Raw genomic sequence first — 135,262 nt, forward strand, 5'->3', positions numbered from 1 at the left:
CACCCTTATTCACAAGTGCCACATCATCAACTTATCCACCTTGCCACGTCAACAGCCCCGTGAGGCTATCACATCACCAGTGCCAGCTCAGTAGGACACGTCATCACCGACACTGACACGTCAGCAGTCCACGTCATTAGCTACCACATCAGCATATCCACGTCATCAGCTACCACGTCAGCATATCCATGTCATTGTTGCCACGTTATCTGCCACATCACCATTGACACATCATCAGCCATGTCATAAGTGACATGTCATCCAAGCCACGTCATCAGTGCCACCTCAGCCAGTGCCACCTCAGCTGTCCAATCAGCACTGACCCCTGCAGGCACAGTCCCTTGTCAAGCACACTGTGCACACACTACATGTGCACACTCCTGCCACCTCAGCACAGAGCTTCACTGGCACACCTCTTGCTAAGCACAGTGCCACATCATCACTGCATGTGACTCACAGTGACACATCATCATTGAGCACATTTGCACTCCTTTTGCCCCTCCACCTAGATCAAGTCATATCTCTTGATCTAGGAAGAATTTGAGGGTGCTCCAAAAAGAAAAGTCGCTCGTTTTTTCGTGCTCTACGCGCTCGTCACATCACACGCACATTTTGGCGCAAGTTACACTCACATTTGAGCCTCGCCGACAAAACCACTTCCTTCATGCACATTTGCCTCTACATCGACGCATCTGACCCAGCACTTAAAAAGAATAAAAGAAAAGGAATTATTTCATCGATCGACGGTTGGTCAGCAGATAGCACTTGATTTCACACACACATGCCACCATTGTAAAGCCTATTCGGCTATCTCACGGCATCGTGCACATCATTTCAGCCTTGTAAAGCCTCTTGGCTATTCACGGCATCATTGCCACAAGCCTTGTAATACATATCATATTTTATATACTGCAGTTCTATCTTCACCGATGGTTCAGAGATTTCACTTGGCATCTTCAGTGTATTTGCAGTTGATTCATACAGAGATCTTCACGACACTTGAGTACATTTCTTGCACCATGTCGACTAGCAACCTCAATCTGGAGGCATCTGCTAAGTTAGACAACTCCAATTACGATACATGGAAATACCGAATGGAGACCATTCTTGTGCTTCAGGACAAATGGGAGTATGTCAATGGGTCTACACCTAGACCATTGGCCGATCCAGCTACCAGTAGCTCTACTCCATCTGTTGTCACAGCACCAGCAACAGAATCTACATCGGGATCTACATCTACACAAACAGTTTTCGCACCAGTAACAGATCCTGCCATTGCCCGAGCTCAAGCAGAATGGGATAAGAAAGACAAGTATGCCTATCACCTGATCAAGCAGAATGTACAAGATGTCATGCTAGGACAACTCAACACAGTCAAGACATCAAAAGAAGCATGGAATATGTTCGCAGCTCTCTACGAGTCTAAGAACACATCCAGGATTCTCACCCTGAGAAACCAGATCAATCAGAGTTTCCGCAACAGTAGTGAAACCGGTCATGCTTATGTACTCCGCATTAAAGACTACAACAATCAACTTGCAGTAGTAGGAGAGACTATGCACCCTGCAGAAATGGTTCAAGTCATTCTGAATGGACTAGGAGAGGGATACGAGAATCTAGTCCAAAGTATTGCCATCCAACGGCAAATTCCGACACTGGAAAAACTTCAGTCAGTCCTACTTCGTGAAGAACTCGGGACTCAAGCCATTCAAGCACATAAAGGTCATTCTAATGATTAGGCATTCAAAGCTTCAGACAGAAGCAAAGGCAAAGGAAGAAACAGAGGTAGATCATATCAGAAAAGTGGTCATCATTAACAAAATCAAAGTCAGAATCAGCATCAGCATCAGCAACATCCTCAGCAACATCAGAATCAGCAAAGAGGAAATCATTCCAACCGAGGAAGATTCCAAGGACGAGGGAATGCATCCACCAATGTGTCAAACATTCAGTGCAACTACTGTCACAAGTTTGGACACTATGAAAGAGATTGCCGCAAGAAGCAGTATGACCAAGGCGGTCAATCCAGCAGTAAGGAAGAGGAAATCATCGTGGTGGACATTCTAGTCACAGTCATTTTGCAAATGAACATGGAAACATGTTTCTTGCAAGCGAGGAATTGCATCAGACTGATACAATGCACCTAGACACTGATTTCAATCCCAAAGAGGATTTCAGCTATCAAGTCGACCAAGTGGAACAGGATCCTTGGTACATCGACAGCGGTGCATCATCTCATATGACAAATCATCAAGAATGGTTCACAGAGATGAAACCATTAGAAGGACAGAAAAATGCCATCTACACAACAGACAATACACCAAATCCAATCCAAGGGACAGGTGTTATCCCTATGAACAATTTCACTGGTACAAAAGGATTAGTCAAAGATGTGCTCTATGTTCCGAAGCTCAGCAAGAACCTTTTGTCAGTAGGTCAAATGATGGAACACAATTACAAAGTCATCTTCGACGGTGATGAATGCACTATCAGAGACAAATCAAAAAGATGTCAGCTAGTAGCAAAAGGTGTCAAGGAAGGACGCTTATATAGAATGCTAGCTACAGTACCAGATAAGCATGCCATGTCAGCTCAAATGCAATAGATGCCACTATTTGCAAAATGGCACAAGAGATATGGTCATGTCAACTTCAAGTACTTGTTAGATCTCAGGAATCAGAATATGGCAATTGGGATTCCGAAGCTACAGTTTCTTGGAAAAGTTTATGAAGCATGCTGCTTCGGCAAACAAAAGCGAACCAACTTTGTCAGAAGTACCTCTCGTGCACGAGGTATTCTTGATTTGATACATACAGATGTATGGGGTTATGCCCAGACCCGCAGCATCAATGGTTCACTTTATTACTTGACCTTCATCGACGACTACAGCAGATATTGTTGGGTCTACTTTTTGAAAGAGAAATCTGAAGTGTTTTCCAGATTTCAAGAGTTTAAAGCCATGGTAGAAAACCAGACAGGAAGAAAGATCAAGGTCATGAGATCAGACAGAGGAGGTGAATACATGTCTTCAGCATTCATAAACTTTTGCAAAAATCACGGCATACGAAGACAATTCACATACGCAGATACTCCTCAGCAGAATGCAATAGCTAAAAGGAAGAATGGGACTTTAGCAGACAGTGCTAGAGCAATGCTTAGTGAAAAGCATCTTCCGAATCAGTATTGGGCAGAAGCAATAGCTACAGCTAACTGCTTGCTTAATCGGCTTCCTACTGAACCGATACAAGGTATGACTCCTTATGAAGTTGGACACAAGCCACGCATTGGGCATCTCTGCATATTTGGTTGCATAGCATATGCCCACATACATGATGATCATCGCAGGAAATTGGATGCGAAGTCACGCAAATGCATCATGGTTGGCTACAGTGAAGAAAGCAAAGCATACAAATTGTATGATCCCATCAACCGCAAAGTCATTATCTCCAGAGATGTAATCTTTGATGAGGAATCAGAATGGAAAACATCACCTACACAGGAGATAGAAGCATCGGCTTCACAGCAATCTATAGAACAGGTTGATGAAGAAGAGCAAGAATTGCCAGCAACACCCCAAGCAGAGCCACAACAGCTCAGATGGTCTACTAGGGAAAGTAGACCACCAGCCAGATTGACATATGCTCAGAAAGGCAAAGCAATTCAGGTGGAAACCACCAACTATGCTCTTATGACTACCATCATGGCTACAGAAGAGCCAGTGTACTTCGAAGATGCAGTAGACAATCCAGAATGGCAAACTGCTATGAATGAAGAAATGGATGCTTTGTATAAAAATAACACTTGGGAATTATGCGACCTTCCACCAGGAAAGAAGGCCATAGCAAACAAATGGGTATACAAAGTGAAGTACAATCCAGATGGCAGTATTCAGAGATACAAAGCCAGATTAGTTGCAAAAGGATTTGCACAACAATATGGTCAAGACTATGATGAGACTTATGCTCCAGTAGCAAAGATGGATTCCATACGGTTCTTGATATCACTAGCAACACTCAGCAAATGGAATGTGTATCAGCTCGATGTCAAGAATGCATTTCTCAATGGTTATCTAGACGAGGAAGTCTACATGCAACAACCAGCAGGTTATGTTGAATCAGGAAAGGAGAATAAGGTTTGCCATCTCAAGAAAAGTCTCTACGACTTAAAGCAAGCACCCAGAAGTTGGTACAGTAGAATTGACAAGTATTTTGCTGATATGGAATACATGAAATCCAATGCAGATCATACTCTCTACTACAAAGTTCAAGGGGAAGATATTACTATTGCACTTTTGTACGTAGATGATCTGATTGTGATAGGAAGCAAGGATAGCTTCATCAGAAAGCTAAAACAAGACTTATCTGCAGAGTTCGACATGAAAGATCTTGCACTTATGCGCTATTGTCTTGGAATTGAGTTCTAGAGAGATTCAGATAGCACATTCATGAGTCAGCTCAAGTATGTTGACAATCTCCTGAAGAAGTTTTATATGGCAGATTGCAAGATTGCAGCCACTCCCATGGAACAGAGTTTGAAACTTACTAAAGATTCAGAAAAGCCTACAGTCAATGACAGATACTACAGGCAACTCATTGGATCTCTTATATATCTGACAATCACACGGCCAGATATTTGTTATGCAGTAAGCTCACTAGCACAGTTTATGGCAAATCCAAAACAGTCTCACTGGAATGCAGCCAAAAGAGTCTTGAGATACATCAGAGGTACAAGACAGTTTGGGATAGAATACAAAGGAAGTCATCCACGGTTGCATGGATACTGTGACAGTGACTATGCCGGAGATCATGAGACCAGGAGATCGACACAGGGATATGCATTTTTCCTTGGTCAAGGTACTATATCATGGTTATCAAACAAACAGCCAACTGTTTCTTTGTCTTCGACTGAAGCAGAATATAGAGCACTCACTACAGGTGCATGTGAGGCTATATGGCTCAGAAGACTATTGTCAGAAATAGTTTACTTTGATGAGTCAAAGCCAACAACAATATACTGTGATAATCAATCAGCTCAAGCATTGGCCAAAAATCCAGTATATTACTCCAGGACAAAGCACATTGATGTCAGAGAGCACTTCATCAGAGAAAGAGTGTTACTTGGTGACATCACATTGCAGCATTGTGATAGCAAAGAAAATGTTGCAGACATCTTTACCAAACCACTCGGTAAAGAGCTATTCGAGAAACACTGACTAGCTCTTGGTTTGACGCAGAGGAAGGACATTCCCATTAAATGGTGTGATGGAATGTAATGCTCGGTCCTTCTTCGATTCCCCAGAATCATCATCTTGAGGGAAGGCCTACTTCATGATGTTGATCTTGAGGGAAGGTGTTGAGAGTTCATGCTCAACATCATGTGATCATGTGTGCATAGCACCATCGCGTGATCATATGTGCATAGCACTAACCTTATAGAGTGCTATAAAGGAAAGGGTTAGATCCCCTAACCCTAACCCTAAAAGGGTTTGTATATATTCTATTTTTTCAACTAAATCTAGTGTACAGTTAGTCATTTGTGGTGTGCTCTCTAGCTGTGCCCTCTCTCCTCATCTCCACTCTTCTCCTCTTCCCTCTTCATATTTTGTCATGTCTTCCCCTTGAACTTTGTAGTAGAGAGTATGATATGCATTGGATTTCACGTATCCCAAATTAGCAAAATACTTATCAATTCTGTTGTACCAACTTCTGGGTGCCTGCTTTAAGCCGTAGAGACTTTTCTTGAGCTGGCAAACCTTATTCTCCTTTCCTGGTTCGACATAACCTGCTATTTGTTGCATGTAGACTTCCTGGTCTAGATAACCATTGAGAAATGCATTCTTGACAAGTTGGCCTTTGTTTATGGACAAATCCATAAACAGGAAATCACACACACACACACACACACACACACGCACACACACACACACTTGCAAAGAATACACATGAATTACTACCATAATCATATTCATTTTATTGCCATAGACATTGCACAATACAAGTACAAGAGGGTGTCAAGAGACACAACCCTCACACACACGCACACCCTTTGATAGCTTACTATGTGAATATGACCTAAAATACTAAGGGTGAGTTACGAGTTCCTATGGTTAACACTTGGCACACCCGGTGGGAGTCAATCTGAAACTGAGAGTCAAATCCACACAAGGCTACCATTTATTCCCTAGTTCCTAAAGTTAAAATTTCTAATAGTGCAAATAGACTCTCAAACTTAGTTCCCACACCAAGTGGAGACTATGCTGAAGAATAGAAAGAAGAGCTTGGTGTAGTACTAAGGTTCAGTCCACCTCAAAATATAGTTTGTCTACAAGAACTATCAAAAAGACTTATTACATTGCATAAAGGAAATGTAGGTTCTCATATGAAAATTACATCAATTTATTTTTGTCCATACGTTAGGATAGAGAACCCATCCAATAAAGAATGAACCATACATGGTCATACAAAATAATAAGATAAAACCATGTATCAAGGAGAATGTTGTCACTCCATTGACACGGAGTGACCTCACCACGAACTCCTGCATCTGCTACATGCACATGTACCATTAGTATGCTCAATTATACCATTGGTACATCATCTCCAAAGAAAGCTACCAAGAAACACACAAGTGAGTGCTTCAAGACAAAGTACAGCACTACATCTCCATCCTATATGGGCTCAATGAGAGCCTCCTTTTGTGTGCAGTGGTTTACATCATCCAGGGATGCGTTAATTTTACGAGCAAAAACCTATGAGCAGGTTTATCCGAGCGTGTTTTCAAGGGATTTAAAAATTTGTATTTCTTTAGGAAACATGGTTTTTACGCTTTTATTTCACTAAAAACTAGATCCCTTTTTCATAAAAATATATAGACTAGTTACTCATTCATTTTTACATAGCATAAATTTTCTTATTCATAGACATCCTTTTATACCCCTATTATTACCTTAAAAAAGTGTTGAAAAATATTCCTTTAAGAAACATCCCTCATAATCACTCTCAATGTAATAATATTATACATATATAATTATTTTTTAAACATATTTATATCATATGGCAATATCTTTCTAGTGTTTTTATAGCATAAATAACAAGATATTTATCGACATGTTTCTAAAGAAGTTTAAATTACTATAAATAAGTATTAACTTGGGCTTATATATCACTCTCATAAAATACATGTAATATTTGATACTATATATGCAAGATTTTCCAAAATCTAACCCCATAGATGTGCTCAAATAGGGTTTACCGATCAATTTGATTGGTTGAATGACTATATTTGGACATCGGATGTGAAAGTTATGTCACTTTTAAAAAGTGTTGTCCATTGTAGTTTCGCCAGCGAAACTACCTTGGAAGACATACTTCAAAGGGGTTTCGCTGGCGAAACTACCTTGATGGTTTGCTTCAATGAGTTTTCTTTGGAGAAACCCTTTCATGAAGATAGGTTGAGAGAGGTTTTTCAATGTCACCTCCTATTAAGTAAAAGTTGTAAGAAGGATCATAAGGGAATTTTCATAGAGAAGTCTACTCTAGATGTGGGTTTCTCCAAAAGCCATCCCATTATGTTCTCACCATTCCCACAGATTCACGTAAATATTTGCGTATAAAATAGGCATTGCTATAATACTTTGCATATTTCTAAGTGAAACTATGCTTTCTTTCGATCCATTTTTGCCATATTTTTGCATAGTTGGAAGATTTTTTTTTTCCTTCGCTCGGATGCTCGGAAGATTTTGCTCGGAAAATGCTCGTCCCCAACAAATCATTATGGCATTTTCTGCCAAATTAGCATAATATCAGTCACCATCAGTTTGTTGAAAACTAAGTAATTTGTTTTCTCTGCATATAGCCATAAATATTATCTTAAACTGTATCTTCTGATCAATATACTCATTTTAGCACAATTCACAATCATCTTAGAATGTCTAGTTCCGTTTGTACAATTTTTGTTTTGTTCTTGACTGCTGAATTGACTGCTACATAGACCATAATAAAATTGATTAAGCTCATCATTGTATTTTCCAATTTGTGCACTTTCCATTTTCATGATAGGATCATGGATGGTTCCCTTTTCACAAACAAATAGGTTCAATGGCCATATCCTCAAATGACCAGTTGTTGATGATAGGTAGATAGTGGCCAGCTTCAAGAAGAAGAAGAAAAGGCGCAACAAACTAGGGTGTCTTCAACGGCCTCACATTGCTTCTAGCCTCAAATGACCAATGATAGCGAGTAAATAATGACCAGTTTCAAGAAGAAGAAGAAGAAGAAGAAAAGACGCAACTCAAACAAAATATTTATTTGCGACTTCAAACTGCCAATTGATAGTAGGTAGATAGTGGCCAATTTCAAGAAGAAGAGGAAAAGACACCTTTTAAGAATATTTATTTGCCACTAAAACAAAATGGGAAGACCAGGAATCAAAGCCATATGAACAAAGAATTAAATAAATGAATGAATTCTCAATCCTGTGGAGGACTATATCGCTTTTCCATGGTCTCCCTAGTTTTCTTGGAGCTGACAACCATGCATAGCATGAGTTCAAGCCCTACTAATGAAAAAATTTGGCAAAGATCCAAGGTTGAGGCTAAAAGTGCTACCTCAAACCTATACTAGTGAACTTCACAAAGAAAGGACAGCCTCTTCACTCCCTAAGGACAATAGCCCATTGGTAGAGGCATCCCTAGAAGAACCCTTCATACTCTACCAAATGACCAAATTGTGTATAGTCTCTGTCCAAATACTGGCCAAAGCATGAGAGGGTGGACTTGGAAACCATAACTGTGCATCTAGATCTCCTTATATGCCAAACTGAAATGATCACTATGATTGTGTCCACTGAGGCATGTGAAGGTTTGTAGGGAGAGAGGGAAACAATATTCAAAGAGTATGGCTTAGCTCAACCAAGTAACGTCAAATCAAGAAACCCCTAGAGGAGCCATACATCTCACAAACACATAAGGCCCTGACAAAGATAACCAGGCCAATGAGCCCCAAGTGACGGAGAAAAGGGTGGGAGTAAATCTAGTCAAAGGTCTCACAATCCCTTTCCAAACAACATTGGAAATTCCCATAAACAATACTAGATGGACTCCTCAATAAAGAGGCAATGCAACCAAGTAGAGGGTGTTCCAAACTTGGACCTTTTGATTTACGACAATGCCTCCATGAATAGAAAGCCAAAAGAGAGCTTCCAGAGCCTTCTCCAAAACAATTTTCACAAATCTGAAAAAATATTAAACTCCTCCTAGTGAGAGGCTATGGTGTGCTTCATCTCCTAACACTAAACTAAACCCTCTTGGCATTGCTAATACTGTAGTGAAAAAAAGGACAATCTTATCATGGTTTCCTACATCAATCCACTCTACTGCTTAGGATCCCACTGCAAGTATTTTATGGGGACACCCCCTAAGCCAAATCCTTTAGGAGCCTAGAGAAATTTCTCCAGACCGGGGTCTAAATACCAGATAGAAGCCAAAAAACACTGCTCCACATGCCCCGTGATGAGGATATCATCATCCATCATGGATTTCGATAACCTATCCCAAAGTGCACATCAAAGGCTAAGGCATCCCTATCTCTATCTTGTTGGAGACCTATGGACTCGATTAGAATACCCATCCTTAAGAAAGTCCCCATCCATCTGACATGATACCCATCCTTAAGAAAGTCCCCATCCATCTTACACGATGATTCGACCTATTCGGATGCATGAATTTGCTCAATTCTCCTTCTACTTCCTTTGAGGTGGTACCAGAGGACCGTCAGTGAATTTTATGATAGGCCTCTAACACACTAGAAATGGGCTGGCAACTCATATATTTCATATACACACCTTACAATGATCATGACTTCTACAACCCACACTGCTTCTACAAACAAGAACAACAATCAAGAGAGGCTCTCATATACAAGGAAGACTCTGGTATGGTGCAAAGTAGGAGCACCACCCTTCTCCCATACCCAATACACTCACAAAGTTCCTCTGTTCTTAAAAAACAACTGCTTTCTGACGCCTTTCACAACAAAAACCAGTCGCATGTCGTGTTCTAAGTTTTTGACCCTCTCCTCCCGATTTTGGCCCCGACTTCTTCTAAAAAGTTGTAGAGCACGATTTCAGCTTCCCAACAATAACAAAAACTCCCAAATCCAAGCTCCATATCAAAAGTTATAGAAAAACAGTGACTGTTGCTTCTTTTGGGGGAGGTGCGTCTGCATTTTTTAGCTGCATTCCACTGGCCTATCTACCACTAGTTCCACAACCAAAAATCACTTCCTATCATCATGCAAATGAGTATCTAGTACTAGCATGCAAAAATTACCTAAGATGTATAGTAGTATCAGTTCCTACCACCAGCAGTTCAAAATCGGGGTCCTCAAAATCTGCCTATTATTTTTGCCCATCCCTTAGCTGCGGACATTCATGTCCAGCAGTCTCCTTTTGCTTTTCCTTATTATCCTTCTGGATCAAATGGAAACAAGCCAATACATCTCCTCCATTGCTCACCACATTACTCAAACCACTTCTTATCCTCTACAAAGCACAATTGTACTCGTCTCTTTTCCCTCTATCATACAACGGCCCCTACACACCAAATTGTCATCACCAGATAAAGCATCCAAAGGCAAGCTATCATGCCATGCATCTTCTAAGGTGTCCCAATCCATCAATTGTCAAAGTCCTGTATGACATAGGGATCCATCCACACATAGAAATTCGAGTGCATCACAGTACCAACTCATTGTGCAACACCCAGAACCTCTCCTTCCACAATTGATCCATCCACAATTCTATTTCATAGATGTAGAAACTAGACATCATCGTCAAAGACTCCATCACATAACCCTGCAACGCTACTTCCCTCTCCATGGTAAGTGCATCAAGAAACTCTTCTACATGTACCTATGTAATCACCTCCTCGTGCAAAGACCCCTTCAAAAGATCCTGAGCTACAACTTCAGAAGACAAGACAGTTCTGCATCTCCTCCTCTATTTCATGAGAAAGCAAACTTTTGTCCATAAGATCTTCATCCCAAATGCCCATTTATCCATGAAATAATCTGTATCTGATGCAGGAAACGACAATTCCTCTAAAACATTCTCACATATATAATATATCATTCTTGCATCACAAACATAGGCTCTTCAAAGTCCACAACAGCATGGCAAACACTCAACAACATCTCCCAAGTACTCAAGCTACAAGGCAAATCATCATCGGAACAAGCATGTCCAGTAGTTCCCTCACTAAACCCAATCCCAACAAATCTCTCCACTTTAAACACTGTTATTATCATTATCAAAGCATAAATTTGAATCCATGCAGGCGTTGCATCCTATCTCAACTGATTATTGATCATTGCATCGTCAAGCATATTAAGATCTTCCACATCTTTTGTAACTGCATCATCATGAATCGTCAGGCATAGGCTCTTCCACATCCTGTGTATCACTGCACGTATTTGCATCATCATGAATGGGATCCAACAACAAAGCATCATCAAAGGTCAAATGCACAACAGCTTCCATGCTCACTGGTGGATTCTTAGGTGAGAGAAAGATGATATTGGAAGCAAGTGCCCGAGGGCTAGATTGAAGCACTATAGCTGCAACTCCCGGAGAATCAAGATCACGTGATATCCGCAACAAATGAACATCTGAGGTGTGCTGAGAGAGTTTGGAAGGAAGCACAGTAAACATCCAGTCCATAGCCTTAGTTCTAGAAAAGTGGGACACATGGATCCATGCAAAGATGGTATTGGATCTCTCAAACTCCTCACCCTTTTGAATCTGCTATAACTTGTCTTTACAGAAAATGCATGTTCTCACGCGGCTGGTGGAATGGGATGAGGATTGGCTGAATGGGTGGCAATTTGCCAATCAGAATATGTAAGGACGACTTGAAACCGTTTGAAGGTTCGTCCAACCACCACTTTCAAGGTTCACCAAAGAAGAAGGGAATAAAAAGCACAGTAGGAAGAGAAGGAATAGAGAGAGAGAGAGAGAGAGAGAGAGAGAGAGAGAGAGAGAGAGAGAGAGAGAGAGAATATGAGTACGAAATTTGAACGTGACGGTGAATCTACGTGTATGTATCAATGTAGTGCATGTGGTGCGGAATTAAGTGAGGGTGTGTGAGTATGTGCTTGTGAGTGTGAGCTTGAGGGTGTGTATGGTTACAAGAAAGGAAACAGAAAGGTAGAAATGTAAGGGCAGAGAACAGAAATGGAAAGAGCAGAGGAAGAAGCAGGCAGGGTAGAAACGAAAGGGCGCCAAACAGCAGTAGAAGGAGAGCAGAGGCAGGGCAGAGAAGGAGCAGAAAGAAAGTCGAAAAGCAGCAGGAAGAAGCGGAAAGAGAAGCAGTGGGAGGCACAGAAGAAGCAAACAGAAGGTGAACAGAATTCCTGCTCAGGGAAGGAGACGGCAGATGTGAATGAGTAGGGGGAAAAGGCGTATGGAAAGATGATGGGGAGCTGCATGCTCATCATATGGAAGAAGTTCTTGGGTCCTTAAGTCCCTTGCCGCAGCAAGGGCTCATCAATATCTGGATCCAATTATAATTTGATTGATTTCATGAAGATCAAATTCCATTTGGCTCTCCACAAAATTGATGTAGTTTGGATTTGAATGATATAGACTATATCAGATCGACAAATATGTTTAAATGTGCATCTGAATGATGTTGAAATGAGAACTTTATGATCTATGATCATAATCAGTTATGAAAACTTTATCTCTACAGAATTTTCTACAAACAAATACTAGAGCAGGTTATGATGTCATAATCACTCATGAGCAACTTTATGATGGTTATGATCCCACAGTCACTTCTGAAAACTTTATTTCTACAGAATTTTCTACGAAGAAATACTAGAGCAGATTATGATGTCATAATCACTTATGAGCAACTTTATGATGGTTATGATCTCACAATCACTTATGAAAACTTTATTTATACAGAATTTTCTACAAAGAAATACTAGAGCAGGTTATGATGTCATAATCACTTACGAGCAACTTTATGATAATTATAATTGCATAATCATTTATGAAAACTTTATTTCTAGTGAATTTTCTACAAAGAAATACTAGAGCAGGTTATGATGTCATAATCATTTATGAACAACTTTGTTTGTATAGAATTTTCGCCATATAATTGATATTTTAGATTCTTTTGATCCAAGTAACTGCTAATCCAGCGCAGACTTAGAGTGGCCCCAAAAAGTCTCCATGAAGGAGATCTCCGTCACTTATTGATTCTAACACTTTTATCTCAAAATAAGGGAGTTGAAATTAATGACAGACATATTTCTGGGGCTCCCTACTTTAATTGAGTAGGTGGCCAGTCCATGATGCATTTATGACATGGCCAAATTACATTTGATCATCCCAATTGGGCCTTTCTTCCATTGCCAGTAGCCATTCATGATGAACAAGCAATAATCTGAGAAGGGTAGGACACAAATACAATTGATAAAGGTGCGACAGATGTGGGCACTGAGTTATCAACATTATTTGGGATCAATTCAGGTATACCACCTGTAATAGTCGCTGTCAAAGGTTTTCCATTAAGATTCACAGTCTGGCTATGTATATTACCATTTTGTGCTGACAAGTGGTATTCATGCCTAGTGCCTTGTGTATTTTTCGTTTTGAAAACCAAACTCAATGCTCTCACAGCTGACAGATTCCATAATCTGGACTTCAAACTTATTGAACTGGAAGAGATAGGCGGTGGATCTAGGAATACTGTAATGTGATATTCTGTGGTGTTACTTAAATTAAGAATCACAAAAGTCATTCCTTCCTGCAAAAATTCAAATCGTGATGAGGCTGAAAATTTCAACCCATTTCCCATTATTTAAGAGTTGTTGAAAAGCGTGAAATTTTTAAATTGAAAACGTGAATATTATAAAGTGACACAAGTGCACATACCTCATTTTTGGAGCAATGCGCATAAGCCCGCAGATCACGCACACCAATAACTTCAGTAGATAGAACTTTTCCACCCATAAGACGGTGCCAAAGAAGTGCACTGACACAGAGGGAGTAAAATCAAACTCCCAGAAATATTTCTGTAGAAAGAAGGCCCTTAAAAACAGTCACCAACCTATAATAATCTGGATTAGGTTGAAAGGTTGTAGTGTTGAGGAGACCATAGTTGCCTCCAATTAATGATTGTCTGCAGTGACATTTTGTACCAAACCTTGCTGCCATCCCTAGCTGATCTAAATACCTGACAACACAAGGCACAAGAAGACATTAATTTCTAATAGATATCTTGATTTATGGACTTCATGTTGAAATTTCTTCCAAACATAAAGTCATTCTCATTCTGGCAACCACCTCTCTGTGTGTGTGTGTGTACGTGTGTGTGTGTGTGTGTGTGTGTGTGTGTGTGTGTGTGTGTGTGATTCTCTAGAGACCTTTTGGCTCAGTTAGAAGTCTTTTACTACTGCTTTTAGTTCTAAGCAGTAGCTGTCTCGTTCTAATGAATATTGCTTCTTACCCAAAAAAATGTGCGTGTACGTGTGTGTGTGTGTGTGTGTGTGTGTGTGTAGTTTTGTAGAGGCGGAGTTTGGTGAGCGTGGAGCGTGAGCGGAGAATAGATCGCCACAGCCCTCGTGTGTGTGCCTACCCCGTCTGACCGTACACCTGTACGGCAGCCGTACAGGTGCCGTACGTCAGTACGGTACTTCCCCGAGTTTCTGCTTACGCATCCTGCGTGATTTCGCTCCAGTCCTCGTGTGTGTGCGTCGATATCTGCATCTCTAGGCTTCGTTTCGTTTCAGTTCGTTTCAGTTCCATCTTCCATCAGCATCTCGTCTCTCACCCGTAACCAGGCACCAACCCTCTTCCGTACGTCTGTACGGTCACCGTACGGTGTCCGTACATTCTGTACCTTTCCGTACAATTTCAGCTTTTGTATACTTTTGCGGCTTTCAACCGGAGTCTTCCCTACCTGGTTTTTCAGCCAACTCCTACCTATCCTTTTGCTCTTTCCTTACCAGTTCTACACTTCCTCTTCTCTCTTGCGGGCTTCCTCTGATCTTTCTTTGGGACTGGTTTTTTTGGCTTTTGCCACCCTTATACAGGTACTTCATCCTCGAGCTCCTTTTCCTACCGAGTCATGGCAGAGTATTCATATGAAAAAACATTTCAAAAGGAGCGTTCGGCTCCCTGCAAGAAACAAAAGCAGGTTGAGGGTCAGTATGACCCGACCCATGACACGATTGAGGCTCAACTAGTATATGATGTAATGCACGAAGGATTTGCAGATACGAGAAAAGAGTGGAAAGACTCGGTTCCTTCAGTTGGCCTCATGGTTGAGGTCGATGAAATTGTGGATCCAGTCAGAGAGTATGCCAAGAATGCAGTCATTTTATTTTTTCCAGGCCGGATGCCACCTGCTGCAGAAATAGGCAACTGGCTGACACGCACATTGGCTGGCTCTTTTGTTCGTAAAGTACATTATGCAGCCAGGGGCTTTTTCGAGGTTATCATGGTGGACGAGATCCACAGACAAATGCTTTTGGAACATTCACCTCTCTTTTTTGGGCAGCAAATGGTGCATGTCTTGCCGTGGTCTCCCACAAGGGACTTTCAGGCTTTAATCCGACACAGATGCCCAGTCTGGGTTGAAGTTGTTGATTTTCCCCAATGCATGGCCTCACTTTTGCCTAAAATTGCAGCCTCTTTAGGTAAAGTGGTTTGCCCACCACGGCCAAATGGTAATTCAAACAGATTTTGCATTCTCTGGGATACTGATAATCCCACACCGGACTCTTACTCAGTCACGGTGAATAATGTGAACATGGGGAGTGCATTTTATAAACTCAAATGGGGTTTATTTGCAGGGGCCTGTTTTGAATGCAAAAAGTTTGGACACATGGCTTCACAGTGTCCACTGAACCAACATAAAATGCATCCTGTCACATTGCCAGTCCACATGCCCATTAAAGATGCTCCTACTCCAGTTGCCAACAAAAATAAAAGCAGTAAACAGCATTCTGGGAGTCAGGATAAAGGCAAAGATTCAGTAGCTACCAATGCGAATTTTACTTCACACTCATCTCCTGCTACTCAATCCTTGCCCAAAGGAAAGCAACCTTCAACTGATGGCTGGCAGAGCCCAAGAAAGGTTATTTCTGCTCGAAGAATTCCACCCCCCCGCACTTGGAATGGTGCCTCTTCTAGCGGAAACACCCCAGAGATCAACACAGGAATTGGAATTACATGGGCTGCAGTAACAGCCAGCAGAACACTCTTCCCTGAAGAAGAGGTTGCTGCTTTGCTGTCCACTTCTGAGGCGACTACTTCTCAGGGGCGAGGCCTCGACCCTGAGATAGAAATGCAAGGCTGACCTCATACATTTTGCTGCTGTACATAGTTGTTACATTACTATAAATATCTGTATATATGACTGCTCACATCACCTCTTTTACACTTAATGTCCAGGGCATATGTGACAGTAGGAAATGGAAATCTGTGTGGCTGTACATCAACAGATTTCAGCCTGACATAGTGGCATTACAAGAGCACAACCAGCATATTTATGCAGGCAAGACAGGACACTACTGTGGGTATGACATTTTCTATGCTGGGGAGCACTCTTTCTCAGGGGTTGTCCTTCTGATCAAACATGAGCTTCAACCAGTCATTGCATTAAATGACAACAAAGGCAGATGGCTTGTTCTCCAATGCATTATAAGAGGAGAGGTGTTTGAATTTGCTTCAGTTTATGCACCTCAGTCATCTCGAGACAGAACTGTAATTTGGGATGCTATGCAACAATACCCGTGGAGATCTCATGCCTACATATGTGGGGATTTCAATAATGCTCCACAACAGGGAGACAACACTTCCAGCCACGATCATATGTTATCTCCTGAAAGGCATGCCTGGTCTCAACTACTTTTGCATTTGGATCTAGTTGACCTCTCGAAGGAATTGCAGCCTCTGTCACCGGGCTACACTTTTCAACATAATGCTCTTTCCGCTTATAAGGCACGACTGGATCGTTGGTATAGTGTTGCTCCACAACAAAATGGGGATTTCGCATGCAAAATGTGGATTGACTATGCCTTTGTGCATTCAGACCATGCACCACTATGGCTGCGGTTATCTTTTCATAAGATGCCAGATGATAGATTGCCACAAAGGCGACATCTAATCATCAACAACAGTTATTTGCAACATGCTGAATTCAAGGCAATGGTTACTGAAGCAGCTCATTGTCTTTCATCTAACAACCATCTTCATGTTGATGATGCCTGGGCTTCTTTTATTTCTAAAATGCAAATGGTGATTAGAGCTTATGGCAAGTCTTACATGAAGACTCTGAGGGAAACCATTGCTCAGGCCAAGTCTACTTGTCAAGACCTCACTGAACTCAGTCATCATCGTTCGTTGTCCATGCATGAGCAAACCACATTATGTCAGGCCAGACATTGTCTTAAACTAAATGATCACAGGAAACTGGCAAAATGGGAGACTAGAGCAAGACAAAGAGCCTTCACAGATAAAGGTTGCTCTTCCAAAGATTTTTTCAAGAGTTTGCATCAGAGGAGAATCCAAACAGAAATTTGCAGAGTGCTAATGCCTGATGGATCATGGACTACTTCACGGTCACAGCTTGCCTCTGTTTGTGTGCATCACTTCTCTCAGCAATTTGGCTCTGTAGCTCCTCCCTCGCAACAGGTTTTGCTTGCACGAAATTTACTGTTGCAAAATGTTTCTCCAATCATTTCCCCTACTCAAGCTTTGGAATTGGAGGAACCTTTTACTGAGAGGGAACTGTCAGATGCCATCAAATCATGCGGCAGATGGAAATCCCCTGGATGGGATGGCTTGACAGTCGAGTTTTTTCTAGCTAACTGGCCTATTTTGAAGCATCCATTACTATCTATGGTGAATGCTGCATGGCAACATCAGAAAATGCCAGACACATGGAAGAGAGGTCTTGTTAAACTCCTTCCTAAAAAACAAATTTGTGAGTCTTTGGCAGACTGGAGACCTATCACTCTTATGCCCGTAATTTACAAAGTCACTACCAAAATGATTGTTGCTCGGCTAAAGGGCTTTTTACATGATGGGTTGCATCCTGCGCAATATGGCTTTGTCCCGCGTAGGCATATCACCGATAACATTGCTAATGCCTACATTGGAATTGAATATGCCAAATACACACAGCAGGATGTTTTGTTATTGCAAGTTGATATTGCCAAAGCTTTTGATACAGTTCAGTGGGATTTTATTTCATCGACTATGCAGGCTTTGGGTTTTGGCACAAAAATGCAGCAACTCATTATTTGGCTATATCAAGATAGTGAAGCTGCCTGCATACTTTCAGGCGATATTTCTCCATCATGGACTCTTGCTTGCTCTGTCAGACAAGGATGTCCATTGAGTGCTTTACTTTTTGCCATAGCCACTCATCCACTGCTTCAATATCTGGATCACCTCTTGGACACTGACCAGCTGCACGGTTTGGAGATCCTTGGCAGTCGCAGCATGATTGCTCAAGCATATGCTGATGATTCATTCTTTACTCCAAAAAATAATCGGGCTGATCTGTCCATGATCATGCATGCTCTTTCTACATATGGTTTGGCTGCTGGCCTTTGGGTAAATTTTCAAAAATCAAAATTGTTGCCTTTACATGCACAGGACTGGCACAACCTTTTGTGGCCTGGGGAAATTGTCCCTGCTTCTCAATTCATTCGACATCTTGGTTATCCTTTAGGCTGGGGACTCACCCGTTCACAACAAACTGATTGGGTGCTAGTAAAGTTGAGGGCAAAACTTGAATATTGGAAGCTTGCAACTTGGCCATTACATGTTCGTCTGCGAATTACACAATCCATTTTGATAGCATACATACAATTTTATCTACCTCTTACTATGTTCACTAAGGCAGATTTGGTTTCATTTATGTCAGCTATCATGGAAATTTTCTGGCGTTCAAAACATGGCAAGAAAAGTCTCAGATTACTCTCCATGCATCGTCTCTGTTCTCCAAAGATGCACGGGGGTCTGAACATTCTAAATATTCAAATGCATTTACTTGCTCATAGGGGGAAAATCATGATGCAGTTTCTACAAGGAGATCAGCCTTGGGCTTTTATGATTCGCTCTCTCTTATTACATCTTCATACATCTGCTTTTGGGAATTGGCAGCCTACTCAGTGGGAATTTTTATTTGGCTCTATCCAAGGCAAGATCAGAGGATGCCCTTTTGTCTCTTCTCTGCTTCTTCATTGGAAACACATTCTTTCCCACTTGGAATGGAAAGGCAGGGACTCTCTCTCGGGCAACTCTTTGAGGGAAGAGAATCTCTTTTGGTCTAAGGTATTCCATCCACCTTTGGCCATCCAAGAACCCCGACGTTCATATTTTCTCTCCTTCAAAGGCATTTCATCTGTGGCAGATGTACTTCAAGATGATGGCACAATTCTATCCTTTTCTTTGGCTGCTCGCAAATATGGCTTGGGAGCTCATTATCGTCCTTTATGGCATAAAATTTCAGCAATGCTCCAACCGTACTTGCCGGTACCTCATTTAGAAATTCAGCATCGGCTTGAGGATTGGATTTTACGCTCTCCTTCCTCATATGTCCGTCCTTTGAAGCTTTCACATATCACAGTGTCATCATTGTATAGAGTGTTATTACCTCCACCTTGGATTTCCAACAGAGCAAATACTGTTTGGCATATGGATCGTCCAATGAAGTGGTGGAGAAAAAGGCTGCGTCTCCTTTGGCATTACAAAGTCCCTCTTCGACAACAGCTTTTCCTATGGCGAGTTCTCCTTGGCATTTTTCCATCTGGACAGTTACTCGCACACAGACATATTGCTTCAGCAGTTTGTCACAGATGCTCGCACTCTACTGAATCAGTCATCCACATCTTTTGGTCCTGTCCAAATACTTCTGATCTCATTGCTCTCATCAGACAGAGGCTTCGACAGCGATTTCCTACTGTTACTTTTGGCAGATTTTTCTGGTTGTTTGGATTTCATCCCCAGAGACAGGGTTTTGATTTATTTTTCGTATGGGTGCGATATTGGACCCTATGGACTTTATGGATGGATAGAAATCATAGAGTCTTTGGTGATCCACTCTTTTCATCCTTCCTTTTTTTCAAACGATCTCTGCAACAATCATTCTACGATTGTTTTCAGACTCGTTTGATTGATCAGGATGTGTATACAGCCTATACTGAGATCTTTTCTTGAGCAGTAGCTACTTCGCTTTTGAAGCAGCTATGAATGTAATTATTCTATAGAAATAAAGATTTCTTCTCACAAAAAAAGTGTGTGTGTGTGTACGTTCTGGGTGTGTGTGTGTGTGGTCGACGCGAGAGAGAGAGACGAGCCTCGCCTGCATCCCGTACAGACTCCCCGTCTGTCCGTACATATGTACGGTAGCCGTACGTTCACCGTACGGCCGTACGGTCTGACCCGCCTCTTCCCTGCGTAGCCTTGAGTAACTCCGCCTCTGTTTTCATCGCCTTGCCGTACCTTTTCTGAAACCCCCTCCAGACGTCCGTACATTTTCGCCCTTTTTCGTATAGCCTGGTTTCCCCGTGCCCCGTTAACATCCCCGCTCAATTTTTTTTCTCCGTACAGCTTCTGCGCGCCCTATCAGCAACCCCTACCGCTCAGCTTCTTCCGTACATCCGTATATCCCGTACAGTCCCGTACAGTCCGTACAAACTGTACTAATTGCCCCGTACTATTTCCGTACTTTTTGCCTGTACAAACCCTGCTGCAGTTCTGGTTTTTCCTGCAACCTCATCAATCTTGCCCTGTTTACCTCCATGGAAGACCAGCTCAAAAGTTACTCCCGGAAGGACTTGACCCGGGACTCCAAAAGATAGCAAGTTGATTTCTCTACCGCAGCCTCTGTAGATGCTCACTATGTTTTTGACATGCTCAAAGATGAATTTCACCACAGCCGGAAGGAGTGGGCCAAACCTCCCCCGGCCCTAAAGTATAAGCTGAAGCTGCCCTCATTGGTCGCTCCTCTCCGAAAGTTCTCTCAGCAAGCAGTTATCATTTTCTTCCCAGGGAAGTTACCTTCAGCAAATGACGTGGCTCAGTGGGTTCAGGCTTTATTGGGAGGTTGCTTTGTTGAAGGAGTATACTTTGCTTCTCGAGGTTTTTATGAAGTGCACTTTTTGGATGCCTCATATCGTCAGCAAATATTGGAGATGTCACCTCTATTCTATGGCAGACAAATGGTGCATGTCATGCCATGGTCGCCAAATAAGGATTATCATGGTCTCATTCGACATCACTGCCCTGTATGGGTTGAGGTCGTGGATTTTCCCGATTATATGAGGGCTGAGTTACCAAGTCTAGCAGCTACTTTGGGGCAAGTTGTATGCCCACCCCGTCCTTCGGGTAATCGAAATCGATTTTGTGTTCTTTGGGATACAGATCACCCAACCCCTCCTTCCATTGCGGTAGAGGTGGAGGATGTTCCCTTGGGCGAAAAATATTTTGACTTGAAATGGGGAGTATTTGCAGGTGCATGCTTCACATGTCATAAGTTTGGCCACCTAGCCTCACAGTGTCCTGCAGTCCTGCATCAACTCCCACCTACAGCCATTGCTCCAGAAAATACTTCCCCTCCAACTTATGGTCCGGGGCCTAAGGCTATGCCTAGCAAATTGGGTGATGTGGCATCTAAATCTGTCCCTCCCAAAGAAAATGTGGTTCAGATTTCAACCAAGCAAAAGGATAAAGGAAAGGGCAAAATTTCAGAATCTCATGCCTCTCCCCAGGGTGCCTGGCAGCAACCCAAAAAGGTATTTGCGCTCAAGCCACGACCGTTACAATCTCGCCATTGGGATGCCTCTACTTCCACCCCTGGTCAGGCCTCTACCCCTGCTGATAGCCTCACTTCTCAATTGTGGGTTGATGTACTAAAGAGGGGCATCCCTGTATGTGACAATGATGAGGATTATAGAGCTAATGATCCAGGAGGCCAGGTGGATGTTGATGTCATGGCTGAGGCCTGACAGCTTATACCTTTACTATGCTTTTTGGTTCGGCTGTACATACCTTCTATGTCTACTTCAATTACTTGCATTACATACAATGTTCAAGGTCTTTGCAATGTCAATAAGTGGAGACTTTTTTGGCACTATGTACATAGAATGCACCCCGATGTAATTTCTTTACAGGAACACAACCAACACTTCTTGGCTGGCCAGCAAGGCCACTTTGCTGGGTATGCTATCTTTTATGCTGGTACAATGCATTTTTCGGGGGTCTGCATGCTGGTGAAACATGATATGCAGCCCACGGTTACTTACAATGACCCCCAGGGTCGATGGATGGTGATCAGATGCACCTGTAATGCTGATCTTTATGAAATAGCATCTGTTTATGCCTCTCAAACTTTTGTGACAAGAGCTCGAATGTGGGCCTCCCTCAAACAATATCCATGGCTGTCCAATGCCTTTTTGTGTGGAGACTTTAATAACTCGCCTGCCATCCAAGATAACACCACTCATCGTTCTCACATGATCCCCACTGAGCTTCGACATTGGGAGGATATGCTTTCTTTCTTGCATGCAGAAGATTTATGGCTTTCAACAATGGATAGAGATATGGGTTCTACATACCGTCACAATGCCTTTACTCATTATTGGGCTCGACTTGACAGATGGTATTTGTTGAATGCTCAGCAGTATGCTAGTTTTACATGTACACTACGGGTTGATCATTCCCTCTTGCTATCTGATCACTTTCCAGTATGTTTGACATTATCTATAGCACGTTTGACAGATGATATGCCTTTCTTTGGTCGTCGCCTACTCCATGTTAATGCTTATTTGCTTCATCAACAATTTCAGAACATGGTGAGAGTGGTTGTCCGCCCCCTCCTCTTACATGCTCAGGAGGACATGGATTTTGCTTGGATCAGTCTTGCTCATCGCTTGCAGGCTGTTATTCAAGATTATGGATGGAGTTACATGGGAAACCTCAGGCTTAAGCTGAAATGGGCTCAATCTCACAAGTAATAAATGGATGTAATCAGCTCTTATAGGCAGCTCACCTTCTCTGAGCAGGATTCTTGTGCCTATGCGGTTCATGTCATCCATCAAAATGATCTTCGCAAATTAAAAAAGTGGCAAATCCGAGCTCGCATGAAACCCCTTTTGGATAAAGGCTGCTCCTCCAAAGCTTTCTTTAAAAGCCTGCATGCGGATAGGCGAAAGGAGGATATTTGCAGGATCAGGCAAGATGATGGCACCTGGACCACCTCCAAATCAGAATTGGAATCACAATGCTCTAGTCATTTCCAGCATCTCTTTTCACCTCAGCCTGATCATTCAATGCAAGTGAATGCAGCTAGGTCTCAATTTCTTATGCATGTTCAGCCTATATTGTCTTGGGAACAGGCTCATCCATTGGAGCAGCCCTTTATACTTAATGAACTGGATGATGCTTTGAGTCATTTACGTAAAGGCAGCTCTCCTGGTTGGGATGGATTGACTGTTGAATTTTTCCGTGCATTTTGGGGTGATCTCAAAAACACTCTTCTTCTTATGATCAATCATGCTTGGGCAGAACAATCTCTTCCTACTTCTTGGAAACATGGCCTTGTCAAATTGATCCCCAAAAAAAGGTTGTGTGAGACAATGGCTGAGTGGCGGCCCATAACTCTTATGCTAGTCATTTACAAACTCATTGCCAAAATGATTGTCCTCAGGGTTCGATTTATCTTGCAAGCAGGACTTCATCCCAGGCAGTATGGGTTTGTTCCCAGAAGGCAGATTACTGACAATATTTCCAATGCTTTGCTTGCAATTGAGTATGCCAAATATTCCAAACAAGATGTTCTCATTCTGCAAGTGGACATTGCGAAAGCATTTGATACTGTCCATTGGGATTTTATTTCTCAGACTATGCATAAATTGGGATTTGGCCCTCGGCTGGTCCATATTATTAACTGGTTCTATTCTCATGCCACTGCGCAGTGTTTGCTTGGTGGTGGGTTGTCAAGAACCTGGACTATGACCCGCTCAGTGAGACAAGGTTGCCCTCTTAGTTCGCTACTGTATGCCATTGCTACTCATCCGTTATTGTTGCATATGGATCATCTTGCAGATACAGGGCAGCCTCATGGCTTGCAAATTCCAGGAGCACAGCCATTTCTTGCACAGGCATATGCTGATGATTCATATTTCATGCCCAGGAATTCTCAAAGTGACCTCTCTCATTTGATGCAGACTCTGAATGACTTTGGCATAGCTGCCGGACTGCATATTAACTTTCAGAAGTCGAATCTTCTAGCACTGAAAGAAGCTGATTGGCATGCACTTCTCTGGCCAGGCCACATTATTTCTTCCCATACTATTGTGAGGCATTTAGGGTATCCCATTGGCTGGAATATTACCCCTCAGCAACAGCTTAAATGGGTGCTTCAAAAGATTAACAAGAAGCTGGAATACTGGCATTTGTCCACTTGGCCTCTACATGTTCGACTTCGGATAGTGCAGTCCATCATTATGGCATATGTGCAATTTTATTTGCCTCTTCTTCCCTGGTCTTTTAAGCACTTGGCTTCCTATATGTCCCAGGCTATGGAGATATTTTGGAAAAGCAAATCTCACAAAAAGGCTTTGCGATTACTTCCCATGCAGTCTGTTTGTTCTCCTAAGACTCATGGGGGACTGAATATTCTCAATCTTCAGTTTCATATGTTAGCAAGAAAGAGCACTATGATTGCTGATTTTTTTCAGCAAAAACAGCCATGGGCTATTATGCTAGCAGCTATGTGTGGAAACATGACGTCACATACATATGGGCATTGGATTACAGATCACTGGGAAGCAGTCATGACCACATTTCAGGGGAAAATTCCTGGTTGTCCTGTTTCTACTGCTTTTATTCATGATTGGAAGAGAATTCTCTCTTATGTTAAATGGTCAGGTGCTTCTTCCCATCATGGTAATTCTCTTCGCTTGGAAAGTATCCATTGGAGCAAGGTGTTTGAATCGCCTCTTGCTTTACAGGCACCTATTAAAGCATATAATCTTATGAAATTCGGCATAAGAATTGTCGGAGATGTTGTGGACCAACAAGGTTATGTGCTTTCATTTCCACAAGCTTGCAGGACATTCCCCTTGGGTCTGCATCACAGACCCATTTGGAGAACACTTACAATTATGTTGCAGCCATTTGTTCCTGTTCCCCCACTCTTTGTATAGGACAGATTACTGGACTGGAATCTGACTTCCTCATCTCCCGCTACCAGTTCACTTTCAATGCATAATCTGGCTTCCTCGATGGTCTACCGATTTCTTCTTCCACCGCCATGGATTGATAAGCATGCCAACACTCTTTGGAATTTGGATAGGCCTTTATCTTGGTGGCAATCACAACTCAAGAAAATTTGGAAAGCCGAATTGCCATTGAAACAGAGGCTTTTCCTTTGAAGATGTATAGTGGGAGCTTTTTCCGTTGGGGTGAAATTGGCAGCACGTCGTATTGCTTCCTCTTCCTGCCCCCGTTGCTCTCATCCCCGCGAGACAGTTCCCCACTTGTTATGGTCTTGCCCGCACTCTCGGATATTGATCACTCATGTCTCTCATTTGCTGCGGCTTCGGTTTCCCTCTATCAGATTTGGGAAACTCTTCTGGATGTTTGGATGCTTCTCATCTCAGATGTCTCCTTTCCTCCTTTTCTTTCACTGGGCTCGTTTTTGGCTACTATGGACTATTTGGACAGGACTATTTGGACACAGAGATTGCATTCTAGGATGGGACAACAGTTTCCTCAGGCATATGCTTTCTTCAGAATGTCCCTCAAGCAATCTTTATATGATAGCCATGCTGCGAGGGACTTGGATGATACTAGTCTTGAAGTGTTTTCTGACTGTTTTTGAGTTTTTCCATTAGGCTCCTTTTTGGAGTCTAATGCCATGTACATTGATTTCATGTTAGTAATATAGTCACTCGTTTCACACAAAAAAAAGTGTGTGTGTACGTTCTGGAGCGATGGAGCCCTCCTCCCCTACCTTACCTGCTTCGTCTCCCTCCCCGCTCCTGTCCGTGCAGCCTGTTTTGTCATCCATTCTGCCTTCCGTACAGCTGCCGTCAGCTGTACGCAATTCCGTACCGGTCGTGTGCAGCTCGCTGCCCCTCGTCCAGACGCCTGTACAGTCTTTCGCCCAACCTCCGTACCCTCTGTAGCATCCCGTACAGACTTCCGTACCTGCTGTACGGTCATCCGTGCAGGATGTACGGTTCACCGTACAGTCCACCGACACTTTTCATGTGCAGCCTCTCTACCCCTTGCAGTCCCCCATATGGCCTTCCGTACCCCCTGTACGGCCATCCGTACAGACTATACGGCCGACCATACAGCCTGTACGGCCAATTGTACAGCATCCTTCTTTCTCTTTTCGCTTCTCTGCCTCTGCGCCTCCTTCTGCCTCTGCCTCTCCTACTCGTGTCTTTCTTCGGCGGAAGCATGGTGGTTTGTCTGCCTCGCCTTTGATCAAATCGGCAAAGCTGGATATTTCTGATGGCCCTTCTTCCTCCCTCCAGCTGGATCTTCTTCGCCAATTGTGCTCTACCTCCGTCGCAGAAGTTCCTTCATCGACTTCTCCACTTGTTTGTTCTTTGGATTCTGCTCTTTTGATCTCTGGTCTTCGACAGGCTCAGCAACTTGGCGTCTGCCTCTACTTCATGGGCAGGGTTTTATCTTCGGTTCAGCTTCGTCATTGGGCTGATGTTGCAGTGGGTCCGGATTCTATTTCTTCCTTTGTCTTTCTGGGAAAAGGATTTTATTATGCCCACTGCTCATCGACTGAGGTGGTAGAGCGCCTTGTCAGTCATGCTGGTGTTCCCAGGGCTGGTTTTTTCGCCTATGTTATGCCTTGGGATCCACTTTTCGATCCTTTTGCAACCCTTCTGACTCATTGTCCAGTTTGGATTACTCTCAAAGCGCTGCATGTGCATCTCTTTCAGCATCTTCCAACTCTTGCAGCTTTTTTGGGAAGACCTCTTCATGTTCCGAGACAGGAGTTCTTGCAAGCCTCCCGTGACGTTCGTCTTTGCATTTTGTGGGACATGACGCAGCCTGTACCATCTACTTTGGATCTTGATTTGGGATTTGCCCATCCGCTGCGCATTAGACTACACTTTGCATCTTTTCCCACTGCATGTTATCGGTGCCGACAGGTTGGCCATTTTGCACGTGCTTGCCCTTCTACATCCAGGCCCAGTCCTCCTGCTCCTTCTTCAGCTGGCAAGGTTACTCTCCCTTCTCCTCCGGTTTCTACTAAGGCTTCTTTGGTAAAGCCCTTTACTGCACTGAAGCACTACTGGAGGAAGGTTGATAAATCACAGGCAAATCCTCCTCCTGCTGAAGAACCTCAGAATTGCACCCTTGTTGAGCACCATCAGTTTCTTTCCACTCAGGATATGGAGGTACCCCTTGCAAAGGGCATTTTACAGGATGATTTACAGGCTCTCTCTCAGGATGCTGCTTCTGCTCTTATTCAGATTGATCCTCCAAATGAAGATCAAATGTTGATCCCTATTTTATCAGCAGCAGCCTCTTCATCGGAAGACACGGATGTTGATTTAGCTTCTCAGCCTGTGCAAGAGTCCTCTTCTGTCAGGGATGCAGAAGTACCTTTTTTACTGGAATCCTTTCATCCCATGTTACAACTGGTTTTTGACCCTTTGATTCAAAAGTTTCGCATACCAGCCTACATCAAGAAGAATCACAAGGGCAAAAAACAGCTTGCTTTTATTGATGGTGTGGTTTCATCACTACATCAGTTTTTATAGAACAACAACTTGAAGTTGGAGGATGCTGTGTTTGATCCTCCTCCAGCTTAATATGTCACTTTTACTTGGCTGTCTCATGACTTTTGCTCTGAGGTTTTACTTGTAAAAATTTTTCTTGTACTTATTGGTGGGTTTTTACCTCTTTTGAGGTTTCCCACACAGAAATATAAAGATTTCACTTTAAAAAAAAAGTGTGTGTGTGTCACCCTTCTGTTTGAAAACGGGCCGACCCATCATTTCTTTAGTAGGCATCTGAGAAGGAATATTTTCCAAAGGCCTTTTGTGCATAACAAGAGGGCACTGAGAAGCCATGTGGCCAAACTTCTTACATTCAAAACATGCACCTGCAATCAGGCCCCACTTGAACTTGTAAAAAGCACTGCCCATATCCACCTGCTTCATCGTAACAGAAAAGAGTGGGATGATCAGTATCCCACAAAATGCAAAATCGGTTGGAGTTCCCATTTGGCTGCGGAGGCCACACCACCTTAACCCAACGATGCTGCAATTTTGGGTAAGAGAGAAGCCAAGCATTGAGGGAAGTCAACCACTTCCACCCATACTGGATAGCGATGGCGAATTGAAGCTTGATAATCGTTGGTGGGCGACCAAGGCAAAACATGCACCATCTGCTGCCCATAAAACAAAGGGGAGTGTTCAAGGAGCATCTGTTTGTGCAGTTCATCTGTCATAATAACCTAAAAAAACCCCCAAGCAGCATAATGCACTTTCCGAACAAAACAACCACCCAAAGTCCTGGTGAGCCAATTTTCCACATTTGCTGCAACAGGCATGCGTCCTGGGAAAATAATAATAATAGCATGCTTGGCGTATTCATGCACGGGATCAACGATGTCATCCACCTCCACCATGAGCCCAACAGTGGGAGCAGAGTCCTTCCAATCCCGGTGCGTGTCTTTAAAGCCCTCGTGCATAACATCAAAAACCAGTTAAGCCTCAAGAGAAGCATGCATCGAGTCATCCTGACCCGAATCCTGTTTCTGCTTTCTGTGCATGTAGGTCTTGACAGTTTCCATGGGAAAAAGAAAGGAGTAACAAGGAGAAGCTGAAAGGGAAAGACAGAAGGAAAACGGAGAGAGAGGTGGAGAACTCTTTCTACAGATAGCACGGACTGACAAGAATTGACTGTACGAACGCAACTGTACGGAAAGTACGGATTTCTGTACGGAAAAATCTAATAGTATGGATTTTTTTTTTGTAGTACGGAATTCCGTACAAATGTACGGACGGCTGACAAATCCCCCCCCCCCCCCCGACAGTACAGATGGATGTACGGATGTACGGATCTTGAGGTTGATATGCAGGCTTGATTTCAGTTATCTCTCTGCTGTACATAATCTATAAATATGCTGTCGAAACTTATATGTTTGACACTTAATGTACAGGGTTTGTGTGATGCTTCTGAATGGAAGACAGTCTGGGGGTATCTCAATCACTTACAGCCAGATGTGGTAGCTTTGCAGGAACATAATCAGCATGTGTATGCTGGACAGCATGGTCATTTTCACGGTTATGAGATTTTCTATGTTGGACAGCATTCCTTTTCGGGAGTGGTCTTTCTGATTAGGCACGATCTTCATCCCTCTGTGGCCTTCAATGATTCACAAGGCAGATGGTAGATGGTTATGCAATGCATTGTACAGGGTGATATCTTTGAATTTGCATCTATCTATGCTCCTCAATCCTCCCGTCATCGAGGACAAATTTGGGAAGATATGCAGAGGTATCCATGGAGGCAGTATGCTTTTCTTTGTGGTGACTTCAACAATGCTCTCCTCAGTCAGGGGATAATACATCTGGCCATACACATATGTTGACCTTTGAGAGATAGAGCTGGTCTAAATTGTTGCTTGATTTCAATTTTGCCGATCTTTGGACAGCATCTTATCCATCGCTGCCTGGGTTTACTTTCCAGCACAATGCTCAATCTACATACAAAGCTAGACTGGACAGGTGGTACAGAGTTGATCCTCAGCACTCTGATACTTTTACTACTACCTTGTCAGTTGATTACGCATTTGTGCATTCTAATCATGCACCTCTATGTATGAGGATTTTCTGCATGACATGCCGTATGATAGGCTTCCACACAGAAGGCTCCTCATGGTTAACAATAGCTATTTGGATCATGATCATTTTAAGGCCATGGTGTATGATGCGTGTCAACCTCTTTCACTTCAGAGTTTTATTGATACTGATTATGCGTCGGATGCATTTGTTGCTCGTATGCAATAAGTTATTTGCGATTATGGCCAAAATTATCTCGAAACATTGAGGGATATGGTTGCTCGGGCAAAATCTACTTGTCAGTCTTTGACTGAACTCAGTCATTTTCGGTCTTTGTCTCTTGAAGAAAGTACATCTTTATGTCAAGCTAGATATTGTTTACAAAGTAATGATCATAGAAAAATTGCCAAATGGGAGACGAGCTTGTCAGCAAGCTTTCTTGGATAAAGATTGCTTGTCGAAGGGTTTTTTTAAGAGCTTACATCATAACCGACAAGCTACCATTATTTGTCGTACTCTGCTTTCTGATGGACATTGGACTACTTCCTCTCGAGCTCAACTTGCTGCAGCTTGTGTTCATCATTTTTCCAGGCAGTTTGGACAGGCTGATCCTCTTTCTCCGGCAGTATTGGCAGCTTGGACTTAATTACTGCAGCATGTTTTCCCTATTGTTTCACTTGCACAAGCTCTTGAGCTTGAATGCCCTTTCACTAAAATAGAATTGACCACTGCTGTCCGATCATGTGGTAAATGGAAATCTCCGGGATAGGATGGCCTTACAATGGAATTTTTTCTTGAATACTGGGATCTTCTCAAGCCCATTTTGCTGCGTATGATCAACCATGCTTGCGAACAACAACATATGCCAGTTTCTTGGAAAAAAGGGCTAATAAAGCTTCTTTCCAAAAAGCAGATTTGTGAATCATTGGCTGATTGGAGACCCATTACTCTTATGCCTGCCATTTATAAAATCATCACCAAAATGGTGGTTGATCGTATTAAAGTATACTTGCATGATGGTTTACATCCTGCACAATATGGTATTGTTCCTCGCAAGCATATCACTCATAATATCACAAATGCTTATGTTGGAATTGAGTATGCCAAATACACAGAGCACGATGTTCTTTTACTGCAGGTTGATATTGCCAAGGCTTTTGATACTGTTCAATGGGACTTCATCTCTCAGACAATGCATGCTTTGGGATTTGGGCAGAAATTGCAGCATATCATATATTGGCTTTATAGTGACAGTCAAGCTGCTTGCATTCTTTCTGTGGATATCTCTAAAGCATGGACTCTTCGTTGTTCGGTGCATCAAGGCTGTCCACTTAGTGCGCTCCTGTATGCTATAGCCACGCACCCCATGCTTTAGTATATGGATCATCTCGTAGCTCCTACGAATAAGCTACATGGTTTGGAAATTCATGACAGTAAACCATTGCTTGCTCAAGCTTATGCAGATGATTCTTTTTTCACTCCCCGCAATACAGAGCAGGATCTTTCTGAGCTTATGCAAGCTCTTTCTTTACATGGTTTAGCTGCTGGGCTTTATGTAAATTTTCAGAAATCAAAATTTTTGCCTTTGCATTCCAAGGAATAGCACTTTCTTTTATGGCCTGGAGAAATCATCCCACCAACTCAATTGGTTCGCCATCTTGGCTATCCTTTGAGTTGGACACTTTCTCCTCGTCAACAATCTGATTGGATTCTCGCAGCTCTCAAGAAAAAGCTGGAGTACTGAAAATTGGCAACTTGGCCTCTGCATGTTCGTCTTCGAATTGTGCAATCTATATTTATGGCGTATATTCAATTCTACTTGCCTCTTATTATGTTCAGCAAGGATGATCTTGCCTCTTTTATGTTTGAGGTTCTGGAAATCTTCTGGTGTTCTCACCATGGCAAAAAAAGCTTGCGTTTGCTTCAGGTACAGCATCTTTATTCTCCAAAGATGCATGGAGGTCTTAATATTCTCAATATCCATCTGCACATTCTTGCCCATAAGGGGAAACTCATGCTGCAGTTTTTGCAAGATTCTCAACCATGGGCTGCCATGATTCGTCATTTACTCTTGCATGTTAAATCTCTAGCTTTTGGTCATTGGCAACTTTCCCAGTGGGAGTGTCTTTTTGGTTCTATGATAGGCAAAATCCATGGCTGTCCTTTGGTTTCCCATTTGTTAATGGATTGGAAACATATCATTTCCCACTTGGAATGGCATGGCAGTGATTCCTTGTAGGGAAACTCTTTCAGAGCTGAAAGTATACATTGGTCTAGAGTGTTCGCCCTTCCTTTGGCTTTGCTGAGTCTCAAGGGGATTCGTTTGGTTCAGGATGTTGTTGATGATGTTGGCTTTCCCCTTACTTCTCCTTTGGCCGCTGCCAAATTTGGCCTTGGAATGCATTATCGTCCACTTTGGCATAAGATTACTTTGATGCTCCAACCTTTTCAGCCGCTTCCTCCATTGCATCTACAGATCGTCTTCAAGACTAGACACTTTCTTTTGTGGGCTTGTCATGCCGTCCTCTGCAGTTTGCACATATTACTGTCTCTTCTCTTTATAAAGTTCTACTTCCTCCACCATTTATCTCGCAAAAGGCAAATCAGCTTTGACATCTTAATCGTCCTATGAAATGGTGGCAGAAACGTTTGAGACAATTTGGCATTCTAAGATTCCTCTCCGTCAACAGGTTTTCTTGTGGAGAGTTTTGTTGGGTATTCTTCCTCATGGACAGCTCTTGGCATGATGACATATTGCTTCCTCTATTTGTCGCAGATGTCTGGCTCTGAGAGAGACTGTGCCTCATCTCTTTTGGCATTGTCCTTCCTCTTGTGCTTTCTTGGACTTCCTTGGGCAGATTTTGAGAGCTCGGTTTCCTCAAATTGCTTTTGGCAAGTTCTTCTGGCTTTTTGGTGTACATACACCTAGACAGGAGTTTGATTTCTTTTTTGTTTGGGTTCGGTAATGGGCACTTTGGACTCTCTGGAAGGATCGCAATCATAGGGTCTTTGGTGATCCTATTTTTTCCAATTTCTCTTTCTTCAGACACCCTTTGCAACAATCGCTTTTTGATTGCTTGCAATCTCGTGTCTTTGATCATGATGTATATTTGTCCTACAGTGAGATTTTCTCTTGATGTATTATAGCTCTCCCTTTCTGGGATAGCTTTTTTTGTAATATAATGACTCAAAGATTCCACCCCAAAAAAAAAAGTGTGTGTGTGTGTGTGTGGATTTCACAAATAGTGTGTGTGTGTGTTTCGATTATGCAGATTGATGTTTTTTGATTATGTGCATGTGTTTTTCGATTAGGCAGATTGATATTGAAAAAGCCTTTGAAATGGTCTGATGGGATTTTATTGCAAATGTTATGCAGCAGTTGGGCTTTGGTACTAGGATGCAAAACGTGGTTTATTGGCCTTATGAGGATGCCACGACTTCTTACCTTTTATCTAATGCCCTTTCTTCTTCATGGTCTTTGGGCCGATCTTTTCGATAGGTTTGTCCTCCTATTTGCGATTGATTTACATCTCCTATTGATGCACATGGATGCCTTAGTTTCATAGCAGCACTTGCATGGTATTGAGTTTACTAGAGGCACTCCTTTTGTCATCCAAGCTTATGCTGACGACAACACCTTTCTGCGGAACTCAGAGCATGATTTTAGGCATCTCATGGTAGCCTTGGATTTGTTTGGCCTGGCAGCTGGGCTGAAAGTGAATGTCAGCAAATCAAAACCTTTGCCTTTGCGTGAATGTGATTGGCATTGCTTGTTGTGTCCTGGTCTCTTGCTTCCTCTTGATCAAAAGGAGCGCCATTTGGGTTATCCTACTGATTGGCATATTTCTTTGCCACAAGAGAGACTTTAGGTGTTACAAAAGCTTTTCATAAGCTGGATTATTGGAAAATATCAACTTGGCCACCACTGCATGTACGTCTTCAGATTGTGCAGTCTTCGGATTGTGCGTGCATGTCTTTGGATTGTGCAGTCTGTGACTCTATTCTCATGGCTTATGTCTAGTTCTATTTGCCACTCATTCCTTGGTATCCTTTGTATATTCAGAAATTTATCACTAAAGTTACAGAATGCCTTTTGGCACACCATACATGATCGCAAGGCGCTTCGTCTCCTTAAATTCAATTATGTGTGTTTGCCTAGGATGTATGGGGGCCTGAACATTCTCAATATTCACATTCACATGTTGGCTTGCAAAGCTACACTCTTGACTCTTTTTTGGAACAGCATCAGCCCTGGGCTATTATGCTTTCCTATATGGCTACCTCTATCCGCACATATGCATTCGGCCACTGGATTCTGGCTATTGCAGATGGTATTTTGGCCATTTACAGGGTCAGATTCCTAGCTGTCCTTTCTCTACTTGCCTCATACATAATTGGCAGCAACTTATGCCTCATTTGCATTGGTCAGGTTGACCTCTTGGTAATACCCTGCGTTTGCAGAATATACACTGGAGCCAGGTGCTTGATTCTCCTTTAGCACATATTCAACCTCAAAAGGTATATTTTTTGCACCGCCTGGGGATTCTATGGTGGATGATGTAGTGGATGGTCAGGGCTGCGTCCTTTGCTTTCCACAAGCCAGGAGACAATTTTGCTTGAGTATATATCACAGGCCTGTTTGGCATACGCTTTCTGATATGTCGCAACCTTTTCTACCGGTCCCTCGTTTGTTTACTTCTCTTCCAATTTTGGATTGGAAGTTTGATAGAGCACTGCCATGCTGTTCTTCATTTTCATTTGCTGGTCTTTCTACTAAGAAAGCTTAAGAGCATGCGAATAATTTATGGCCTCTCAATAAGCCCCTTGCTTGATGGAAGGGTTGTCTTCGACAAATGTGGGGCAATAAGCTTCCTCTATTTGGAAGAAACTTCATGTTAAGCTAGACGATCTTGGAGGAGCTCCGCTTGCTGCTGCCCCCCGCCTCGTCCGTCGCCATCAGCCACCCCTGGCAGTGCCCTGCCCCTTGGCCGCGACCTATTTCCTTGGCAGCACCCTGCTGCCTAGGCCGCGCAGGTTTCCCTTGGCAGAGCTCCCTGCTCAGGTCACCTCCCTTGCCTGCTCGCACCCCGTGCCTCCCTTCAGCCCGTTTGGCTGCTGCAGGTGCGCCTGGTGGTCGAGCCCCCCCTCCTAGCCTTTTCGCGTTTTGCGCCCCCCCTTCAGCCCGACTGGCTGTTGCAGGTCACGACCTGCTCGTCGAGCTCCCCTTGCCCCTGCAGGTCGCCCCTTCAGGCTGCCTTCTAGGCCGCCAGTAGCTGCCGTCTGCCCCCTCCCTTGCGCTTCAGGTTGGGCTTCAGGGCCCTCTTCCAGGACTGTTCTGCGTGTGTTCCGGGGAGCTGTGTTCCTGGGCTACTTCTAGGCAATTGCGGAGCTTTCTGCTTCTGTTTTGAGCGGTCTACTATCATTCCACGCAGGCTGAAGTTGGGAGCATTCTCTAACCAGGGGGGTTTTTGGGGTTTCTAGTGGTTGGATGCGAGTTCTTGGTGGTTTTTTCAGCAGAGGCAGCTCCTCCCCTCAGGACAGCGCAAGCTGAGACAATGGAGGACAATAATGCCACTCCCGTCGCCGAACCTGAGGAGATCGAAGTCACAGTTTCCTTTCCTCCTGACATTGTGCAGATGATTGAGGTAGTAGAGGAGGGTTTTCGTTTGACGCACATAATTGGCTTTCTCCCTGGTAGAGGCCAACAGTTACGTGACTGGGTGTACACCAGCATGGCCTCATTGGGTGTCTCAGTTACAGTTTTTCGATTGCTTGGCAAAGGATACTTTTCTTTTGGCCTTCAATCTGCAGAGCAGGCTCAAAAGAGTACTTATGAGCTCTCTGATTCAGTTTCAGAGCAGAGTCATCCATTTGTGGCCTTGGCGGAAGCACTTCAGTACTACGTCCCCGGGACCGCGTCAGGTCTCTTTTTGGATGCTTTTCCCTGGACTTCCTGATGAGGTCAGCTCTTGTCGCAGAGCTGTGGAGCATATGGCTAGCGTGGCAGGTACAGTCATCCCATCAGGTGCTAGACTTTCCTATGCTCAGTCACTTACTGGTACAGGTGTTACGAGGGTCAGACTCACTTCAGAGTTCCCCCCTCCTCGACCTTTGCCTACTTTGATTTCGTACTCCACGGGAGATGGGGTCCAGATGCAGCGTCCAGATGCAGCAGAGGGTTTTGTACGAGGGGCTTCCTGATCAATGTCTTTTCTGTCGGAAGAGAGGTCACTTTATTAGAGATTGCCCCAGTCGTCGGCCAAGATCAGAGACTCCGGATCCTTCTCATCCTACGAGAGACCCAGAGCCTTCAGTTCAGCCTCCAGGGGTCTCTGAGCCTGCTTCGACTCATTCGGCAGAACGAGAGGAGCCTCCTCTGGGGGAGCCTCCAGTGGAATCAGAGGACCCGGAGGTGCCTCCAGTGGAACAGCTTTCACGGAGAGCTCGGAGGAGACGGAGACAGAGGGAGAGCCAGCAGTACAAGCAGCCCCAGATACGAGCTCACAGATGGCAGAGAGTTGAGACTTATGTGCAGGAGACCCTGGAAAGGGGAGATGTAGAGGATCATCCGCAGGCAAGTCTTGACACGGTGCAGGAGACGGTCACTCAGGGAGTCGAGTCACATGTGCAGGAGACCCCGGAAAGGGGAGTTGTAGAGGACCATCCGCAAGCAGGTCTTGACACTGTGCAGGAGACGGTAGTTCAGGGAGTCGAGATGCATGTGCAGGAGACCCCGGAATGGGGTGACGCGGAGGACCATCCACAGGAAGGTCTTCTCACTGAGCAAGAGACAGTAGCTCAGGATTTGATGACTTTAGACACCACTACCCCAGAGGTTCAGATATTGGTTACGGAGACAGTTTTTCAGCAGGAGACTGCTCAGGCTGCAGTTACGGTGATGGATGCCTCTCCCCAGCAGTCCGTTGAGAGAGTGGTATTTTATGACACAAGTCAGAGTCAGAGCCCGTCCCAGGATCTCATGCGCCTGTACGAGGTTCCCTCGAGACCCCTTTCACAGCCCCGTCGCACAGTACCTTCCTTTGTTGCTATGCGGAGCGTCCTTTTGGACAACCCCCCCAGCACAGCCTCGTCCTCGCAGCTTTTCACTCCTGGTTTATCCAGATCTTTTGCAAGTGCGGTCACAGATTTTGCTCAGTACCCAGACAGGCGTGAGGATTGGGAGATCCTAGCAGATGAGATCGAGCGAGAGTTTCAGTCACCCATGCGGACAGGCTCCTCGTCGCAGACTCTTCCTCTCCCTCTCACCTATTCTAGGAGCAGAGTCAGGACGGCTCAGCCCTTTTCAGCTCTTCTGACTCCTAGACCCGATCCCAGGATGGTTGACAGAGATCTGCCCGTTGAGTTTTGGCCCTTTTTGGCTCGAGGGGTTATCACAGACTCCCTCACTCGCTTGGAACTTCTACCGGTGTTTTGCCAACGGTCAGAGGAGGTAGAGGAGTACTTGGGATCAGCTACTCTCTCCAGAGAGGGGCATGTTCTTCGTTTCTCCGCAGGTAGCTTTCGATCTCGGGGGAGCGAAAGCTGGTCAGCTGAGTTACGTGACAGTGAGATTGTTAGACAGCTTATGAGCATGACTCAGTTTTCATCGGTTCACCGTTTTGTCGGCTCGCAGATTCATTCTTGTCCTAGGACTCTTCGACCTGGCTTCGGTGGCAGGGCCTTTCTGTTTCTGTTCTTTGAGATTCAGGGAGACTTTGATTTGCCCAGGAGTTCTGGTTGGTTTGACTTTCAGCTCCTTGGTTCGCGCCAGAGTACTATTCCCTTGGATGGAGCTATTTTACATGAGTTGGGGCAGATTTGGAGTTGGATCAGAGACCGACTTTGGATTGCGACGTCAGAGAGAGAGTTTTGTGCCGTTGCCACTGGCACACCCTCACTTCCATCCGATGTCTAGGTTGTCCATCATTTCTTGGAATGTGAGAGGACTGAACGGCCGCAGATTTACCTCAGATGCAGATGGTCGTAGATTGGGAGTTCCTAGATTGCAGTTGCTTAGGGACTCCCTTCGGTTTATTTCCTTAGGTTCCCCTCTAGACATCGTGCTTATCCAGGAGCATAAGCTCTCCCAGGACAGGATTGACAGATGCAGATCCTTACTCAGAGGACAGAGCCGAACTTATTGGAGCTCAGCGGATGGCACAAGGGGAGGAGTTTGCATTTCAGTTTCAGCTAGGTGGGCCTCAGAGATCACCCAAGAGGGTACACTAGTGGAGAGCAGAGCATGCTATGTTATTCTTCATATTGAGAACACAGCAGTTGGTGTTCTCAATGTGTATGCTCCCACAGATCCAGCTCACAGACGTGCTTTTTGGAGACAGCTTAGAGAGTCCCTTCCTCAAGCAGACACCTGGATTGTTGGAGGTGGCTCTGTCAGAGTTCCAGACTTTGTTTTTCAGGATACAGAGTTCGTGGAACGGTTGAGAGAGACTTGGTTGTCAGTGGACACTCCTTTGGATCAGGGCTGGTTGTTGTGGGTAGAGGGGGCTTTGGCTAGAGTCAGCAGGGCCTGCCAGTTGAGGGCAAAAGAGGAGAAGGAAAAGCTCAGAATCAAAGATCGGAATGCAAGAGCGGAGGTATCCAGACTTCAGAGATTGATTCAGAGTTTTCCTCATTCTCTTTTCATGAGAGGGCAGCTTTCGGAGGCTCAGGAGAGACTAGAGGAGATTCAGGGCAAGAGGGCCCAGTTCAGGTTTTACTCTCAGCAGGCTTTTTGGATTCAGAAAGGGGATAGATGTTCTAGAGAGTTCTTCAGGGCAGTGGGTCAGAGATACTCTTCGGACAGTCTTCGTAGACTTGTGGATGAGGCCGGGTCTCTTCAGACGGACCCTCATCGTCTTGTTGAGATCACTTCTGATTTCTATTCCACTCTTTACACTGCTGATCCAGTCACCGAGGAGATGATCAGAGCCAGAGAGGAGATTTGGAGCCATGTCCCCCTGATGGTCTCAAACAGGATGAGTCATGTTTTGGATAGCCCACTATCACTCCTAGAGATCACGGATGCGTTACATGAGCTGCCCAGAGACAGATGCCCTGGGGAGGACGGTTTGTCGCCACTTCTTTTTAGAGCTCTTTGGGATACGATTGGGCCTCATCTACTCTCTGCCTTTTCAGAGGCTCTTGATACATGATCTTTGGGCGAGACATTATGCACAGGTATGATTTGTCTCATCCCGAAAGGGGGAGACAAGACAGTCCTACGTAATTGGAGACCCATTACACTTCTAGGGACAGCCTACAAGATCCTAGCGAAGACCTTGGCTCTTCGCCTAAAGCCTATGCTGCCAGATGTCATCAGAGCTACTCAAACAGGATTTGTCCAGGAGTATCTTGGATAACATCTTCACTTTTTGGGAGGCCACTCACTGGGCGAAGGAGAGTCAGCAAGAGATTGCAGTTCTTCTCCTCGATTTTGAGAAGGCTTATGATAGGGTGGATTGGGGTTTCTTGGAGGGCACTATGAGAAGGCTAGGCTTCAGAGATAGATGGATTTCTTGGGTCTCCTCACTTTACTCCCGCTCTTCTAGCAGGATGGTGGTCTGTGGAGGCAGAGGACCGGCTTTTCAGCTATCCAAATCGGTACGACAAGGATGCTCGCTTGCACCTTACCTTTTTCTTTTCGTAGCGGAGGCTATGGGATACTTTATGCAAGCTACCAGTCATGGCACTTTGGGCCTCCATCTTTCTATCCGGCAGGAGCAGGAGCTTCTAGACACTGAGTTTGCTGACGACACGGCACTGATAGTCAGAGGAGATGCTTATAGTCTCGCTACTGCTGCGGATTCAATTGACAAGTTCTGCCTCGCCTCAGGAGGACTTGTCAATTGGAACAAATCAAAAGGCATCTGGACAGGAGCTCAGCAGGATACCCCGGCTTGGGGAGGAGATAGAGGCTTTGTATGGATTCCCAGAGGCACCTCCACGAGATATTTAGGTTTTTAGGTTGGCATTGAGGTGTCCCCGACGCAACAGTTTGCCCCAGTGCTTGAGAGCATCCGGAGAAAGCTAGCCTACTGGAGCACGGCTAGACTTTCTTTGGCCGAAAGAGCGCTGGTACTCAACCAGGTTCTACTAGCGACTATGTGGTACGTTGCGTCATGTTGGTGCTTTCATGCTGACTTGATCCGTCAGGTGAGGAGATTGCTCCGGAACTTCCTGTGGAGTGGTGGTGATGGTTCTGAGGACACTAGGGCCAGGGTTTCATGGGATACTATCACTTTACCTGCCTCGCAGGGAGGACTTGGAGTTCTTGATCCTGAGATGCAGAGCAGAGCCCTTTTAGTCAAACTTCTTGTTAGAGGTTTGACTCTAGGAGATCAGCCGTGGAAGCAGTTCCTACTGCATGGGATTCACCACCCCCAGAGCAGCAGGCCAGTGGGCAGGAAGAGTCAGTTGGATCTTCTTGATGGACCAGCATTCTCAGCCTTCCTCACCACTTGTGAAAAGGCTTATTCAGATATGGGATCATTTTCGTCAACACCTCATCAGAGCAGTTCCCTCCTCTAGAGAGGAAATTGCCCGACAGCCACTTTATCATAACCCCCTGGTTCGGTATCAGGGATCTTCCCCTGGTATAGAACTTAGGACTCCCTTGGCCAGATGGCATGCTCAGGGGGTTGTGACAGTTGGAGATTGGTTTAGGGGAGGTGTGGAGATGTCAGAGGAGGAGATCAGAGATAGACACGGGCCACTTGGACAGATTGCTGCTACCAAATTACTGATCATGAGAGCTATTCCTCAGGGGTGGAGGGACATGCTTACAGATCCAGCCTATGTTCATCCCATCTTTACTTGGTCAGGTTGTTTTAGTGAGGCTGGGTTATGCATTGGAGTTCGTTTAGGACCGGCACCGTTTACTTATTTTGAGACGGACTCCTCTCATAGATTGTATCCCACTCAGCCCCTGGATCGACAGGAGCTCCTTTGGCAAAGAGTCAGGGTCATTGGTTGCCTGGGTAAGGAATGGGCCGTCCAGGTTGACCATTGCAGAGGATCCTAGATGGAGACTTTGGATCTTTCAGGGTCGACCTCTTGCGGAGCTCGACTGGGACCCAGGTGAGTGGGCGTGGCCTGCTCCGGTGGCAGGCGCTCGTCCTCTTTCTTTTTTCCAGTACTCTACGAGGGCAGGTTACAGGCTTCAGCAGAGAGACTCTCGTCACCTACCATCTGCCTCACAGCATTGGCACGCACAGGGACTTACTGCAGAGCTCTTGCTGAGCTACTGGACTCACTTTTGGGGCATCAGTAGAGCCAGGAAAGTCTCCTACTTTCTTTGGCTCACTATTCATAGGGGTATACCTGTGGGTACTTGGCTTCAGCAGATGGGTAGACCCTCCTTGTGTATGCGTTGTCAGCTTGCAGAGGAATCTAGTAAGCATTGTTTATGGAGCTGCCCCAGCTCTAGAGTGGTTTGGACAGGTATCTTCAGGTTGTTCTCATATGTTACATCTGAGTCCTTTCTGATGACATGGGGCGCTGCCCTTTGGGGGAGAGGCTCTGGAGCCTTTGCCCTCTATGAGTCAGAGCCAGGAGACCACGGTTTCTTCATGCAGTGCCGCCAGAGACGGGGTCCCATAGATGTTAGCATCATGGAGCCACAGGACTTACTTTTGGTACCAGTACCATCTCAGGATTCCAGGCCTACTTCACCTGCAGGGTCAGCCTGGGAGGTGATTTCTAGCATTACCCTATGGCGGATATGGTGTTCGAGATGTTCTTTTGTCCTTGGGGGCCATTTATGCACGGAGGCTGACACTCTTGCTTCCATTTGGGCGGAGATTATCTTCACTCTCAGGAGTCAGTGGGAGCGGTGTACAGGCACCTCTTTGGCAGCTCGTGGGAGACTTTTATCCTTCATGAGGACATGGGACTGCTCATTATTTTTTCATTTGACCCCTTTTGGGATGTCGTGGCATTTTAGACCACCACCATGGCTTTTTTGCCACATTGTTGAGGCTAGGGATAGAGTAGTTTCTCTCCCACCTGTTGTATGATTCGTTTTGAATGGAATATATCACTTTCTCTTGAAATTTAATAAGCTTCCTCTCAAGCAGTGTGTTTTCTTATGGCGATCTTTGGTGGGGGCCTTACCGCTTGTATCTTTATTGGCTGCCAGACGTATAGCCTCCCCAGCATGCCCTGTATCTTCACATCCTAGGGAGTCTATGTAGCATCTTTTCTGGACTTTGTCCTGCCGCTCGTGATTTTCTTCCAACGCTGAGAGCTGGTCTTCGTGCTCGTTTTCTAAGGATGTCTTTTGGCAGGCAGTTTTGGTTATTTGGTTGATATGCCTCTAGGCCAGACTATGATCAATTCTTTTGTTGGTGCCGTTACTGGGCTTTGCAGTTGTTATATCATGCTCGTAACATTTGATTGTACGAGCACTCTCGGTTGGATATTTGTCATTTCTTAAGTTCCTCCTTGTGAAACTTGGCATTCTTGTCGGGATGAGTGGAGGTTAACAATTGAACCACCCGGTTCTTTCTTCTGTAACATTTCAAGAGTACAACTGTAGCTACTGCTGCAGATTGGAGGTAAAGGGGGCTTGGGGGTCCAATGAATCAGGTGTAGATGCCTTCTTCGGAGACGAAGGAGATCATCATACTCTCTCTCTCGCAGCCCCCCTCTCCCCCCCCTCGCAGCTCCTCGCAGCTCACCCCTCCCCCTCGCAGCCCCTCGCAGCTCCTCTCCCCCCCTCGCAGCTCCCCTCTCCCCCTCGCAGCCCCTCGCAGCTCACCCCTCCCCCCCCGCAGCCCCCCTAGCAGCTCACCCCTCCCCCCCTCGCAGCCCCTCACCCCCCCCTCGCAGCTCACCCCTCCCCCCTCGCACCCTCGCAGGGCCCCCCTCGTAGCCCCTCCCCCCCCTCGCAGCTCCCCCCCCTCGCAGCTCCTCGGCCCCCCCCTCACAGCTCCTCCCCCCCCCCCCTCGCAGCTCCCACCTCTCCCCTCGCAGCCCCTCGCACCATCGCAGCCCCCCCCCCCCCCCCCCTCGCAGCCCCTCCCCCCCCCCCTCGCAGCTCCCCCCCCCCCCCCTTCCCCCCCCGCAGCTCCCCCCTACCCCCCTCCCAGCCCCTCGCCCCTCGCAGCTCCTCCCCCTCGCAGCGGCTCACCCCGCTCAGACCCTCCCCCTCGCAGCTCAACCGCTCAGGCCCCCCACCCCGCTCACCCGCTCATCGCGCATTGGCAGCGCTCGCCATCTCCCGCTCTTCAATGCCGCCGGTTTCCCGTTTCCCGTAATTAAACATGGCCGACATCGTCGAGCATGTTACAGAAGGAGCAACAGCAGCAACATCAATGGCCTCCACGACCGACATGCTGCACTATAGTAGAAGAGGACTTGCATCCTCTTCAAAGGACAGAGCAGTACCCGCACTTGCCGCACTCCCAGTCGCAGGTACACCGGTTTCAGCTCCACTATCTCATCTTCCGCCCATCGCAGTGCCCGCACTTGCCGCACTCCCAGTCACAGGTACACCGGTTTCAGCCCCATTATCTCATCTTCCACCCATAGCCACCTTGTACCCGCAGTTTTTTTCACCCCTCCCCTCTCAGGTCCCTTCTTCTCCTACCCCTTCTCCAACTTTAGCCTTCCCCTCCTCTCCATCCTCGGTACCCGCTTTCTCTCCCCCTCTCCAGCCTTCTCCCTCATCCCCGCTACCCACCTTACCGGTTTCCCCCCTTTCTCCCTCTCTTTCTCCTTCCATGCCTTGCACTGTTTGTCCTTGCCAGCACATCCTACCAGAGCTTCAGCACTTTCAGACCCACCTCCGAGATGCCCTTCAGATGCTTCACAGGAAGGACGAGACCATTGCTCTACTTACAGCTCAGGTTGCATCTCTTACTGATCGAGTGACACAGCAGGACCGGGAGATCTTGTCTATTAGAACAGATCTTCAGGTCTTACAGGCGACTCATAGGACTCTTGCTGGAGAGATTCATGGACACACAGAGCGAGTGCAACAGATCGAGACTCGCGTTCAGCACATAGACACATCTCCCACTACAGCAGTAGCAGCGGTTGAGGAGCGCTTGACCTCCCTTCAGACAGAGGTCCAGAGAGCCACAGAGTGGGTGGATGTCGTCCGCCGTCAGCCATCACAGCCTCAGAGATCGACTGTATCAGCTACATTGGCCGAGTCACAGCAGAGGGCCACAAAGGCCCTCAACATTCGCATTCGTGGTATCTTGCCCTCGGAGACAGAGTCCACGATGACACAGGCTGTGACCTTTGTCTCTCAGACATTGGGAGTACAGGATCATGGCATAGTAGGAGCATATAGAGTCGGGAGAGATCGTACTAGAGAGCAGCCCCTCATTATCAGATTCAGAGATGCCCAGGCACGTCTAGCTGCCCTCAGGAGGAGAGGGACACTCAGAGACCACCCACAGATTTCCATGGACGAGGATCTGACTCAGATACAGGTTGAGGAGCGCAAGGCGCTCATGCCTCAGAGAGACGCAGCCCGAGCTCAGGGCAAGTAGGCAGTGATCAGGGATGGCAGACTCATCACAGGCACCTTGAGGCGTGCTCCCACAGTGCCTAGGGATGACAGACCAGCAGATATGGCCCCACCTCCACCTCCTGCTCCGACCGCCTGACGGGACAGGGCTCATGGGACACACCACCTGTCAGATAGTCTACGCATCGCTGTATGGAACTGCAATGGTTCTTTTACAGCACAGCCAGGCAATCTACGGGGGGCTTTCTTTGGGAGAGATATCATCTTTTTCACAGAGACACACGAGAGTCCAGAGAGACCTTTGCCACGAGTGACAGGATATACATGGAGATCTGCCTTCAGACAGCACACTCGAACATTTGGAGTGAGAGGATCTGGAGGAGTGGCCATTTTGTACAGAGAGCATCTCGATCGGATCATCACAGTGGAGAGAGCGGATTCACATGCCCGATTCTTGTGGGTACGCATCCACCGCAGAGCCCCTCAGCGAGATCTCTTTATTGCAGTTTGCTACTTCCCCCCGGCGCAGTCGTTTTATTCTTCCACTAGACCAGGCCAGTCCATATTTGAGGATCTCTCAGCGGACATTGCAGATTTTTCACATCGCGGAGAAGTCATCCTCTTAGGAGACTTCAACGCGAGGACCTCAAACAGACAGGCCCTCACTTATGACTTCATGGAGGATCCGGTCATACTTCCGGCATCTCACAATGATAGCCTCTGTCGGACTTCATCAGACTGCACAGTACAGCCCACAGATCAGGGACGTCAGTTACTGGAGCTCCTCACCTCGCACAGTATGGTCATTTATAACGGCTTGTCCAGGTGGCCACAGTCTTCCATGCCTACATTCTCTTCTGCTTCTGGGCGTGGCACTAGCGTGATCGACTACATCATAGGTCCCCCGACTCTAGTCCCTTCCATCCATAGCCTTACTGTTAGCCCCTTCATGCCCTCTGCCGACCATGCACTCATCCACTTTACTTTGACTCATGTCTCCCATGACCCACCCCCCCCTCGTCATCACGACCGCCAATCCTATTATGAGGTTCATTTCGACCACCAGTTCGATGATGTATATAGCCAGAACCTCAGCCGCCTACTCCGTCCTCATCTATTAGATGCTCTACCATCCACGCAGGACCGGTGGGAACTTGTACATTCTTCACTCGTTTCTGCCGCCCACATGTCCTTCCCTGCCACGTGTCATTCGTCTAGTCCCCCACCGGTTGGTCTTGTTCCTTGCAACGGTTGGTATGACGAGGAGTGTAAGGAACTCCGCAGGAAACTTCACCTTGAGACCAAGGAGAAGTCTCCCCTCCTTACCGAAACCAAGAGAGACTACAAGTGGTTGGTTAGGCGCAAGAAACGCCAATTTCTAGCCCAGAATGAGGAGGAGCTGAGAAGCTTGCTTTTCAGCTGTGACTCCAAGGAATTCTGGAGAAAATTCCTCCGCTCGAAGTCTCAGAGCCCCCTTACAGATCCACGTGTCTGGTCTGCATATACTTCAGCTCTATACGATGTTCCAGATCAGCCAGCCATCGATTTATCCCATTCCCCTAGGCCAGCTTCATCTATTCTTTTCACACCAGAGAGTGTCCGTGCAGCAGTCCACCGATTGAAGAACGGGAGAGCTAAGGATCATGATGGATTGCAAGCGGAGTATGTAATCCATGGGATTGATGCCTTAGATTTTGTTCTTTCCCGTCTCTTCAATGAGTCTGTTTGTACAGGCCTACCACAGTCCTGGTTAGGCAATACCATAGTACCTATCCACAAGTCGGGGGACCCTATGGAGCCGTCGAATTACAGGACCATCATGATCGGCCACGTTATGGCCAAGATCTTTGCATCAGTTTTGGAAAGCCGTATAAATGACCATGCCGAGACGACAGGACTCAGAGCCAGAGGGCAGGCTGGATTTCGTAGGGATCATTCGACACTTGACCACATCCTCACACTTAGGGCACTGGTGGAGGAGGCGAAGTCACGAAGGCAACGGCTTTATTGTTGCTTCGTGGACTTCAGGAAGGCATTTGACACAGTTCCGCGATTCAGATTGTTTCAGAGGATTCGCCAGATGGGCTTTAGTGGAGAGATACAGTGGGCTATCATGGCTTTGTATGAGAGGGTCACTGGTCGGGCTCAGACACGTGAGGGGCTCTCAGAGGAGGTATGCAGCACGATTGGGGTGAAGCAGGGCTGCCCGCTCTCTCCTACTCTCTTTGGATTATATATTGATGAGCTAGAGATGTTTGTACAGATGACAGGCGGGATCCTCCATTCCTATCCTCCTGTATGCGGACGATGTGGTTCTCATTTCCTCTACTGCTCAGGGCCTCCAGGCACATATTGAGGCACTCCACAGGTTTTGCCAGGACAGGGGGTTGACCGTAAACCTTGGCAAGACCAAGGTTATGGTTTTCAACACCTCTGATCGTATTTACAGCACGGATGAGTTTTGCTTCACTTATGACGGACAGCCCATTGAGCTTGTTAGAGAGTACACTTATTTGGGGGCAGTTTTCAGGGGACCGGTCTTCACCATGACATATGCAGCACGAGATAGGATTAGTAAAGGGTATGCTTCGTTGGCTCATCTTGAGCGTCAGTGTTTTCAGTCCCACTTTCAGCATCCCGATACGAAATCCTTGCTTTTTGATACAGTGGTGAGACCAGCTGCGATGTATGCAGCTCCTTTCTGGGCAGGAGACCTCGGCGCTGCAGATTGGAGACGAGTAGAGAGGTTACAGATCATCATGTTCTCTCGGCTCATTAGGGCCAAGGCTACAGTTCCGCACGAGATCATGCTAGCAGAGTTTGGAGCTACTCCCCTTGCATTGGATGCAGCGTTTCAGTCGGTCATGTATCTGCACAGGGTCAGGGAGTTTGGAGACTCAGCAGCAGGCAGAGCTCGGTTGCCATGGTTAGCACTTGCATCTTCTATGGAGTTGGCACGATCAGGGACCCGATACTGCTGGTACTTCAGACTCACTAGGTGGCTCACATCCCTTGGACTAGACATGGATAGACTGCCTCCGTTCCGATACAGCATAGATGCCCCTCATCTCGAGTTGACTCGCCACGAGCTTAGCCAGGTCACGAGAGTAGACTTGCTGCAGCTTCATACGTATCGCACTTGGATTTATCCCACGCAGCTTCCGGTGAAGATGGCCACATATCGTGACCACTTCCTTCGGATCTCAGAGGATGGATTTGTCATCCCACCAGGCTATACAGGTACCCACATGTCCCACTCACTGAGGATTGCCCTCGGCCAGCTTAGAGTCTCTTCGCATCAGCTCGAGATAGAGGCTGGTAGGATGCGACGCATGGAGGATGGACGGCGACCAGGCCGAGAGACCAGGATCTGCCCCTGTTGCACCATGGGAGAGGTGGAGTCAGAGGAGCACTTCATTTGCAGATGCCCGCTATATTATGAGATCAGAGGTAGATTCCACTGTCTCTTCATGGATGGCTTTGGACCTCTCTCACGAGTGATGGACTACGAGGATCAGCATTGCCTAGCCCTTTATGTCAGGGAGGCCACTATGCTTCGGCGAGACTACCTCAGAGAGCACAGACCGGAGCGTGATAGAGCCCAGCCTCATAGAGCTCAGGCACACGCCATACCAGAGGACAGAGACCAGGAGGAGCACGAGGACGGCAGAGCCCACACAGGAGACACATGCCTCCACCATGTGGATGTACATATGAGATGGTTTGTAGACGCCGCAGGATCTTGTTACATAGGGGACGTACTCGCCGCTTCATCTCCACACGATCCAGGATGATGGCAGCATTTCGGAGGAGACTTACTCATGGAGATCTCGCCCCACCAGCCGCTCACCTCACCTTTGCCCAGATTTGTACTCTCATAGCAGGAGGCAGAGTCGATGGACAGGATTTCCAGTATTATTTTGGTTCTCAGACTCCGTGACACCTGGACTTGTATCTTTGCATTGGCATATTGTGCTCATCCCCCCCATTTTGCACCCGGGGGCGGTTTCCTTGCATCTAGTTTACTCTGTATTTAGGCTCAGATTTGACATTATGTACTTTCACTTGCATTATATTGCGTAGCACTTAGATGATATTCAACGATGCCTCTTCTTTGGGGCACGTTGATTTTGTGCTATCTTGTATGCAGAGTTCTTGATGTCCCATGGGCCCATTTTGGCCTCTAGTGGACAATAATACACTTTCTTTCTTTCTTTCTCTCTCTCTCTCTCTCTCTCTCTCTCTCTCTCTCTCTTGAAAAGAACGATTTCATTATTGTAAAAGTAATGTACAGTCATAGCTGCCCCCCAAGGGAGGAACTACTACTGAAGAAGCAGAAATAGTGATAAAACACTTTCAGCTGGGCCAGAGGAAGATCTCCAAGAAACTCGGCATCTTGGAGAGACTAATGTAAAGAAGAACAAAGAAAGCATAAACATCCACCAAGGAGGCCCATAAAACCGAATGCTATGCACATGATATAGTGATGATAGAGTCCAGTAACCACACACACACACACACTCATATTTTTTTGTAAGAAGAAGTATTCATTAGAAAAAATATACATTCGTTGCTGTCTCAAAACGAGACAGCTACTACTCAAGCAATGACCAGCATCTGAGGCATTAAGTGCCAATCTGTGCTCCAAAGGATCTCAAATTGTTCTTTTGCCTCCATATTCATGGCCCATGTCCACCAAGGCAGCTTATAAAATGCATGCAATCACATGGCTCACAACTAGAATGCACTCTTTGTAATGGTATCATCCAGATCATGTTTTTTTTTTTGCAAAAAAGAGACTTCTATTAAGTATTAAGGAAAACCATTAGATCAAGCTCCATACAGGAATACGGGATACACCATGCAATGCATGAAAAGCTCAAGAGCCAAAAAGAAAGGATTGGGGCTGATAGTGCCATCTCAATCCGGTAGCAACCTCTGAGAAAAAGGGAGAACCGCTCCAAACTCGAAGAAATACAGTCCTCCTAGAAGAGGCTGCCCGTGAAGGGCCCTGCATGCTAGCCCATATGGCTATCAAAGTGTGAACCGTGTCACTCCAAATACCCGTGAACATCTGTGATGGGTGTATCTGGGTGTCATCCAAGGCCTCTGTGCATCTGGCTCTCCAAATGTGCCAAGAGGAAATGCTAGCCAAAATCTCCCAAGAGGTGTCCACTGAAACATGTGAAGCTTTGAAAGGGATATGTGGTACATCCTGAAGAGAGCAGGGCTCTATCACCTATCGGTGGATCGAGAGTGCCCAAGAAGAAGGCTCACCCTCATAAAACACCTAGGGCCCAGTAAGGGATAACCATGCGACTGAGCCCCAAGTCATGAAGAAAGGGAAAGTATGAAAAATGCTGAGTATTCGAGCAACTCCTTTCCAAACAGTCCTCGCTTGATTGCAGTCCCAAAGATAATGTCACACTGACTCTGCAGAATGACAACGAGGGCATGGGATCAGCCCCAAATCGTGATCTCCACAGGTTCACTGCAATCCCTCCATGAATAGAAAGCCAAAAGAAAAGAGTGATCTTTCTATTTCTGAGGGATTTCCAGAGCCTCCTCCAGAAATTCCTACACAAATCTGCGGTGATGAAGAAGCTATCCCAATGGGGGGCTCTGGAGGGAATCCAACCTCTACTGCTCAGCTGAAATCTCCTGGCATTACCAACCGTGAAACGAAAGAAGGGAATCCCCCTCTCTCGGTGCCCATGATCTCCACTCCCACTGCAAGCACCTGATAGGTGCACCTCCATATAACCACAACCTCCAGGATCCCAGGGCCAAGAGCAGAGGGTCGGGGTCTAAGTACCACTGCATGCTCCATGGTCCACAAAACCAGCAATCCTGACAGGCTGAAAGGCAACCTCTAGAAGAATATCATCCGTGGATCTAGAGAGTATACCTCCATCCCCAACATCAAAGACCAGAGCATCTTCCCCGAGACCTCGAAGCGCGATCACCTGTAGAGGAACTGCTGTCCTCGAAAAAGCTCCCATCCAAGTGGTGGAAGTAATAGGCATCTCAACTCTCCATTCCACTGGGATGGCTGCATCTATCTGCTGAATCCTGCGTGCTACCCCTCTGAGGTGACTCACAGACTGTAGCCTCTGATCCTTAGGTAGCCTGATAAAAGCCTTCCAAGTGCCTACTGTGTAGGCGGGGCCTCTCTCCCATCTAGACCACTGCATGTAATGGGAAGTGCCCAGTGGTTTGCCATGCTGATCAAGTATACTATCATTCCAAATGATCGATCAATCTCTTCAAGGGTAGAGGGCGGAACCCTTCGAAGAGTGTTCCTGAAGCTCCCCCAAGCTTTGAGGATGGAAGTCATGAGAGGAGAGGCAGGAGACCTGAGAGAGGCGGAAGTAAAAATCCAGCGAGGGCTGTCTACCCAATCATCTCCCAAGGTAGGTGTGCAAGCCTGAATGCGTCCAAAAAAGAAATTCTTCCAAGGTTCCTTGCCCAAGCATGAGTCCCCTCACCACCACCTTACAAAGCAATGCCCTGCACTGCAAGTCCGGGTCAATGATATTAAGGCCCCCTTCCCATGTAGGGAGAATAATGGTCTCCAAGGCCACCCTCGCTGCAACATTTACCATGCGATCAAGTCCACTCCATAAAAAATTTATGACTGGTCTAATGAGCTGAGTGATGCAATCCCTAGACCGGCACCAGCAAGAACACACAAACCAGGTGGTGGCCAAGAGAACCTGGTTCACTACCACAACTCTAGAGGCAAGGTCGAGTTTGGTTGAGCTCCAAAAAAGGAGCTTTTTCCTTATACTTTCTAGTACTGGGGAAAATTGCTGTGCTGGAGAGATACCACCTACCTAGCATCCCAAATATCTGACAAGAACACCCCTCTGAATCCAGGAAAAGCCAATGTCAACTCCCCAGCCTGGAGTGTCCTCATCACTGATCCAAAAGCCAAAGGATTTATGCCAGTTAATGTGTGCCCCTACAGCTGAGCAAAAAATATCCAAGGCTGTCCGGAAAGAATCAAGTGACTGCGAAGAGGCCTCAATAAAAATAGCAGTGTCATCAGCCAACTCACAGTCAAGAAGCTCTTGCTCCTGTCTCAAGGGCAATCTCAACCCATAAAGCTCAGCCTGAGATCTAAGGAAGATACTCATAGCTTCTACCACAAAAAGAAAGAGGAAGGGGGCTAAAGGGCATCCCTGACGAACTGATCCGGAAATCTGAAACCTGTCACCCCTTACCCCTCCAATCAAAACCTAGCTGTGGGCTGATCTGTAAAGGGCAACCACCCCTCTAATCCATGCATCTGAAAATCCAAATCGTAGAAGAGTGCCCTCAAGAAAACCCCAATTTACTCTGTCATAGGCTTTCTCAAAGTCCAGGAGTAGAACTGCCAGCCTCTGCCCGCTCTGCATAGCCCACTCTGTGGCTTCCCAAAAGGAAAAGATATTATCAAATATGCTCCTGCCATGCACAAAGCCTGTCTGAGTATCATGGATGAGGTCTGGAAGAAGGGGCTGCAATCGGATGCTGATCGCCTTGGCAAGGATTTTGTATAGAGTGCCCAAAAGAGTGATGGGTCTCCAATGGGATACAAAATTCCTGTTGCCACCTTTCGGGATAAGGTGTCTGAGTCCCTCGGTCAGTGAGTCAGGCATCTCACCGGAGTCCCAAATGCCCTGTAGGGCTGAAGTAATATGATCACCTATCATAACCCAAAAGGCTGTAAAAAAAGAAGTAAGACCATCGGAACTAGGGCACTTGCCCTTATGAAGGACGGAGAGAGCAGTCTTGAACTCTGTGTTGGTAAAGCATGCATCAAGTGAGCATATCATCTCTGGTGTGACCAACATAGGTAAACTCTGCCAAATTTCATCTCTAGCCACATCTTTGGCCTGTGTGTCAGGATTTGCAGAAAGAAGGGAGGCATAGAAAGCTGTCGCTAAGTGCATGACGGTATCCGGATGAGACTGCAAAACGCCATCAGAGTCAATAAGCTGTCTGACACTCTCTCTACTATGTCTGGGACCAAGTGTAGAGAAAAAGTGTTTGTTGACTCTCCCTCCCATCTGTATCCAAAAGGACTCCCGTGCATGGAAGGCATACTCTGCTCTCTGATCAAGCAATGTCTGCAAGTGAGCCCTTGCCGCAGTAAGGCGCTCCTGTATCCAAGCATCTGATGGTCGTCTCTGCTCCTCCCTCTGCAAGGCTGCCAACTGCCGGCGGATACCAATCTCCCGCCTGAGTACCTCACCTCGCTGAGCACTAGCAATGGAGTGATAAAAGTCGCTGATACTGGCAAGTGCTGTGGCCACATGTGAAGGACCGGCCACCCCCCCTTGCATGTGAGAAACCCAGATCTCCAAGACTGCCTCTGTGAGAGTCTCATTCGTGTATAAGGCATCAGGGATCCTGATACTGTGAGACTGTCCTCTCAGATGGGGCTCTGAGATGGACAAAACTACCGGAAAATGGTTGGAAGTGGAAACACCAAGTGCAATGCAAACTGTCCCCCCTCTATCAAGAGCTCAATCATCCACATAGAATCTGTCAATTCGAGCATGGATAGGCATCTGCACCCTATGGTTCGACCATGAAAACAAAAGTGACTGAGACTGAATATGAAATGCATCATCTGACCAAACATCTCTGCCACTGAACCTGAACAAGAAGGCATCCCAAGCTGCTCTCTCGAGGGAATGAATACCACCTTCTCTGCCCCCTTGCTTATCAGAAGGTGCCTCAACCATGTTGAAGTCACCTCCAATAATCCACGAATCTGCAATGTCAGCCCACGAGAGTAACTCTTTCCAAAACAGAACACGGTCCCCTCTGTTGTTCGGAGCATAGAGGTTGAGGAAACCAACCTTACGTCCGTCAATCAGAAGTAAAACCCACTGGGCCCTTGGAGGGGGTTATGGTACCGTGTCCAATGATCGGAGGGAGAATAGAATCTGAAACTGATATGCATGTACCTCCTCTGGTTCCCAAGGTAGGAAGCCAAAAAGTCCGGCCTGAAAGCAGCTTACCTGACTTGGAGCAATCTCTAACATCCAGTTTGTGTTCCTAAAGAAAAAGAATGTCTAGGAACCACCTGAAACACCTGGATGGAGCTGATTCATGATCAGCTGTTTGCGACGGCGATGAGGGATGCTGCCCAATCCCTGTATATTCCAACTAGCTATCCTCATCAGCGGGAGGAAGCGGGTTGGAATACCTTACCCGACCTGGTGGCGGAAAAAGAACCCTCCACCGGAGCTGACCTCCTGCCATACACACGAGGTCTAAGGGGAGGAAAGTCCACAGGTGAGAGAGAGAAAGATCTCTCAAAAGGGATGCCGATAACTGGCTCTCCGAAAGTCGAAGGTACAAAATCATCATCTGGGAGGTTAGAGAGGTCCTCCAGAGTGGAAAAGGAGTTCCGCTGAGCCAGTCCTGGGGAGGAGGTACGAAGGATTCCTACCGAAGCAGGGAGAGAATGTAAGACCCCCTTCCCTCTATCCACAGAAGGAGGCACCTGTACCGGGTCCTGATCAAGAAGTGCTACGGACGAGGTGCCAACAACTTGGGCTACTGAGGAAGGTACAGCCTGATCCTGGGGTGGAGTGGAACAAGGCTCCTGAACACTAGTCTCCTCTCGAGGCTCCAAGGTGGTGCAGGGTGTGATATGAAGTAGAGGGCCTAACCGCGACCGGAACCCACCGTGGGCCAGAGGTGGTGCAGGGTGCAGGAGGGACTCGAGTAGCCCTAGGAGGGGGGGAGCCCGTGTCTGAGGCGGTGCCCGTGGAGTAGTAGGTCCTGCTCCTGCTCTCTGTCGTAAGCTAGTACGAGCTGGTTGCTTTCTGGGCCTCTTTTTCTTCTTTGGGCAATCTCCGGCAAAGTGCCCCGAGGATCTGCAAATCTTGCACTGGTCCTGCCGACCTGCAACCTCAAATCTCTAGCGGAAGAAAGACCCATCGGGTCGCTGTAGCATGATGTGGTCATCTGAAATATTAGGGTCCTGGACAATGACCCTAACCCTGGGTACCCCATCCATCCTGACCGCCTCAGCAGCCGAAGAGGGCTCGCTAGGAAGAGGGGGGATCTCTGCTACCACACCAAACCTCTCGCCAATAACTGAAAGAAGCCGGTGATAAACTGAGGGGAGACCAAGGAACCTGATGAAAACAGAAACTCCCTGCTTGTCCTCTTCAACTGGGTCAAAGCCCAGTTGAAAGGGAAACAAAAAAATCCTCCTGTAGCCTAGAAATAGAAACCCGGCCTATAGCAGGTCTCTCGTGACGTCCGGGGAATTTAGGCACACCTGAAAGAAACCTCGTCCCAACAAACGAATATCCTTAAGGTGGGGGGCGAGCTCCTGGGGAAGCACCGCAAGCATCCAATCTCTAGCTTGTGACCTGGAGGGGTGGGAGCCATGGATGCGTGCGAAGAGAGTCGTGGAACACTCATGCTCCAAATCCTTTTGCAACTGCTACAGCTCGTCTTTTGAGAAAGTGACAGTTCATACTTCTTCTTTTGGGCATTGGCAACCTACACAGTGGGATTTTCTACTTGGCTCTATTCAAGGCAAGATCATAGCACAGGTATGGCCCTTGCATGAGCTGCTGGTCCTCCCCGTGAGCTACTGCCCCCACCCTTCCAGATCACAGAATAGAGACTGGATGCTAGCGGCGTTACCAGAAGACCTCGCCCCACACCTCAGGGATATTCGACTTTTGGGACGTGGATTCTTCCAAGTGGTTTTCGACTCCCACGAGTCCACAGCCCTTGTTCTCAAAGCTAATCCCCTGGCTTTGGGTTCGAGGAGGATCTTTCTTTTACCCTACACCTTGGGCTTCGATCCGGTCGAGGAGGACACGCAGGTCACATCACTGTTCATTAGATTTCCTGGTCTTCCTCAAGTCTACCATCGACTGCTTGCCACTATCGGAGCCACATTCGGAGTGGTCACTGAGATCCCCTCCCTTCCTGGCATGCCTTCTTCCTCGGCAGAGGAAGCCAGTGCAGACGGGGTGCCTCGTGTTAGGGTCATTGTCTCTGACCCTAACATCTCAGATGACCACATTACGCTTCAGCGTCCAGACGGCTCTCTCTTTCGACAGAGAGTCGAGATTTCAGGTAGACAGGACCAGTGCACGATTTGTAGGACCCTTGGGCACTTTGCTAGAGACTGCGCAAGGAAGAGAAAAAGACCCAAGAGGTCTTCTGGTGCGGCTCCTTCACGTACTACCACGAATGCACCTCCCCACCACCCTGTACCACGCACTCCAGGACCACCAAGAGCAACAGGGCGCCCTGCTTCGCGCACCCCAGGACCACCAGGGGCAGCAGGGCGCCCAATGCCCGCAGCACACCCAGTACCACGATGGAGAGCTATCAAAGCGGCTCCCTTACCTCAGGAGGAAACTTTTGATCCTGTTCAGACAGACGCCTTCCAGACTCCAGAGGTGGATGTTGCTGCAGCCCCACACACTACAGTTCCATCAGGAGGGGCCTTTAGATCCACCAGCCCTAGTCACTTTGGTTTCGGACCCCTTGGTTTCTGACCACGAGGGGGCTGCAGGTACTTCTTCCCTGCAGACTGTTCCTACCGTAGTCAGGACAATCGAGAAAGTGCAGGCGCAGATGAGGGCTCCTGATTCCTCTTCACCCCAGCCACAGGCCTTCTCAACCCCCAGCTCCAATTCTGCTGATAGAGGCCTAGTAGGTCCTCCTCCATCTTCCACGAGTGCAGGTCTTCTTCGCATTCCTCGGCCAGACTTGCTTATCAGGAATTCTTTTTCGGCACTGGCAGATTCGGTGACTTTCATGGATGATGAGGAGTTTGTGCCCTCCACCTTAGGGGTCCCGGTCATTGGGATTCCTTCTGACAGGGCCTCCCTTTCAGTAGGTGTGGGGATCCTTTCACCTGTTGAGTTTCGTGCCCTCAGCAGGAGTGTTTCGGCCCAAGGGAAGCTGGTCTCCTCTACTAGGTCGGGTAAGCCTTTCCATCCAGCATCCTCCTGTCGATGAGGATAGTCAGCTGGAACATACAGGGCCTAGGCGGAGTTCCACACCGTCGCCGTAGGCAGCTGATCCGGTCATCCAGGCGTCACTGGAGGTGCTATTGATATCCTTTTTATCCAGGAACACAAGCTGGATGCCAGTGATTGCTCTAAGTCTGGCAAACTGCTTCAGGACATACCTTTTGGTCGCCTGCTATGGGCACAAGGGGAGGTACTTGCATTTCGGTCTCTCTTTCTATTCTCCCCTTGGTTGCTGGTCATGGTATTATCTCCCCTTCTAGAGCTCAATGGATCATTATTTTGATTGGAGGGCGTAAGATTGGCCTTCTCAATCTGTATGCTCCCAACAACAGAGGAGAGCGGATCTCCTTTTGGAAGGAGTTACTCTCTTGGGCCCCCATTGCAGATTCTTGGATCATTGGTGGCGACTTCAACGTGGTTGAGTTGCCTTCAGACAAAAAGGGAGGCAGACAGGGTGGAATTCATTCTTTGGAGAGGGCAGCCTGGGATGCCTTCCTCTTTTAGTTCAGTGGCAGGGACACTTGGTTGGATGATGCCTTTCATATTATGCCACAGTCACTCCTGTACTCTTGGTCGAACAGGAGAATACACATGCCCATTCATGCACGGATTGACAGATTTTATGTAGACGATTGGGCACTTGACAGAGGAGGATCTGTATGCATTTCTACTGGGGTTTCCACCTCAAATCATTTTCCAGTGGTGTTGCAAATTCTTGAGCCTCATCGGAGAGGACGCTCTGCTAGTGTCAGGATTCCGGATGCTTTTTATGCAGAGGAGAGCCTCACGGAGGATATTTTACAGATTTGGGTTTCTCACATACAGGGTGGAGCTGTCCACCCATCTTAGGTAGCTGCAGCCTTATCCGGAATTAGTGACTATTATCATACAGTCGCTGATTCTAGGAAACGTGAGATTCTCATATGTGAGATTGGTATACGCCAGCAGATAGCGTCCCTTCAGAGGGAAGAGCAGAAGAGGCCCACAGATGCTTGGATTCAGGAGCGCCTTGCTGCAGCAAGGGCTCATTTGCAGACATTGTTGGATCAGAGAGCAGAATATGCCTTTCATGCACGGGAATCCTTTTGGATTCAGATGGGTGGCAGGGTCAACAAACACTTTTTCTCTACTCATGGGCCCAGACATAGTAGAGATAGTGTTTCGCAGCTTGTTGACTCAGACGGGGTGTTACAGTCAGATCCTAATGCTGTCATGCGTGTAGCTTCAGATTTTTTTGCATCCCTTCTTACTACAGATCCAGACACACAGGCCATTGATGATGCCAGAGAGGTTATTTGGCAGTGTATCCCTGTATTGGTGAAGGATGAGATGTATGTTTCTCTGGATGCACCTTTCACCAATGCAGAATTCAAGACTGCATTACTTGCCCTTCATAAGGGCAAATGCCCAGGTTCAGATGGACTTACCCCCTCCTTTTTTATTACTTTTTGGGAGCAGATTGGTGATCACATTACATCAGCCCTGCAGGGCGTGTGGGACTCTGGTGAGATGTTGGACTCACTTACAGATGGTCTCATTTATCTCATCCCAAAGGGGGGTAATAGGAATCTTGTGTCTCAATGGAGACCCATCACTCTATTGGGCACTTTTTACAAGATTCTGGCGAAAGCCATTAGTTTGCGGCTACATGTTTTTCTTCCAGATTTGATTCATGACATGCAGACAGGGTTTGTGCATGGCAGAAGTATTTTTGATAATATTTTCTCATTTTGGGAGGCCTCAGAATGGGCCATGTAGAGCCACCAGAGATTGGCCATTCTACTCTTGGACTTTGAGAAAGCTTACGACAGAGTAGATTGGGATTTTTTAGAGGGTACTCTATCTCGCTTTGGTTTTTCAGATGCATGGATTAGAGGAGTATCCTCTCTCTACAGATCAGCTCATAGCCAGTTGCTCATTGGGGGGGTAAGAGGGGACAGGTTTCAGATTTCCAAATCCGTCCGCCAAGGATGTCCTCTTGCCCCGTTTCTTTTTCTGTTTGTGGCGGAAGCTATGAGTATCTACATTAGATCTCAAGCTGATATTTATGGGCTGAGGCTTCCTATCCGCCGGGAAGAAGAGCTCCTGGATAGTGAGTTGGCAGATGACACGGCTGTTTTTTTGGATGCCTCCCCCAGGACACTCACTTCCTTCCGGACAGCCTTGGATTTGTTTTGCACGGCTGCAGGTGCACACATTAATTGGCATAAATCCAGTGGTTTTTGGATTTGCGAGGATGACACCCCGGATTGGGGTAATGATATTGGCTTCACTTGGGTACACAGGGGCATCTCCGTAAGATATTTGGGCTGCCAGGTTGGGGTGGGCATCTCTCCTTCACAATAGTTTGCTCCGGTGTTGGAAAGCATCAGAAGAAAGCTCCTTTTCTGGAGCTCAGCCAAACTTGACTTGGCCTCCAGGGTGGTGGTGGTTAACCAGGTTCTTCTAGCCACAGCATGGTTTGTATGCTCTTGTTGGTGCCACTCTAGGGATTGTATCACTCAGCTTAAGAGGCCTGTATGAAACTTTTTATGGAGTGGTCTAGATGGCACAACTGATGTTACAGCCAGGGTGGCTTGGGAGACCTTGATTCTTCCTACAAAAGAAGGGGGTTTGAATATCATCGACCCAGATCTACAGTGCAGAGCTTTACTCTGCAAGTTCGTTGTGAGAGGGCTTATGCCAGGGCAAGAGCCTTGGAAGGATTTTTTTATCAGATGCATACAGTCTCGCACGCCCACTTCAGGAGAGGATAGGACACACAGTACTAGATGGGTTTTCACCACAGCCCACCTCATCCCTCTTCCCCTCTTATAGTTGCTATCCTGAAAGCATGGGCTAGCTTCAGGAGTACTCTTCGCAGGATTCCCCCATCCACCCATGAAGAGATTGATAGGCAGCCTATCATGTGGAATGACAGGATTTTGGATGAGCTTGGCAGACCACTTGGAGCTTCTCCTTACATGCAGTGGCCAAGATGGGAGAGGGGCCCTGCATCTACAGTGGGAGCATGGAAAGCCTTCAGGAAGCTTCCTGCAGACCAACAGGCCCAGATGGTTCTTAATCTCAGAGGGAGTGCAGGGAGAGTCCAACAGATTGATGCAGCCTTGCCCTTGGATTGGATGGACACAGATGACATGCCTATTACTTGCTCCACCTGGATGGGGGCATTTTCCAGATTGGGAGTTCCTTTACAGGTGATTGCTTTTCTTGACCCACATGAGGATGCCTTAGTATTTGATGTTTCTTCGGGGGGCAGGCTGTCCAGATCCACATACGATATCTTGTTGGAGGTACCGTTTCAGCCAGTCAGGATAGTGGGCTTCATGGAGCATGGCTCTCTTTCATAGTGGTACTTGGATCTTGACCCGCTTCTCCTCGCCGTTGGCTCATGGAGGCTGTGGCTCTATGGAGGTGTCCCAATTAAGTTTTTGCAGTGGGACCCTGGGGAATGGGAATGGATAGATGAAGGGCACCGAGAGAAGGGCATCCCCTTCTTTCGTTACATGCTCAGTAATGCCAGGAAATTCCAGCTCAGCTGTAGGGGTTGGAGGTCCACCAGAGCTCATCATTGGGAGAACTTTCAGATTCCTGCTAACTTGCAGAAATGTTTTTGGCAGAGACTCTGGAAATCCCACCGGAATAGAAAAATCACTCTCTTCTTTTGGCTTTCTATTCATGGTGGGATAGCAGTAAACCATTGGAGGTCCAAGTTCGGAGTTGACGCTTCTTGCCCTCGCTGCCTTTCTTCTTTGGAGACAATATAGCACTGCCTTTGGGATTGCAGACAGGCGAGAATCATATGGAAGGGGATTGCAAGACTTTTCAGCACTTTTGTTTGCCTACCTTTCTATATGAACTAGGGATCAGTGGCTTGGCTTACTCTTTTAGGGCCCCATGTATTTTTTGAGAGACTTGATTCCTCTTGGGCTCTTCACATCCAATGACACCTTGTGGAGTCATGCTCTCTAGAGGATGTTCCGGCCACTCTTTTCAGGGCTGCTCACTCCTCGGTCGACTCTCCATGGGAGATCCTAGCTAGCATTGCAGCATGGCACATTTGGAGAGCCAGATGCACTGAGGCTTTGGAGGGTTCTAAGGTTCACCCTTCTCAGATCTTGGCCAGTACGTGGACAGATACGATACACACTCTGATGGCCATTTGGGCGACCATGCAGGGATCATCTCGAGCAGCCTTCTCCAGGAGAGTTACTTTTCTCAGAGATTGGAGAGACTCTCCCTTCTTTGCTGAGACTTCTACAGGTTGAGATGGCATTTTCAGCCTCAGCCTTGGTTTCTTTCTACCTCATTCCTCTGAGGTGTTTTTTATTACATGCTTAGCATGGTGTATTTCCGCACAGAGCTTGCTCTAGCGGGTTTCTTTCTTACTTAATAGAAGTCTCTTTTTTGGGAAAAAAAAAAAAAGAAAGTGACGGTTCTCGCGGCCGGTGTGTGCGGTAACGGATTGACTGAATGGGAACCCATTCATCAATCGAGGTGGGATAGGTCGATTCAAACACAAAAAAGCACTCCGTCCGCTTCCTGAAGCCCAGGAGACCCCTAAAAGAGAATAGGGGTACTCCAAATGAAGGGAGAGGGTGAAAGGAAGGTGGGAGAGAGATGAATGAGCAAGGAGAGGAGGAGTCAGCAAGGAGAAAGGGGGGGCAGCAAGAGGAGAGGAGGAAGGGAGAGGACGGGAGGATAGAGGAGAGGAGGAGTGGAGGAGAGGGGGAGGGGAAGCAAAGAAAGAGTGGGGGGGGCTGTGCAGGCAGCAGCGCGGGGGGGTGCATGCAGGCAGGCAGCAGCGCAGGGGAGGAGCTGGAAGCAGCGCGGGGGGGGGGCTGCAGCAGCGCGGGGGGGGGAGAAGGTGAGAGAGGGAGGGGAGGCGGGGGGAGCAGCAGGTAGGGGGGAGGGGAGGGAGGAGGCAGCGCGCGGGGGAGGAGCTGGCAGCAGCGCGGGGGGAGGCTGCAGCAGCGCGGGAGGTAGAGAAGGGGAGAGAGGGAGGGGAGTCGGGGGGGAGGCGGGGGGAGCAGCAGGTAGGGGGGAGGGGAGGGAGGAGGCAGCAAGGAGGGGAGGGAGGGGGCAGCAAGGAGGGGAGCAGGAAGAAGGAGGGCAGCAGGAAGAGCGGGGAGCAGCAGCTGTTTCCGTGTTGGTATCCAGATCATGTTTGAAATCCTAAAACTGAGAAGTCGATTCAATTGATAACTTCTTGCTCACCTTTTGTGGGGATTCCACCATTTGGTCTTCATCATTCTCCATTGTCCTGCTACGCAACGACCACTGTGTTGCACGTGAAACTTCATCATGGGATTGAATCCTATTGCAACAACGAGTTGCAGACTTGACAAACTACTTCCGGCATGTGCTACAATAGAGACACCCCTGACCACAGGTCGACAGGCGTTGACCACATGTTGACCATGTGTCAACACAGGTCAGCCACACGACACGAGGGGTTGACCACATGAGTTCATCCAGGAGTACTATTCGAGGCGACCATGCGTCGACACATGTCAATCATAGGTCGACACATGTTAATCATAGGTCGACACATGTCAACCATAGGTCGTCACATGTCAACCAGGAGTACCATGCCCAAGGCGATCTCATCGAGAGCTACGCACATGGAGAGTGAGCTTAGCACATGGAGCAGTCAGGAGTATTTACAGTTACACAGTGGTACAGTGGTTGAGTGGTGCAGTGATCCAGCTCACCTGCACATGGAGTCTTTACACCACCCTGACTAGAAGAGGTTGGCGAGTCAGAGAGTCAGGAAGTTGCTGGAGCCATCAAGAGAGCCAACGGCACAACGGCATAGGAGGATGACCATTGGGGAGAAAGGGGAGAGATTCTTGGCGAAGAAGGGACCCTCCAAGGCGGGGGATCTGGATGAAGGAGAAGGTGGAGAGGGGAGGAGAGATTCAACATTGAGCATTCGGCATTCGGCATTGGAGCGGAAGAGAGAACAGTGTGAGGAGAGATAGAGGTTGGAGCTACGAGCTTGCCCCAAGGAGAGAGTGTGGAGAGACCTGTGTGTACCCCTCTGTCTACTATGGGGATAGACCTGTGTGTTTTTGTGACTTGCGACTTGTGACCTGTAGATGCTTGTCCAGTGATATGTACTTTGGCCATCTTGGTCACTTTCTCATTCTTCATGTCTCTTTCCAATATGGGGATTGTTCACTAGTGTATGACGAGGTTTCTTCTTATGCTTATGTTGTGGAGTTCTCATGTGATTGTCATTTAGCATAGTGCACTCCTATGTCGCTGTTCACTGCAGGACAGCCTACGACACCCGCACACCACTGCATGGTGCACTCCGCACACCACTGCACAGTGCACTCCATGCGATCCATTGCATTAGATCATTGCAACTCTCATGCTTCTCAATCCAGCGGCCTTTGGCCTCCGGTAACACCTCCGAAAGGATAGGAACCCCTCCCCTTAGACAGTTCATGGCGATCACGGTGGGACACTGCTGGTGTTGAGCAGCAACAGGGAAGTGGAGTTCTAGGGTCCTAGAGGAGAGAGTTCTTATGCCGAGTAGTTCTGATACCTTGAAGGAGCGAGTGAGAGAACTAGGAGGTACTTAAGGAGAGTGGAGAGGAGAATTCCGGCCGACCAAACTCGATACAAAAAGCATTACGTGAGACAAAAGTTCACAAAGTCCTCAGGAAGAGCACAAAGTGAACCTATTGGAGCTGTAGCCAGAGCAAGTAACTTCATCGAGACTCTCATCGATTTGGACCAACAAGATCAGTGGTGGTCAGATCCCAACTCCGGAGAAGAAGAAGTACAAAGCGGGGAACGGGTCAAAGAAGAAAGTACTAAAGACGAGGGATGCGGAGGCAGTTGGGAAGGAGAAGGGGTTGAAGCCATGTAGGATGGACAAGAAGGAGGGGGGAAGGGTAGAGATAATGGCCAACGGTAGGGATATCGGAGCAAAAGGTGACCCATGGGTGTCACGGATGTAGAAACTAGACTCACAGGACTAGGGTTATGCATGGGGCAGACGAAATGGCAGCTTGACCACTGGATGTCAAGTCCGGCGCTGAAGTGGGTACTACTCCCATTGAAGTGGCTGCAATGGCTGCTGATGAAGACATCGTTGCAACAGGAGCTAAGGGGCTGTCTTGACCTTCATGCGCCTCTGAGGAGTACCCCCACATTCCCCATGTCTTCACCATCTACTTTCGCAACAGTGTGGTCTCTTGCACGGGTGTTGTCTCATCATCCACTCCACCATATGTCTCCTTAGTACCCACATTGAGTACTGCTCCATCGGGAGGCCCCACATTGAGTACTGCTCTATCGGGAGGCCCTTCTACTCTTCCTTCCACCTCAGCTTCTGGGGTGAGTGTGGTGGTTCTTAGTCCTAGAGAAAAAGCAAAACTTCTAGAGTTACTTAACACAGTCCATGTGAAGATTCAGAAGTTCAAAGGTCACCTACATGAGGATGCGGAAGCTCATGTGAGGAAGTTTCTCACAGCATGCAAAGCCAAGGGTGTAGAAAATGAGCATGCCTTTCTACACATCTTTCCTTCGTCATTGGAGGATGCAGCCGATGTATGGTATAGCCAATTTCCGGCTGACCATTTTCAAACTTGGACAATTCTAAAGACTTTCAAATTGGAGAAGTTTGAACATATGATTGTCCAGGAGTTGTCCACTGACACCATGACGCCTGGAGAAAGCATCTCTGAGATGTACACAAGGATGAGGGTCTTGGCGGCAAAGATGTCTGTGCCATCTAATGATGCTAGCATGAAGGGGTGGTTTTTGAAAGCATTACCCCCTACCATTGCTATAAGGCTGGTTGATAAACTCCCTGAGCATGCCTCACTTCAAGAGTTCCTAAAGGACGATGTCAAGATGGAGTGGTCACAGTTAAGTTTTGCCTCATCAACGACTACGACCACCAAACTCCCAAGAGAGGAGGGATCATCCGCATGGCAGCAACTAAAGAAAGAATTAGAAGAAATCAAAGAAGGCCTAAAGGATAGAATAAAGGTGGATGGTCAGTCGTCCTTTGAGGCTTAGATTTGAAGTGGTCTTTAGTGCACAGAATGCAAGGGTTCTAACCATGGTCACTGGGAGTGTTCCTCCAAGCATAAGGTACCTACTTCTTCCTCATTTTGTACATTTTGTGAGATCCATGGACATGATGCCTCTGAGTATAGGTACCTCAAAGGATTAAGGAAGCTTCTCACAGAGTATACTTCGGGGGAACCTCTACTTGTTGCAGTCAACAGAACGGTACCCATAACTTCTAGCCCAGCACCAATACCTCCTACTCCCCCTCTTGCACTAGCATCTGAGCGACCTCCTCCTCCTGTCATGCCACCTCCATTGCTTCCGACTCCCCCTTTGCTCCAAGCTCCTGCGCCCAATTCAATTGGTGCCCCTTATTTCTATCCTCAGCCTTACTATGCACTGTACCAACCACCTATGTCAGGAGGTGACTATGGACCCCCTTATCAACGTGGTCGAAGGGGTGGTTTCCGAGGTGGACATGGAGGCACAGGCAGAGGTACCAACTTTAGAAGACCCATCATGTGTTACAGATGTGGTGAGTACGGCTACTACCAAGATGATTGTACACAGCCGTTCGGGGGACCCTCTTGTACACAATGCAATACGAACGACCACTACACTAGAGATTGTCCCAATGGAAGAGTGGAACCCGCATCCCCAGTGAATATGGTTGATGTAGTAGTAACAGGGGAGGGCAACAACCCCCATTTGATCGACGTAGTGTGGGACGCTGTGACACGGTCACAAACAAAAGGTGACAAATGTAAGGATGACTCAGAGTCAACACCGGAGACCTCAGCACCAATCAGTTCAACAAGTGTTCCCCCACCAAGGTCATTCTCCCCCTCCAAGATACACAGTACTCCCAGGAATAGACCACCCTTTCTTGCTCCTGATAGTGATTCAGAAACAAACTCGAAGGGCACACAGCCATTAAGGTCAACCACTAACCCCAGAAGTGCCTCAACCTCAAGTGATCACTCTATGCCTTTGAGGTATCGGGAGGTGAGTGTCACAAGAGATCTTTCGATCCAGTTCTGAAGATGAAGGTAGCACACCTCAATTTCCGTCCCGCAAAACGGGAACTATGAGGCTTGCAACAGAAGTGATAACCCTCGGACAGCACAGGAAGAATGAGGCACAAGTAGGTCCTTCCACTTTTTCCCCAACCGCACTCAACAGAGAAGGGGCGATGGGGAAAATACCTAGTCCTACCCAGGCAAAAGGGAAAGGGGTGATGGAAGAGACACCACAGGAGACAATGACTCATAGTTCAGATGTACATCCACATCCTCGTGTAAGCTTTGACCCTTGGCCAGAGGCTAGGAGGATGAGGTCACACAAGGCTAATACTAGTGTCCAACACTACTCCCTATTTGAAGATCTTATGAGTTTCAAGCCCAACATCACTCTACGACAACTTTGTCTGTTGTCCCCCCAAATCAAGCATCAGACCATTACATTTCTCAACCGCCTCCCAAGAGGTCGACATAAGGGATCTACTCCGAGTGAGCCAACACTAGAGACATTACCGGCTCAGCATGGGTCTACACCAGACCACTTCTCTGCCTACGCTGCCCTCACTTGTGAACAGAGTCCCAAGCTCATAGTGGAGATTCATGGAGTAGAGCTGAAGGACGTCTTCCTTGATGGTGGGGCGGCCATGAACATTATGCCAAAAGGTATACTCCAAAAATTGGGGTTGAAGTTGACAAGTGATGTTCACTTTCAAGTACGCATGGCTAATCAACGCAGAGTAAAACCAATGGGCACAGTCAAAGGTGTTCACATGAAGATTGGCGGAGTAACTTTTCTCTCCAATTTTGTTGTCCTTGATATGACCGAAAATGAACAAACTTACCCTCTACTTCTTTGGTAGGCAATGGTTGCGGTCCGCAAAGGCCATTCTTTTTTTTTTTTTTTTCCAAAAAAGAGACTTCTATTAAGTAAGAAAGAAACTCGCTAGACCAAGCTCTGTGCGGAAATACAACATGCTAAGCATGTAATAAAAAACACCTCAGAAGAATGAGGTAGAAAGAAACCAAGGCCGAGACTGAAAATGCTAACTCAACCTTGTAGAAGTCTCAGCAAGGAAGGGAGAGTCTCTCCGATCCCCAAGAAAAGTAACTCTCCTGGAGGAGGCTGCTCGAGAGGATCCCTGCATGGTCACCCATATGGCCATCAGAGTGTGTACCGTATCTGTCCAAGTACTGGCCAAGGTCTGAGAAGGGTGAACCTAAGAACCCTCCATAGCCTCAGTGCATCTGGCTCTCCAAATGTGCCATGCTGCAATGCTAGCTAAAACCTCCCATGGAGAGTCAACCGAGGAATGAGCAGCCCTGAAGAGAGTGGCTGGAACATCCTCTAGAGAGCACGACTCCACAAGGTGTCGTCAGATGTGAAGAGCCCAAGACGAGTAATGTCTCTCAAAGAAAACCTAGGGCCCTAAAAGAGTGAGCCAAGCCACTGATCCCCAGGTCATACAGAAGGGGAGGCGAACAAAAGTGCTGAAAAGTCTTGCAATCCATTTCCATATGATTCTCGCCTGCTGTCTGCAATCCCAAAGGCAGTGCTATATTTTCTCCAAAGCAGAAAGGCAACGAGGGCAAGTAGGGTCAGCAGCCCCGAACCTAGATCTCCATTGGTTCACTGATATCCCACCATGAATAGAAAGCCAAAAGAAGAGAGTAATTTTTCTATTCCGGTGGGATTTCCAGAGCCTCTGCCAAAAAAACTCCTGCAAGTCTGCAGAAATCTGAAAATTCTCCCAATGAGGAGCTCTGGTGGGCCTCCAACCCCTACAGCTGAGCTGGAATTTCCTGGAATTACTGACCGTGTAATGAAAGAAGGGGATGCCCTTCTCTCGGTGCCCTTCATCTATCCACTCCCATTCCACAGCGTCCCACTGCAAAAACTTAATCGGGACACCTCCATAGAGCCACAGCCTCCATGAGCCCAGGGCAATGAGTAGCGGGTTAGGATTCAAGTACCACTGTGAAAGAGAGCCATGCTCCATGAAGCCCACTATCCTGACTGGCTGAAACGGTACCTCCAACAAAATACCGTCTGTGGATCTGGACAGCCTGCCCCTCGAAGAAACATCAAAGACTAGGGCATCCTCATGTGTGTTACGTAAAGCAATCACTTGCAAAGGAATGCCCAATCTGGAAAATGCCCCCATCCAGGTGGAACAAGTGATAGGCATGTCATCTGTGTCCACCCAATCCAAGGGCAAGGCTGCATCAATCTATTGGACTCTCCCTACACTCCCTCTGAGATTATGAACCATCTGGGCCTGTCGGTCTGTAGGAAGCCTCCTGAAGGCTTTCCATGCTCCCACAGTAGATGCAGGGCCCCTCTCCCATCTGGGCCACTGCATGTAAAGAGAAGCTCCAAGTGGTCTACCATGCTCATCCAAAATATTGTCATTCCACATGATAGGCTGCCTTTCAATCTCTTCACGGGTGGACAGGTGAATCCTACGAAGAGTACTCCTGAAGCTGGCACATGCTTTCAGGATAGCAACCATAAGAGGGGAAGAAGGAGATCTGAGGTGGGTTGTGGTGAAAACCCATCTGGTACTGTGTGTCCAATCATCTCCTGAAGCTGTCATTACTGACTCTACATCTCAGCCCGTGCACGTGTCCGAGAACCCACCAGTTACTTACCCCCCATCTTGGTTGAGAGAAGTGGAGGGCGACTTTCCCCTTGAAGATACTCCAGCACATATAGGACTGAGAACGGGTGAGCCAAGTACCTCAAGATCCTAATGCATTGCCCCTGTTGATGAGGCACGGAACTGGCGGTACCTCAACATTGGGACTGAGGACCCCAACCCCGGCATTTGAAGTTAGGTCTGGGAACATGACTATCTTCTAGCTGTAGTGTGATAGATCTTTTTAAAGAATTTGTGGATGTATTTGCTTGGTCCTACAAGGATTTGAAGGGGGTGCCCGTTGATTTCATGGAGCATCGCATCGACTTATATCCGGATGCAGACCGTGTGATTAAAAGTCCATACTGCATGAATCCCAACTATGGCAAGGATTAATCTACCCAATGGATTACTCGGATTGGGTTAGCGGAATTGTCATTGTACCCAAAAGAGAGACTGGCAAACTCAGAATATGTGTTGACTATCAGAGTTTGAATGCTGCACAAGACATGATAGGTTCCCCCTTCCCTTCACAAATAGAGTGTTGGAGATAGTGGCAGGACATGCTTTATACTCATTCATGGATGGATATAGCGGGTACAACCAAGTTCGTGTGAAAGAACAGGATCAGCCCAAGACTACCTTTGTCACTCAATGGGAAACATATGCCTACCGAATGATGCCCTTTGGATTATGTAATGCCCCCGCAACTTTTCAACGACTTGTAACCAAACTCTTTCAGGAGAATATCGGCAAGTTTCTTGAGGTATTTCTAGATGACTTCTTTGTTTTAAATGGTAAAACTGCCTCCCATCTTGATCTGGCCATAAAAATGATCATCTACATAAGTTGAGATGGGTCTTTGATAAGTGCAGAGAAGTGTGCTTGTGTTTGAACCCTGACAAATGTTTCTTTCTCGCACTCTGAGGTGTTCTCCTTGGTCATACTGTTTTTGCTGAGGGCATGACTCTTGACGCTGCCAAGGTAGAGGTGATCATCTCATTGCCTATCCCGTATACACCCAAAGAGGTGAAGTCTTTCTTAGGGCATGTAGGATATTACAGAAGGTTCATACGTTTCTATGCCGACATTGCTGTTGCACTGACAGAACTCCTACATCAAGACCAATCTTTTGTTTGGGCCACCCCGCAACAACTAGCCTTTGATGATCTGAAGCATCGCCTCGTGAAGGCCCCCATCCTCAGGCAGGCCAGATTGGGATGTCATTTTTCATGTCCATGTGGATGCTAGTGGGTGGGCAGTAGGTGCTATACTAGCTCAACCTAGCCAGGATACCAAGATTGATTTGCCCATTACTTCGCCAGCCGACAACTCAATGGAGCAGAATGCAATTACAGTACCACAGAAAGGGAGGGTCTCGGCATGGTTTATGCCATGACCAAGTATCGTCACTACCTCTTGGGCAACAAGTTTGTGATCATCAATGATCATGAAGCTCTTAAGTATTTATTGAATAAGCCTACTCTTGGTGGCCGGTTAAGCAGATGGATTCTTCTTTTTCAAGAATTTGAATTCGACATTTTGGTGAGGGCTGCTAGACTGCATCAACCTGCAGACCACTTGTCCAGGATACATTCTGGGGAACCAACCAATGGTATCACATATGAATTACCCGATGCGGGCCTTTTTGGGGTGACAGCACTACCTGATGAATGCCTATTTGTGGTGGACTACTTTCCGGTAGGCAAATAAAGTAGCTAGAAGTATGTCATCCCAATCTGCTAGACAACTGAGGCAAAGACGATGCATGATCCTGCACACATTGTTCGATTTGAGCTCTCAGCTAGACCATTGGCACATGGGTAATAGGGAGATGAAAATTTGTGAACTATTTGTAACATGTGAACCAGGGAAGCAATGGTGTCATTGTTGAGGAAGTGAGATCCTCTATCACTCATCAACTCTACAAGACAGCCAAACCGAGAGATGATTTGGTCATATAGAAATGTGGCTACCACCTAGCTATACAGTTTTTGACTGCCTTGGCTTGGACCCATTTGGTTCCATAGTCTGTGGCAAGCAGAGCATACTTGTTCCCTCGGCGTGAGGCAGGAGAGATGGGACCAATGAAATCTAATCCCCAATGATAGAAGGGGGGCACGTGACAGGAAGGTACTCGCGCCTTGTAGGCTTGGGGCCTGCTCGTTGACATGAATCACATCGGGTCACATGAGCATGGCAATCACGGAAGAGCTTGGGCCACCAGAACCCCGCACGCATGATCTTCCTAGCAGTAGCACCTGAGGCCATATGCCCTCCACCTATGCCAGCGTGTGCCTCTTCAAGAATGGATTGTGTCTCGTGGGGAAGCACACACCGTCTCAAGATCTAGTCCTTCGCGAGCTTGTACAGTTGACCTGCAATCAACTTAAAAGGAGCAGCTTGAAGGAGGATCCTCTTGTGTTTCTTTGTTGGAGTCAGACCTAGAGGAAAGCCACCTGTAGACAAGAGGTGTACTATGTTGGCATACCATGGTGGGGTATTCACCCTTCGAGCTAGTCTATGGGTTGGAGGCTGTCATGCCTTATGAATTTCATCTTGACATCCATAGGGTGCTTCCGGACAAAAATGACAACTTTGAAGCCTACACAATGGAACACTTGTGGGATTTGGAGGCACTAGCAGAGCATCGACATGAAGCAGTCTTCGCTCAAGAAGTGTGGCAGAAACGACAGAAAGCATGGCATGACTGGAACCTCAGGAAGAGGGATTTCAAAGTTGGTGATCTAGTACTCTGGTATTCCAGTAAGTTTCTCAAACACAAACCTAAGTTTGTAAGTGGTTGGACAGGCCCATTTTTCATTGCCAAGCTTATTCCAAGTGGAGGAGTCTACCTGGCCACTTTGGAAGGCATACTCCTACCTGCACCAGTGAATGGGTCACCGGTCAAGAGGTACCATGTTCAATGAGAAAACACCCTCCTAGTACTTGTATATACACTCTTGCTCTCTCCCTCCCCGGTGACACCTCCTATTTCTACCCGATACCACTTTCTCTCTCTAACAAAATCCTTCTCTTTCCACCCCAATGCCACTTTCTCTCTCTATATGGGTCCTCCTCTTTCCACCCCGGTGCCATTTTCTCTCTCTACATGGGTCCTTCTCTTTCCACCCAGTGCCACTTTCTCTCTCTAACAAAATCCTTCTCTTTTCACCCCAATGCCACTTTCTCTCTCTACATGGGTCCTCTTTCCACCGGTGCCACTTTCTCTCTCTAAGTAAGGCCTCCCCTTTTCATCCCATGTCACTTTCTCTTTATACGTGAGGCCTCCCACCTTTTCATCTTGTCACTTTCTCTCTCTAAGTGAGGCTTCCCCTTTTCATCCCGTGTCACTTTCTCTCTCTAAGTGAGGCCTCCTCTTTCCACTCCCGTGTAAATCTCTCTCTTGAGTGCGGACTCCCCTTTTCACCCCACCCTGTGTCACCTTCTCTCTCTAACTAGCAACTCCCCTTTCCACCTTGGTATCACTTTCTCTCTATAACAGAGTACTCACTTTCCACACAGGCATCACCTTCTCTTTCTAGAGGGGATTACCTTTTTGAGTGTCACATGTTCCCTCTTAATGGGAGCTCTCTCTTACAGACCCCTTCTCTTTCCACCCTTTGTCCACCCCCACCTCTCTCTTACAAACTCCTCCTCTTTCCATCCTATGTCCATCCCCCACCTCTCTCTTACAAACACCAACTTCTTTCATCACCTTCCTTCGCTCACACATTCTTTATGGCCTCAATCACATTCCTATCACACCCTTAGACCCACATCTCGATCTTCAAGCACTTATCCAAACCTTCCATGATGTCTGTCTCTCCCTAAATTTGGACCCTACTCCTCTATTAAAAAGCCTCTCCCATCTCTTATGGAAAGAATTCCGTTCTCTTTTTCCCCTCCTTAAAATCCAAAAGTCTCCTCTTGAAGACAAAACTCTTCTTGACAAAGTCAACTGGCTTTTTGGCCATGTGTTCATCACTGGTCCAGATAAAGCCTCCCAAACTCCCATCATCCTTTGTAAATTTTTAGTACATACCCTGACCCTCGAAAGATTAAACTCCCCTAGGCATGCAGGGGGGGCTCTTTCCATTGAATCAGCTTATGCAGGTACTCTTCTTGATGAGGAAGAACCTGATACTTTCGAAGAAGCCAAGGATAATGTGCATTGGATGAATGCCATGCACAATGAATTGCAGCATTGAGAAAAATCAGACTTGGGAGGTTGTGGATTTGCCATCAAGAAAAAATGCTATAGGTACCAAATGGGTGTTCAAAGTGAAAAGGAAGCCAGATGGGTCCATTGATTGGTACAAGGAACGGCTTGTTGCCAAAGGATATGCTCAGAAAAAGGGCGTAGATTATGAGGAGACTTTTGCTCCTACATCCCGAATGACAACTATTAGATCAGTTATTGCAATGGCTGCAAATTTTGTTTGGAATGTTCATCAAAAACAGCTTTCCTTAATGGGGACTTGCACGAAGAAGTTTATGTTAAACAACCTCTTGGCTTTGAAATTTTGGACAATGCACATCAAGTTTGCAAGCTGAATAAAGATTTATATGGGCTGAAACAAGCCCCACGTGCATGGTATGCCAAGATTGATGCCTTCTTGGCCAGCAAGGGGCTGCACAATAGTCCAATTGAAAGCACCCTCTACATCAAGAAGGATGGGGGGGATATTTTAGTCATCATTCTTTATGTAGATGACATGCTGCTCACAGGGTCAAATGAGAAAATAATTGCAGATTTCAAGGCTGAATTGAAAGGTGAATTTGACATGACAGATTTGGGCAAGTTAAATTTATATTTGGGGATCCAATTCATACAAGACAAGGGTGGCATTGTTATGTCTCAATCCAAGTATGTGCAAAAGCTCTTGGATAGATTCAACATGCAAGATTGTAAGCCTACAGCCACTCCAATGGAACCAGGGCTGAAGCTTACCATGTATGATGCAGGTGAATCAGTGGATGCCACACTTTATAGCTAGGCTATTGGATGCCTCATTTATTTGTGCAATACACAGCTTGATATTCAGTATGCAGTATCTCAGGTGAGCAGGTATATGCACAGCCCAAAGACCAAAATTTCAAAAATCATAGAAATTGGACCTCAAAAGGTCAAAAAATAGTCGTTAGACTGCTCCAAAACAAGTTTCTGGCGACCAACTGACGAGGAATGTCCGCCAATGCTGAGGGAGAACCACGAACTGATGCGGGAGTGAGCTGAAGTCACAAATGAGGACCGTGGAGTACTTGATGGTGAGGAGCCATGGCGAGGCTAAGGGAAGGGAGGCTCTACCTTAGAGGAGAGGGGAGCTTCCATTTGCGGGCTTCTCTCATCCTCTAGATAGAGCAAGAAGAAGGGGAAGGTAGGAAGGGAGGCTCTGATACCACATGAAGGAACATGGTGGAAAGAGGGAGAGAGAGAGGGTAGGCTAGGGAGAGAGGAAGTGATACTCAAAAGGCGACATAATAAAATGGAAATGAAATGACTAGAGCAATGAAAAAAAATGAGAGTACTCACATGTAGATCAAAGAGCTTGTATCTTGATACTCGATTCATTTGACACTAGACAAGTACAACTCTTATATAAGAGCACACACACACATATGAACACCTATGCATATGGGATAGCTCCCAATATGACACGTGGCATCCATAGGACACACTAGACTAGAACTCACACTAGAACACACTAGAACACACATTTTTGACTCACTTTGGCTTCATATTCCAATAGTTAGAAACTCTGAGAGCATAGCTCGAGGGAGAAGTACATCATGAGAAGCATGAGAAAACAAATACCCAATGAGGTAAAATCAAACTCTTGTAAAAGAGCTTAAAAAATCCAAGGTTGAGGCTGAAAGGGCCATCTCAACCCTGTGGGGACTCCGAAAAGAACGGGGAGCCATTCCACTCCTTGAGGAAAAGAACCCTCTTGGTAGAGGGTGCCCTTGAAGACCCCTACATGCTTCCCTAAATGGCTACCTAGGTATGTACTGTATTTGTCCAAATACTAGTCATTGTGTGTGCAAGGTGGACCAAGATACCATCCAAAGCCTCTATGCATCTAGATCTGCAAATATGCCATGTTGGTATGCTCGCCAGACTCCTATATGAAAGATCCACATAGGCATTTGGAGGTCTGTAATGAGAGCCAAGAACGTCATCTAGAGAACAAATTTTGAGCCGAAAGAGTCCAAGAAGAGTCATTTCTTTCATAAAACCCCCGAGGACCTAAAAGAGACAGCCAAGCTACTGAGCCCCAGGTCATGAAGAAAGGAGAACACATAAAGGTGTTCAATAATCTAGCAATCCCCTTCCAGATAATCCTCGCTTGTTTGTAGTCCCATAAGCAATGTTGAACATAATCTTTAGCGGCTCGGAAAGGCAAGGAATACATGTAGAATCTCCCTGAAAGACGGACCTCCACTGGTTCACTAGAATCCACCCATGAGTAGAAAGCCAAAAGAAAGGAGTGATTTTCCTTTTCCTAAGGGATTCCCTGAATGTCTTCCAAAACAAATTTTGCAAATCAGCAGAAATCTGAAAATTTTCCCAATGAGTAGCTCTAGTGGCCTTCCAACATCTAAGGCTGAGCTGAAATTTCCTGGCAGTACTAACCGTTTATCGAAAGAAGGGGAGGCTCTTCTCTCCTTACCCTGCATTAATTTATTACCACTCCCCTGGGTCCCACTGCAAATACTTGATAGGGACACTTTCATAGAGGCAAAGCCTCCATGAGCCTGAGGGAATGTAACTTGGGTTAGGTTCCAGATATCATCCTGAAGCCAAAAACCCTGCTCCACATGACCTACGATCCTGACAAGCTGAAATGCAATTTGCATAAGTATATCATCTATTAATCTAGTAGCCTACCCCCAGGTGAACATCAAAGATCAAAATCCTCATAGTCCTACAACCGAAAGTGGGGTTCCTGATCTCGTATTTATACATGTTCTTAAGTTTTTATCTTTACGCAAAGTGTATGTCAAGGATCTTCTTTATACACCCTTACTTAGAAAAGGCTTTTAGTGGTATTAGTGGTATGGAGGTCTATGTGGATCATTCTAGGATTTTCAACATGTGTTCATTTTCTAAAATCTTCCGCAATGAATATTTGACTTCTCACAGTAAAACAAAGAATGACAGGAGTCCAGCTCATTTTGTCAACTAGTGGAGTGAAGTCATATGCAGGGATAAATCCCCAGAATCCCTATCATAAGTTATCTCATTTTTGGCACTAACTGATGCATGCCTAAATCCTGAATAACTTTGGTAGTAGGCTGATATATACTTTATTCAAGACGTTCTTATAAAGTTTAATCAAGACTCTTTCTTGACAATCATAAAGTCAATCACTTTACGATTTCTCTTTCTTGTTAAGAGAAGAAGCATACCATGAGGATTATCATGCCTCCCAAGGCTATACACCCACAAGCAGATACATATTACTTTGTCCAAGAAAATTGCTATCGTTAAGGACTGAAAGAATTTTTTGATCCACTCAGGGTATTTTGTTTTTCATGCTATGCATGATGTACTCTTACCATGAGCATTTTCTCTTGGATCTTTTTTCTACTTAATAGAAAAAAAAATTAGTTACAATTGACCTGGTCTACAAAGATGAGGAGTGGTGAAACATGCAGATACTTGTGCCCATACCAGAAACTAGAAACAAAGGCATCCGTAACAAGATGATGTCCACTGTTGTGCGCTCCACCTGCTTCTCCAATCCAAGAGCTTACTTTGTAATCATATTGGCTCAATGTTTCTTGTAGGGTTTTGAATTCTTTCATTTCCCTGTCAAGGCAAGAAGGGTCGAGTATTTTTTGCACCAAATCTTTGTCCACACCTGATAAACATGGGGATTACTAATATGAAAGGTAAAAAGGAAAGAGGTTCAACAGTTAATTAGTTATTGAAACTTTTCACCTGCTCCCAGATTGTAGATATGGAGTGAAATGACATCCAAAACATTAGGTCCCAAAGTCCCTAAAAATTCCTGAAACCATGCTTTTTGAAAAAACCCATCTGGTGCGACGACTAAAGGAAGAGATGGATGATCTTGATAAATTTCATGTATAATCTTATGAAATTCTTTCATATCAGCTGCATATTGCTGTGCTGATATACTTGTTCCCACACCTGTTCCACACAATTCATTACCTGCAAGCATGATTCAGCAAAAAAGCATCATAAGCTGATTGGTACTGCCAATGCCTAGTCAAAAGTGAGTGTTTGTTATCATTGTTCTGAAATCTAGATATAAATTTGATACTCGCAAAAAAAGGAAAAGACAATATAAGTTTATAAAAGCACCAAGTGAGCAATATGAGCTATGCACATGTAAATCATTTTAAGAACACTATGAACAATAACCCCTCAGAAAGAGAAAATAACCAGGCTTTAAATAGTCGAAGCAGAAGGTACCCTACTATTCAGGATTTGTTAACAAGTCTATAATCTAGTTTAGAATGGCTGGGCTGCACTCGTTAGTGTCAGACAAATATCAAGAGGAATTATGCAAGTGGTCACATTCAAGAGTATCATTTTGAAGATTTAGTATCTAAGTAGCACAATACAAAGCAACATGACACATGTAGAGTGTGGAAGTCACAGCTGTGCCACTTAAAAAAAGGCCTGTATTGTGCATTATACAATTCGTTGAAGCTAGAGCCTGTCCATTGCACCAAGTTACATTGTTTGTCATGTGGAAATGGATCACAGTTCTCAAAAGTAACATATTCTAAAGATGATTTTTCTCTTATGGCATGACATGTTTGAACTGTTGGAACGTTTCTTCATTCTTGCCAAAAATCATCCTCTTATTATTTTTCCATTGTGATGTAAAGATATTTAGTAGACTTGACATCTGAAAGCAAAGAGGCAGCACCTTGCTCGCACGCACGCGCGTGTGTGTATTTTGGACAGCTGGCTGACATGCACTTTGGGTGGATATTTTGTTCAAAAAGATCATTATGCAGCCCGGGGGTTCTTTGAAGCGATAGTTATAGATGAACAACACAAGTAAATGTGATCATTATGCAGCCTGAGGATTCTTTGAAGCGATACTTACAGATGAACAGCACAAGTAAATGCTTGTCGAACATTCCCCTCTCTATTGTGGGTAGCATTTGGTTTGCGGGACACGGGTGTCCACACACCAGAATCGTATTCAATCACTGTGCATTTTACAAGCTCAAATGGGATCTTTTTGAAGGAGCTTGTTTTGAATGCAAGAAATTCGTGCATATGGCTTCGCAATGCCCTCTAGCCTTACATCAATTGCCTCTTGAAGCTATGCCTGCTTTTGTACAAGTATGACTGTGGGACTTTTGGGCTTCATAATAAAATCAATAAGCCAATTGTTCAAGACAATGGAAAGGCTAAGGTTTCTCCTGCCAACATTGGTGAGGCAGTCGATAAAGCGAGCAGTGAAAAGCGAGCGAAGCAAAAGAAGCGAGCGGTGAAAAGCGAGCAAGACCCTTTTATATATTCCAATACAAGTATACAACAAGCAATCCAATACATGTATACAAGAGGTAAAATCCATTATGGAGGCAATATCCATCCCTCCAAAAGGATTTGTTTATTTTTGCAGTACTTGATTCCACACATACATCTTACATGCTACGGCCATGTTTGCCCATCTATTTGTTGGAATTTAGAGAACGAGGAAGTACACCAAGCTCATAAACTTGTAAAGAAACTTCACACATAAAATATAAAGTTCTATAACAGTAAACACAGAACGAGCAGATCGACTCTTCTCCTGAAGGACTCACTTACCTCCACGCATTCCTACTAGGCTTGTTGTGGAGGTTTACAAAAGCATAGACTAGCCACAAAGGCTCCCCAACAAAAGACAACAAGAGAAAATTGGCACACAGCCAAGCTACTACTCATAAGATGATAGAGCTCCAAAACACACACACAGTTGGATGGAAGTCTAGAATGGCGACACATGCCCACATCATACACTGAAAGAACCACCTGAGGGAAACCACCTAGCATATAGTTGTAGAAGGTTGTAGAAGCTGCCAGCTTTGAGAAAATCTTGTCCACCAATCTCATGAAGTCGCGAACAGCAATAGCCACTAGAAATCTGGCTCAGAGCATCACCACGACTCTCATGGAGACCCATGAGACAAAAGTGCCTTGCTGAGAAATCGGGAATGCAAGGAAGATCGTTGTTGAGAAGAATAACCGCCACAACACCACGTCATGAAACACGTGTTCTAAGCACCTCTATGAGGTTTAGCCTAACCAACTAAGTAATTCCAACACCCCCTCATAAACCATTAGGGGAGAACTAGATAACAGAAAACTATCCAAAATAACCGAAAACCAAAAAAGAAAACACACTTAATATTGTTGCTCACACTAGAGAAGGCATAATCTTCATCAATGTTGATTACTGGTGGAGGTTCGTCCTGAACCAAATCTGCAAGCTAGTGGTGGAGGCTCGTCTTGAACCAAATTTGCAGGCTGCTACTTGCACCATTTCTATCTTATAGCATGCCTTCTCCTTGTGACCATCATGTGGCCACTGTAACTACATACTGACATGGCTCGTTTTCCACTATCCTTGACTTTACGTTGTTTTTCCTTATCATTCAAAGTGTAACACAACAACTATGCCCTATCTCAATAGCATCCTCATCCTTATCCAATGGGAGCATCTCATCTTTCTGTTTGTCTTTGATGGGTGGATTCAAATCAACACAACTGATAGTTTCATACGATAAATAAGATTTATAAGAGCCAGATTCACGAGACTTCTCAACAACTTCTGCTCACAGACCTGAGAATCTCTTTTTGCACAAGTTTTTTAGATGTTGCATATTGCATGTAGTTGTCCCTCTCTCTGGTCAACACCTGCCTCTCGCTGAAGTCAATTTACCAACAACAATGTGCAAGCTCCCACTGTGATAACCCATGCATGGATTCGAGATACATGCATGTCACAAGGTTACCGATCTCTCTAGCCACCTCTTACACTGCCTTGGCATGTCATGCAGTCTACCTTCTTCAACAAGGTGGGACAAATACCTTCAAGATAAACATTATGTTTGTTAACTCTTATCACATAGACGAGCATATGCAACATAGTAAGCATAGCATTCTACAATACCTGTACAGCACACACTGACATCCCTAGTCTAGTTTAGTTGCCTTCTTGTTCCACCCCACCATCTCCTTGGTTTTTGCCCTTCAGCTCCATCCTAGACATGTGGGATGAGAGCATGTGTTTTTGGCCCTCCAACTTAATGTCTTCAATATACTGCTGCCACAGTGTGTAGTCTACATGCAACTCCAATTGATGGTCCAATGCACAGAGTGCATTCAAGTCCTCCAAAGCCATCATTGAAGAAACCTCCACTTTCTCAAGGAAGGTTTCCTTTAATAACCACCTAGATGACAAGACAATGAATTAGTGACTTGATTGTTATCACCACACTTAAAATCATTCTTACAAGTGCAAGACATGAAACACGCACCCTCTAAACTCATTATCTCTGGATGACATGTAATAGATCGCTCGCATTCTCTTATTTGCATCCAGGAGAGAAAGGAACATAAGCCTCTTCTCATTCCTTAACTCAGCATTTGCAAGATATTTTAGCTTTGCTAATGTGACGATGGAGTCATCCCCATCACAATGCAAAGAAAAAAACCTTGGATTTCCAAACATCCCCATTTTTTGGATCAAGAATATTGAGAACCTTAGAGTCCATTGCAAAGAAAAATATAAATATGATATGTAAAACAATAAATAATGAAACAAGCCCATGAAAATAGACACGAATTCACCAGTCTTATTTTGTCAACATACTTTTTGTGAATCATGGTTCTCTCTTTGCGTTGCACATCCTTTCTCATCTCCTCTGGCACGTTCTTAGCAACGGCTTCAAGGACCTACATGAGATTGACAATGTACTCAACCTAGCAGAAAAAAGCATGAAGAGTAAAACTCATTTTTAGAAGTTCAAGTAAAATAGCATAGTTACAGACTAACACAAAATAGCAGCACATATCCAGCTTATTTGAAACACCAGTCTAGTAAGAACTTCCCTACTCAATGGATACCACTGCTTTTTTATTTTAGATTCCTTTGATTTCCTATGACCTGGCAGTGGCCTGTACTCAAATACTCATGAGCACATTTGCATCACACTCACATATGTTGTTTGTATTGATGACTATGTCTTAGAGGGTTGGCTTGATAATCACATGCTAATTCAATCTGCACATTCCCAAACACACACTTTATGTTTCTAAATGTCGAATACATATCCATCTCATAATCAACAAATGGGCTCACGAGCTCATTCTTTGCAAGCCCGCCAGCAATGCAATTTCAGATGTGAGCCGTGGGTCTTTCACTGTGCATATAACACTTATGTGCCTTGACTTCATCTCCATATGGATATGCTTTTGAAATCAACTACATCCAAGTGGTAGTACGGTGGTTGTCCTCATAGACGTAAAACAATCTCCTAGACATAAACTTGCACTTTTTTCTAGTTGCCACCTCCTTTTCAAATTCGGTTTCCACCTCCCTTCATAAAGGACTCCAGGAATGTCTGATCTCATTAGAGACCATTGTCTCCTGTCCATTGCTGTGCAAGTCCAATGAAGAGGAGACAATGGTCTCTAATGAGATCAGAGATTCCAAGACTCCTCTATGGAGGGAGGTGGAAATTGAATTTGAAAAGGAGGTGGCAACCAGAAAAGAGTGCAAGTTTATGTCTAGGAGGTTGTTTTACGTCTATGAGGGCAACCACCATACCACCGCTTGGATGCAGTTGATTTCAGAAGCATACCCATATGGAGATGAAGTCAAGGCACATAAGAGTTATGTGCATGGTGATAGACCCACAGTGCACCTCTGAAATTACATTGCTCGTAGGCTTGCAAAGAATGAGCTCGTGAGTCCATTCGTTTATTACACAGTGGATATGTATTTGGTATTTGGAAACATAAAGTGTGTATGGTGTTGTATGCTAATGTGTTTGGGAATGTGCAGATTGAATGATCATGCGATTATTAAGCCAAGTCTTGAGACACACTCATCAATACAAACAACATATGTGAGTGTGATGCAAATGTGTTCACCAGTATTTGAGTGCAACCCACTGCCAGGTCATAGAAAAATCAAGATCAAAGGAATTTAAAATAAAAAAGCCGGGTATCCATTGAGTAGGGGAGTTCTTACTAGACTGGTGTTTTAGGTAAGTTGAGTTATGTGCTGCTATTTCATGTTAGTCTTTAACTATGCTATTTTACTTGAACTTCTAAAAATGAGTTTTACTCTTCATGCTTTTTTCTGCTAGGTCGAGTACATTGTCAATCTCATGTAGGTCCTTCAAGAGGTTGCTAAGAAGGTCCTAGAGGAGATGAGAAAGGATGCGCAACGCAAAGAGAGAACCAGGATTCACAAAAAGTATGATGACAAAATGGGAATGGTGAGTTCATGTCTATTTTCATTGGATTGTTTTTTTGTTTATTGTTTTACATATCATACTTATATTTGTCTTTTCAATGGACTCTAAGATTCTCAACATTCTTAACCCAAAAAATGGGATTTTCTTTGCACTGTAATGGGCATGACTCCATCGTCACATTGGCAAAGCTAAAATATCTTGCCAATGCTGAGTTAAGAAATGAGAAGAGGCTTATGTTCCTTGCTCTCCTGGATGCAAATAAGAGAATGTGAGCGATCTATTACATGTCATCCAGAGATAATGAGTTTAGAGAGTGTGTGTTTCCTTTTTTTCTTTTTTTTTCCAAGAAAATTACTTTATTAAGTATGAATGAAAACCGTGAGAGCAAGCTCAAATGCGGGAATTCATCATGCTATGCATGAGTAAAAAAACAGCTCAAAAGGGGCTAATAAAAACCAAGGCAGGCCACCTCAACCCTGAGGGAGACTCAGAGAAGAAAGGAGATCCAACTCTCCTGGTAGAGGCTGCTCTAGAGGATCCCTCCTGCATGCTCGCCCAGATGGCCATCAGAGTGTGTACTGTGTCGGTCCAAATACTGGCCATAGCCCAGGAAGGGTGAACCTAGGTACCCTCCATCGCCTCTGTGCACCTGGCTCTCCAAATATGCCAAGCTGCAATGCTAGCCAGAATCTCCCATGATGTGTCTACTGAGGCATGAGCAGCTCTGAAAGGAGTGAAGGGAATATCATGGAGGGAACAAGACTCCACTGAGTGTCGCCGTACAATGAGAGTTGTCTGGATCGTGTCCCTCGAAGAACACTTGAGGGCCAATAAGAGAGAACCATGCTGCTGAACCCAGGTCATATAGAAAGGTGCTGTATGAAAGATACTGAAAATCCTAGCAACACCTTTCCAGATCGTCCTCGCCTGTCGACACTCCCAAAGGCAATGCAGTACTGACTCAACTGCAATGTGGCAACGAGGACAAGTAGGGTCAGCCCCGAACCTGATCTCCACAGGTTCACTGCAATCTCTCCATGAATAGAAAGCTAAAAGAAAAGAGTGATCTTTCTATTCCTGAGGGATTTCTAGAGCCTACGCCAAAAGTTTTTCCGCACAACTACGGAAATCTGAAAACTATCCCAATGAGGGGCTCTGGAGGGCCTCCAACCTCTACTGTTGAGTTGAAATCTCCGAGCATTTCTGACTGTATAACAAAAGAAGGGGATGCTCTTCTCTCGGCGCCCCTCATCAATCCATTGGGTCCCACTGCAAGAACCTAATAGGGGAACCACCATATAACCCTCTCCAAGACCCCAGCGCAAGGAGAAGAGGATCAGGGTCAAGATACGACTGTGAGTCCATGCCCCACTCCATGAAACCTGCAATCCTGACAGGCTGAAAGGCAACCTCCAAAAGAATATCATCAGAAGATCTTGTAAGTCTGCCTCCCGAGACTGAACATCAAAGACTAGGGTATCCTCATGTGCATCCTGCAGGGCAATAACCTGTAAAGAAATGCCCGTGCCTGAGAATGCTCCCCACTATGTGATCGGCATGTCATCTGTGTCTATCCACTTTGCCGGAATGGCTGCCTCTATCTGCTGTATCCTAGCTGCACTCCCTCTGAGGTGGCCAACTGCTAAAAGTCTCTGATCCTCTCGAAGTCTCCTAAAGGCCTGCCAGGCGCCTATTGTAGAAGCAGGTCCCCTCTCCCATCTAGACCAATGCATATAGTGTGACACTCCAAGTGGTCTTCCATGGTCATCTAATATCGAGTCATTCCACATGACAGGCTTCCTGTGAATTTCTTCACGAGAGGTGGGTGGAACTCTGCGAAGAGTGTTTTTGAAGCTGCCCCAAGCTTTCGGAATAGCAGCCGTGAGAGGGGAAGGGGGAGATTTCAGATGGGCTGAAGTAAATATCCATCTGATGCTATCCATCCAATCTCCCCCATGAGATGGAGTACAAGATTGAATGCTGTGCAGGGCTCCTGTCCAGGCATCAATCCACGTAATATAAATTTGCAGAGCAAGGCCATACACTTCAAGTTCGGGTCAATAATATTGAGACCTCCTCCTGTGGGGAGAATGAGGGTCTCCCAAGCCACTCTGGCTACAACATCTAAGGTGCCATCTAAACCGCTCCATAGGAAGTTCCTGATAGGTCTCATGAGCTGAGCGATACAACCTCTAGACTTGCATCAACAAGAGCAAACGAACCAGGCAGTGGCCAATAATACCTGATCCCAAAAAGTAATAAAAAATAAGGGGGTAAGTCCATCTGAACCACGACACTTGCCCTTGTGAAGGGCAAAGAGAGCAGTCCTGAACTCTAAGTTGGTGAAGGGTGCATCAAGTGAGACAGTCATATCCACAGTCACCAACCTAGGTAAGTGCTGCCAAATAACCACTCTAGCATCATCTATGGCCTGAGTGTCAGGAGGCATAGAAATCGGTGGCAACCTGCAAGACGGCATCTGAATGTGTTTGAAGAACTCTGCCTGAGTCAACAAGACGTGACATGCTCTCCCTACTATGTCTGGGGCCAAGAGTAGAGAAGAGCTGCTTGTTGACCCCACTTCTCGTCTGAGTCCAAAGCATGAAAGGCATACTTTGCTCTCTGATCTAAAAGTGACTGCTGCTGGGCCCTTGCTGTAGCAAGGCGCTCCTGAATCCAAGCATCTGTAGTCATCTTCTACTCCTCCCTCTGGAGGGCAGCCTGAGGATCTCACCCCTCCTGATACGAGCAACTGAAAGATAAAAGTCGCTAATACCAGAGAGGGCTGCAGCTAAGTCTGACGGAGAAAGCTGCCCATCATGCATATGAGATACCCAAGTCCTCAACACTGTCTCTGTAAGGCCATCCTCCGTATAAAAGGCATTTGGAATCCTAATACTGGCAGAGCAGCCCCTCACATGAGGATCTAAAACCATCAGAATCATTGGAAAATGATTCGAAGTGGACACCCCAGCTGCAGTGCTAACAAACCACCTCTGTCAAGAATCCAATCATCCACATAAAATCTGTCAATCGATGCATGGATAGGCATCTGCAATCTCTTGTTCGACCAAGAAAACAGGAGAGAATGTGGCTGAGTGTGAAAAACATCATCGTGCCAAGCATCCCTGCCACTGTACTGAAAAAGGAAGGCATCCCAAGCTGCTCTCTCTAGGAAGTAGATACCACCTTCCCTACCACCCCTTTTGTCTAAGGGCATTTCAACCATGTTGAGATCGCCCCCTATAATCCAAGCCTCTACAATACGTGACCAAGAGAGCAGTTCCTTCCAAAGAAGGACATGATCCCCTCTAGAATTGGGTGCATAAAAGTTTAAAAGACCAACCTTATGCCCACCAATCAAAAGTATAATCCACTGAGCTTTAGAAGGGACTATGATCCCATGTTCAATCACCAAGGGGAGTATAGAAGAAGAAACCAAGATGCAAGTACCTCTCCTGGTGCCCAAGGCGGGTGAGTATGGCCTGAGAGAAGCTTACCCGACTTGGCACAATCCTTGATATCCAATTTGTGTTCCTGGATCATAAGAATATAAATGGGTCCCCCAGTAGCACCTGGATGTAGTTGGTTATGAATTAGTTGCCTACGGTGGCGGTGAGGTACACCCTTGAGGCCCTGAACATTCCAACTAACAATCCTCATCTGCGAGAGGAAGAGGCCGGATGGAAGATCCTACCTGACCTGGTAGCAGAGAAAGCCCTCTTCTGAGAAAAGTTCCTCCTATCAAGAGGAGAGAAGTCAACTGGGGATAGCACACCCACACCTACTGAGGAGTAAACTCTATCCACGAATGTCTGAAAGATGTGCTTCTCGAGCGTAGAGGGTACAAACTACTCCTCTGCCTCAAACTCAGCCAAGTCTGCAGAACTGAAAATGAATTCCTGCGAGGTACCTCTGGCGCAGGAGTGCGAAGGAGGCCTGCGGAAGGAGGAGTGGAACCAATAACCCCCTTACCTCTGTCATGTGTAGATAGAAGTGCAAGAGAAGGAGGGGGACCTCGGCATGGTGCTGCATGACCTCGGCCACAACTTTGGCATTGTTCTCAAGTAAGGCATGGGTCTTTGTCGTAAGGATCTCCCTAGGTGAGCACTCCTGCACATGAACACCTGAAGGGGCAGGAGCAGTCTCATCTGCACATGGAACCAAGACACGAATGTCTCCTGCCTGAAGAGATTAGTCCGCGGCGCCATCAGTGGTAGCTTGAGGTGGAACTGGCTCCCCAACTCTGACAAGCCCCCAATTGGGGGACGACCGAAATAGGACATGCTGGCTATCCTGTCCGCACTGCAGAAGTACCAGGACGAGAGGCTGAAGGTCCTGGCTGCACCGAAGAAGTACCAGGACAAGAGGCTGACGATCCTGGCTGTGAAGCCGAAGGTTTATCAGCGTGGGAAGAGGTAGGAGAGAAAGGTCCAAGTCGGGTGGAGCTGAGGTGCACCCGTGAACCTTTTAGGTCTTTTCTTCTTTCTTTTCCTTGGGCAATCTTTGGCAAATTGCCCAAGGGTCCTGCAAATCCTACATTGATCTTGTCTCCTTGCAATCTCGACTCTCTATCTCAAGAAGGAGCCATCTGGACGCTGAAGCATAATGTGGTCATCCGAGATGTTCGGGTCAGAGACAATGACCCTAACACGTGGTACCCCATCCGACCTGACTCCCTCTGCTGCTAAGGAAGGCATCCTAGGGAGAGGGGGAATCTCGGTAACCATCCCAAAGGTAGCTCCAATGGAAGGCAAAAGTCAATGATACACCTGAGGAAGGCCGGGAAATCTGATGAAGAGTGACGTCGTCCGGCTATCCTCCTCAATAGGATCAAACACCAAGGAGAAAGGGGTCAAAAAAATCATCCTGGAGCTCAGTTTTAATGGACTAGCCTGAAGCACTGTACCTGCTACCTCTGAGGAGTCAAAAACAACTTGGAAGAATCCTTGCCCAAGCACACTTGTAAGAATGATTTTAAGTGTGGTGATAATAATCAAGTCACTAATTCGGTGATTCATCCTCTAATGGTTATTGAAGGAAACCTTCCTTGAGAAAGTGGAGGTTTCTTCAATGATGGCTCTGGAGGACTTGAATGCACTGTGTGCATTGAACCATCCATTGGGGTTTCTTCAATGATGGCTTTGGAGGACTTGAATGCACTTTGTGCATTGGACCATCCATTGGGGTTGCATGTAGACTAGACGCTGCGGTAATACATTGAAGACATTAAGTTGAAGGGCCAAAAACACATGCTCTCATCCCTCATGTCTAGGGTGGAGCTGAAGAGCAAAAAATAAGGAGATGGTGGGGTGGAGCACGAGAAGGCAACTAAACTAGACCAGGGATCTTAAAGTGTGGTGTACATGTTGTTTTTTTTTTTTTGGCAAAGAAAGGAGCCTTCTATTAATGCTTGGAAAACTTCATACAAAACAGCAGCCCCGAAGGTCCTGAATATGGAAAAAACCGGAAAAGGTTGAAAGCAAAGAACTGGCCTGTTCTAGCTCACTGCCTAGGGGATCTCTGGTACTGGGGCTAACAGCCAAGTGGGGGGACTATACAACCACCGAATCCCTCATGGAATGAAGATGTAGAAAACTCCTGCAGGACAAGCCTTGCAAAATCAAGCATGCCTCTCGATAGTCGCTCTAGAGCCTGGAGTCCCACGCTCCCAGGTGGAGCGTAGAGTGTAGATGATATCTTGCCAAATGACGACCACAGTAGTTGAGGGTGGAACCGTATGCTCACCCATCACGATACTGCAACAACGAGCCACCCAAATGTTCCATGCAGTGATACTCGCTACCACCTCCCAAACGCTGTCCTCCGGAGGAGAAGGGGAGCTAGGCTATCAGGAAGGACTGCCTCATGGAGCGCTATCCTCTGAATGCTCTGACCCTGTATCCGGTAGGCTGGGGAAATCTCATCAACCTGGAACGCGTGTCCTCCCTCAGTCAGCTAGGCCACCATCCCCCGGGTGTAGTCCCTCTGAAGACTCTGCATACGGGTCATGATCCCAAGGGCTCCCATCCAGATCCTTGCAGCTCCAAAGGCAGTGCGGGATCGTCTCCAGGAAACCATCAGAACAACAATGGCACTGCCCCTCCACTCGCATTTGTTCTAACCATGGTCCGATGGGCAAGCCTCCATAGGCGGCTAGCTAGAAGAAGTAGGATATCTTCCTCGGTCACAAACTGAACCATAACCGCGTCCAAAACCTGGAACGGACATCTCGGGTACTCTCTGGGTCACCCAATGCCGCTCCCTCGAGGGGATCCACCTTGAAGAGTCCATCTGAAGCCTCCTGCCAATCCGTGTGGTGTATGAAAAGAAGAGCATCTCGTCCATCTACTCAGCAAGGCCGGCCTTGGAGGGCCAGAACCACTCTCCCGGATTCCACTGGACCTCCCTCAATGGTCTACCCTCCCACAGCCAGAGGCGCCATCTGAGGACATCCTGCTCTGAAAGAAAGAAAGTTTATTAAAGTCTTCGAAAGACCGATGGGTCTATGAGACTGTGAATAACCTGGTACAAACAAGCTATGGTAGTGGAGCTACTAAACGAGCATCAACACCAATGCAAAACGCAAAAAATGCAGAATGACAGTGCTAAGTCCTAAGTACAACATAGTCATGTCGATGGTCGACTATATATAAATCTCAGCATCATCATCAACATCATCATCATCATCATCATCAGTAGGACATCAGGGTGAATGAGGCAATGGAGGCATGAAGTCGGCAATAGAGTGTTGTTGGCCACCCAAAGGTGCAGTCCTGGCACGTCCCCTGGTCGTAGCTCTGCGTCTAACTAGGGCTACTATAACCCCCGACGGTCGGGCTCCGGCAACTTTAAACAAGGAGGGGATGTCCCCAAGTGTGATCTGTGTGTCAACCCTCTGTCCAAGCTGTCGGTTCACAAGCTCCGGGGGTCACGGTCATGTCGAGGCCTCGTCTCGTGGGGGTCCATGTGATCTGGCTTAAAGAACTCCGTGATAGAGCTCTGAGAGGGATCAACCGAGGAATAAGTGTGCTCCTGTCTCCGTGCTGGGAGTATCCTCTCGCGGTGTCTAAGTACCTCATGAATGAAACCTGCCAAACACCGCTGGTTTGGGTAGGAGAGGAAACGAGCCAAAATCCCATAGCTATCTCTGAAGAGGCACTAGAAACACCCTTGGATCTCATAGTAAACAGGACACCTGAAGATGAAATGCTCCTCTGTCTCAACCTCCTGCATGTCACACAGTGTGCATATGCGCCTCTCCTTTGGTAGTCGCTCTGCTTTGCTGCTCTCGATACGAAGTCTGTGTGAAGAGAGCCGGAACTGCCCAAGAGAGATCCTCAGCGAGTGGGGTAGGTGAATCTGCGTATACCCTGGTGGGTCAATGAAACCCTCCACTGTGATATGTAAGAAGTGATCTCTGTAGAAGCTAAGCTTCACTGGGAGTTCACTCGGTCCCAACCAGGTCCGAAATGTATGTAGCTGTCATAGATCCTCACGGATAACTTGGTTAACCTCGTGTGATAGGAGGGGAGAAAACGGAGCATCCATGCTGTACTAGAAGGGAGGTAGTCTATCCATGTGGAGCCCCAGTCACCCAAACCATCTCTCTGTGTGTGCATACCAGCACCTCTGGTCCCCTCCTGCTAAAAGTGCCATAGAGGAGGACAGAGCTATCCATGGTAGCCTGCTACGCCCAGAGGTGTAATCCCCATATTCCCTGACTCGGTACAAATATGTGATGACCTGAAATGCAGCATGTAGCTGTAAAGGGGGTGACCCAAACTCAACCTGAATGATATGGTGAGGAACGGATGGCTTACCACGAATCATCTATGATAACATGAGAACATGTAGCCGCTCCACACGGGGCCACTCTGTATCTGACAAGTTTGGCCCCCAACATGGGCTGTCGTACATCCCCGTTGGGCGAACCAAGGAGTCAAAAAGCAACCCCTTGCTACGTGGATCCTGAAAGTGCAAGCGGAAGCACTGCCTCTCTAGTCTGGCCAATGAAGCATACCCTCTGCTCAAGTGTGCCTGCATCGCGGACCCATCAAATGTGAACTGCTCCTGGCGCATGATGGCTGGAGATGTATTGAAGATCATGACCTTGGTTTTACCCAGGTTGACCTTCAAATCATGAGACTCACAAAAGGGCTGTAGTGTGTCAAGGTGTCTCTAGAGCCCCTCTGCTGAGGAAGACAAGAGAGCCACATCATCTGCGTAGAGCAATATTTGGATCAGCATGCCCACAAGAGAGCAACCTACCCCCCCCTGTGTCTGTATCACCATCTCAAGCTCGTCAATGTAGAGGCCAAACAAGGTAGGCGATAAAGGACACCCTTGTTTGACCCCGATAGTGCTCATGATCTCGTCTATCCACCCAGATCTTGCTTGGACTCTGCCTGAAACTCTCTCGTAAAGTGCCATGACAGCCCAAACAATCTCCTGGTCATAACCCAAGTCCTATGCGCCGCATGAGGCGGGCTCTCGAAACCGTGTCAAATGCCTTGTGGAAATCCACAAAGCAACAATAAATCGTCTGCTTCCGTGCCCTCGCCTCCTCAATGATACATCTGAGCATGAGAATGTGGTCCATGGTTCCATGATCACGCCTAGCCTATCCTGCTGCTATAAGTCCTCAATACTCTGCAAATAAGCTAACCTCGGAATCAAGTACTGATGCATAAATCTTGGACATGACATATCCAATCATAATGGTCCTGTAGTTCTCCAGGCTCATGGGATCCCCTACCTTGTGGATGGGTGAGATAGTGTTAATGGTCCAGGTGCGTGGAAACCCTAAACAAACACCTTCATTAAAGAGCTTTGCTAAGATCGGGGCTAGGAGGTTAATCCCATATGCAATGAACTCAATGCATAGCCCCTCATGATCCTTCGCTCGGCCATTATGAAGTTTCATTATGGCATCCTTTACCCCTCCTCTAGTGAAGAGGGTGCAGGATGTGGGGCGTGGCATGTGTGAGAGGTTAGGGACTGGCTGATTCGGGATGTCATAAAGTATACGTGCATAATCAAACCAGATCTGAGTGTATCAGTGAGTGGTGAGGGGGACCGTCCTAGAAATCTCCGCCAGAAGTCCTTAGAGTTGTTACTAAACAGAAGCTTAGTAGCTCCTCCTCGTTTCGACGAGCGAAGTCTAGCTTCTTTCTCCGTACCAGTCTACGGTACTCGCATAGCGTATCTGGTGCGCTCAAAAGACTGTTTTTGATTTCGAATCTGAGCTGACGGCGTAAAGCCTTACACTCATCATCGTACCAGCTATTACATAGTACGGTCCCAGGGGGTGGTGGGCGGGTGGTGTGGGGGAAAGCATGAAGGGTAGGCTCGTGTAGTGAGCAGGTAACCAGGGCAGCACGACCCTCTAAAAGGGATATGAAGTCAATATAAGTGAGAAGTATGTACAGACAGTGTGTGGACAAAAATGTAAATATGTATATCACTTGTTGGATGCTGATGAGTTGGTGCATAGCTATGTACATAGCTAGCTAGTGGTCGAAATGAGCTATGGACACTCTCATAAAAGATTCTACACTCATGTAGATATTTTTTGAGATGATAGATACTTTTACGGGGACTCTTGGGGGATATGATGAGATGCAATGTGGGAGCACCAGGATTATCCAGAGCCTGGTTTCTAACATTGTCTGAGTGGTAATGTGATACTATGGCTCCGATAAGTTGTCCTGTGTCACATGTTTATAATTTCATGAGTGTTTTTCCTTTAATCTTGGGTCATGTGAACTTTCCATGAGTCGAGTTGGCTTGATTTAAGGAGATTAGAAGAGGCATGCAAGTGATTGAATGCCTAACTAGAGCCATGCGTGCATCAACGTCTAAGGTTTGGAAGAGGAGTATTTAATACTTGGTATGGTTTTTGTGAAGGATTGAAAGAGTGGTGAAAAGGCAAATGCTGATGTGGCTCATGAAAAAGGTATCCATGCAACGTGCTACGTAGAGGAGAAGAAGAGAGTTTTGGATGGCGAGGTGGCGATACTACTGCAGCGCTGGGGGTCGTGGATCCGGGAGGAGTCGTCGAGAAGGGACACCATTAGGAGGGAAGGGGCTGAAGACAGGGGGAGAAAAAAGGTGCCCTGGAAAAGATGATGGAGAAGGAAAGGACCACAGGGAGATGAGCTCCATGGACAGGGAAGGGAGCTGCGCGTGAGCTAGAGGAGGTTCTAGGAAGTGAAAGGACCAGGGAGAGGGGAAGAAGGGGATGGAATGGAAGCTCGGTGGGAGAGGTTTGTGTGGGAGAAGGAGTAGATGAGGATCACGATATGCTGAGAGGGAGGGAGGACAAGTGCGCGAGCTGGGTTGGAAGAAGGATGCAAAGAGAGAGCAGAGAGTTTCTCGCAAAGGAGGTGCGTGTGGGGAGCAAAAGATAGGGGCTAGGAGGATCTCTGAAGTAGAGGGAGTTCACAGTAGGGAAGGGCTGCTGGAGAAGTCGACGGTGGCCAGTGTGACGAGCTAGGAGGGAGTGAATGAACAGTTGAGAGGAAAAAGAGACTGGTAAAGGAAAGATTTAGAGAAAAAGCAGATTCGGTGAAGAGGATGACGACAAACAAGGAGTAGGGGGAGTTGCTTGGAGGTTCCAAAAGGATTGAGAGGCGACACGGAACTCTGGATTCCGCCGAGCATCGCTACTGTGTGGCTGGAGGCTTTTTGATTGAAGGTATACGTAGGCACGGGGGGGACCAGAGGCGATGGGAGCTTGTGAGCTTCTGAGAGCGGAAGGGCGATTTGCTTGTTCCAGGAGCAAGAATCTATCGCAGTACGTGAAGAAGAGGTTGGGCATCAGAGCAAGAGAAGCTACGGGAACTCAGTAAGCTGGAGGACCTGGGAAGAGACGAGAGTCTTGTGAGCTCTGAGAACAAGGGAGAACGTGAGCTCATGGTGGAAGGATGGCCAGTGATGAAGAGTTGAGTTGAGAGGGGACCGATGCGAGCTCAGAGAGGCAGTGGGGGTCGTTTTGTTCTGCGATCTGGGGGTCTGATGATGGTGGGGAGACGTTGGGCTGCTGCTTAGATGAGAGCTATGAAGTTCTGGGGCTTGGCGACGGAGAAGCATGGCTATAGCATCATTTCTGTTGGTTGTAGGTTCTTGGTCAGAGGAGACTTCAGATACTAGATATTGATGAAGGAGAAGGCACCGTGATACTCTCTGAACAACAATGGTTAGAAGAGAAGGAGGCTTGGAGGACTGTGGGCTCTGGGAGTTTCTTGCAGGAGAGGAATCAGGAGGCTTCTATGATCATGTGAAGGAGAGGCGTCGTCATTTTACAAGCTGAATAGGTTTTGGAAGGTGGTACATGAGCTCCATGAGGTGTTTGAGCTGTAAAGCTATAAGGTAGTCCTCATAAAGGAAGAAGATAACAGGGATGGAGCAGCATGCTTATGGCTAGCTAGTCGTTGAATGCACACAAATACTCTAGTGCTGAGAGAAGAGAGGCTTTGGCCAAGCAGGTACTCGGTGTTGCTGAGGAGACCTTGGCTTTGAGAATCCCCAAGAGATGGCAGGTTACATCATTTCTAGTGCTTGTTGATGATTCTGGGGAAGATATAATAAGAATTTTGACCGAGGTCACTTTGTGGGTGGTTGTCTTGTGAGTTGTGGTTTTTTCAATACAAGGTGCACTTCTCAGTTGTGTCAGGAGATACATGGCATCTGATATTGCATGTGAAAGATGAAGAGTGGATTTATATGAGTTTGTCAGATCAGGAGGATATTCCTGAGGAAGTTTTATTTGGGATGATGTAAAGATGAGGATTTTGAATAAAAATACATTTCGTATGTTGTCGAGTGGCTTCAATAAATGTGAACTGTGGATGTGACAGACTATAAAGGTATATGTAGCTCTACTGTGTTTTTTGCATCCAACGGCCAGAGTAAGTAGGTGAGTGATCATAGTCAAAGCGTATATCGTGGTAGGTGGAGTAAGAACTTAGTGAGATGGAAGGTGCTATGCGAAGGGGAGTGGAGATGCTAAAGAAAGGGTAAGTATGATCAGCCCCCGGAGGGAGAGGTGCTACAGTGAAGTCAGTGATGCGAGATGTGAAGGCAGGGGATCCCATGATGTAATCAACAACGCTGAAGCCTCCCCCATGTGGAAAGCACATGAAACAACCTGAGGCCGGCTATCTGTCAAGAACATTATAGATAATGATGATCATGCATCCTACCGAGGTCTAATAGGGTTTGCCCATAAGATGTGAATAGACCTTGTTTGTCAGCAGAAACTTGTAGCATACCTGCCTCCTCAAGGTCAATGTCTGGCAGTAGAGTGGAATCATCCTTGAAGTCGAGGGGTGGTACTTGATGGACCCCTGTCCTCACGTTGAAGTCCCCCACTAGAAGGACTTCTCCGCGGCTAGAGAAGTCAACGATGGACTGATAAAGAGCAGCAAATGGAGATGACTCATCCTCACCTCGGATATCTCTGGCAAAGTGGGAGGTCTCAGGGGGGAAGTAGCAAACTGCAACAAACAGATCCCAGCTGTCCGTGTGCTGAATCCGGATCCAAAGAAATTTGGAATGTGCATCTCTCTGGTCTACCGAAATGGTCCCCAAAAGTGTGGATCTGAAAAGGACTGCAACTCCACCTGAACCTCAAACTCCCTCGTCTCATCTCTGTAGGCAGACTCCCATGCATATCCGCTGACTACTAGAAGTGGGCGCTCTAGACTCTGACGTAAAAGACTATGTCGTGACCTCTATAGGATTCCGAGAAGTTCCCTGGTGTTGACCATAGGGTACCATTACAGTTCCAAATGGTGCAAGATAGGGTCTTGGATATCTGAGTCTCATAGACCCCGCTTCCCTATGTAGGGGAGGGGACAGGTGCCCTACAGGGACCTGTAAGAAGTTGTCCCTCTCGTACCACTGCCCACTTCCCCTCCTTCCAGGCTTGATCCCGCTGCTGCAGCAAAGAGCGTCTCTCCTCAACCTATAGAGGGGTGAGGTCCTCATCCATGGAGATTGCTGGTTGATCTCGAAGGACTGACCTGCATCGTAGAGCTGAAAGTCGTGCCTAAGTGTCATGGAACCGTATGATCAGGGGTTGCTCTCGGTTGGGGCCTCTCCCCACCCACCATGCCCTCTATATCCTGTGCTCAGTTACACCTAGAGTAGTCGCCACAAAAGCAGTCGCATCTGCCATCGGTGTAGCCTTAGTGCATGGGATCCTACGTACTCTGATGTTGAGAGCCTTACTGGCTCTGCTCCATGAGGGTAGCTGAAACGGTTACCCTTGCGGGTTCCCATTTGGCCACGTCAACCCATTTGGAAGTCTCCTCAATAGCAGATTGCATGCTCGCAATCTGTGCATCGATAACCAGGGTACTCCCTCCTGCCGGAGCTGCAAGATATCCTGTCTGAGTCCCTGAATGAGACCAGCCTGCTCCCGAATGGCCCGAGCCTGCTCCCGTATGATGCGGCTCTGCTCTTGGTTGAAGCGGACATGCTCCCATGTGAAGCGTGTCAGCTTCATCTTGCGCTCACGAAAACTATGTACCTCCATGATGAGCAAGGTCTCCCAGGCCTCTGGTGTATCAGCCCACCCGTGTCCTAGCTGAAACTGTGATGGCTATGGCATGAAAATGTGGGGCTGAGTTTGGATCATCTCGCGCTCACAGAAACTATGTACCTCCATGAGCAAGGTCTCCCAGGCCTTTGGTGTATCAGCCCACCCGTGTCCTAGCTAAAACTGTGATGGCTCTAGCATGAAAGTGTGGGGCTGAGTTTGGAAACTGGATGGTGACTGGGTGAACTGGGTGAGGTACGGAGATGATAGTGGAATGGAGGAGGCAGTCCCAATGGGATGTGGGAGTGTGGGCTGACTGAGAGGGAGAGGGAAGAGTGAAGCGTAATGCAGAGCAGTGTATGACACCTTCGAAGTAGGTGTCATAAGTGGTGCGAGAGCTATAACAAGAGAGGAAGGGAAGGGAACAATCGGCGCCACGGGCATAAGTATGTCACTGATAGTGGCTGTAGCTGTAGCTGGGGATGTGGGGGCTGTAGCTGAAACTAGTGTTGAAGTGTAAGCTGAAGTCGAAAGTGAGGATGTAGAGGGAGCTGAGACTGAAGCGGGGGCTGAAGTTGAAGTAGAGATAGAGGGAGCTCAGGCTGGAAATGAAACTGAAACTGAAACTGAAGCGGGGGCTGAAGTCAAAGTAGAGATAGAGGCTGAAGTGGGCCCCGCCTTTGCTTTGTTGTCAACCCCGAGTCCACTTCGGTTGACACGCGTGTTCACATCCTCAAGTTTCAGCTGTGTATGTTGTTTTTTTGTTGTTGTTGTTGTCGTCTTTCTTGGCTTTATCCATCTCTTTCTCGGCTTTTCCCATTGCCTTGGATTGATTTGTGTTCCCTTGATGCAGGTTTTAGTGCACGATCGGGAGCGAGAGTATTGGCTCCCCCCCCATGGAGGGAAGCACACCTAGGGCGAGGAGGGTAAGGAAGTCGGAGGAGCCGGAAGGAGGGACCGGGTGGGAGGCCTAAAGGCCTAGGCGGAGGGGTGGGCGGAGCTGTAATAGCTGCAGCGCAGCGTGGGAGGGAGGAGGAGCAACGCAGGAGGGAGGAGGAGCTGCGCGGGTGGAGGGGTAGCGAAGAGGCAGAGCAGGAGCCGCAAGCTTAGGCGTAGGCAGGGAGGAGCAGGAGCAGAGAGCAAAAGCGAGAGGGCGGGAGCAGGAGCTGCGAGCAGAGGCGGAGGGACAGGGAGCTGCGAGCAAGAGCGGAGGGGTGGGGAGGACAGCTGCGAGCAGGGGGCGGAGGGGCGGGGAGCTGCGAGCAAGAGCGGAGGGTAGGAGAGGGAGGGTAGGAGCAGAGGGCAGGATTGGGAGGGCAGAGTTAGATGGACAGGCTGAGCGGGTCAATGTGCCACTCCTTCCCCAAACGTCCCACCACTCTAATCATCTGCCAGTGAATCCCATCAAGACTCCCATCCATCTCAGGGTCTCTCTCAGTGAGCGGATGAAGTAGGCCTCCCACTCCTACTAGGAAGAAGCCGGGGTACGTGCTGCCTCGCTGCATCATCATCCTCAAGGGGACACTAGTCCAAGAAAACTGCCCCAACCAAATGCTGTCCCTCCAAACGCGAAGTCCCTCCCACCAGGACTCAGGGATGGCTAGGTCAATCTCTCTCATCTGCTGCCCTGCCCCTCGTAGATGCGCTACGGCATCAAGCCTTGCCTCTACCTCCATGTGGTAATCTGCTCCATCTGGCAAAAGACCCGGCCGGACCACTGTCCCACTGTGCCCAACCAATGTGAGTCCGTTGTCCGAGCATGCGCCCCTCCTGATCTCGAATCCTGGGTGCACCTTGGCTCAACGAGCAACGGTCTTGTTGTTTCCAAGACGCATGCCTAATGCAGAAGATTTGGCACAATGGTTGAAATTCCTGCTTAAGAGTTGCTTTGTTGAGGGCTGTTATATGGCTGATAGAGGTTTCTATGAGGTTATTTTCATGGATGCCCAATATAAGCAACAACTCTTGCAAAAATCTCCTCTCTTTTTGGGAAATCAGTTGGAGGTTATTTTCATGGATGCCCAATATAAGCAACAACTCTTGCAAAAATTTCCTCTCTTTTTTGGAAATCAGTTGGTGCATGTCTATCCATGGATGCCTACCAAGGACTACCAAAGTCTTATGCGTCACAGATGCCTTGTATGGGTTAAGATGGTAGACTTACCTTTATATTGTAGGCCTGCTTTGCCTAATTTGGTCAAAGCATTGGGGAGTGGTTTGTTCCCCTTGTTCTCTTGGAAATGTGAATCGTTTTTGCATGTCATGGCATACAGATAGACCCACTCCTCCCATGTGTGGCTCTTCAAGGTGATATGGCGGGAATGCCATCCCAACAGATTTTCTTCAAATTGAAATGGGAAAATTTTGAGGTCCTGGCAAATTTGGACACATGCAATCTGAATGTCCACAGGTCTTATTAAAGCCTCCCCCTACTGCTGCTAGCTGCTTCTTTGCCAAAGCCTGCTACAGTGCCGCACACTCGTAATTCAAGGAATGCTTCGCTTCCCCCCCTGTAGTGGATGAAAAAAGGCAAGGCCAGAATGTAGATCACACCTCCCCAAAGCAAGGGTTTAAAGTGCATGCTAGAGAGAAAGCTTCTGCATCAGATTGGCAGTCACCTAAAAAAGCCTTCAAACAAGGACAATGACTAACAGAAATTGGATGGAGAATGCATCCTCTTTCAAGGACATTCAGGCAGTTTATGGATTTGTCTGCAGTGGTTTGTGCTGATCCACTGTGTTTACCACTGTAAGTTATGACAGCTGTGCATTTTCATACTCTTGTCTTTGGCCCTATTTCTAATGATGAGCAAGGGAATGCCTATCAAGAGAATACTAGCCTGCCATAGCCTGATGTGGCCATGCACGTGTTATGTAGCATCTATTGGTTTGCAAATATGTACATACCCATCAAATGCTTTATGTATAATGTTCAAGGCCTTTGCAATATAAAATAAATGGAGGCTGCTTTAGGATAGCATTACCTCTCATAAGCTACAAATTGTATGTTTGCAAGAACACAATCAACACTCTTTTGCGGGCCGTGAAGGTTTCTTTGTGCCATGCTTCCTTTTCAGGGATTGCTATGTTGATTCATCATGATTTACAACTATATTTGGCATATAATGACCTGCATGGTCATTACCTCATTGTTAGATGCATGATAAATGGGGATAATAATGAATTTTCTTCAATCTATGACTCTTCGGTTAGGGCTGAAATGTGGCATCATCTAGCAGCTTATCCCTGGATGGGTAAAGCTTTCATTTGTGGAGGTTTCAATAATTCTCCTAACATTGATGATAGTTCTACTCATCGATTTCACATCCTATGAAGTGAAAGGAATGCCTAGATACATGCTTGTGATTTATGGGACCATCTTATGCTTGCTACCGTTGGGTACACTTTTCATCATACTAATGCCTTCGCTTAGTATTGGGCTTGATTGGATAGATGGTACATGATACATGCAGCACAGTTTGATGATTTTACTTGTGAGATGGCCTTGGATTATACTTTGCACCTCTCTGATCTTATATATGACCTTGCATCTTGGTCTGCCAATGAATGACATGTAGCTGCCTCGCAAAAGGATTTTAGTGGTCAATAATTCTTATTTGAAGCACTCTATCTTTAAAGTTTTGGTTAAGGCTCTCATTAACAGGCTTGTACTACATGCTTCAATCGATCAGGACTAGGCATGCGACCGTTTCTCATTGGGCATGCAGGATTTAATCAAAGCTTATTGTAAATGCTATCTGGGTGGTTGATGTAAAGGCCTTAATTCAGAACTTCACTTCTGTGGTACAACGGTGCCCATTATCCTCGGATGATCAATTTGCTTTTCAGGCTGTCCTTCATTGCTTGGCTGAGAATGATCAACAGAAGTTAACAAAATGGCAGCTTCGTTCTCGTCAGAAAGCCTTGCAGGATACAAGCTGCTCTTTGAATGCTTTCTTCAAGAGCCTTTCATACTTCCCGTCCCATGCTATGTTTGCATTGGGTACTACATCAGGATGGCTCAAGGACAATGAATGTATGCAATGTTTGCATTGTGTACTACGTCAAGATGGCTCATGGACAATGAATAGACAACAGTGGCTCAAGGACAATGAATGTATGCAATGTTTGCATTGTGTACTACGTCAAGATGGCTCATGGACAATTAATAGACAACAGCTTGATGCTTTCTTCAAAAGCCTTTCATACTTCCCGTCCCATGCTATGTTTGCATTGGGTACTACGTCAGGATGGCTCAAGGACAATGAATGTATGCAATGTTTGCATTGTGTACTACGTCAAGATGGCTCATGGACAATGAATAGACAACAGCTTGATGTGATGGTGCTGAAATTTTATTCTGACTTGTTTGCAGACCCTCCTCCTATTTTATATGTTGAGGCCAATGCCCAGAATGTTTTTCTTCGAACTGTGCAACCAATTCTCTCTCAAGAGGAAGCACATAAGCTGGACCTGCCTTTGACTGATCAAGAATTGAAAGCGCCATTGTCAAAGTTGGGGCACTCTAAATCAGTGGGTTGCGATGGCCTCACTGTTGACCTTTTTGCTAAACTTTGGGATCAGCTGAGCCGTGTTTTGTTGCACATGATTTTTGATGTTTGGCTCTCTGGCTCTATGACTTCTTTGTGGAAAAAGGGATTGCTGTGTTCAATTCCCAAAGAGCCCCTGTGCCAATATTTATCAAATCGGTGGCCAATTACGCTGATGCATGTGGTGTATAAGCTGATTTCTAAAATGCTAGTCTTGCATATATCGCATTTCTTATATATGTTCTTGCACCCTGCTCAGTATGGTTTTGTGCCTCGAAGGAAGATCATGGATAACATTGCAACTTCTTAAATTGGCATTGAATATGCCAAATACACCCATCAAGATGTTCTGATTATGCAGGTGGATATTGAAAATGCATTTGACACTGTTAGATGGGATTTTATTGCAGTTGTCATGCAATGGCAGTTGGCCTTTGGTCCCAAGATGCAAAATGTGGTTTACTGGCTTTATGAAGAGGGCAGTGTTTGTGCCTCCTATTTGATGCCCTTTCTTCTTCTTGGACCTTGGGTCGCTCTGTTCATTAACGATGTCCTCTTAGTGCCTTGCTTTTTGCAATTTCTACTCATCCATTGTTGTTACACATGGATGATTTGGTTTTGTTGCAGAGGTATCTGCATGGTATTGATTTTCCTGGAGGCACACCTTTTGTGATCCAAGCCTATGCTGATGATTCTTTTTTCTTCCTACAGAACTCTGAAGTAGATGTTAGGCATCTCATGTAGGCGCTTGATTTGTTTGGTATGGTGGCTGGGCTGAAAGTTAATTCCACTAAATCCAAACTTTTGGCTCTATGCCAGTGTGAGTTGGCATCGCCGCCGGTGGCTTAGCCTCTTGCTCCCTCCTGATGAGGTGGTGCATCATTATTGGATGGCATATCTCTTTGCCACAAGAGAGACTTTGGGTCTTAAAAAAGCTTTTCATAAGCTGAATTATTGAAAATTGTCTACTTGGCCACTGCATTTTCACCTTCAGATAGTGCAGCCCATTCTGGCATACGTGCATCAATTGGGTTGCCCTATTGGATGGCAAATTTTTTGCCACGAGAGACTTTGGGTCTAGCGGCTTCACTCTAGAGCAGCTATGAATGTGTGTGTGTGTGTGTGTGTGTGAGAGAGAGAGAGAGAGAGAGAGAGAACTTTTGGAGATGTATAGTGGGAGCTTTTTCCATTGGGGTGAAATTGGCAGCACGCCGCATTGCTTCCCCTTCCTGCCCCCGTTGCTCTCATAGCCGCGAGACAGTTCCTCACCTATTATGGTCTTGCCCACATTCTCGCATATTGATCACTCATGTTTCTCATTTGCTGCGGCTTCGGTTTCCCTCTATCAGATTTGGGAAACTCTTCTAGATGTTTGGATGCCTCTCATCTCAGATGTCTCCATTCCTCCTCTTCTTTCACTGGACTCGCTTTTGGGTACTATGGACCATTTGGACACAGAGACTGCATTCCAGGATGGGTCAACAGTTTCCTCAGGCATATATTTTCTTCATAATGTCCCTCAAGCAATCCTTATATGATAGTTTTGCTGCAAGGGACTTGGATGCTACTAGCCTTGAAGTGTTTTCTAACTGTTTTTGAGTTCTTCCATTGGGCTCTCCTTTGGAGTCTAATGTCATGTACATTGTTTTTATGTTAATATAGTAATGTGCTTTCACCAAAAAAAAGTGTGTGTGTGTGTGTGTGAGAGAGAGAGAGAGAGGACCTATGATGAATTCCTGCAGTAAGCTCACCTAGGGCTGCCCGCCTGGCTACGGTACTGCCCTTGGGGGTCATCCTCACGTGAGCAATTGCCCAGTTAATCTCTTGGATGCTTCTGTGGCCTCTTTGGGCTTCCTATCTCTAGCGTAACCTACTACCTCCTTCTCATGTGTCCTTCTATCACTCATGTGCAACTGTGTTGGAAAGGTCACCTCCCCATCTATAAGCCCCCAAATGAGGAGTGTGTGGGGGAGGGATAGCTAGGGCAGCATATGCCCAGAAAAAAGAGAAGAGAAAATAAGGGTACCTGGCTGTTAGGTAGGATCTACAGGAGCATAAGGCAAAGCAGAGCGCAGCAGCAGGGACCCAAGAGCAGAGGTGCTGAACTGACGATGACATCAGCCAGGTGTATGGACCTGTACGGAGGCTGGAGCATGGCCTGCAGGGTTGGATCAGATGTGGGACAGAGGTGGACACATGGTGGGATGTGCAGGATGGATAAGCGCAAATGTGGAGCAGGTCTTGGGCCTGTTTTGAGGCCCTGGATTAGGGCTGGAGAGTGGGCGCCCAGGTGGCCAGGAGCAGCAGCAAGTAGGGCTGCAAGGGACTGGCCCTGGGGGCATATTATAGCCCACACAGGTCGGCCAGGCAGGCCTACATAGGGGCTAGGCCCCTGCAATGAAATCAGGGCCAAAGGCCCTAGATATGGAGCCCCAAGAGGGCCAAACCAGTCGTTCAGGGGGGAAATGAACCGACCAGCAGTCGGCCATTTAGGCTGCTGGGTCGGTGGGTTCTGCCAGCCCTTGGGCCTATATAAGAGGTCCATTGTGGCCTTCCTACGCATTCAGCAGGTCAGTGTACAGGGGAGCAGAGGGAGCAGCCAGAGCCCCCTCCTTGGGCCTCCATCCAGGAGGCAAAGGAAGAGCAAAGGTGCTGCAGACTTAGCTCCACACAGGGCTCAACCCTAGGCTGTCTACAAGGGCAGCAAGGAGCTGAGATCTGGACCAAGAGTCTACATACGCTTAGAGGTGGAGCACGCAGGCTCAAGTCTAGAGATATCCGGAAGATAGTAGAAATATGTGGTGAGATCAAAGGACCATGCTCTGGGGATCTCTCTCTCTTTGTATTGTGTGCATAGCTTTGGATGAAAATATATATTCTTTCGGTAGCTTCTATATCTGGCTGCATCATTGTCTATTGATGAGTCTACACGTCTATCTGATGCACATAAGTTTAAGAAGTTTGTGATTCCACTCCCCACACACACTGTGTGAGCTCCTGGGCTATTCTATCAGTCTTCCACTGTGTGTACCCTCTATTGCATGATTTCTAACAAGCTATCCCTGCTCCTGCCTCAGTTACGGGTTTTCCCTGGCTCGTTTCCTCTCTTGTTCTCATAAATCCACCACCTCTACTCCCTTTTTGCTCTCTTTCTTGCAGCCCACAAACATGTGCATTTAGAATTGTGTGTGTGTTTGTGGGCGCTTGCTTGCTCTTCTTTTTTCTACTGCTACGTCTAGTTTTTCTTTACTTTAAACCCTGCACACATCTCTCTTTTGGGGCGAATTTATCTGCTGTTTATTTGTCCTATTTCTCTTTTGCTTTAAACCCTACAAACATCTCTCTTTTGGGGCAAATTTCTCTGTTGTTCATACATCTTGTTTTTCCTTTGTGTTAAACCCTGCAAACATCTCTCTTTTGCGGCAAATTTCTCTGTTGTGTGCTACTGCTTCATACATTCTCCTACTTTGGAATTTTTAGGATGTTTGCTCATAGCCTTGTCCCGGGGGTTTTTTCTAACTTGATGGCTTCCAATTAGATAGACAAGATTTATACAAGGAAAGGAGTATCTCAGAATAAAAAGCAAAAATATGTACTGGGTCAGAATGACCCTGTTCATGCCTCACATGAAGCGCAACTGATTTTCAAGATCATGCATGAAGGCTTTGAGGATACTAGGAAAGATTGAAGGGGCCTGTCCCTACGGTGGGCATCACAGTTGAGGTTGATGAAATTGTTAATCTGGCTAGGGAATATGCCAAAAATGCTGTTATTATCTTTTTCCCAAGCCGAATGCACGTTGCAGCAGTTGTGGGAAACTAGTTGATGTAGACATTGGGGGGTTGTTTTGTGCAAAAGGTGCATTATGCAGCCAAGGGTTTTTTTGAAGTTATCATGGCAGATGAATAACATAAGCAAATGCTTTTGGAACATTCTTCTGTTTATTATGGGCAATAGATGGTTTCATGTCTTGCCTTGGTCTCCCACCCGAGATCATGCAATCTTTGATTAGGCATCGTTGACCGGTGTGGCTAGAAGTTGTGGATTTCCCCAATGCTTGCCAAAGTTGTCTGAACACAGAGGGAGAAAAAGGAAGAGTGAAAATGAAAATTTGTAATCTTGCATCCGTCCACCTTGTGTTGGCACCAAGGGGGAGTGTTGAGAATTGTGGTGCCATGGAGCATTAGAGTGATAGTGAGTGATGCTAAGAAGATAGAAGATTAATATGAAGAAATAATATGGAGTAGATTGCAAGAATGAGGTGTAGCGAGGATTGGAGATAAGCCCTTCAGGCTATAACATAATGTACTTGAACATTGGAAGACAATCGATTGAGTGCGCTCATCTTGTCTCTCCCTCTTTCATGGAGTTTCTTGTATATTTTGAGCCCCCTTACTTCACACACTCTGTTTGTGTTCTAGGCTTAGCACGATCCCACTTTCTTCACAAAGAGAAATGGGGCAAAACAACGATAGGATGGGATAACTGCATATAGGTGGGAGAAGGGAGCTCACAAGGGATGAGAGAAAGAGAGAGAGAGAGAGAGAGAGAGAGAGAGAGAGAGAGAGAGGTTTACTGATGTCTGTAGGTAGATCTACAAATAGGGAGAGGCCTGCACAGAAGTGGGAGATGGGAGATCGCAAGGGATATGCCCACTATAATCATTTGTATTAAGTTCACATAGCAAGCGTACACACAATGCTTCATGACTTTGCAGGTGAGTTTTGAACCATTGGAAACTTTGAAGAGAAAAGCTTGAGTAGAAGAGGTGGTGACTAGTTACGACCCCACCATTTCAATAAAAATTTTATTTGAGACCCATTGTAACATGTTAGAAGAGGCCCATTAGGACTTTCCAAAAGGAGCTTTTGATGCTGCGAGTTCATAAAAATTCAAGCTTTAATGAAGCTAGAAGCAAATTCTAGGTGTGAATGGAAGAGCTAAAAGTAATGCAGAGCAGGGCAGGGTAGAGCATCTCTTGTTTCTTGTAAAGAATTGAGAGAGAGAGAGAGAGAGAGAGAGAGAGAGAGAGAGAGGCATTTATATTGACACCCATAAAAAGAATTTTATAGAAAAGATGATTAAAAGCCTTATCTCACCAAACTCCCATGCATTCATTTTATAGCCATGATCCACAGTATACTGAATGAAATCCCTTGCATTTGTAGAGTTCCAAGGTCCCACATACTTCCCCTTCAGATATTGTCTTCCATACAAAGCATTGATGCCGAAAACCACTTCAGATCTGCAAATTCACAAGAAATCAATATCATATAGATTATAGCAGATAATATGCTAAAAAGGAAGATTAATAAATAAATTTTGCATCAACATACACTGTTTCCTGAAAGAAATTGTGAAGAGCATCCCATCGCCACATAGGAAGGCATCCACCAGAAAACCCAAACATGGATGATTGACTTTTATCGAATGGGACACAGGGTGTCAATGGATGGCCAAGATGATAGACCACTATGTCTTGTAGGGAGCCTCCTAACCGTATCTTCAATGGTGAAAACGCTGCATTGAAAATTTTAAACATCAGAAATAAATTCACAAAAAGCATTCATAAACCAATGCAAAGCAAGGAACAGAAGGGAAGAAGAATACGAGCTTAACAGGAAGGGGGAGTGTCACAAGTCTTTCACTCATCCAAACATGACAAAAAAAAACTTGTTGCCCAGGGTCTATGGTTGCAGGCTAAAAAATGTATACCAGGAAAAGCTCTACCATTACAAAAAGGATTTAGATGATTGATGAGAGTGCTTTTACTGGACTAGGGAAATTCTTAGAGAATGAGTTAACCTCACTGGCTGGACTATCTCGCCTTTGCCTGTGACAAATAATAACACAAATAACAAAAAATACATGACTACAATATTTGAGAGGAATGTCTCCCCACTGATTTGTACAGAGACTCGTTTGATAGCTCTAAGGGGCATGACTCTTGTTGATCCACCATCCTTACTCGGGAAGTGCACTGAATGAGTCATCCTTGTCCACATTGAAGCATGGTGCTTGCTTTTGGGCATTATGTTAATGGCTGCTCTACCATTCAAATAGAACCTTTCAAGGCTGACTTCGTTTACTTCCACCATGGCTTGAGGAGTCTGCTCACAGTTGAGGGCGAGACAAGCTAAGCACATGTTCACAGTGGGAAGTTGTTCTTCCAATGGGAGGTTGTTCACAATGAGAGGTTCTTCTTCCAGCCTGTCACCAGAATTTTGATCATGGACATGTTTGTTTCATCATTGATTGCCCTTCTCCTTAGCTTGAGATTGGGCTCCATGAGCAATCTCTAAAGAAGATGCATGAGCACCTTTAAGGTTTTGTAGACAACGATAGAAGCCTAGACGACTAAGGGTGTAATGGGCATCTGTAGCTGGTGGCCATGCTAGGCTAGGGTTGCACAATCATCAGCAAGATGGAAGTCACATAGGCAGCACTAGGAGCTGCACAAAGGCAATGCCAATCAACCGAAGCCACATCAGCAGCCACATGGTGGCCTGCCACGTGGCAGTTGGTTGACAGACTGCTTGCCACAGGTGGGGGGCAGTTTGGTTGGTATAGTAGGGGCCTAGGTCGGTCAAATAGACTGCCCTAGGTCAGTGCAGTTCTAGGCCTTAGGGGCCTATAAAAGGAAAGCCCTCTTGGCCTCGTTTCTCATCCACCTTCTAGGCTATCCTGGGTCAGGTTTACCTCCAGCCATGCATTGAGAATTGCCATTGGGACAAACCATCGATCCCCAGTTCCAAGAGCTCCTGCGAGCCCTCCTTCCCTCGCCATAGCCTCTACCTCCCTACTCTCCCTTCCGCCTCGCCTTGAGCCCTCGCCTCGCCTCGCCTCGCCTCGCCCTCCCTCGCCTTGCGCCCTCGCCTCGCCTGCGCCCCCCCGCCTTGCGCCCCCCCTCGTCCTTCGCCACCGCCTTGCCCCCGCCCAGCCTCGCCAGCGACTCTCCCTTCACCTCGCCACGTCCTCGCCTCTGCCCTCCGCCCTTCGCCCTCGCCTCCGCCCTCCGCCCTTTCCATGCCCTTGCCTCCGCCCTCGCCTTCGCCCCTCACCCTCGCCTTCGCCTCGCCTTTGCATTCGCCTTCGCCCCCGCCTTCGCCCTCGCCTCGCCTCGCCTTCGCCCTCGCCCTCGCCACGCTCTCGTCTCGCCTCCACCTTTACCCGCCGCCTCGCCTCGCCATCACCCCCTCTTCTTCCGCCTCGCCTCGACTTCTCCTCCTCCGTCTCACCTCGCCCGCCACAGCCTCGCCACAGCCGCCGCCTGCCTCGCCCCGCCTCGTCTCGCCTCACCTCCTCCTCTGCCCCGCCTCGTCTCGCCACTACCCCCCGTAGCCTCGCCTCGCCACCGCTTCGTCGTCACCGCGCCTCGCCGCTTCCTCATCCACACCCAGGCTCCACCCTCGTCTCACTTCTCCCTTTTTGGTGGCAGCCTCTTCCTCATCGGAGTTCTCGCAGTTTGTCTTGGCGGTATGGCGGCTCCCTGCCCGGAACCGGAGGCCCAGCCGGACCCCCCCTCTCCAGAAGCCTACCGCGTGATCTTGACAGAGCAACAGTCGTCCGGGGTACAACAGGTTGCCAATGACTTTGCCCACACTTCAGTCTATGGCAGAGTCATTGGACACTCCCCCTCCAAACCAGCCATCACGGATTGGCTTCAATCCACGCTTATGCTAGGGGATAGCCACATCGAGGAGGTGGCCCTTATGGGAAGGGGCATCTTCTGGCTTAAACTCTCCACTGCGAAAGCTGCGAGCAACCTGATTGCTGGTTCCCCCACATCGGTGGATGGAAAGATCATCATGAGAGTCCCTTGGTACCGAGGATTCAGCGCAGCGGACTTTGATGCTCGTTTCCGCATACCTCGCCACCCAGTGACGCTAGTATTTCCAGGCCTTGCTGCTGAGTTGCGGCCGATAGTCAGGGACCTGGGTTCCCACTTTGGCTGGGTGATGCATGACACTTTTGTCAACGCGGTCGCTGCGGCAGGAGCTCCCAGAGTCCGTGTGGCCGTGGCAGATCCTACGTCCCTCCCTGCAATGATTGAGATTGTGACAGATGCTGGCAGCATTACTCAGAGCATGGTAGTCACAGAACAGCCTGGCCAGTGCCTGAGGTGTCATGGCTTTGGGCACCTGGCTGCTGCTTGTCCGCACTTCTCCAGCTCCTCTTGGCCCCCCCCGCCCCCCCCCCCGCAGCCCCCTCCCCCTCCCTCCAGGCAGCCACGTCATGAAGAGCAGAGGCAGCCGGAGTCCGGTCCAGAGGTGGCTGGCGGCTGGACCGAGGTCAGAAGGAAAAGAGGAAAGAATAAGAAGACTTCTGACAAAGGCAAGGAGGCAGAGGTTACCCAGCCTGCAACAACGCCTCAGAGACCTGAAAGGCAGCCGCCCCAGGGTCCAGGGAGAGCTTCTTCTTCGGCTGTAGCCCGCCCTCCGCAGCCTCGGGTCCCCCTCTCTCCCGATCCCCAGCTCCCCCCCACCCAGCCCCAGCCCCTACCCCAGCCGCAGTCCCCTTCTTCCGACCCGCAGCATCAACCCCCGCCTCTTCCTCTTCAGCCCCCGCCTCTTCCTCTTCAGCCCCAGTCCCAGCCCCAGCCCCATCCCTCCTCCCCCGCCTCTCTCAGCTCTTCCGCAGTGTCAGCTTCACCGGTGGTTCTCAGCCGCGTGAAGCCCCCACTCTCCCACCTCCGCCCCCCCCGCTAGTTGCTTCCGTGGAGTCTGTGTCACCTACCCCACAACCTCCTTCCCCTCCCTCACCCCAGGCAGGACACCCCGAGACTGCACCACCCCTGGAGTAGCCTTCCTTGTCAGCTAGCCCGGCCCCCTCAGTTGCAGATTCTGGCGGGCCTCAGCTCCAAAAGAGAGAGCTTCCTCGCGACTTCTACAGGTCCGGTCCCTGGGATTACTTGGATGTGGCCGACCCCAGGACCTTCCCAGCTTGCCTCGACATCAGTATCTTCCTGCTCCGTAAAGGGGCGGATGGGAAGATCGCAGCCTTGGCCCCGAGGGATGGCCCCAGCTTTGCTTTCACTTTTCTCAGTGACGGCACCGAGATTTGGACAGACGACTCGGTCTGGGAGGCTCTCAGAGAGCAGACGCACGCTCAGATCTGCTCCTGGATAGGCCCGATGGGTGGACAGCTTCTCGAGACTCAGTGGTCCGAGGGTGACGTGCGCCTGCGGTGGCGATGCGCCGCCAAGCGTTTTAGATTGATTGTGATCCTCAGGCCCCCTCTATCGTGGCCCCTCCCCCAGGATGTCAAAGCCTGGACACCATAGAAACTTCGCGCCTTTTACGGGATGACTACTTCAGAGATCTCGAGTTGGCTCGAGAAAGCGTTTGTCCATGGCACCAAAGGCGTCATGCCTTTGCTAAAAGTTTTGAAGAACGGGCAGGATGACCCCGCCTCCCCCTCCAAACCCTCACAGAAGCGTCAGCGCCTTCATTCCGAACTACCAGCCTCTTCCTGACCTCGGCCGCGAGCAGACAGTTGTTCGCAGCCTACCAGTCCTCATCATGAGCTTACACCTTGTCTCCTGGAACGTGAACGGTTTTCATTCTTCTGGCACCCGTGGTCCTAGGAAGCTCATCTTGAGACAGGAACTTCAACCAGCAGTGATTGGTCGCTTGGATATACTCCTGCTCCAGGAGCATAAGCTTTCAGTGGCTCATACCCGTAGTTGCGGGAAGATCCTCCCTGGACGCTCGCACACTTATTGGGAGCCCTCGATCGGAGCACAGAGGAGGAGTGGCGGTGTTTGCACTTCCGTTTGCGAGTCGATTGCCCAGGTAGTTTTTGGCCATGGTACGTTGATCCCACGCCGTGCACTTTGGGTTGGCCTAGAGTTGGAGGGCTCCAAAATAGGAATCCTCAACATCTATGCACCCACAGGCCTCCGACGCAGAGCCACCTTCTGGAGGACACTCACAAAGATTCTCCCAGACATGGATTCGTGGATTGTTGGAGGTGACTTCAACAATCTGGAGACTTTGGAGGACCAGCAGGGCAGAGGACCAGAGTTTACAGGTATAGCTCAGGCAGAGCAGTCCGCTTGGGACTCCTTTCTCTTCATGACAGGAGGTAGGGACAGCTGGAGAGACCCGTCCTTCCGTCGATGGCACGGGAGCTTGGACTTCTCATGGGGCTTCCGCAGGGAAGGGGGCAGATTTCTGGAGAGATTGGACAAATTTTATATCAGTGATTGGGCCATCAGCAGAGGTGGTCAGGTGGGTGTAGTGCCAGGGACGACGCTCTCCGACCACGCACCAGTGCTCTTATCACTAGACTCGGCAGCTCAGTCCCTTCCTCCCCGTTCGTGCAGGATTCCTGATTCCATCTTCTCTAGGGAGGAGGTGCGCAGTAGTATCGGTAGCCTTTGGGACAGAGATTGGGGCGGGTGCAAGGATTTGGTAGAGTCGGTGGCGCAGACTCTACAGGAGTCCAGCCAGATTTTCCAGCTCGCAGCCCTTCAGGTTCGCCACGAGTGGTGGGGCAGAGAGAGAGCTCTTCGTAGGGACCTCGCCTCCATTCAGCGGCTCCAGCAGACAGCTCTGGGTTCGGAGGAGCTTCGGATCCAGGCCCTTCGAGCCAAAGCCCTTCTTGAGGAGACTCTCCAGCGTCGCTCAGAGTTTTCTTATCATGCCTCACTCTCCTACTGGGCTCGGAAGGGCAACCGGATGAGCAAAGAGTTCTTCAGGACGCATGGCCAGAGGGCAGCAGGTGACCAGCTCCGGAGTCTTAGGACAGCGGAGGGGCACATCATTACGGACCAGGAAGAGGTCTTGGGGTTGGCTACCGACTTCTACAAGACTCTTTTCTAGCAGGAGCAGCTTGCCCCCCGCACTAGACGTTCCCGCGAGGAGGTGTGGAGGCACATTCCGACCCTTGTTCAGCCCAACATGCAGGCGACGCTGATGGCACCATTCACCACTGTCGAGATGCAGGATGCCTTGATGGCCATCGATGGGCAGAAATGCCCTGGTGAGGATGGGCTTTCTAGAGCTTTCTTCACCTCTTTCTGGGATCAGATCCATCAGCCCCTCCTAGCAGCCCTCCAGAGGATTTTTAGCAGCGGTCATATGCCAGAGAGCCTCTCTTCGGGATTGATCTGCCTCATCCCGAAGGGGGGAGATCGACAGGAGATCCGTCAGTGGCGCCCGATCACTCTCCTCACCACTGCCTATAAAATCCTTGCCAAGATGATCAGCGCCAGAGTTCGGCCACTACTTCCTGACCTCATTCATGACACTCAGACAGGCTTTGTCCAGGATCGCAGTATCCTGGATAATGTCTTCACCTTCTCAGAGGCGACGGAGTGGGCTCAGCACAGCGGGTCGCACTTAGCCATCCTACTTCTCGACTTTGAGAAGGCCTACGATCGAGTGGACTGGTCCTTCCTGGAGGGTACTTTGGAGAGACTTGGCTTTCCAGTGGGATGGATTCAGGGTATCTCAGCGTTATATAGGATAGCTTCTAGCAGGGTCATCATCGGCGGTAGGATGGGAGAGCGTTTTTGATTGGAGAGATCAGTGCGTCAGGGTTGCCCCCTCGCTCCTTACCTGTTTCTCTTCTTCGCCGAGGCGATGACATACTATCTTCGGGCGAGGTCGACAGGAATCCGGGGTGTTCGCCTTCCCATCAGGGAGGACATGGAGCTCCTGGACTCGGAGTATGCAGATGACACAGCGCTGTATGTTCAGGATGATGAGATGATGCTGGAGAGGGTGAGACTGGCCTTAGAGGTCTTCTGTTCGGCAGCCGGTGCGAAAATCAACTGGAACAAATCAGTTGGTTTTCTCACAAACCCTGGGGCATGCTCACAGTGGGGGAGGTTTTTGGGTTTTAGATGGATCCCGCGGGGGCAGACTACTAGATATCTCGGCTTTCAGGTCGGCCTGGACATCATGCCAGCTCAGCAGTTTCTCCCAGTGCTAGATTCCATACGACGGAAGCTGGCTTTCTGGAGCACTGCTAAGCTCTCTCTTGCAGGTCGTGCTCTTGTAGTCAACCAGGTTCTCCTGGCCACGGCCTGGTATGTGGCCTCTTGTTGGTGCTTCTCGCGATCCTGTGTGGCACAGCTCAGGAGATGGTCCGGAATTTCCTGTGGTCTGGGGGGGATGGTCTCAGAGATACCAGAGCCAGGGTAGCCTGGCAGACAGTCATTCTTCCGCAGGCTGAGGGTGGCTTGGGGGTCATTGATCTGGAGCTTCAGAGTCAGGCCCTGCTGGGCAAGTTAGTTATCCGCGGTTTGACCCCGGGGGGACAAACGTGGAAGATGTTACTTTAGCAGGGGATCAGTTCTTGCGTCCCGCGCCGAGGCGGAGAGTGGCTACCGTCCCTCCGGTGGATCTTCACCTCTGCACCGCTTACTCGGCCCCGCTCCCCGCTCATTCGTAGCCTTCTCACGGTTTGGAGGCGACTCCGTCTCAGTCTCCTCCAGTCGCCTCCTAGCAGTCAGGAGGAGATCGACCGCCAGCCGCTCATCTGGAACGATCAGGTCACAGATGCCTTGGGCCTTCAGCTAGGGGAGAGGTCACATATCTCGTGGGACGGCTGGATGCGGGGGCCTGCCCGGTCCCTTCGAGTTTGGAGGGACACTTACAGACACTTGGAGACCGTTGCTCTAGCAGCCGCAGCCGGAGGTGTCCGTGGAGCTCTGATGAGACGCACAGAGATAGATGGAGCGATTCCTGCCGGTTGGTTGGTTCCACCCGAGATTCAGATCCTCATGCCTGGTGATGCCCGTTGGCTTGGACAATTCACCCCTCGTGGCATCCCACTGGTGGTTGCAGGCAGGCTGGACGACACCTCTGTATCCTTCTTCGCGGTTTCGGGGGATGGCCGACTCAGGAGAGAGGGTGTGCTCATCGACCCTCTTCTCTCGTGGCAGAGGGTTCATGTCGTAGGCCTCGTGGGGAAGGTTTGGCGGATCGATCCTAGTATAGAGCAGGATCAGCTGCAGTTATGGCGCCTTTGGCTTTGGGAGGGGCGGGCCCTGTCAGAGTTTGATTGGGACCCAGGTGAGTGGAGATGGCCAGGCCAGGGACCGACCCCTTTCTTCGCTTACAGCACGAAACTGGGCAGGAGAGTTCTCGGGAGGATGCAGAGCCGACCGCCCACCCAGCGGCCCAGTTGGTATTCTCAGGGTATTTCTAGGCTATTTTTGCAGGCCTTCTGGAAGGCCTTGTGGGAGAGCTGGCAGCCGTGGGAGATTTCCTACTTCCTTTGGCTACTCGCCCACAAGAGTCTTCCAGTGGGGAGCTGGTTGCGGCAGATTGGTCAGGATGGACTCTGTCAGATTTGTCATGAGGACGAGGAGTCACCAAAGCACTGCCTGTGGAGCTGCACTCGCGCCCAGGACGTGTGGAGGTGGGCCTTCGAGATCCTTACTCGCGCAGCTCCGGAGTTAGGTTTGATCACCTGGGGCGCGTTCTGCTGGTGCAGCACCACACCTGGATATCATCAGTTGTCCGAGGCAGGCCCATAGGACCCTATGTTCCTTATCACACAGGGGACTTGGGGGCCGCTTGAGGGCATCCCGCAGCACTTGGCAGAGGCGGACACAGGATCTCAGGTGAGGCAGCCAGTCTGGGAGATTATTAGCAGCATCGTCGGATGGCACATTTGGACTTCGCGCTGCGCGCAGATCCTCGGTGGTACCTCTCTTTCGACTGCCCAGGTCATGGCCGACATCTGGAGCGAGATTATCCACATGCTCAGAGGCCAGTGGAACCAGATCCAGGGGGATTCCCGGGCTGGCCGGGAGAAGCGGAGACGCTTCCTCCGAGATTGGGATACGCAGGGCCTCTTCTTCGAGCATACTTCTCAGGGCCTTCAGTGGCGCTACTCACCGCCTCTCTGGCTGTTTATCCACACCCGCCTGATCCCTCTGTGAGAGAGAGCTTTTTGTTTCCACTTAGGGCTGCGTCCGATTTGTGAACGCAGCCCCGTCAGCTGCAAAACTGACTTTTATGTATCTTGTTTTTTCGAAGTAATATAATCAGCACTGTTTTTTCGGGAAAAAAAAAAAGGTTTACCTCCAGCCAGCCACAATCTTCAAGACCGGATCAGGCCAGGCATGTAGCAGCACTCCAGGGACTGCTCCCTCCCACGGCATCTATAGGCTCCATTCTAAACCAGGCTTCATTGCTTGGATAGCAGTAGTAGGGTCTGCATCACAGAGCAGCCCTCAGGTCACAAATCTACAATGAGGGATCTTCCCCTCCGTACAATACTTCTCCATTCATTAGCAGTGAAGGTTCTCCTTTCATATAGTACTTAATTCTTTCAGTTCACTCATCCGTTAGTAGGAGAGAGTGTGAATTAGTCTCCCTGCTCATTGGTATCAGAGCTTCAGATTTTCTTTCCTGAGATAGAGAGGAATAGTTCAGGGACAGCCATTGTTTTGTGGTACAGAAAAGATCCGAAAAGGACACCATGGATGCTAGTGACAAGTCCAAACCCAGTGTGAAGGAAGAAGTTGCTCCCGCAGCTCCTCGATCACCAATAGTAGCTCTAGTTGTTGAGGCCCTGATGACAATTTATGCCATGGTAGGCATGATGCAGATACAGCGACAGCAGTTAGGGAGCCTTTTTGCATGCATGCTTCATCTCCAAGAGATGCGGGATGATCGTGAGCACGCTGCCAGAAAGCATGAGAAAGCAACTCAAGAGGCAAAAGAAGAGCGCGATTGCGAGGCTCAAGAAGTCAGGGAGCTCAAAGAGCGCACAGCTCAGGAGGCGAAGGAAGAACAAGATTGACATCTCCTCATTTCTCTCCTCTATTGCCATAGGGAGGCAAGGAAAGGGAGAGAGTTATGCAGGCCTCAAAGCTTCATGCCTTGGGAAGCTCAATTTTCTTCGGTATGATGGTAAGACCGAGCCCCTAGTGTTGATTTCTTGGCTCAACCAGTTTGAGAGTTATTTCTTAGTTGCGTCTATGAAAGACAACGAGAGGTGTATTCTCGCATTGATGCACCTCACAAGCAAGGAGGTCACAAGGTGCAGAAGGACCACTATGATGCAGATCAAGAGACACCTCATTAAGGACATCAGGACATGGTTCCTACCACCTTAGTACTTGGGTAGATTGCAGAGTCAATTCTTCGAAATGCACCAGAGGGAAACCAAGATGATCCCAACCATTACACCAACAGGTTTACACAGGTGTCCATTCAGTTGCAACAGGACGAAGGCAGTAAGCTAGGTAAGTTTCTCCATGGTTTGCGTACACATATCTAGTGGTATGTGCGAAGTTTCAGGCCATAGGATTGTGAGAGTGCATACGATCTTGCCCATAATTTTGAGCTTGTGCACTAGGGGGCACGCCAGGAGATGGTGGGAAGAGGTCTAGGAACAGCCACCAACAAAAGAACTAGACGAAAAAGGATACCAACGGCTACGGTGGTTTCTTGGATTCAGCAACCCGAGCGACCTATGCCAAAGAGAACGTGCTTCTATTTTCATGTGCAGGGCCACAAGAAGCAGGATTTTCCGCACTTTAAGAAACTCCAGGAAGAAGGAGTCACGTCAAGTGGTTCATCAACACTCTCAATCCCCACAAAGACTACATCCGTGGTCATTGAGGAGATTGAAGACCAGCAGAAGGGGGAGCCTCACACATTTCCCACCATGTTTCAGCTTTATGGCTAGATCAGTGGGTAGAAGGTCCTCATCTTTGCATATTCAAGGAGTTCAGAGGATGTCGTCTCCACCAAAGCCACCAAACAGGCCCAGTTGACTTTCAGCCCCACAAGTACAATTGACCTAGGTGGCGCTTTCGTGGGACAACCGATGGAGAGCAACATGAAGGTCACTTCAGCCGCTCTAAAGATCTCAGGGATACTCTTCCTCGACCTTTCATATCAGCAGTTCAGATATCTAGAGAGATCCATCGAGGTGGGACCCCCCCAACAAGAAGCATTACTACAGCAGTACCACGATATTTTCTTCCTGCTGGGTCTTCCTCCATCCTTACCAAGTTCGGCCAGAGGACCACCCCATTGAGCTCATTCCTGGAACATCACCCCCCCAAGAAAGCATTCTTACATCTCAGCAAGAATATGGAGGAGGAGCTTGAGACACAATTAGAGGAGTTGTCGCTGCGGAGTGGTTTCCTATGCCCCAGTAATTCTCCGTATGCAGCCCCAATCTTCTTTGTCAAGAATTAAGGGATAGCACTCCCAAGATGTGTGTGGATTACCATGAGTTGGATAAGCTAACAATGAAGAGCAGGTCTCCCATGCTGCGCATTGATTACACTTTGGAACGCCTAAATGGTGCCAAGATGTTCTCTAAGATTGATCTGAAGAGATCCATCGAGGTGGGACCCCCCCAACAAGAAGCATTACTACAGCAGTACCACGATATTTTCTTCCCGCCAGGTCTTCCTCTATCCTCACCAATAGTTCGGCCAGAGGACCACCGCATTGAGCTTATTCCTGGAACATCACCCCCCCAAGAAAGCATTCTTACATCTCAGCAAGAATATGGAGGAGGAGCTTGAGACACAGTTAGAGGAGTTGTTGCTGCGGAGTGGTTTCCTATGCCCCAGTAATTCTCCGTATGCAGCCCCAATCCTCTTTGTCAAGAATTAAGGGATAGCACTCCCAAGATGTGTCTGGATTACCATGAATTGGACAAGCTAACAATGAAGAGCAGGTCTCCCATGCTGCGGATTGATTACACTTTGGAACGCCTAAATGGTGCCAAGATGTTCTCTAAGATTGATCTGAAGAATGGGCACCATTTGATCCGGATCCGGATTCATGAGCTAGATATTTTGAGTCATCCTTTCACACGGCGAAGTCTCAGTAGGAGTTCGTTGTGATGCCCTTTGGTTTCACGGGGGTGCATGTGAAATTCAATTGCATGATTCTGTGAATTTTCAAGCCTCTTATTGGTAAAAGTGACAATCAGCTGTACATCAATCTTAGAAGAGTAGTTTCTTTTAGAGGAGGTACATTATTTGGCTACATCAGGACAACAAGTGTTTGATTGGATCTAGCCAAAGTGAAGTACATAGTGGAGTGGGAGGTTCCTACAATAGTCCAGGACGTCCACATGTTCATGGGCATTTGCCAAGCATACAGGAAGCACATCAAGGATTTGACAAAGATTGCGGTACCCATCACCAATGTCTTACACCTCCATGCCTTGCATTGGCTCAGTGGGATCAGCCCTTCAATGTTCGGACCAGCGCCAGTGACTATACCATAGGAGCAATCTTGGATCAGAACAGTCATCCAATTGCATTTGAGGGACCCAAGCTGATTCTGGCTGAGACCACGTATTCAGTTTATGATAAGGAGCTATGTGCAGTGGTCCATGCCCAAAAACATGGAAGCATTTTTTGTATGGAAAGGATTTTACATGTCGATAGATCATCAAGCTTTGAAGTGGCTTTAGACTATGCCAGCTGCCCAATGGTCTAACCACCAGGTTCAATGGAGCTAAACTTTTCAGCAGTTTGATGGAATGATTGAGTACAAGCCCGGATCAGAAAATGTTGTGGCTGATGCTCTCAATAGATGGGGAATGGTCACCTCCATCTCCGTAGTTCAAGAGTCTTCTCTTGCGGTGATGCACAACCGGTACCATACTGACTCAGATTTTCAAGTGCATTGGTACAAGGTTCTCTGCTTGTTAACCAGCCCGCCAAACATGATGGTGGTTTTTTTCCGAGGATGCCTTTATGTGTTGCACTAGTTCCATGCTACCATACTCCATGATATGCATGATTCTACAATTGGCGGATACCGAGGGGTTGCAGGAACGCTTGAGAAGATTCAATGCAATCACGTCCACGAGTATGTGTCTCATTGCCAGATATGCCAGCAGGTGAAGGTATACCATGGGAAGTTGCCAGGTCTTCTTCAACCCCTTGAGATTCCAAATCAGCCAATCAAACAAATCAGCATGGATTTTGTCATAGACCTTTCACCAGCCATTGGTTCTAGGAATAGCATGTGTCTGACCATTGTGTGCAGGTTCATCAGCAAATTTGTCAAGCTCATTCCATGCAACAGTACCATTGATGCATAGGATACAGCTCGACTTTTCCTCAGACGGTGGCTCAATGGTGGTATCTGATGTCTGGTATGCCGCGTATCATTGTGTCAGATAGGGATTCCAAATTCACCAGTCAGTTTTGGAGAACCCTTTTCAACAACTTTGAACAAAGCTCAGCTTTTCCAGCAAGCAGCTCCCATCCTCAGTTCAATGACCAATCAGAGGTCTATAACCAGTTGCTTCAATATTCGGAAATGCTATGTTGCAGATGCACAGTCCCGATGGCGGGAGTATCTACCATTGGTTCAGTGAATCCTGAATGACACCCATTCCATCAGTGTGGGTAGGAATCCCCATGAAGCAGCCTTCGGCAAGAGTTCAAGTTCCTTCTCACCAGGATTTCCGAGAATGTGTACGAGGCCCATCGCATCATAGAGTCATATGAGCAGATCATGGAGTCCGTGAAAGGCCGCATTGCCAAAGCAAAGGAGGCCTACCAGACGCAAGCCAACAAACACAGGCGTGATGTGGCCTACAAAGAGGAGTGAGTTTATCATCAGATCATGAAGAAGCAACTTAAGCAGATTGGGAAGTCTCACATCAATGCTTTGGCCCCTTTTTAATCATTAAGGCTATCAATGATGTGGCCAACCAAGTTACAACTACCTACGACATGGACCATGCATCCAGTTTTCCATGTGTTGTGGCTCAAGCCATATGTGGTTTCGGCACTGACAATGATTCCAGATGTGGAATTGTTGATGAGGTAGAGGTGGTCGAGCCTAATGTTTCATGAGTTCAAGAAGGGTACAAGCAAACGTTAGTGCTTGTATGCAGTTAAATTGGTTCCCACGAGGCACCATGGGTCGAAGATGATTTTCTCACAGATTATCCCCACCTCCTTTCAGCATATAAGGAGACTTTTCACCTACCCTAGTTCTAATTTCAGCAGAAGGGGATGTCACGGGCATCTACAGCCCATGGCCATGCTAGGCTAGGGCTGTGCAATCAGCAGCCTCATGGCAGCCATGTAGGTAGCACGAGGAGCTGCTAGGAGTTGTGCACAGGAGCACCAGGCAGCCGCACACATGCACCATGTCAGTAGCCACTTGGCAATCAACGGGGCCAGTTTGGTCGGTACAGTAGGGGCCTGGATCAGCCAAATAGACTGCCGTGTACGGTGCAGTTCTCGTCCTTGGGGGCCTATAAAAGGCAGCCCTCTTGGCCTCATTTCTCAACCACCCTCTAGGCTATTCCAAAGATGGTTTACTTCCAGCCAGCAACAACCACCAGCAACAACCGCCAGCACCGGATCAGCAGGCCAGGCAGGTAGCAACGCTCCATCTCCCTCCCATGGCATCTACAAACTCCATTCGAGACCAGGCTTCATTGCTTGAAAAGCAGCAGTACGGTCTGCATTAGAGCAGCCCTCAGGTCAGTGAGGGATATTCCCCTCCATACAGTACTTCTCCATTCTTTTGCAGTCAAGGTTCCCCTTCCATAGAGTACCTATTCTTTCAGTTATCTACAGTTGTATTCAGCCCTATTGGGCAGACATTTATTCAGTTATTCTTTTCCCTCTTCGGAGGTCCATTATACTCCTCAGATTCTCTCACTCACCTCACAGCTCCCACTTATGTTTGTGAGTGCATTATTCTCTCAGTTCAGTCAGTAGTTAGTAGGAGGGAGAGTGAGTTAGTTTTTCTTCTTGCGACAAAGGGCTTTTCTGGACATTGATCATTGCAAATATTTGGATGAAGGTGGAAGTACTGAAGCTCCATCGAGAATTATTTCTTGGGCCTCCTTCTAGCATATAATCGAAAGATCCAAAACCTCCTCCCAGGTAGAGGGAACATGTGCATTGAGGCTGCTCATTCTTCCGCATCCTCATGTAACTAACCTTCGTACTTTTGTATCTTCACATGGACTTTGAAGTGCAGCCATCATCAATACAACACCCCCTCCAACACCACCTTTTCCGACCAGGGATGGCAAGACTAATGAAAAGAAAAAGGTCCTTAGGTGCATGATAACACACAGATTTGGGGGACTTCAGTCCCTTGTACAAATATGGCCTAATGAAGGTCTTCGATTTAAAGAAGCGAGGAGACCCCTTAGAGTGTCTCCCTACGTTTCGCTTGAGGTATTGAGAGGGGTATACACAGCTACACGATAGGGTTTGAGGACCCCTGCGTGTGGCATGTTGTGCAGAGCTCGTGCCATGTGGCACTAGTTCCTTCAAAAGTATACTTTCTTCTTTATGGTTTCTTGTATGCCTTAGGAAACAAGAACTCGCAGCCAAACCGTTGCACAAAAACTCCTCAAGGAAGGCTGCAAAGCTCTTCCAATTTGACATTGTGTCTTCACGACAAAGGTATAGATTTATCAAACGACAAAAAGAAGAAAAGGCTACTGGATTTCCCCGTTATTATGGATTGAGTACAGTAGTTGCTTCATTTTCAAAGAACAAAAATAGCAAGTGCGTTTTGAAAGGTTTTACAATATACTAAGGAAAAATAAAACCAGTTCATCTGCTTACCAAATAGATGTCTGTCCAAGCTTAAGTTTGGTAAATATTCGTATACTAGAAATCTCTCAGGACCGGATGTTACTTTTTAATGTACTGGCTATCGTCAGCAAAGCACATCACACCCTAGAAAACCAATAACTGAAACTGTCCCAGGTAAAATCAGGGTAGAGTGCAAACCTTTGACAGCCTTTTTCAGCAATGGATGTGTCAAATTCTGCAGTAAGACAAAAACTGTCAATATTTGTCACAACTTGTAACGACATCGTTTTTTGCGTTTAGAAGCCTTGACAGCCAACATTCAATTCGTACACTGAAGTGTATACATTTGGGGTCCAGCATGCACAGCCGATGCAAAAGGAATACATAAGTTCCCCACACTTTTCCCGAGTGACAGTGAGCTAACAAGAATTCGCCCATTCTTCCACCGTTGATGTTTATTCTCTTAACCGTAGGATGAAATTCGATTCCACACAAATGATGATTATCGATAAGCCAGCGACAACGAGTAGATTACTAAGGTTCTTTCTTCTAACGTGAGCGAGCACCTCTCATTTTACTTAATACTTGGACTGTGCAAAGAACTTCAGAAGCCATACGTTTACTGGAAAAGTTGTAACTGAGCCGTTACGGAAGCACGCATAACGGATGCACAATCGACGGCCCAGGAAGCAAAAACAGGACGCACAGCATCTCCATCACGATTCCACGGGAAAGGCATACGACAACGAGCAAAACCGCGATCCGGTGGACGGGGGGGCGTGTACCAGGTCGAGTAAGGAGGCATGGTCCCAGCTACAGCGGCCATAGTCGCATTTTTGGGGGGGCCACCAATCAAGGGTGGCGCAAATGAAGTCAGGGTCGACGAGGGCGATGGGGGAGACGGCGTGGACATGGAGAAGGGCAGGGGCGATGAGGGGAGGAGGAGGAGGAGGAGAAGCGAGGGAAGGGAGGCAGAGGCAGAGGAGGGGCAGGAGGAGGGGGAAGGGAGCCATGGGAGGATATGGAGGTTAGTGGACTCCAGTGAGCTATCTGTATATATCTGCTGCCAACTGTAACGTTCACTGGAGCCGGACATCACTAACGGCCAATTATTTCATAACACTTTTTGCCGCTCACCTTTTCCCTCATCCACACTCACACACACTTTCTTTTTTTAAGAATACTCTCTCTCTCCCCCCCCCCCCCCTCTCTCTCTCTCTCTCTCTCTCTCTCACACACACACACACACACACACACACACACGGAGTTTGCAAATCATTCGAACTTTCCTATACAGAGGCTTCCATCACAAGGGTTGCAAATTAATCATTCATTCATCTCGACAATTGTTTTCCTTTGACAGAACCCATTTGAAGGCATTGCTCACAAGTAATTGTACTCACTTGTTTATTATTAGTCACCCTACCCTTTTGGCCACTCCTCTTCATTTTCCTCCCCCCTTACCTTGCTCCGAGGGAGGATCTCGGCCGTTGGATCAAACTCCTATAAAGATCACAGCATGGTGGGCGCTGCATTTAAAGTGGCGTGTCCAAAACTTCACACGTCGCCCCACCGCATCATGGGAAAACCTCCATAAATAATTAACTTGTCCAAACCTTCATACTTAGCCCATCACATCATAGTTGATTTTTTATATATCGCCCCAACTTTGATGGCTGGTAGAGTCACACAAGTCGGCCTTTCCCTCACATTAAAGTGGCTCGCGGCTTCACCACTCGAAACTTTAATTTGAGGGAAAGGCCTCCCCATAGCATCTACCTACTCCGTCACCATTGCTCCGGCTCGGAGTTTCAATCTCGGCCATTGGACCTCAATCGTCTCAACGTTGGAACATGGTATGCGATTCACCACACGTTCACGTGTCAATACCTTTGCCAATCGTACATCACATCAAGGTTAAAAAGATTCCTCTAGAATGACCAAAAAATTGATCTCCTCTCCCCATCAACTTCGATGACCGATACAAGCCATTCGTTAGCCTTTGCCTCATGTAAAAGTAACTCGTGGCTTCGCTGCTCATCCCTTTCACATCAAGTAGAGGCCTCTCGATGGCCTCTACCTACTCCTTATTTGCATGTCCCCCTGTATCCTCGCCTCCCTACCACCCTCCAATGCATTGAATTTCACTCGGGGTAACCTCATATTGAGTTCCCTCTCAAGGATGCTTTCACACCTCCTCCTAAGGTTCCATTATGGACTCATGGAGAATTCCATCTAATACTTTAGCAATCTTGTCTGATCGCATTTAAAGTCTACAATAAATAAGGTGGATAATCCACAGCAAGATGTGTAGCATTGCACCTACTACATCAAAATCACATTTAAAGTCTACAATAAATAAGGTGGATAATCCACAATTGGGTTTGGCCTAGGATGCAATTCTATTGCACTTACAATGTGATATATGAAGGGCCCGTTGTTACCATCCATCAAGGTTCATGTGAGGTCACTTTCTTGCTTTTGAAAGCATTAAATATACTAGATGTATGTGTTCACATTCCATGCACTTTGTGGTCAATTTAAAAAACTTTGTTGCAAATCATTGTCTATGTCAAATGTTGCATCTCATGCAACTAAAGTTACGAAATTGCACCATTGACGTTATAGCTTCTCTACTCAACACCATTTCTATTATATACGCATTTATTAAATGGATTCCTATTTAAAATCTTGTTATTGCTTGTGTTTGCTTATAATGATGTGCTTCAAGCGTGGTGTTGTAGTGCTCATAACATGGTATCAAAGCTAGAATACTCATAGTGGGCAGCCTTTCTTCAACATACAACTATGGGTTCCCTTGAAAAGAGTACTCCAAGGAAGTTTGCAGAAACCCTCTACATGATAGCAGAAAAATAGATCTGTAGTAGCAGAGTCAAGGTGGCAGAGGGGTGGCAGCCTAGCAAAGTCATAAATAGACAACAAAAACGACATATATATGAAGCAATGTAGGTGATACGTGTGGATTAGTTTGTCCAATCTACAAAAAAGAGCAATCTCCAAACATCATCGACCGTCTGCAAAGAAAAACTTAAAGACAGTAGAGCAGGCCAACTCATAGCCAAAAGTGAGCTACAAAAGATAAGAGCTTCAACATACTTCACAAGCACTTGAGGCTAGGGATAAGGCTTAGTAGCTCGCATAACAGAGGTCCTTGATCCTTCAACCAAAATGGAGTGATGACTAGAGCTCAACCTGCAACACCTATCACAAAGGAGCCATGTTACAGCATCATGGGTATCACTAAGCTTTTGTTGAGGGCATATTAATTGGTGTTTAAACAAAGCTTTCTTGATAACAACACCACATCCATCATGGTTACCCTTGTCCACTATTCTCCTGGTCTGGGTAGAGCTTCCTGATTTGCCGTTCTTGCTTTGTAACCAAGCCGCTTCAATTTGCAGCAGCCTAGGAGAGGTAGTCAGATAGAAAGAGAGCAGTTTATTAATCCCAAAGATATAATCCCCAGGTCTGTGTTCAACTAGATTTAGCCGAGGAGTTTCCTAATACAATTGTAATCCTTAATTGGAGGGGTGGAGTGATCAGAGAATAAAAATTTCTGTATAAAAGCTTGCCCAAGTCATGTTTTCTGTGTGGTCTATCGGACCACACAGTTAAGAGCTGACCCTTGAAGTGAGCCAAGCCCAGAAGTAACATTGATCCTCCTCCAGGTCAAACTTGATGCTCTCAAACAGTCAGAAGCTCCTCTGCGTCCAACCAGTCCAGCTAAACCAAAGCAAGACGTCTCTCCACTACTCGATTCTAGAACTACTTCTGACATTCTGAGGAAAAACACATTTGAGGTGTTGGTAGAAATGATTCTAGAACCCAGAATCCAGCTCATTCTCAAGCTGGAATAGGGAGATGAATGGGCCAAGGACTTTGAGGATGAAGTCATTAAGAGTGATGATATGCTGACAAATGATCTTGATGATTCAGAAGAAGATCTTCCTCTTCCCCCTCAACTAGATAAAGATATAGTGGTTAAAGGTAAACCAACAACTACTACTCAAAGTAAGAGGAGACTATCTGCAGCCAAAGGCCCATCTACGCATGCAAGTAGCCCAAACCCTAGGGACAAAAAGGGGCAGAAAAAGCATGGTAAGTAAACCCATTTCTTTCCTGTCCCTGAACGTCTGCAGTCTCACTAACCCCAATAGGGTAGGTATGCTAGCAACTCGGTTGAGAGAGAATTCTCTCTCTTCAACTTTTTTGTCACTACAAGAAGTTAAAATGACAGGTGAAGCTCTAGATGCTCGACTCAAGAGTGTTGATAAGGGGAGGACTTGCTTTACCAGTTCCATGGGGAAGGTAGAGGTGGGTGTACAATTGGAATTTTGTCACACTATTCCCAAAGCGTCCTAGACGTTGTTGTTGACACTGACAATAGATGGATTCTGTTGAAATGCCTACTTAAGGGAATTATGTTCTCCTTAGTGTAAGTATATGAACCTACTAGTTGTTGTGAGAGGTGTACATTAGGAAAAAAGGGAGCTCATTTTGGGGCCTTTTAGGCTTTAGAAAAATAGGCTCTTGACCAATCAGAAGAGGGCCAACCTAACGTTGGAAAAATACCAAAAACCATGTAAAAATATAAAATAAATCATATTCAAAATATTTTTGTTTTATTATGTCTGACATACGTGATCTTCAAACGATGATCTTCTGTGCATTATTTGATGATTCTAACATTGTCAGCGTGTCCGGAGCGCTGACTCCAGCCTTTTCCAGCTAGCTACTATACAAGCCAAACTGAAGGAGCTATGGACTATACTCTCAGACTTCAGCGGGGCGGATAACTTTTGGATTCAAAATGTGCTTAAAGCACATGAAGTTCTCAAGCAAGCCAAAAAGATCAGGGACAAAGTACGATGGCAGAGAATATACACTGTCAAGAAGAGGTTTGATACTCTTGAAGTCTAGGTGCATAATGGAGATACTCAAGCATAGATCGATCTTTGCCTTGCCAAGAGCGAACTAGCTAGACCGGAAAGCATAAGATATTCCTTAGCCAGATTATATACCAGAAGATGGTGGGCAGGTAAACTTGATAGGCCCACCAAAGAAAGGTTCAAGCTTATTTGTAGGAAGAGAGCTTTAGAGGAAATTTTGCTCCTCGAAGTCAGCACAATTAGTTGGGCACAATAGAAAAGTGAAAACAGGGACTTCATTTGTGAGCACTTTAAGAACCTATTGTTAAGAACTATGCATTCAGATGATGGAGTGGCTCGTGCAAGACATAGATGCCAGTATGCAAGATAAGGTGTAGTCATAGGTTTGGACCATCAGAGATTGGAAGCTCCTCTTACCCTTGGTGAACTTAAGGAAGCGATGCTGGACAAGAAAGATGGCAAAACCCCTGGAGAAGATAGTTTACCGATTGAGTTTCATAAGGTCTTTTGGGATTGGATAGGCCCCAAAATTCTAAAGGTGTGGCATGAAAGTATTTCCATCTCTTGTCTTCCTGACAACCTGAATAGTGGAATAATCAAGCTTATTCCAAAAGAAGGAAGAAAGGATTTAATTAAAAATTGGAGACCTCTGACTATGCTTAACTGCACTTACAAAATCTTTGCTAAAGCTTTAGCACTAAGAATTCAACACATGATGGACATATGGATTTTGCAGGAACACAAGGGTTTCATAAAAGGGAGACACCTCCTAGAGGCTACTGTAAATATCTAGGAAGGGTGTGAACATGCTAGGGAGTTGATTCAAGATGTTTGCTTCATCAAAATAGATTTTGATAAAGCTTATGACAGGCTTGATTGGGATTTTCTAATGCAATCCATGAAAGACACGGGACTTGGGCAATTTCATCTCCACAGTCAAACTTTTGCTCTCTAATGCCTTGGCCAAGGTGTGCATTAATGGTGAGATGTATTCTCCTTTCCCATTGAAAAGATCCATTAGGCAAGGCTACCCTATTGCCCCTCTCCTCTATGCTATAGCGACAAACGAGTTGGGCTGGTTGCTCATTGAAAAAACGTTTGAGGGTACAGTCAAAGGAATTGAGTTGCCTACTGGGAAGCAGATGGTTATGCAACAATTTGCAGATGACACCAATCTTATGCCAAGTCCACTCGTGATGTGAGTGAAGTTGTGGAGTGTCTGGAAACTTATTGTCTAGCATCAGGCTCACTCATCAATCATAACAAAACAGGATATTGGAGTCTCAGTGGAAAGTCACAAGTTGAGCTAGATTGCCTGGTTGGGCTATCAACCGATCCATAAAGGCACTATGTTTAGATTACTTGGCATACCCATGGGTTTCAAGGATTCCATGAAGGAATGATGGGACTGGGTGCTTAACAGGTTCAGTGCTCAGTTGGAAAAGTGGAGAGGATTTCAATCAAAACTAGTGGGAAGAAGAATGGTACTCAACCATTGCTTATATCTCATTACCATATTTTACCTGTCTTGTTGGCATCCAAGTCAGGCGGGACTGGATAAAATTATTGCCAAATGTAGATCCTTTTTGAGGGGGGGATCTAATAGAATCACCAAAGTGAGATGGAACTTTTGTACCTGACCCAAGAGTGAAGGAGATCTGGGAGTAGTCGACATCAAGCTACATCGAATTTGGTTGGCTGAGAGTCTTGTGATGAAGATATCTTTCTCTAGAAGCTGAATCTTGCCCTAAGATGAAAAGAAAAGTTGTAGAAGACTTTGAGTACTTCATTTTTCCTTTTTACATCTCTATCATCTGAGTTTTTAGTGAAAAGTTATAGCTCCTGCAAAAAGTGACGAAATTCAATTTCCTGTGCGGATTTCGTGTGTTGGATCTCCATATTTAGAACACCATTTGTAGTTCAGACACTTCCAATGGATTTAGAGCAGTCCAAAACTTCTACCTGTGAAGCTACTTCCAATTCCGTGAAGTTCTGAAGCTATAGTGAAGCTCTGTCTACTCCAACGTCTTCCCTTAGCCATTTCCTGTGTGAGCGGAAACTCAACATCCAGGCCTCCATTTGCAGAGCTGTCTATCCCATTGGATCTGGAACTACCTAAAACAAATGTCAATAAAGCTGCTTGCCATTTCGTGAAGAATCGAGGGAGTTGTGATTCTTTGTGTTTTTCTGTTGTCTCTTTGAAGGAAATTTCTCAAAGTTTCCAAGACCTTCTCATTGATTGCCATGTGGCATTTTGGCTAAGGTTATGCTTCCCAACGTTCATTTTTGCAAGTAAATGCGAGGGTTGACTGGCTCTTACTCCATCCTTAGATGAGATTTTGGAGTTGTGGCAGAAGAGAGATATTTGCAGATTGTCTTGCTAAGTTCGATTATGCAGTGACGCCCATGTTTTGAGACATCCCAAGTTCTATTTTCACTAGCAATCATTGCCATGGGGTCGTGATTTCTTGGATATACCTTATGCAGATCACTCTAGTTGTAGTCTGAGCTGTGTGCGCTCATTTGTGGTTTGCAGTCGGTTGCAATAGATGATTTACAGGCCATTTGGATGCATTGTGATCCTTATTGGATGTGCTGATAGGCCCAGATTGCCTTGTGGGATGCTTTATTGATGGACATTTAGCACACAAATGCTATTTTATGCTAAGGGCCAGCTTTGACATATTGCAGTGGATGCACATGTTGTGCTATGATCTCTTGGTTGAGACATTATTGATGCTTATGCCCATGGATGGTGTTTATGCTTGAGGCATTTGGCTCTCATTGGCATTATATTTGCCATTGTTTTATCATTATGGGTTGACATTTTCTTTTGGTCCAGATTTGCTCATATGGATGCATAGTATATGCACATGAGTCAGATGCATTTTTTGATGCTTTGACATTGAGTTTTGGTGATACTATCCTTCATTAAGGCAGACATATTGGATGCACCTAGTATTTGGTGTGATTTCTCTCTTGCAGGTACTAGCATTTTGGATTTTGTTTCATTTGCATCATGGCATCCTCTTCCATGTCTGAAAAGGAGTTTTTTTGCATTAAAAAGTTTGATGGGACAAAATTTTCTTTGTGGAAAGAACAGATAAGGGATGTGCTTATTCAAAAGAAGCAGATTAAACCCTTGGCAGGGATTGAAGCTAAGCCTGCACATATGTCTAAGGATGATTGGAATGAGTCAGATGCATTAGCAAAGTCTACTATTAGACTTCATCTTGCAGAGTCAGTTTATTTCACAGTAGTAAATGAGTAGACTACGAAAGATTTGTGGAAGAAATTATGTGCCATTTATGAGAAGGAAACTGCCTCTAATAAAGTTTACCTCATGAAGACGTTGTTTGAGCTATAGATGAAGGAAGGGGTCTCCATTTCTTGAATGAATTCAATATTATTTTCAGCCAGCTTCAGGCTCAGAAAATGAATTTTGATGTGGAGACTAAGGCAATATTTCTCTTATGTTCATTGCCATCCTCATGGGATACCTTCTGTACAGCTGTCAGTAACTCTGCACCTGGTGGAGTACTGAAGTTTGATGATGTTGTGGGTAGCTTGTTGGCCAAGGAGATTAGACTGAAGTCTATGGTTGGCAACAAGTAGGATGCAGCCTTAAATGTGCAAAGTGGCAGATCACAGTTCAGGGGGAAGTCCCAAGAAAGAGGGAAGTCTCGTAGCAAATCCAAGGCATGGAACATTGAGTGTTACCATTGTGGCACATGAAAAAGGATTGCTACAAGCTGAAAAGAGAGCAAAAGGATAAGAAAAAGAATGCAAATTGGGATGCAAATAAGAAGAGAGTCCAAGGGAGGACAAAGGAAAGATGAAGATTGAGAAGATTAATGTAGTCACTGATGATAGTGACAATGACATTCCCTTCATGTCTAGTCTACCTGCAGACTTGCTTATCACTTTAGATGATGCATACTCCCAAGATTGGATTTTGGATTCTAGTGCTTCATTCCTTGTTACTCCCCATAGGGAATGGTTCTCCACTTATGAAAGTGGAAAGATAGGTTGTGTGCATCTTGGAAATAACTATGCATGTGACATAGTGGAAGCAAGTGACATAAAGTTTTCTTTTGCAAATAGATCTGCATTTGTTTTGAATAATGTGAGACATGTGCCTAAGCTGACCAAGAGTATTATTTTAGTGGATCAGCTAGATGATGCTAGTTTTTAGACCACTTTTGGCTGTCAGAGTTGGAAAATTCAGAAGAGCTCTATGGTTTTGGCTAGGGGTGCCAAGCATGGGACTTTGTATCCCTTACATGTATTAGGGGTGTCTGATCATGTTGTTGAATAACCGAGAAGCCAAGTACTTCTTTGTGGCATTACAGGTTGGCGCACATGAGCCAGAATGGAATGAAACTCTTAAGCCATTTGGGCTATGTACCACATTTGAGTTTTTTTAACTTTGAATTTTGTGAGCATCGTCTCTATGGGAAGCAGAATAAATCAGCCCATAAAAGAAGGGGAAAGAAAGAGCTTGAAAAGCTTGATCTGGTGCATTCAGACGTATGTGGTCCCATGCCTACACGGTTATTAGGCGGGGCTGAATACTATGTGACATTCATTGATGATGCAACTAGGAAAGTGTGGGCTTATGCTATAGGTGGAGAATATATTTCTCATGACTTTCAGCATTTTTGTGATACATGTGGGATCAAGAGGGAGCTCACATCCCCTCGTACTCCAGAGTAGAATCTAGTTGCAGAGAAGATGAACCACACTATTCAAGAAAGGTTGCAATGTATGCTTTCCAATGCAAGTCTTTTTGGTGGTTTTTGGGTTAAGACAATGAAGACTGCAGTGCATGTGATCAATAGATCACCTAGCAAGAGTTTGGATGGTGGTATTGTTGAAAAGGCATGGAGTGCCAAGAAGCCCTCTTACTCTCATTTACGTATATTTGGGTGTGAGGCATATGCACATGTGCCAAAAGAGCTACGGAAGAAGCTAGATCCTAAGTTTAGGAAATGCATCTTTTTGGGTTATGGTGAAAGTGGAGAGATGGGCTATCGTCTTTAGGATCCAGAGGCAAAGAACATCATACAAAGCTATGATGCAGTCTTCAATGAAAAGAAGATGCATAAGACACCCATGAGGGATGTGGAAATGAGGAGAATCACTTTCCAGGATGTGAATCCACCCGCATATGTTGACAGACAGCAAGTTGTCCATGCACCGAATGTGCAAAAAATTAGGTACTCCCACAGGTACACAATCAAGGCCAGATGCTGGATCAACTATTGGTGGCAATGATGAGCCAAATTTGGCTGATATGCAAGCAGGACAACAAGCTAAAATGTCGTTGAGAAGAACATCTAGAGTGTCTAGACCGCTTGAGAGATTTGTTCCAGGGGTAGACTATGTGATGCTTACTGATTGTGGGGAGTCTTCTTGCTACAAATAGGCTATGATGTGCGAGGATCAACGCAAGTGGGAGTATGCTATTAAATTAGAGATGAGTTCTCATAAAAAATAAGACTTGGGACTTGGTTTCTTTGCCACATGGAAAGAAAGCATTGCCATGTAAATGGGTCTACAAGATGAAGGTCACAGGTGATGATGTGCCTAAGTACAAGGCCCGTTTGGTTGCTAAAGGGTTCAAGCAAGAGAAGGGTGTGGACTTTGATGAGATATTCTCTCCGTTTGTGAAGATGACCACACTTAGATGTGTACTTGGACTTGTGGCAATAGAGGATATGGAGCTTATGCAGATGGATGTTAAGACAGCTTTCTTGCATGGAGACTTGCATGAGGAAATTTACATGATACAGCTGGAAGGCTTTGAAGAAAAGGGCAAAGAGCATTTGGTTTGCGAGCTAAAAAAGAGTCTCTATGGCCTTAAGCAAGCGCCTAGAGAATGGAATCACAAGTTTAATGCTTTCATTCGGTCTCAGGGTTTTAGAAGAAGTGAAATTGATCACTACCTCTACACTAAAAGGGCTAAGGATAATAGCCTGATACTCCTGGCACTTTATGTGGATAATATGCTATTGGCTAGCAAGAACACTTATGAGCTTGATGCATTGAAGGCCAAGTTGCATGAGACCTTTGACATGAAGGATTTGGGACCTGCAGGTCATATTCTTGGTATGCGCATCACGCGTGACCAGAGTAGGCATCTCCTTTGGCTTTCATAGAAGGAGTTTGTTACAAAAGTGTTGCAGCGTTTCAAAATGGAGGGGGGGAAGGCAGTAAGTACTCCATTGCCTCCATATGTGAAACTGAGTCAGAGGTAGATAGTTCCAAATCAGATGAGGAGAGGGCCATGATGGCCAAGGTTCCTTATGCATCAGCATTTGGGAGTCTATGATAGCTACTAGACTGGACATTGCATTTGCAGTAGTGGGGGTGGTTAGTTGGTATATGGCTAATCCAGGAAAGAGGAATTGGGAGGCAGTTAAGTGCATCATGAGGTACATTAAGGGTACCAAGGAGGTGTGTATTTGCTTAGGCAGAGGAGAGATGCGTGTATTTGGGTACACAGATTTTGACTATGCAGGGCATGTGGATAGCAGGACATCCACTTCTGGTTATGTGTTCACCTTTGTAGGTGGTGCACTATCCTGGATTTCTTGTGCACAGAAGTGCATTGCTTTATCCACCATAGAGGCTGAGTATATTGCAGCCACAGAGGGTTGCAAGGAGGCTATATGGCTTGATCAGCTAGTGGGAGATTTGGGGATTCATATAGATGTACCGACATTGCATAATGATTCCATGAGTGCTATTCAGCTAGCACAAAATTCGGTCTTTCATGCAAATACCAAACACATTGAGGTTAGGTACCATTTTATCAGGGAGGTACTTGAGGACAAGCGCATAGAGCTTGTCAAGGTTCATACAGATGATAACCCTGCAGATATGTTGATGAAGAGTCTACCTAGTCAACGGTTTGAGTATTGTCGTGTATTGATGGGCATTGGATAGTATGCTCATTGGTTGTTCTCCCTTAAAGGCACATTGGCCTTTAAGTGGAAAGTTGTGGGGGTTAAAGGCCACTATACCTTAACCCTGGTTATGTACAATACTCAAACACACACATATATATATGGATGACATAGAAGATTAGGGTGTTCAACACCCACCAAAACTTGTGTGACTCTCTCTTTTGGCTCTCCCTCTCTCTCTCACCTTCTTCTAGTCTGATTCTATTGTTGAGATCTATCACTCATTCCATATTTTGCTCCTTCATTGATGCAACGAGGTGCATAGGGTGAAAATGGGCCCTCTGACCTCCCCATGCCCACATCCGACACTGGATGGGACTCAAACTTTGCAAGAGTATGGAAACCATAGGGTTTAGGACCTGTGCAAATTTTGAGCCCAATCAAACACATGGACATGCAAATCCTAATGACCCATTCCATATTTTGCTCCTTCACTGATGCAACGAGGTGCATAGGGTGAAAATGGGCCCTTTGACCTCCCCGTGCCCACATCCAGTGTTGGATGGGACTCAAACTTTGCAAGAGCATGGAAACCAAAGGGTTAGGACTTGTGCAAATTTTTAGCCCAATTACACATGGACATGCAAATCCTAATGACCCATTCCATATTTTACACCTTCACTGATGCCAAGAGGTGCATAGGGTGAAAATGAGCCCTCTGACCTCCCCGTGCCCATATTTGGTGTCAAATGGGACTCAAAACTTGCAAGAGCATGGAGACCATAGGGCTTAGGAAATGTGAAAATTTTGAGCTCAATCGAACACATGGACATGCAAATCCTATGACCCGTTCCATATTTTGCACCTTCACTGATGCAACGAGGTGCATAGGGTGAAAATGGGTTCTCTGACCTCCTCGTGCCCACATCTGGTGTTGAAAACTTTGCAAGAGAATGGAGACCATAGGGTAGTTATGTGCACAAATTATTATATTTATTTCATTTTTCCTTTACCACTCCTCTAACACGTGAAAGTAAAAATTAATCCTAGATCTCTCAAACTCCAACCGTTAAATTTGTGATCTTTCAATTCCATCACATAACCTTGTGTTTCCACTAGCCCTCTATCAAATTGTATTTGTTCAATTAATCATAATACTAAAAAAATGTTGTGGTACAAAAAACTGTACCTTTTTTTGTCCTTCATAAATTTGCAAAAATTGTTTTTATTTATATAAACCAATCTAAAAATTCCAAAAAATCAAGTTAAGTTCCATCATATTTGAACACACTTCCTATCAATTTTTACCTTCATTTGATGTATAACAAGGGAGAAATTGTGAATTTAGTGTCATAATGTCTGTTTGCGAAAAAGTGACAAGCGCTATGACCCTGAAGTCGACTGCAAACAAAGTTTTTATGAGTAACTCCAATTTTTGATTGGATTGTACCATTATGTGCACAAATGCATGTGTGGTGTTTTGTCTTAAGACTTTGAGAACTAAATACTTAGGGAAGTGGGTCAGATTTCCCAATTTGAGTGCAAAAAAGGATGTTCTCCCTCCTCCCAAGCCATGGAAAGTGGTCAAAAAGTGGGCACCCTTAGCTTGCTACCACACACACACACACACACACACACACACACACACACACACACATGCTTATGAACCATACTCCATACATAGAGTACCACACAAACATACTTTTAATGTAAAATTTTTATCGACCCCTTGTACTTACACTTGCATTCTATATTTTAATTTATGTGCAACATTGGAGGGTACCATTTCCTTGCTCGAGGAGTAATGTTTGGAATGAGTACACGTGAAGTTGCACTATTGTCAGTTTCATAGCTGCATGAGATGTCAATTACTTGGTATTGGAGTGGTTTCTTATTGACAAATACTTCTTCACATGTCAATTCAATGGCAGATTTTGGTAAGTGGTATTGATTATTGGCATATGTATGACATATCTTTTGGGAGTTCTATGGTTGGTTTGTAATGAGTATTGGATACATGTTGTAATTAATATCCTTGCTTATACCTTGATTTTAAAATGTCTTTTGCTCCTTGAGTTAGTGTTTCTTTTACTCCGTATAGTGGAAAAGTTTTCTTATGTTGCAATTTAAAAGGATCTTTTGGGTCCACATCAATAAACTGCATAGAGCTCCTAAGTCATAGTTGTATTGTGCTAAAGGTTGTTGTATGGCTCATGTAACTCATGGTTGTGGATTAAAATGGTTATCTAGTTAGTAATCACAATGATTCTTACTATGCTCTATTTAGCATAACTTACGTGGGGAATTGCGGAGGCTTTTGGTGGCCTTTATGTAGGGAATCATGACCTTATCCTCCTCTGCACACGGCCTTCTTGACTCTTTGTGCCCTTGATGTGCTCTTGCTCCTTCTATGTGGGCTACGTGCACTGTTCGTTTTCTTGATGTACATTGGGAGTTAAACAATTAAATACAGGTTAGAACTTGAATTCTATATATATATATAAAAGGCTGACTCTAGTGAGGAAGCACTTTATCCCTCTGCAATGATACATAAACATTCCCGTGTGTGTGTGCACACACACACACACACACACACAAGCATGAAAAAAATCCTATACAACCAAAGAAAAGTCAGACCAAATGGAGAATCTCATTCTCAGAATAACTTTTGAATAATTAACATGTACACTACAATATATACAAATATATTAGAAATTTAAAAATTCATTAACTACAAACCACATCAATATTCATCATTAAATTAATAAGGTTAAAAACATACATGTAGACTACAAATCTATATGAGATCTAAAATCTATAACTACACGACTGGCTTAACATATAACGTAATGGAACTCTCCACTAAATATCACTACTAACTATAACAATAATTGAAATACCAATCCTAATAGGCAAAGAAACATGCACTTAGAACTAATTAGAGACTCCCTTTAAAAGTCATCCAACAAGTCATAGGCATGAACAAAGACCATAACCCAATCATGAAAAGGTAGAGCAGATGGTCTCGAGTCATAGGAATTTATGATCTCTCATGTCAATAGGAGTACGCAATCCACCTAGACTGAGCACGACCAACCAACATGCAGATGGAGATGGATCTTTGCTAATCGCACTACACTGATACCAAAGCACCAAAACTCCTAGGGAATTTAAATGTAAGCTGTTCTCTCCCTTAGTGATAGGAATAAGGTGCTAAACCAGTGACTCCTTTGAGTAGTCCAACACCCAGGTCCGCAAATGAGATGTTGCATGTACAAAGGCAAGATGCTAGAGAGAGCTTTATTTTGAAGTAAAGACAAAATGGGAATG

At 46.5% G+C, this 135,262-nt stretch overlaps 1 protein-coding gene across 1 annotated transcript; it reads right to left on the minus strand.

Moving 5' to 3' along the window:
- Nucleotides 1–13,160: 13,160 nt before the first annotated feature.
- LOC147903973 (heparanase-like protein 3) lies at nucleotides 13,161–121,124 on the minus strand. Its single transcript, XM_087372648.1, has 9 exons — nucleotides 120,897–121,124; nucleotides 120,310–120,346; nucleotides 104,924–105,107; nucleotides 104,687–104,832; nucleotides 75,977–76,210; nucleotides 75,707–75,896; nucleotides 14,114–14,239; nucleotides 13,939–14,038; nucleotides 13,161–13,810 (listed from the first exon to the last, which is right to left on the minus strand). The coding sequence occupies exons 1-9, from the start codon at nucleotides 121,122–121,124 to the stop codon at nucleotides 13,427–13,429; spliced, it is 1,629 nt and encodes a 542-aa protein (XP_087228774.1). The 3' UTR covers nucleotides 13,161–13,426.
- Between the last annotated feature and the right edge of the window lie 14,138 nt (nucleotides 121,125–135,262).

The sequence above is a fragment of the Dipteris shenzhenensis genome, chromosome 3, assembly GCF_047967505.1.
Source record: "Dipteris shenzhenensis isolate YYH24624 ecotype China chromosome 3, Dip_SZ_1.0, whole genome shotgun sequence".
Classification (NCBI taxonomy): domain Eukaryota; kingdom Viridiplantae; phylum Streptophyta; class Polypodiopsida; order Gleicheniales; family Dipteridaceae; genus Dipteris; species Dipteris shenzhenensis.

Bases quoted from the DNA above. Each gene is read 5' to 3' on its own strand.
- LOC147903973 (XM_087372648.1), bottom strand. From the start codon at position 121,124: ATGGCTCCCTTCCCCCTCCTCCTGCCCCTCCTCTGCCTCTGCCTCCCT. The intron at 120,347-120,896 runs GTACACGCCCCC...GTCTTACTGCAG, and splicing joins ATGCCTCCTTACTCGACCTG to AATTTGACACATCCATTGCT. The intron at 13,811-13,938 runs GTATGTGCACTT...GAATTTTTGCAG, and splicing joins CGCATTGCTCCAAAAATGAG to GAAGGAATGACTTTTGTGAT.